Source organism: Crocodylus siamensis, chromosome 1 (genome assembly GCF_052110815.1).
Source record: "Crocodylus siamensis isolate JL-2025a chromosome 1, ASM5211081v1, whole genome shotgun sequence".
NCBI classification, from domain to species: domain Eukaryota; kingdom Metazoa; phylum Chordata; order Crocodylia; family Crocodylidae; genus Crocodylus; species Crocodylus siamensis.
In genome coordinates, this window is record NC_143395.1 from 403,602,419 (window position 1) to 403,746,597 (window position 144,179).

A 144,179-nucleotide genomic window follows, 5' to 3' on the forward strand; every position below is an offset into this window, starting at 1 on the left:
ACCTGGCTCATTGTCTAGCATGACTTCTGGTAGCTGAAGAGAAAGAAATATCACTGGCATCAAAGCTTACTGATATGTGGGACAGCGATGCTAATGTTACTACAAATAATGGTATATTATGTGGTTACCATTCTGCTTTGTTTTGTTTTTAACAACAAAGCAAGATGAAAGGAAAGGAACCCATTCCCAAGCACAAAGCACTGTTTCACTCTTTCACACGAAGGGGGAAAAAAGAGGAGAATGTAAATGATTTGAAACACATCTGCCCCACTTGCATTCTGTGTAAATGCTAGAGGTTTATTTTGAGATGTGAACACTAAAGGAGTGTGAACTGAGAAAGAAACAAAGGCAATGCAGACTAATGTTTTCTTATGTACTAAGAGATTTCTTAAAGGTGGGCAGATAATTTGGCAATGAGGCTAGTACATACTAAAAACTGGAGAAAAAATACACTAGTGTATTATGATGTTCTCACTCTCTCTCTCTCTCTCTCTCATATATATATCCTGAATTCAGTTCAGAAACATGGTCACCTAATTTAAAAAACCGTATGCTTGATATTAAAAAGATCATCCAAAAAACCTATAAAAATGGCCAATGGTATAGCAGGATTTAGAAACAAGGAGACATTACAAAGACTGGTATTTTTTACCAGATGAAAAAGTAAGAGATGAGATTTGGAGATTTAGGAGGTTTAATAAATATGAGGTGAATCATTTAGGTTAAATTGGAAATTACATATAGAGAAAAAAGTATATCTGTATTATTTGGATTTTATTTTTGAAGGAAGTAGTTTACGTAATACTGCAGTGGAACTTTTAAATAGTGGGTAATTTTATTACTTATAGCAACAGTTTTAGTTATGAATGTTGCCATAATAAGAGCAATCAAATCTCAAGCTAAAGGGTGTAAAGTTTTCACCTTTTTTTTTTTTTTTTTTTGTGGCTGTTACAAGTCTCTTATGGTTTTTCTAGTTTGCCTTCTCCTGATGCATCAAGAAGTGCTTTCTGTAGGTTGAAGAGTTCTTGGCTAAGTAGAGAGAGCAACAATCTGACTGGATAGCGTGAATCTTGGGCTGCTAAGCAGTAAATATCATTTTCATGTCTTTATTTCTAATATAAATGAATTTACCAAATGAAGAGTTAAATAGTATCTCTGAAATTAATTTAGCAAACTGGTTAATGTCCTCATCTACTTACATTCTTCATTTAACAGATTAACTATGCCTTGTGGTTTGAGCTGGTTTGTGAGACCATGTGTGCAGATAATATTGATCTGTTTTTCCTGATACCCTAACTAATTGGACAACAGCAAAAGTGGAAGAAATTCAGCATGGATCAATAGTTCAGTGGCAATAGGAGTTTCATGGTGGAAAGATAATTCAGACTGAAGAAAGCTTGAGGCATTACTTCTATAACATGGTTTAACAAGTACTGAAAGAATAGTGACGATGCAGGAAAATGAAAGAATGGGAAAAGGCAGTGATTAATAGTGTACTGCACTACCTCTTATTGGAGTTTACTTATTATATAGTACATAGGCTTTTATATCTGAAAGGTATAATATTTCAAAGGGCTTCTAGCTTTGCTTTATTTCACCTGACATTTCATTGCAGCCTATGGTGAGTAGAATTACTTTATTTCAGATTCATCGACTCTTGATAACTAAGCTAATCTGAAGCCTGCATAATTACTGTAAATACTAATCAATACATTTTTCAAACTCTAACTTTTAGATCATTCATAAAGAAGAGTCTGTTCATAGGGAATGGTTTTAATTCAACGTGGGAGGAACCAGTTTGGAGAAATGAAAATTAGAGGAGGATTAGATCCAGAACATTGGTTCAGGCGAACCTCCACAAGAAACCGAACACTCCTCCATCTCCTTCTATTCTTTTTCCTATTTCTATAAAACAATTTTGAAAAAACAACAATGCAGTAATAAATCAATTAGAATTGGTCAAAAATACTAACATTCAAAAGTTGAATCACATTCTATATTGCATTTTCAGTGAGAAATAATGAAGAACAATAATGCACACTCAAGGTCCAAGACTACCCTGATGCAGAGACTGCACGGAATGAAGAAGGTAAAAATGGCCCAAGACTTTTTATTAAAAAGTCTCTGAAAAAGTTGGGGGGATTTTTACATCTCATTAATTTACCCCTTCCTATTCCTGAGTATTTCAACCACAGAGCCTGTGGAAGTGCTGAATCACAGAGAAAGACTAGGCCAGCTAAAACAAGAAGAGGAAATTGCAGGAATTACACATGAAAGACTGATCTCAGGAGAGTCAGAGTGAGATTTAGAGAAACACTTAGGCATTTAAAGTGTAACTTAAGTAGGCACTCAACTCCAAGTAAATATTTTTCTGGCATCCGAGTCCTAAATTCTGGTCCCTGCTTCAAGGACCAGGGCACCTTATGTACTAGATAGTCCAGGTATAAAATATAAAAACTATGTTAGGATTAGGGATCTGAACACAGACCTCCCTTCTCCAATATTCTCCTTTTCTTACTCTGTTTCTCACCCTATGATTGTTGCATTTCTTCTTATATACTGACACAGCTTCAACAAAAGGGTGGAGAGTGCCCACCCACTTTCTCCAGCCTTGCCTGTAGCCTGATGGTCACAGCACTCTCTTGTCAGGTGGGACATAAAGTTGTTTGAATATCTTCTGGCTGAAGAGAGCCTAGAACTCAAGGGTGTGTACAGAAGTTGCTTTTTTCATTATTTAAAGTGCTTTATTGGCATGACTTAACAGAAGTGCATGGCTTTACAGCACTTAAAAATGGGTGCAGCACTTTAAATTAATCCTTATTAAAAGAAGTATTACTTTTGAAGTGTTATATTTTAAAGCACTTCAGCAAGCTACAGCCCTTTAAATAACTTCTGTACACTAGTCATATTTCTGACCAGTGAAGAAGCCCCAGGAGGCTGCAAAGCCCTCCCTGCCTCCTATCCTGGAAAGTACAGGGAGGCTCAAAGCCCCGCCCCCCCCAAACACTTCATGTCTGTCACGCTTAAGAGTGCTGTAACTTTATGGTGCTATGAAAATTGCTTTAAATTACAGTGCTGTAAATTGTATATGGTGCACTTCTGTACATACCCCACGTCTTCCATTTCCTTTTCTTTAAACACGAGGCTATTATGTAAAAGTGGCAAGCCACCTACTTACTGCCTATTTCCAAAGAAATGTGACTCCATTATCTGTACCCAAAGAGATGACTTCAGTGTTTATAGACAGTTTGGCGGTTCAGAACGTGAAGCCCATTTTGACACAGTTGCCTAAGTCGGGGAGAGGAGAGGATTCCAGACAGACCCAGGTGGGCTAGGTTAAGTACCCTTCCCCCAGCATACTGGTGTTGTGCATCCCATGCTGAGGTGCCCAGCTCTCCTTATTCACTGAACAGAGAAGTTTGCCACCTAAATCAGGTTTGCTATTCCAGTCAGGTGGCCACAAACCTCAAGGTGAGGCCTGGCATGGCTCAGCATCATCCTTGTGAAGCCCCTCTAGTATCTGGGTCTTAGATAGTTATAGCTAGTCTGGAGAAGCAGCCTGTATTTTGGAGTCTTAATCTAACTGAACCCAAACTCCAAATCTTCTGAAATTCAACGATGGCTAATTTTAACATTACACAGAAACAAGTTATTAGCAAGTGATGAGCTAACTGTTATAAACCAGATTTATAACCACCCCCCAACCCTTTATTCATCCAAGATGTTCAAGGACAAATCATTCAGCCTAGCAACTGACACCTTTTGCCTCTGGTTCTTCCAGAAAAAAAACAAGTGTGTGGAAAGTCACCTGAATTTTAGACCAGGCACCTGTTTCTTCCCTGGACTATATTTCTGAAACCCAGGCTGCTCTTATTTAGGCCAAGAGATTGAACGGTCTTGCTTTTGGCAGCCGGGCTAGCAAAAGGATCCTAAACCCCTCTGTTGGAATTTTAAAGTTCATGAATGCCAATGGGGAAGGGAAGCACGCAGGACACGGAGACAGGATAACAATACGATGGAAAATTTTACTTGTGTGGATAAGTGTAGAATACAAGGGGGTTGTCGGGTCACGGGGTTCACAGTGATCCCTTGCTTTCAAGCTCAAGGGCTTGGTGCGGCTGACCACTGGTAAGTCCCAGACTGGGTAGGTGGCATAGGGTAGTGTACCTAACAAACTAAACTAAGCTGTAAAAGTCCTTATAAGGTAAAGCTAACACTAAACTATTTACAGTGCTTAAGCAAAAATGGCACGGCAGCTCACCAGTTCCATCTTTGTTGCTGGAGAGATAAAGATTACTCCATTCAGCAGGCCTGAATGTCACTCAGGGATTCACCCTGAGGGAGGCAGCTCCTGGGTAATCAGTCCAGTCACTCTTTGTCACTTGAGGTTCATAGATTTCATAGATTTCATAGACATTAGGGCTGGAAGGGACCTCGGGAGATCATCGAGTCCAGCCCCCCGCCCAAAGGGCAGGAAGTCAGCTGGGGTCATAGGATCCCATCGGTTCGGTTGTGTGGTTCCTCCGACGGGCGCTTGGAGCGTTGTACCTTTTATAAAAGTTCTGGCGGGAACTTTGTCCAATCATCGCAAGTGTGCACACTTGCAATATTTTGTGTTGCTGTGGGTTTTGGCAGGCTTTTGTTTCTTGCTGCATAACTATAGCTGGTAATTTTCCACCTGGCTGTAGCTGGTAATTTTCCGCCTGCTCAGAGACCTTTTGACCTGGTCGATGGGCCATGACAGAGACTTACCTGGCCTGGCCACATTCTGAGTAGGGATTCTGACACCCTCTATATCAGCTTACTATTTTTCCAGTGTCTGTGAAATCCATTGAGCCATCTTCCCCTGCCTCATCCCTCCACATCCCTTTCCCACGTCTAGGTGATGTCAGTGCTATGAAAGTTAACGTACTTCTGTGAAAGGCAGTCATGAATTCTTCTGTTCCACTGTCAGTTCCACTATAGCAGCCCAGCCTAACAGCCCCCTTCACTCCTCTGATAGCCCTGCTAGTATATTGGAAGTAATTTGTATAATTTCAGCCCCATGGGTTAGAGATGCTGGGAACTAAATAGCTTGTGCATCCTTGCCCTTTTATAGCAACTGCACCACCTCTAACCCTGAGACCAGTCAGATACCCAAAAGGAATGTAGTTCCACTTTGGACAAACATCCAGAAGAGCATGGGAAGGATAATGTCTACCGCTGTAGCTACAATAGACTGCTTACCCTTTGTAACCAAGTTTTTCTCCTGTGTATATTCCTGCATCCCCTTTTCTCCATAAGTGGACAGAAAGGTGCTTTTCCTCCGTATTTGGCTGGTGGTGCTTTCTCCTTCTTGTGAATCTTGCAGTTGTTACTGCTTGCATTTAATGCAGCTCCGTGGTTAGATTGATGTAATATGCTCGGCATACAGCTACCCTGAAGATTGCTCAAAAGCTACAGCTAGTGCAGAATGATCTGTTGATTGCAGATTATTTAGTAACCAGAAGAACCCTTTGTGCCAAGGCTTGTTTTAACTCCTTACTTGCCTTTGGGAAAAAAACCCTCAAGTTTTTTACCACGATAATGAAGCCTGGGCCCTAGCTACCTAAGAAACTGCTTCAACCCTTGATCACATTCATGGCAGCAAAACTTGGATAATCAGAGTTTAGGAATAGTTTCTCTACCAGTGTGTCTACAGGGTTATAGCATAGTGCTGTGGAATTTGTTTCCTTAATTGCTCCAACCAACCCTGTATCTGTTGACTTTCAGGTCACAAAGCAACGATTATCTGTTTACTCATGTTTGCTTAATTTGGGTATGATGGGGCCTATTATTTAATTTTATGGATTGATTTGGAGATGAGCAACTGTGGTTGGCAACTAATACAGTAATACTGAAAATTCCACTATACAGGCAAACTCTTGGATTTACATAGAGCCCTATTGCCACCATCTTGAATCCTCATTAGCACAAAAGTCAGCTGAGGAGATCAGGATGCCTGGTTGTATTGTTTTTTAGGAATGCTTATTCATGTGCCCAGAGAACATAACGACAAGTTATACGTGCTATACATACAGAACTATTTACTAGTTTATAGGTGCAGTGGTGATGACATGATGATATATGCCAAAATTATAACTCTGTTAGCATTTGAAGTAGCACAAGGACATCACAGATCATCAAAGCTCAATTATGATACAATTGGAAAAAAATATTCAGTAAGAACATGTCTATATATTTCATGCTTGTATCTATATGCCCTTCAGAACACCTCTGTGAAGCAAGCACAACATACCATTTAATAGATTTGGGATAGAAGATGTACTGAGAGGACCAGCATAATAGCCAGGATTCCTGTTCAGGGGGAGCATCTACAGGACTCATGGATCCGAGCAGGGAACAAGCTTCCCAGCCTGTTCCCCACCCAGCTCTGCAATCATGGAGCCGGGAAGGGAACGGGCTCCACAGCCCCTGCCAGCAGGGAGTTCCCAATGCCAGCTTTGTGGTCCCAGGGCTCGGGCCGGAAGATGAGGGTCTCCCAGCACCAGCAGATCTGGTGCTGGGAGATAAGGGTCTTTCAGCCCCACTCTCCCCAATCGCAATTTTGGAGTGTAAGTGCTTGGAGGTACATGCTGCCAGGGCAGGGGGACATAGTCCCTGCCCGGGATCCAGTGACAGACCCTGCCCTGTCAGTAGGCAGCTCCCAGGAGCAGGGAGTAATCTCCCAGTCCCTGTTGGCCAGCTGACTTCCATGACTTTCCACAGTAAACCTTGCTGATTCTGAGTAAATTTGCTACCTACAAATGCAAGTAACAGATTTACTTACAATTACTAACTGCGCAGTAGTGCTCATGTAAATGCAGATTTGCTCCTAAACAAACATCTTCATGAACACTACTGCACAGTAATTGCAAGTAAATTTGCTACTTGCGTTTTCAGGTAAGAAATTTACTTGCTGTCAACCAGGTTTACTGTGCAATAAGTATGTATACATGTTTGCTGTGCAGTAAACGATGCTACTTCGCAGTAAAGCATCTTGTGTAGATGCATCCAGTTTTTGCTGTGATGTGCTAATACGTAGCAAATAGGCTGCTGTGAATTACAGCATCTCATGTAGACTGCCCCAGGAAATCCTGTTTCTGCATTTCTATTTGGACTCGGTAGTTTAACTCAGGGGTGGGGGAGGAAGGACAATTGAGGCAGTAGCTCTGGATACTACTTTTGTGAGGGAACACAAAATAACTGCCCCGTGTGCCAGAGCTGCTAGGAAGTTGCCCTGTTATTCCTTTGCTTGGACTACATATTCATAGAGATATGTCTTGTCTTGCAACCAAATACAGTTTTTTGGTAGAAAAGAAGCATTTCCCATGGAAAAAATGCAGACTGTGGGAGTAAGGCCCCTCTCTTCCCTCTGTGCCCTAGAAATCCTGACTCAGGCCAGGCTACATAGGCGAATGAGCCATCTCTTTCTCTTTTCTTATGAATGATATAGTATGGTGAAGAACATACATGGCCTGATGGGCCCTAGGCTTGGTTTGCTAGCTGGCAGCTTTACTTTGTTACCCCCGAGATACTGTGTCCATTCAGTCTGCCCCTCAGGAAATCCTACCTCCAAAGTATAAGGTGAGTACCTGAAACTCTGGAGTTAGGCATATACCCAGTATCTACAAGGGCTCTATATAGGGCACTCATGGTGGAGTGTGTCCAGGAGGACTCAGCAGCTAATTGGGGTAACACAGATGCCTTACAGGATATATGAACCAGTTAGTATCTCTAGCTTCAAGCAGCGAAAGTAGGCTGCTGAAGGCTTTGTATCAGAAGTGTCTTTTTGTTGCCTTTCATGGGTTTCACGGGCACCACCTGTTCTCTATTAAATCAGGAGAGAAGGAGAACATAAGAGCTCTGAATAAAGATTTACTTATGGAAAATAATATTAGTAGGAAAAAGCTAACACCAAGCCAAGGTTAACTGAAACATATAATTAAACTTCACATTTGCTTTAATAAAATACAATATTGACTTTGCTCTTTAAAGTAGATTAGGTTGTTGACATTACAGCTGTACAATAAACAAACCACTAAGCCTTTTACTAGCAGTAGAGAAAATTAAAGCTGGTTATGACAAGCCAAATAAAATGAGTTTATTCAGGTCTGTATAAATCATCAATAAGAATTCCTAATCACTCCCCTCCAAAAACCTAGATTATTTGATGTGCAACAAAACGGGGGCTGTGTCAGCAAGTTGGATGCAAATCAAACAACATTCAGACATCTCAAAAATTCAGAAAATATGTGCTTGGAATACAGACGAAGGCCAGAAGCTCTGCGAGGCCTTCTTAAGGTGGTAGAAAAATAAATTAGAGCTGTTTCCAATCTGAGATCTAGTTATTGAGGCAAGAGTCTCTCATCAGCATGGGGTACCACAGCCAAAGCATTGTCCCTGGCTTTCTATTCTCTTTCTCTGTGCATAGTTTAACAAGGATCTCTTTCCTTTGATGTGCATACGCTGTATATAGTGCTAAGCTAAACTGCTCATTTTGATGCTTTATCACATTGCATTACCTCTTAATACAAACCCATATGGCTGCTGAAAAGGTCTACTATAATTTAAGACTTGCCAGGCACAACAGCATCCTTAGATGCATGTATTTTATATACAAAGTCTTATTGTAGTGCTTGGGATCAATAAAGATATTCACTCAGGCATGGCGTGAATTTGGGAACTATTAATATTTTATAATCTGGCACCTTATATCACAGTTCATTCCCACCTCCATGAAATACATTTTCCATTTTTTCTTATATATAACTAAGGATTACCAACAAAATAAAAATACACCCAAAAGTGTTTATTTGAAAGTTTCAAGGCTGACTCCCCAAATAATAATGCATAGTTTAGATACAAGAAGAAGAATATTAGGATTATTTAACTCCTTGTTGTCTAGGGCTGTGTCTAGTACATGGTAAAAGATAAGTGGGGTATTTATTTATGAAAATGCATAACCACAATCATAATTCCATATGCATATATATCTATGTATGTATATATATATGTGTATGCGTATACAAAAACCTTTCTCTCTCTGTCTGTCTGTCTATCTGTCTATAACACTTTATTTATTGTTTCAGACAACCAATCAGAGTGCTCCAAGAACATTCGGGACAGGAGGCAGTGGCCAGGGGCAGTGCCTCCCCCGCCCTGCTCCCTGGAGGCGGCAGCAATGGAGCAGGGGGATGAGACCAGTGTCTATGGCCTCACACCCCACCCTCCTGCTCCTTGGAGGTGGTGCTTGTGGCTGCTAAAGTGGGCCCAGACCCCAAGCGGGAGGGAGGGAAAGCGGGGGAGGGAGCAGCCCCAAGCCCTGGGCCCAACACGGTGGGGGGTGGGGGAAGGGAGGAGTGGGCCTGGGCCCAATGTGGTGGTGGGGGAAGGAAGGAGCAGGCCTGGTCCCAACACAGCGGGTGGGGAGGGGAGGAGTGGGCCTGGACAAGGAGAGGCAGGGGAGGGGCAGACACGGGGCTCTGTTCCCGTCCGTTCCCCCTTGTCATTCTTGATGGGCAATTTGCTGGTTCTAATATAATAAAGAGCTTTGTCTGTCTGCATGTCTGTCTTTGTGTTTGTCTATCCATAATGCTTTTGGCCAACTGCACATGCACCTCTGAGAGGGCAGCCTGCAATTGGGTTCCCAAGTTCGAGCTGCTGCCAGGGAAGTTTGTGGCAGCAGTGAACTTGCCCTGGCCACCTGAGCAGTGGGGCTTCCCCATGCCTCCGTGCCTGAAGTTGGCTAGATAACATGCTTTGAAATAATTAAAGATGCGAGAATAATTGAGCAAAGCTAGCTTGTGCAAGACTGGACAGGTATCATTCTTTGTGGTGATAACTGGTATTTTAGAGGAAGGAAATGTGGCAATTCCAGCCCATCTGAACTTTAATGAAGTATTTGATATTCAACCACATGGGAGATTAGTTTAGCAGAAGATGAGTATTATAAGATGGGTAAGGAAGCTGAAGGAAGGAAGACAATGGACTGTGTTGAAAAAGGAACTATTGTGGAAGTAATCATGTTTAATGTGTTCATTAGTGACACCAGAGGCTGCAGAATAGGCAGGGAAGCTGTGCTCTGCTAGGAGGGAAGAGTGACAGCCCCCTGCAGCCAATGTGCCAGGCCCTGCTCCAGAGCATTGGCACATTGACTGCAAAGGGCTGTCACTCTTCCCTCCCAGTGGGGCTGTGGGCGACAGAGAATAGCTGCTGCTGCACATGTGAGGAAGGGATGGGGGCAGGCAGAGAGCAGGGCTGTGTTTGAATCACCATGCTAAACGTTGTTCGGGCCATGGCCCGGGTGGCCCACCTTGTTCTACAGCCTCTGAATGACACTCTCTGAAGAATTCAAAGTGTGCTAATGGAATTTGCTGGTGACACAAAGCTGGGAGGAATCCTCAGTACAGAAAAGGATCAGAACATCATGTTGGAAGAAATGAATTCAGACAGAAATAATAGAGCTAGGATGAAACTGAATAATGTAAAATTCCAAGTCCATGCACCTAGAGACTAGAAACAAGAATGTCTGTTATAATGTGAAGAAGAAGAAGAAAAAACCCAGTTTCAACAACCCGGCCTAAAATTTTAACATCTAGTTTAGCACCCCCCTCCCCAGCCTGTCTGACATCTGATACCTCCAGGTAAACAACCTGCCTTTGCTCCCTGCATCTCCTCTAAATTTGCATTCCTGCAGAACAACTTTTCAAAGACTTGTTTTTTTTTAATACCTGAGAGATTTCTGACTCTCTTTAATTTCTCTCACCATTTTCAATTACTTTTTTTGCCTCGTGAAGGACATGTGTGTCCAAAAGCTTGCAAAAACAACTTTTTTGCAACTATTTAGTTGGTCTAATAAAAGATATTGCCTCTAGCTAGAGAGTTCATCTGCTATAAGCCAGGAGTTCTTCATTCAGAAGCAATTGAGGAGGAAAAAGGCTTGGGTATTACAGCTGATCACAGGATGATTAGGAGCCACCAATGTGATGTGTCCATAACAAGGTGGCAAATGTGGTTCTAGGACATATTATTTCAAACATTGCCAGTAGAGATAAAGAAACATTAAAGCCATTGCATTTCACAGGGTATAGATAAGACTTCACCTGGAATACAGGGCATGGCTACATGAGGTGTTAAAAGTGCAGTAGACTATTGTGTGAAAGCCATGCTAATTTGCTAATGCACCATAGAATTAGTCTAATATTAGTCTCTGGACATGGAGGGTGGGGGCATGCCATGCAGCCGGACACAGAGTAGAAGGGGGGGGCAGGGGGCTGGATGCAGAACAGGGCTGGGAGGGGCACATGCAAGCTTCCCCCCACCTCTGCTCCTGGGAGGCAGTGGCAGTGGATGGCAGCACTCTGTCCCCACCCAAACCCTATCTCTCATCATTCCTGATAGGTAGTTCGCTAGTATTTTCCATAATGTGATATCAAGTTATGGTCTGGATGGTGTCAATCAGTGTAGTTCTGCGGCCATCAGTGGAACTATGCCTGTTTATGACAGCTAAAGAATTGGCTCAGCATCCTTCTGTGTTCAGTATCAGATCTGAAGGAGCTGGGATTAGAGTTACAATGCTTACACAAGTTACGTTTTTTGTGTGACTGGGTCCCTGAAAGCACTTTACAGCTGTAACATAACACACATTCATGGCTGCGGAGTTTTTGAAATGGCCAATCACATGAAAAATTAACCCTCCTCAAATGAGGTATTAGATGAAGGTGCTCTAAAGCAAAGCACCTTAGGGCACTTGTGCTCCCTCCAGGGTTAATTTTTCATGCTTTCTGGGGCTTAGATGGTGAACACCAGCCCATCCCATCCCCACCCCTGGGCATGTCAGCAGGAAAGAAAGGAGAGCGAAAGGGCAGTATATACCTCACTGCACAGAGCAGTCAGCTGGGCTTGCCCTAGCTGGAGCGGGGCGGGGGGGATGGAACAGAACCCCCTCACTTCACAACCCCCCACCCAGCTACCCTGGCTGGAGTGCTGTGGGGAACCAAGCCAGGCCCACAAGGTGAGGGGGGCCTCCCTCCTTCCCACACCCTGCCTAGTAGGGCTGTGTGAAACAGCTATGTCTTATTTCAATTTTGGATTCGGCCATTTCAGAACTCAGTGATTGGTTTCGGATCACTGCTCCATTATGATTCAGCTGAATCTGTTTCAGAGTTTCAACATTGTTTCAGAGATTCAGATCATCTGGGGAGAGGCAGGCACAACCAGGCAGCTGCAGGTTCTCCTGCAGCTCCTCCGGCTGTGCCTGCCTCTCCCTGGGCAGGGGAAACCATGGGAGAAGCCCCCATGGCTGCCCCATCCATAGATTCATAGACTGTTAGAGGGTGAAAGGGACTTTGTAGATCATTGGGTCCAGCCCCCTCCCCCCCAACTCCGCTGCCTGGTCAGTCCCACCCTGGTCCTGACACTTAAAAAAAAAAAGCCCTGTACTCATCAACTCTGGCAGCAGCAATCAGGGCCTCTGAGGGCTCATGGCAGAGCCCCCCCAATGCAGCATGGGGCACTGGGGGGTAGCGGAGATTGACCCCCCCACCTGGTACTGGCATGGCAGCTGCCCTATAGTGCAGGTGCAGTGTGGCTCAGCAGGGTGACATGCACTGTCTGGGAGCAGGGGCAGCTCCAGCCATCACCCAGAACCTGGCACCACTCAGCCTCTGCATTCCAGCTCCCAGACAGTGTGCAGCACCCTGCTGAGCCACACTACACCCGTGCCATGGGGCAGCTGCCACACAAGTTCTAGGCAGGGGGGATCCCTGCTTCCCCCCACTGCCCTGTGCTGCATGGAGGGAGGATCTGCCATGAGCCCTCAGAGGTCCTGATCCCCACTGCCACAGTCAGTGAGTGTAGGGCTTTTTTTTTTTTAAGTACTGGGATGCTGTGGCCAGGTGTGTGGGGGGGAAGGGCCAATCAGAGGTGGGACTGGGTGGGGGGGGAGATCAGGCAGCAGGGTATGTGGAGGGAGGGCTCTGCCATGTGGCCCCAGAGCCCCAGCTGCCTCTGCTACAGCTAGTGAATGTGGGGGTTTTGTTTTTTGGGGTTTTTTTAAGTGCTGGGAGGCTGCGCTGGGCTGGGGCTGGGGCTGGGGCTAGGACTGGGCAGGGCAGCCATGGGGGCTTCTCCTTCGGCTCCCCTGGCTGTGTTTGGCATGGACTGCACCAAGCAGACTCAGGTGATGACACTGGGCCTAACTGGCAGTTGCAGTATGCTGTCATCCCACACGCAGATCCAGGGGCCTGTGCCAGAACTCTCCCAGGGAGCATGGGCCCCAGATCTGTGCACAGGATGACCAAAGACTGCTGTCCCTCCCCCAGAGCACTGAGATTGAAGGGGACCGCAGGGACACTGGCCAGCTACAGATGTCAATATCAGAGCAGTCCTTCCACCCCTCTTCCCCATCCCTCTTCTGAGTTTGTTTCCCTGCCAGCCCAGCTCCAAAACATACAAAACATTTTGATGGTTTGGTTTGGTTTTGTTTTAGAGATGCTTCGGAGCCTTCTGTTTGGTTTTGGATTTGGTGTTTCAGGTGCTGAAATGGGCCAAAACACCTTAAAATGAAACGGCTGCCAAAATTTCACATAGCCCTACTGCTTAGATCTCTTCACAGCAGCAGCAGTAGCAGTAGCTGCTTGCTTATCATCCCATTTGCCTAGCTGGAGCTGGAGAGGTGGGAAGGGGTGGAGTGGAGCCCTCTGGCCTCATGGGCCCAGCCTGCCTCCCCCCAATACCCCAGCCAGGGTAGCTGGGCAGGGGGGCTGTGAGGTGAGGGGGCTCCTTTCCACCTCATACCCCCACCTCCAGCTCCAACCAGGCTAAGCCCAGCCAGCAGCTCCGTTCTGCTTCTTCCCACTCTCCCCTGCTGACAGTCCCAGAGTTGGGGAAGGTCAGGGCTGGGGAGAGGAGCAGTACAGCAATCTCTTTTGAAGGCTGCTGGAGTGACCCTCACCCTGCTGACCAGGGCCAGTGCAGGCAAGCTCAAGCCCCTGCAACCTAACAGGTGAATGTCTATTGCAGGGGGGAGGGGATCTTGAACTTATGATACTTTGTGCAGAGCACCATGAGTTTGAACGGGGACCCCTAGACATCTGTAGGCACACTTAATGTTTGAGCCAGTGACCAATGAAATCAAAGGAAATATTTCTATTTTTTTTTCAGTGGGGTTTGAATTAGGCTTCAGGGAGACGAATGGTAACTGTTATACAGCCAATTCTTTTCTTAAGCAGCCAACCAAAGAAATAAACCCCAAGCAAGCCTTAGCATTCAACTCTTGAATTAATTGACAGTCTTACCTCCTTAAAAAATATTTTTAACACTTTAACACATTCTACACACAGAGGGTTAGCAAATCTTTTTAAAATACTGTATGTCCCACCGAGAGTGAAATATGTTTCAATCATTCAGTGCTATTATTTTCTTAAAATGTTACAGGGTTTAATGTGAAGACTGGCATCAAAAACCAACTTGATCCATATAGGGGTTTCAAATGTGTGTTCAGTATTGTTTTTGGTTGATTCTCTATTGCATCCAGCTGTGTTTGTGTTTGGAAGCAGTGTTTGAAATTAAGGGTCAACTCCACAGGCAACTGTGCTGGGAAGAATTAACTGGCATGGAAAATAGAGTGGGCTTCAGTGAAATACCATTTTCAGCTGAACAGGAATTCTAGAGACTGGATAAAACAGTGGGGCAATGTGTCACAATTGGACAATATTTAGTAATAAAACATGCCAAAGGACTGTTTTCCTCAGGAGAATAATGATTAATATATTTTGATTTAAAAGTGAAGTGACTTTTCCCCCTCTCTACCATCTTTTCAACAAAATCCATTCTAGAAACAAGTTCCAAGAGGCTGGGTAGGGAGAATAAAGGAATAGCTCTGAAAATATTAACACTTTTTCATGTGGAGCACCTAATACTCGGATGGGTTCATTGGTTTGATGTGGTCATTGCTTAGAGAGCATCTGGGATGTTAGCAATTTAGAGGTAGATTGTGAACATCATTAACACATCTCTAGAGAGAAGTAAAAGGGAGACCACCGCCATGTTGGTCAACTCCAGCTCATGAACTAAGACTCCTTTATGAGTTGGAAATACAAGTAGTTGCAGCTCAATCTATGGAGTCAGGCTATAAGAGTGGCTTGTATTAGGCCGGTGTGAGCTGGCAGCTATTCAATCCGGCTTCAAATCCAGCCACTTCAGATGCCAGGGATATGATCTGGAGCTCTGGATCAGTTTCCCGCCTCGATCTGGCCAAAGTGGCCCCAAAGCTTCAGAGCCACCTCAGAGATCCAGCCATAGGGTATAATGGGGAATCATGGGCCCCTACTGAGGCCATGAAGCCTGCCAAGTTTCAAGGAGATAAGTGCAGGGCTTTGGGGAAAACAAAACAAAACCCAGGACCGACCCCTGGGACACTCCAGTTGATACCGGCTGCCAAGTAAACATCTAGCCATTGATTATGACCCTCTGAGCTCAATCCTCCAGCCAGTTTTTTTCCCACCTTATAGTCCATTCATCCAGCCTGTACTTCCTAAAATGAGGAACATCTTTGTGTCTGTTTTGCATAGTGCTTTAGTTTCAATGTGTGGCATATTAAGCCAAGCCATTAAGCCACGGGGTGCATGATCAGGCTTTTTTGGTACCATCACACAGGAAGATGATGAGCTCTCTCCATGCCAGTAAGTTTCAAGCCTTGCTGAGCAGTCCTGCAATGTGGGCTGTATGGCAGGGCTTTTAAAGATGTCTTGCCATAAGGTATCAGCACACGGGAAGTCCAGCCAGGCTTCCCATGCCCTGGCAGTCATAAGCTTGGAATGATTCATTTTATCCATGATCCCAAAATTGTGCTTCTTGCCATCCACATCCGGTATGACTGGACATGCATGTTCAGGACTACAGCATAAAATTAATCAGATTCTAATTACATGAATAAATTAATGTCTATCCAGATCCTGACTCTGCCCCACTAGTTTGTCTCTCACAATGGCCAAAGCCAGAGGCTTCAGGACAAGATGCAGTATACCACCCAATAGATGGGTGTGGAATAATGTCCTCACCATGAAGAGCTCTTCTAATCACTAATTTGTATTGGCTTAAGCAGTGAAGCATAAGGTTTTGTTATTTCAAGTCATCTTTTTTATTAGCTTTATTAACTAGTATGCCTATGGGTATTCTTTTTATTCATATAAGGCCCCTAGCAGACATTTTTGTTGTGTTTCAAAGTTTGGAGGTGGGGACAGAAGAACAAAGCACTGTGGGATAGTGGAGGGTCTACATAACATGCCAGATGTTCTAATTAATACATGATGCATACCTTCCACAAAGAAGTTCCACATTCAGAGTAACTTCTTTGAGGTAGTTCTGCCCTTTGTATAGTACAAAAATTGCTTGAACATCTGGCATGCTACCATTTACCATACAATATATAATATCTGCCAGGCGATAACATAGCCATTCTGAAACTAGCTAAATTTTTGGTCTCAGTGACATTGGGTAGGTCTACGCATACTTTTATGCGTGCCTAAACTTAATGAGCATTTGCCTCTTGCACATTAAGGTGATTTAGGTGCACATCCACATGTGCACACACTAATGAGCATTAAAGCAGGTGTGCAGACCAATTTGGGATTACAGTTAGTCCCAAGTCGGTGGATACACGCCTCTCGCACATTAAGGCGATTTAGGTGCACATCCACATGTGCACACACTAATGAGCATTAAAGCAGGTGTGCAGACCAATTTGGGATTACAGTTAGTCCCAAGTCAGAGGATACACACTACATTAATGCACATTAGCTTGTCTACACATTTACTAACGTGCTTTAGCTATTTGTGCCTAAATTTAATACCTGGTTTATGCAGGTATTGAATTTAGGCACGAACAGCCTAAAAATGCCATTTTTATGGTACATTAAGGGTGTGCACATTTAGATGTGTGGTCTTAATGCACCTTAAATTGTGCCTTAGATTGGCACATGTAGACATCTTGTTGAAATGAGCTCCAGAGTCTTATCATCTATCATGACAAAATATATGCCTGTATAGCAGCAATATAAGACTTGATGATGGGTCCCTAAATGCAATTCTATTGCATCCTGCTTAAGTACCTGTAAATCTATTAATGCTTCTCTTTTGCCCTGTTATCTGTCCTTTAAGACTGGGTCACAAAAAAGTAGGAGAAAGACTCACCCACCTTTTGTATTAAAAGTTTTCTGTGGACTTTAGCAGTGTGGAATAAGATTGTGCCAAAGCACCAAAATCCACTTATGTGAGTAAGAGGTGGAATGGAATCTGGCCCTTAAGCCCTTTGTCATCCTAACATTAAGGGGACCTACTGGCCCATCTACTCAACCTCTGCTGGGACCCAGTACCAGATTCTTTACTGAAAGGTGAAAGAAACTAAGAAGTAAACATTTATGGAATAATATAGCCAAAAGGAATTGTTCCCCTTCACAGGCATTAGTTAGGCTAGCTTCTGCTTTCAAGCTTGGAGAATTTTTTTTTAATCTGTTCTAATGTAACTAAACATTTTCACCATCCATATAAATGACTAGTCATTTTTTCAAATCCCACTAAGTTCATGACTTCAATAATATCTTGCAGCAGTTCATTCCACAGGCTAACTTCATTTTGTATAAAAGTGTATTTGTCTCTTTCATGTATAATGTATAGCCTATGTAATGAAGCCCATTAATTTACGGTTATTCTGCAAAGAACTTGTGTCACTGTTTTAGTATTGTGAAGGGAATACCCAGCCCTGTGAGGTGCTGATCACTTTGGCCCCAATCCAGGAAAGCACTTAAGTACATCTATGAGGTATGTGAATGTGTTGAATCCAAATTTATTAACCTTAAATTACTTTCTGTTGAATCTGCTAATGCCAGTGCAGTGTTTTACTTTATGTTCACAATATATCCTGTGTCTGCCACCAGGCACATCTACATGAGACAATTACGATGCAGAAGGGTTGTGCAAAGCTTCGTACGCTGATTCAATTCTGAGGAGATTCGGCCTAATTTGGTGGCTGAATCTCCAAATCTGAATCAAATCAAGGAACTAATAAAAAGTATAAATCAATTTGAAGTTGTCCGAATCTTTGGAGCTGCAGCTGGACTCAGAGCTGATATGTAGGGGGCAGGGGAAGGGAGGTAGGGGCTGGAGGAGGTGGGAGGGGACCATAGGGGGACCCTGCCAGGCCCCATCCCCTGACTGCTTCCCCAGCCCCCTGACCCCTGTCCACTACCCCAGCCCTGCCATGGCTGCCCCACCTGCCCCAGTTCCTGGTGCTTTAAAAAAAAGCCCCCACTTACTGGGATCTGCCAGGTAGGGGGGCAATCCCTGCTGCCCCCCACTGCCCCACACTGTGTGGAGGGCTCAGCATGAGCCCCCTGAGCCCCACCCACTCCTCCAGCCCTCTCCCCCAATGGCTGCCCTACCTGCCCCAGCTCCAGCCCTTTAAGAAAAAAAAACCTGAAAACACCCCTGGGACTCACTAGCTCCTGCAGTGGCCTCAGGGCTTCAGGGAGCTCATGGAAAGCCCCCCATATGGTGCAAGGCAGTGGGGAGCATTGGGGATCACCCCCCACTGAGCAGGAACTGGTGAAATGGGATTTTTTTGTGCTTTTTTTCCTTAAAGAACCAGAGCTGCAGTGGGTGGGGCAGCCACAGGGGGCTGGGGGAGTTGGGGGGTAGGGGAATTCATGCTGAGCCCCCCAGACAGCATGGGATACTGGGGGCAGCCCAGCAGCACCTGCTGAGTCAAGGCTTTTTTTTTTAAAGTGCCAGGAGCTGGAGTGAACAGGGCAGCCATTGCTGGGGCTGAGAGAGCATACAGGGGATGGGCCTGCGTGATTTGGAGATTCAAAGATTCAGCAGCAGCTGAATCTCTAAATCAGATTTGGCCAAATAGATTCGGCACAGCAATTTTGTTGCCCTGTGGGGTGAGGCCAACCCTCATGATCTCAATATTGGGCTGTTAGACAGGAGAGTGAGGTGTACAATCACACATGCAAACACTCAAAAATCAATTAGGTGCTTACACATACACTAGGTGCATATACACACTCTAGGTTGCGTGCGCATGCGCGTGCACACAAACACACACACGCACAATCCAGGGACATGCACATCCAAAATTACCAACCTAGGCAAATGCATGCCTATCACCAATTCAGGCACCTACACACACTATACAGACCAAAATAAATTAGACCAGAATCAATTACCAATACCTGCATACCCAATACACATACGTAGATCACTAATTCGTATATCATGCACGCCCAGTGACATACATATATATATATCAGTTCTCATACATATTACTCACCTGAGGAGCTGAGGCTTAGGGTTACTTTAGGTTACTGCTGGTGGAGACTGAGATGAAAGTTGCCAGTGCTGGGATTAGAACTGGCAGACTGGAGGGAAGTTGGGGTAACTTAAGGTTAATTGGTGTTAATTGAAAGCAGAAAGCCAGCAGAGCAAAGGAGCAATGCCAGGGAGAAACCCAGAGGCTGGAGCTGGAGCAAGGAGGCTACCAGGGAGCCAGGAGGTACATGGGGAAGAGGAAAACAGGGAGTGGGGGGGGGGCGGAAGCTGGAGAATACACAGAGAGACAGAAAGCATAGGCAGCAAGAGATAGGGATTGGGAAGAGGTGGCAAGAGGCAAAAAATGGTGGGAACAGGGCTGAGAGTCTGCAGAAAGCAACGGGGCTAAGAGTCTGCAGTCAAGAGACAGAGAGGAGGCAGAAAGTGGCAGGAACATGGCTAAGAGACAAGAGGGAGAGACAGAGACCAGAATTTAAGACAGGGAAGGGACCAGGGCTCAGTAAAAAACACAACCCAACTCAAGTTTACAAATGACAGTAGTTTTATTGAACAGGGGAGATGGTGACACAATATTTTATTGGTTCCTTTGCACCCACACACGCACACACACACAGACAATAGCAGCAGGGGTTAAAGAGGCTTGGTGCAGGGGCTGAAGTCTTGGAGGACAGAGATAGAGTCCAAATTGAAGGAGGAATTATGAAGGTGATATCTACCTATCCCAGGTGGAAAGTGGGTCCTTGATGGCCAGTCAGAGTCTCCTTCAGCTCGGTGTTGTCAAGACGGGGTCACCAGTAGGGCCTCTGGGGTGGATAGGTGGTGTGACATGGAGCTGGTCTGGTCCAGATGGAAATGGTGTTCCCAAGGAGTCAGTCTTCACTACCCCTTTTTATGGGGCAGACTAGCTATGATCTCCTATAGGGAGGGCCTGTCCAGGCAAGGTCAGTTCTGTTTCAGAGGATTCTAGATGTTCTTACTGAGCATATGCAGCCTTGGCACAATGGTGGGTTGCCTTGTCTTTTGTTTCTTGAATGCTGAGGGTGGTTCCAGTGCTGGGTCATTGGTCCAGGTACTGGTATCAATAGTTCAGTAAATTCAGAAGGAGCTATTTTTAGACCTACTGCCATTGTCTCTCAAGCACCCTTATTCATCCCCATTCATTCAGGAACCAAGTTACATAGGAGGGATAGTATGAATTGTAGGTTACACAACCGGGCATGGGGATAAGCTTGACATTACAAGATGGAAACTTGACATGACTTATGCTAACTTACATATATAGGCCTAAAACAGTAATCACACAATATAAAAGCAGTAAAAAAAAAATTAATACAAACATAATAATTATCACTTTTAAAACAGTGGATATCTATATCAAAATAGCAGGGCATTTATTTGCAGAGGGGAGAGAAATAAAACCTACTACCTAAAATAAAATGTTAAAGCTTATCCTACATCTAGCTTACTTATACTAATCTATAGGGAATAGAGAGCGAGAGACCAAGTTAGAATAAATTGGGGAAGGGGAGGGAATGCATATCTATATCTACATGTATATGTATATCTATCTATATGTATATCTATCTCGATAGATAGATAGATAGATAGATAGATAGATAGATAGATAGATAGATGGATAGATAGATAAAAGAAAAAAAAAAGAAACTGGGGGGTTATGTTACAATTCGAATCACCGAATTGAATCACTTTCCCCCAAATCGGCTGAATCTGAAGTGAATACTAGCCACTACACACAGGCCTACTGCACAGTAGCTCATTACTACTGCACCGTAGTTTTGCCGTGCACAAAACATGACACAACGCTAGTGCACAGTAGTAACGAGCTACTGCACAGTAATAATGAGTTACTGAGCAGTAAGCAACTCTAGGCAACTGTTTACTGTGACGTAAAGCTGGTTACCGTGCAGTCATTTAGTACTTGGTTATGCAAGTACAAAATGTCTGCGCAGTAACAACCAAGCAGTAGGCAGCCTGTGTAGATGCACCCAGTCTGGCATTATTCTTCCCCGTACTTGTGGCTGGAGTTAGATATTCACAAATGCCTTGGACAAATATGTTAATAACATCCTTAAATGTAGACGTATAAGGAGTCAGATTCCATTAAAGTTTAGCTTCTAGTTAAGCATGTGCCTAAATGTTCTGGTTGAATCAAGCTCTGACTATAAACTTTTAGAGTATATGGAATCTGTTTCTACAATGCCTAGCACAGTAATTCTGAACTAGGGTGCTGTTCCACCCTGGGGTACCTTGAGATATTTTCAAGAGTGCCATGTATAAGTGGTGCATAAGTGCTAACAGTGGGGGGGCACACAATTCTGTGCCTTGCCACACCCACCGCTGTTGGATGTTGGGTATAGCTGGGCTGCAGCCCCGTGTCGTGCCATTGGTGCAGAAATTGCACCTTTGCCATCACCCCCCTGTTACTGGACCCTGGGTTTGGCCAAGTTTTAACTCTATGCCCCAAGCCCCATGCCCTGTGCCCCGCTGTAGGTGCACAAATCATGGGGAAGGGAGGTACATACCCCCCAGTGATTTGTCAATGATACCATCAAATTTCACTCAATGGTAGCGCAGTTAGGTGTGCAAACATGATTCACTCTTGCTGGTGTCTGTGTTGCTTTTCTTTCCGTTAACAGCATATAGAGTGGATGCTGGATCATATTCCTCCCGCCAATTGCTGAGGGGAAGCAGGGATTTTTATTGTATTTTGTTTGGTTGGCTTTGCTTCTTTTTGGTTACTTTGCAGCCCTGTGGTGCATAGCTGAGGTCTGGCATCTTCTCCAGGGTGGGTCTAAGTGTTGTTGGTCTGAAATACAGGGAAGCTTTGTGGTCTGGGTGGGAACATTAAAACAATGCCAGCTTTGATTCTCTCTGCTTCTCCCCAACTGCAGGAAAAAAGGCTGGAAAGTGCGCCTGGAATTTTAATGTATTCAAAAGCTAAACATTGAGTGGGGTTTTCAAAGCACTTAATATTGGTTTAATTCTACCCCCACTGAAGTCAATGATAGAAATTAAGGGTCTTAAATGAAAACAAAGTGAGGCCAACAATGAATGCTTTTAAAATTACCACTCTTTATGTTCCTAATAATGTTGCAGCTATTTTACCCTATCTTTGTCTCCTTAGATGTTGATTTTTTCAGAGTTTTTTCTTACTTTTCAAAGCCAAGAAATTGGTTGTTCTTGTGGCCAGCTTTTAAAACAAGGAAATTTGATGTCTATATTTAGAAAGGATTATTGCACTAACCATTATTTTGAGTGTTTGTTTATAGAGCCCAGGGCTGTGGGTTGCTTGTCTGTCAGATCTTTCTGATTGTTGTAGTGAAGCATCTCTTTTTAGAAAAGTTCAGTTACGCTTCTCCCTTCCCTAACTATCCCTGTGTTGCTTCGGAGATGTTGTGCAGGCAGCTTTTCATGCTGCACAGCACTTGCCTGAAATTATCTTTCAATTACAATGGCCTCCACAACTCCCCCACCTCGCTATCTCCCTTCCACTGGGGTAGAGAGTATTCCAGATTGGGTCGTAGACTTTATGACCCAGTCAATCTTTTTCATTTAGAATACCTATGCCTCTGTACTTATGGACTGTTTCTCTGGAGCCAATTTTAAGATGATTTAAAGCTGATATCTATGGCTCTATGTGTTCAGATCAGCTGCAAAAAATTTCTTGGAGAGAAAAGCTAACCAGAAGGAAGCAGAAATCTGAGGAGTATCTAGTCAATGCAAAGCAAGTGCAGCATAGAGTGCCTGATCCTGCTTGCACATCCATTGTACATGTGATAAACTGATGTGAATGATTAAGGAATCGGGTATGCATATTCTCCACATGTGAAAAAGCCTAAAATACATTGTTATTACTAGAAATAAAGCTACAGAAATGTAGCTGATAAGATTTCTCTTCTAGATGCAAAGCCCAGTATATCCATCTGCTGCAAGACACTGTTACTGCAGAGATGTCAGCATCACCAATAGCCAAGGAAGTAACACTCCCTACAGCTCCTGCCATCACCTAGTGCCAGGAGAGGGACATGGCCAGCCTGAATTTGCCAGCACCTACCCTCAAGCCAGCCCGCCTCATCTCTGAGCGCCGTCTTGACCATCATGTACCACTTCAACCCCATCTGTGAGTCCTGCCTTCACTCCCCTTCATTGCTGCCCCTTTTAACTTGGTACCGAGGGCTTATGCCTTGGCCACCCACTACTAGTTCCACTATTGTAAAAGTGAAACTCTAGAAATATTAGGACTATTTTTGTTTAAGTGCCTAAGTGATAGGGCTTGAACGCATGACACATTTGCACTGGTATAATTGGCCTTTACACAAGTGCCAACAAGGAATGGATGCATGGTGTAGGACCCTTCAGCTGTGTTGCTTATTTGAATAAATTGTAGAAATACTACAGGAGAAATCAGGGTAAACTGCACTACATGGTAAATTACAAAAGTGTAGGCTCCATGAGTCTGGAGTAATCCCTGAGCAACCAGCTTTTATTATAACTTAAGCAAGCAGGCTATTAGCCACTTCCTGACACCTAGTGGCAAGATGCTGTAATAATGCCTACTGCAAGCAGGTATCCTGGAATAGCAGGTCTCCTGTCCACTCCACACAGATCCACATAGGTACAAAACCCCATTTGCTTGTGTCCTGCTCCAAGCCTTTAGGAATTTTAACTTCATTTTTCAAAGGTACATAAGGCTAGATTCACAAAAGGACCCTTCCTTCTAGTGGAAACAAGAGTCCCATGTTGGATTCCCTGGCTGCCTGTATAATGTTTGGTGGAGTTAGGTACCAAGAATGAATTCAGAGTCAGAAAGCTGAACACCAAGATTCATAAACTAGCCAAAGAAAATACCAAGGAAGGAAAGTGCTTTCTTGCTCAGGGACTTACGGACGAGTTCCTAAAAATGACTTAGATGTTGCTATATATAAGCCACGTCTTCATGAGAGGTGGACTGCATAGCTGTTACTGCGCAGTCATAACCAAGTATAAAGTGACTGCACAGTAACCAGCATTACTGCACAGTAGCATCCCTGCATGCTCTTTTTCTGATGCTACTGTGCAGTGGAAATAAGCTACTGTGCAGTAGGGCTCTGCAAAATTTCACTGGCAGTTTTGTTTCGATGTTGTTTCAACTTGTTTCAAGCTTAAAACAGCAAAATCAAAATGAAACAGAGCTTCAAAACAGCATTGAAAAGAAACGAGGCAAGTTGAAACGTTTCAAAATTTTCAAAATGTTTCAAGTTTCAAAGCTCAAGCTGGGCTTGCCTTCAGGGAAACAGAAATTAAAGTAAGAAGAAGGAGGGGGAAGAGGGGGGATGTGGAGGGGGGGAGGAGTGCTCTCATTATTGGCTGTGTAGCTGGCCAGTGATTGTCATCTTTCCCTGAGATCCCTTCCAAACCTAGTGCTCTGGGAAAAACTGCATAAAAGACAGCATTGTTTGAACTGCCCTGCTTTCTGCCTTGGTGTCAGCTGAGTGAGGGCACACCTTAACACACACAGTGTCACCCACCCATGTCATGAGTTTTGCCTGTCAGCAGCTAGAGGTGGAGGGCCCCAGAACCCAGACTCCCCCTGAACCCATCCCCTTCATGGCTGCCAGGCTCCGTGGCCCCAGCAGGGCCTAGCAGGCCTGCAGCTTTCACCCCCTGTGCCCCAAGACAGACACAGTCCCACAAGCACCCATGTCACGAGTTTTGCCTTTCAGCAGCCAGAGGTGCAGGGCCCATTATAGCCTATGGGCGAAATGTCAAAACAGCATTGAAACAGCAAAACTGTTTTGGTGAAACAAAATGAAACAGTGGTTTCAAATCAAAATGAAATTCAAAACAAAACACTGTTCCATTGAAACGTTGAAATGCAAGTCAAAACAGAACGGTGCCATTCTCACAGCCCTACTGCAGTAGCTTGTTATGACTGCTCAGTATCAGCATGTCATAGTTAACACCCCCCAAAGCTGCTGTGCAGTAGCAACAAGCTACTCATTACTACTGCAATCTCATGTAGATGTGGCCAGAGTATTGCAATACAGAGTATGCACATCTACACGTGCTATTATTGTGCTGAAAGTTTACTGTGCAGTACAATACTGCACAGTCAGCTTTCCCTGGGAGCGGATCTACATGTGTGCCAATCAGGAGCAAATTTGCTCCCTACGGGAATAATTCAGTACAGAGCTACTCCTGCTCTGTTGTGTTCCCATACAGCCATCAGGAGGAGCTCTAGGCTCCCCTGGTTGCCAGTCCTGGCCTGGCAGGGGCACTAGGGTCAGGTCAGGGCTCTGGTGGGTGGGGGGTGGAGCTGTCCCACTTCCAGGATAGCTGCCTCCCACCCCACACTCCTGCCCCAGGCAGCTAGCTGCCTGCTGCCCAACCCCTGCTCCAGTATCAGAGTGGAGAATGGGATATTGCCCCCTACCGCTCACTCTCCAATCTTGGGGCAGTTGATTGTCTGTATTGATTATTTCCTCTCCTTAGTCTGGTTTTGTAGGTGTTAATTGATGCTAATTAACTGGCTACATTAGCTAGGTCCTGTGTATTGAGCTGGTCCCTGAGTGAATCATGATTGATTGGTAACTGGTAACACAGTAGCTTAGCAGCCAGGACTGCTGTAGTCTCCCATGCCCCAAGCCAGACATAGTCCCACAAGCACCCATGGCACAAGTTTTGCCTGTCAGTAGCTAGAGATGCAGAGCCCATGACCCAGAAGCCCTGCACCAATCCCCTCAACAGCTGACAGGCATCATGGCTGCAGCAGAGGTCACCATTGCTGCAGCTGTCACCCTGCTGCACCTTAACTCACGCAGTGTCACCCATGGCACGGGTTTTGCTTGTCCACAGCTTGAGGGGCAGTTCCCCCCAAACCCCTACACCGATCTTCTTGGAACTTGGCAGACTTAGTGGCCTTAGCAGAGGATACCACCCATGCAGTTTCCACCCCCTATGTTGTAATGCCTAGATGTGACATGAGTTTTTCTTTCAAGAATTTGGAGTGCAGTTCCTCCAAAACTCCTGCACTGATCTTCTTGAAACCTGTCAGAATTCATGCTCTCTACAGAGTCTAGCACCTCTGAAAATTTCATCCAAATCAGACAAAAAACAACAAAGCTATAGATATTTTATTGTTTCCTCATTATACCCTATGGCCGGATCTCCGAGGCGGCTCCGAAGCTCTTCAGGAAGTCGAGCGAGGCGGCGTTTTGACCCAGATATGCTGCTTCAGACGCCAAAGCGTCCAAAGCTTTTCCTGATCCAAAGCTCTGTCTGAAGCCTCGCATAGCCCTACTAAATACCTTTAAAAATGTGGCCCTCAAACATTTTTTGAAAATGTTACCATAGGTCAGGATTGAACTTTGGGTCACAGGCTTATTTATAATGGATTTGCATCTGAACCCAGAGAGTATTCACTTCTGGCATAAGCCTGTACATGACTCTCAAACTTGCATTATTACATGCAGATCAATACACTTTAAGGATCTCAAGTCAATTGATTTCTATTCATTTAAGGGTGTCCGAGTGGAAAAGTTCATCACAGCATGAGGGATGATTGCTGCTTCTAAATGTGACAATGTAACCAGTTTTTTCCTCTTCCCATCTCCATGTCTGAGAAGAGCCTACAGCCATGACACTTGATGACAGTAACATTTACTTTCTCTTTCTCTTGCTGGCAAACTCTCTGGCTCTTAATTTGAAACTAAAGTAATAGGCAGGAAATCCTATTCTAACCTGAAACACATCCCTTACATTCCATATGGAGACAGTTGTCAACATTTGCTGCTGTCTTAGCCTAACCCATCCCATTAAATGCAGTAGAATTGTTCAGGCTACAAGTTGAATAGTGTTAGGCCCTTTATTGCTCTGCAGAAGACTTAGATTGTTTTCAGATCTCCAGAGTTTTATCTATGTTAATTTCCAGGTGCCCTATGGACCTCTTTAATCTAGAAAGAATGCAAATAGCATAGTCCTGCAAGGTACTGAAGGATGCTGAACATTGTCAGCTCCAAAAAGGATACTGAATGAGGGACCCTATTAGAATCATCAAATCATAGGAAATTAGGGTTGAAAGGGACCTCAGGAATTCATCTAGTCCATCCCCATGCTCATAGCAGGACCAGCCCCAACTAGATCATCCCAGCCAAGGTTTTGTCTAGCTGGGTCTTAACAACCTCCAAGGTTGGAGATTTCATTTTGTCATCTGTCACCACTGAGCAAAGTCTAGCTCCATCCTCTTTGAAGCCCCCTTCAGGTAGTTGAAGACTGCTATTAAATCCCCTCTTGGTCTTCTTTCTCGAAAATAAATAAGCCCAGTTCCCACAACCTCTCCTCAGAAGTCATGTGTCCCAGCCTTCTAATCATTTTCATTGCCCTCTGCTGGACTTTCTCCAATTTGTCCACATCCTGTCTGTAGTGGAGGGCCCAAAACTGGACATATGACTCCAGATGTGGCCTCACCAGTGCTGACTAGGGGGAATAATCACTTCCCTCCATCTGCTGGCAAAATTCCTACTAATGCAGCTCAATATGCTGTTAGCTTTCTTTGCAACAAAGGCACACTATTGGCTTACATTCAGCTTATTGTCCACTGTAACCCCCAGATCCTTTTCTGCAGCACCGCTGCTTAGCCAGTTGGTCCACAGCCTGTTCTATCCTAAGTGCAGGACTTTGCATGTGTCCTTATTGAACCTCATGAGATTTCTTTTGGTCTAGTCCTCCAATTTTTCTAGCTCTCTCTGAATCCTAGCTTACTGTCCAGCATATTCCCCACAGTTTGGTGTCATCTGCAAACTTGCTAAAAGTGCACTCCGTCCCAACAATCTTCCAGATTGTTGATGAATATATTGAACCAAACAGGCTCCAAGACCAACCCTAGGGGCGTCCATTTGATACCAGCTTCCAAATAGACATTGAGACATTGATTAACACCCTCTGAGCCTAACAATCCAGACACTTTTCTGTCCACTTTACAATCCATTCATCTAATCCTTACTTTCTTAGCTTGCTTGCAAAGATGTTGTGGGAACCATAACAAAAGCCATGCTAAAGTCAAGGTATATAATGTCCACTGCTCCCCCCACATTTGCAGTGCCAGTCATCATGTCATAGAAGGCCATCAGGTTGTTCAGGTATGACTTGCCCTTGGTGAATCAATGCTGACTACTCCTAATCACTGTCACCTCCAGGTGCTTTGAAATGGATTGCTTGAGGACCTGCTCCATGATTTTTCCAGGGACAGAGGTGATACTGTCAGGTTTGTTGTTCTCCATATCCTCCGCCTTTCCTCTCTTAAAGGTGTCCCTTTTCTAGTCATTCAGGACCTGTCCCGATCACCATGCTTTTTCAAAGATAAAGGCCAGCAGCTCTGCAATCGCATCAGCCGACTCCCTCAGCACCCTTGAATTTATGGTGTCCAGCCCCATGGACTTGTACATGTTCAACTTTTCTAAATTATTACAAAAATCATATTTTCCACCTTGATTTCCTTTCCTTAAGGGCCAGCATAGTTAAGAAAAGTCTGTGTGATTAATGCTCAGTGTTTCAGACACAAAGGTTAGTGACTGTTCTAAAATACCTTTTAGGAAAAATTGATACACACAATCTATAGATATTAATAACAAACCCATAGAAGAGTCCAGAAGTCTAGGAAAAGGTATTTTCATATACAGAATCTTCTCAAGAAGCTGATGCCATAAGCAGCAGAGAAATCTTCACTTGGTCTGAGATTCAGAATGGCAACAAAGCTATTAGATACTGAGTGCTCAACAGTGTAAGTTGAAGGTGTATGTCCAGTGTGAGTATGTAATAGAAAATTTGTGGTACATATTGGCAAGCATCATACTATAGCCCCATAGCCTATTATAATAATAACCATCATTATAAGTTAATAGTCTAACTAGAAGGCATGTGTGTGTGTATGTATCCATACACAAACAAGAATTTTTTTTTCTATGTAGGATTACGTAGCATCATAGACACCCAAAATTATATCTTATGCTTTTAACAGCACAAGGTGTAGGAGCCAGTTTTTGTGCCACTGTAACAATATTATAGTTTCCCTTTTTAGAGGTCAAAACCCTACTATAGGTGAGCCAGGGAGAGGTGAAGAGGAGCAAAGACCATATATCCTCTTCCAAGTAGAAGCTAGAAGCATAAAAATGAATAGTTCTTTGGGAGCAATTCAAGCTGATGAGTCTGAATGCATGTGTATGCTGGGCTGTATGGTCACACAGCAGCTGGCTGGAGCAATATTATCTTTTCTTTCTGGCAGAGCTGAAGAGCCATTGTAGGAGCTCTCAGAAGTTCATTCACATAGCCAAAGTGTAGGACAAAGCAGCAATATCCCTTACTGGCATATTTGGATGCCAACATCATAGTCCTTTCCAAAGAATGGTAGGCCATGTGGAATTGAGGCATGAGACTTTAATATCTAGGTTTCTTCTAGTACACACAGTCCTTGACTTACAGTGCTCCAACTTGAAGCGATCCACACTTGCAGTGCTCCACTGACATCCTGCCCCAGCTTGCTCTCCTCTGCTTGTTCACCACTCCTGTCAACACAGGGTTATGGGGGGCTCTGGCAGTTGCTGTCTCTTGGCCTTTCATCCCAGTGTGAGTAATTATTTATACAGTGAGAATCAATATGGTCTATAGTAAAATTAAATAATTAATTAAATAAAATGTAATAGTTGATTTAAATATGGTGTTTATGGTCATTCTATAAAAAGTTGGGCATTAGGCCCTTGGTCAGGAACGTAACCCCCTGTTATAACATTGTTTCTGTGGGAAAATCAGATTCGACTTACATTGTTTCGACTTGCAGCACTTTTTCCAGGAACGTAACCCACTGTAAATGCGAGGACTGCCTGTATTCTGAAGTGCTTTTCAGTACAAGTCTGTTTATTTTGAAGTAGTATCCACTTTCAGTCATCTGCCAGACTTTTCCCCAGAGTTTTGAAAGACAAGGTAAAGAGTATTAGAAGTGTGCAGTGTGTGTATTTGTTTCTTGATATGTGCTCACTAATTCATTAGGATGGCACTAAAGCAATCCATAAACTATCTACATGAGCAGTGAGTGGCTGGGAATATGGGAGTGGAAGAGGCATCCTGGCCAGCCCACTACTACCATAGGCACACATATGTTCCAGTCCCTTTTAGAAATTTATATTGCTCCATCTTAGGAGAAGCTGTTTTTTTGTTTTCACTACTCCCATTGGAAGGGTGTTTCCAAAACACAATTGTTTCACACTTACCAATCCTCTGATTTCTAGCCTACCATTATTAATGGGCAGCTAATAAACATTAGTTGTTAAGCCAACATGAGAACTTTGTCATTTGGGATCATGAAATTTGTGGGATTTATTTAAAAGCAAATTTTCTTATCACTAAGGGTACACTTCATTTTTGCCGTGTCAGTTCACAAATGACACAATACCCAAAATGGGGGGAAAGAGAGAGGGTATTTTAAAGAGCTTTCCATGTCAGCAAAAATGATATCAAACTTGTACAAGACTTCTTCTTGAGTTTACTGAAAATGTCAACAGGGATTTGCACAATACAAATCTGAGCTTCATGCAGGGCTTTCTTTCAACACATAGTTAAAGTTGTATGGTTTCTTTTCTGGTTCCCTAGCAGACTGAACTGTCTCTGAGGATGCCCACTGGTCAGTGTGTGTAGCATCCCCCAGTGACAAGACCCAATGAAAAAAGCATACAGGATGTAACAGGAGCCAAATACAAAACTTTAGGTTATAGCTTAAGCTTGTGTGACTCTTTCCTCTGATTAGAAGTCCCTGATTCTGTTCCCAGCCAGGAGGGGCACAGATAGATCAGTAGATGCTATTTTGACTCCTTTTCTCAGTGGCAGAGAATAGAGACTGCTGCTCCTCCAGTTAGAAAAAAAATATCTAGCATCAGTTATTTCTTAAGTATTTGAGCTTCTAATTTTTTATAATTATATGGCCTGGGAGTTGATTTCTTTTTTCCAGTATTTGTGATCCTAATTAAGCCTTGCATTTATTATTAACATTTCATCCTATTTTCTATGGAGAAACAGCCCATTAGGAATCTCTTCTGTTGTACTGTCATACCCACAGCCTCAAGTCTGGCTAATTATTGAGGCCTGCCTGAAGTCCTTCAGGATACAGGCCTGTTCAATCCCCGCTTCTTAGATAGCCTGGGTACTGTTCTTTTCTGAGTATTTGAAGTTCAAATTAAGCCTCTTGTTTATTAGTAATCATTTCATAAGGGGAACACAGACCCTCTTGAGAGAGATCAGAGCTTTCTTCTGCTCTGTTGAAATGCAAAAGCAGTCTCTACAGTATGGCAAAGGTCAGCAGCACTAGCATAAGCATAGCTGGTTCTACAGACAAGAAAAAAGAAGGTAGTTCTTCGAACAGGCACCATTATCCTGGGACCACAGAAAAGCATCACACCAGAGTCCAGCAGTCCTCAGAGACCTGCTGTTTGGAGCTGTCATTCTAAAAGTAATTGGAAGCACCAAGCAATTAGCAAAGTGTTTATCAGAGCCAGAAACCAATACATCCGCCGTGAAGATGATGATGATATACTAAAATAAGAAAGCTGACTATTTCTGGTGTGTCTGTTCATTTGCTTATCTGTGTCTGTTCATCTGTTCATTTTCAGACAGACGATCAAGCCCCTGTGGAGCTTCTGCTCCATGATAAGAGGGAGCAGTGTCATTGGGCTACAGAAGAGGAGTAACTACCCTGTATTAAGGGCCACGAGATGTCTACTGGGTGGAGGAAAGGCTTTTTATCCCTATAACCCATTCTACAACAATTAAGAGCCTACACGTCTCACAAGACAAAACAGCAACTGCAGCAACATCAGAAGCCGCATTTCATCTCAGATGAGACTGCTAGGCAGTGGTGGGTGTTATTTAAGTCTTCCTATTTTGTCATCACCATTACTGTGTCATGACCCAAATAGTGACAGTGACCCTGGAGAGGGAAAGCATGCCCAGCCATAGCAATGTATCAATATACTGGATAGTTCAAACCAAGTAAAGCTTTTGTGCAGTTACATAGATACTTTCTTATCCAAACTTGGCTTGCTGCTTGTAGCAGAGCACTAAGGCGCCTGCTATTGAAAAGCAATCGTATGGGCTCAGGTGCTGGTTGCTAGCGGAAACCAGGAGGAGCTAAGAGCCCACACCTGGTGAGTCAGCTGACCGGAAGGGGCTGGGCTGACCACTATAAAACACAGACAGGATGCTGTGGGTGTGCTCTCTCCCTCCCTTTCCCAACTGGCAGCGGGCCTGAAGGAGCACTGTTAGACCAAGGAAAAGAGCTTGCCCCTGGAAGGGGAAAGGGAAAGGCCTGGAGGTACTACAAGTCACTGGTTTTATGGGTGAGAGATGTTGCGTGGTTTAGAGAACGCTTTAGCCAGGAGGCTTAGATTTGAGTTTTAGCCGATTGGCTTGCGTTATTGCTTTGGTTGTTTGTTGTTACACTGGAAGACCGGGTGAGGCTATTAGGGGTTGGAGGAGGCCTCATAGGGGCTCTACAGTGGTGTGGGGACCCTGGTAGTGACCCCAGCCCCAGTGCGGGCCAACGATTGCGAGGGAAGCCCCAGTGCGGGCCAGTGATTGCGAGGGAAGCCCCAGTGCAGGCCACAATTGCGAGGGAAGCCCCAGTGTGGGCAGGGACAAGCCAGGGAGCATCTGTGAAGGTGCAGGCAACCACGAGAGAGGCCAGGGAGCATCCGTGGGGTGCAGGTGGCGAGGTGAGCCAGGTGGGCAACTGTGAGGGAGGCCAGGTAGTGCCCGTGAGGGCGCGGAAAGGGATTGACCAAACAACGTCCAGTACATCTGCAAGGCTTGGGGCATAGTATGGGGTGGTTGGAGCCACGTGTAGCCCCTAAGGCTGGAGTGCACCGAGTCACCCAAGACAGAACATAGACTGGGATACATCAGGGCACCGTGTCAACAAGGACAAAAAGGCAACCTCCCTTAAAGATTATTAACATCAAAGACGTGGCGGGTGAGATGGTGAGGGTGCGTTGACACCAACTTGGCATGGTAGGAGGCGCTAGGGGAGTTCATGGCCACCCCTAGGCTCCCACCCTGTCACACTGCTTTCTTGATCCAACTCCCAGTTGTGCTTCCTGTGCCCAGTGCTGATCTCAGTATCCAGTTGTGTCACTGTGTCCTAGTCAGTTGTATCCTACTGCTGACTTTATACCTAACATCATACTGGCACCAACGACATTGCTGAAAATGCTGCAATTACTTCTGACTTCAAGAATGACACATTCCTCAAGGAATCTTTTCCTTGAATACTTTCAGAGTCAGGCATGCACTTTACTGACACAATATCTCATCACTGTTCCCTCCTGTTTGTACTGTAGAGCTAGATTTTATTCGATATATAAGAAAGAATAATAATAAAAAATCTTATCTGAGCAGTTTCTGGCCCATTAGTTTGACTTCAATAGCATGCAAGGTTTATAACACATTTGAAAGGAAAGAAAAAAGGTCTGGAAGCAAGTGAAAAATAAGATAAAATGCAATGTGGGTTTTCCAAATATAGACTGTGGCAGCTTAACTTGTTTTTCTTTGATAAAATAATGGATTTTTTAAAAATCAAATGGAATACCATAGATCTAATCTACCCAGACTTCAATAAAGCTTTGGACAAGGTGTCTACTGGAAGTTCTTAGTTAAGATGGAGAAGACTGGGATTTGTACAGGAATTGTGAAAAGTGTTAAGAATCTGGCAAAAGAGGAAAAAATGAGAGGTTGTATTGAAAGAATTGTGTTGGAGGTAGGTTACAAGCTCATGCTCTAAGGAACTAAGCAGAAAGGACAATACAGGCATAGGAAAAATGGGTAAAAACTTGCCATGACTATTAACTGCAAATGCAGGTATCAAATTGAGGAGCAAACAGTTAAAGCACATTAATGAATTAGTAGACAAATTAAAGCACATTAATGCACTAAAATTAGTCCTAAGTCAGTCCACACACAGCGTTAATGCGCTTTAATGCCTACACATGTAGACACCTCCCTAAACCTGCTTAATGTGCATTAAGCTAATGCGCATTATTTAGGGGTGCTTAAATGCACGTGTAGACATGCCCAGTGTCATTTTATATTCAAGCAAATATGGTAGATTTAAGAGGGATTTTGATCAACTGGTGAAAGGGACTATATAGTATGTTTGTCTGAAATATCAAAAAGGCACAGGAGCCCCTTTGGCTCTGCAGGGAACTAGTGGACCTCCTGCATCTAAAAAGAAAGACCATAAAGGATGGAAGGCTGGATCCACCTCCAAGGAGGAGTATTCTACACTGGTCCAGACCTGTAGGGAGCAAACCCGGAAAGCCAAGGCTGCAACTGAACTCCAGCTGGCTACACATATCAAGGACAATAAAAAGTCCATTTTTAGATATGTGGGGAGCTGGAGGAAAAACAAGGTTAACATTGGACCCCTGTTAAACCATATGGGACAACTAACAACTGATGCCCAAGAAAAAGCCAACCTGCTTAATGGGTATTTTGCATTGGTTTTTCACCAGCCCCAAGGGACAGCCCTGCTTAATACAGCACAGGATGGCCAGCGCGAGGGAGAACTGTCACCCTTCATCAGTGTATACCATGTGAAGGAACACCTTGAGAGGCTGGACACCTTCAAGTCAGCCATCCCAGACAGTTTACAACCCAAAGTACTTAAGGCGCTGGCAAGCATCATAGCTCAGCCACTGGCATGGATCTTTGAGAGCTCATGGCTCTCTGGCGAAGTGTCCGAAGATTGGAAGAAGGCCAATGTGGTACCTATATTCAAGAAAGGGAGGAAGGTAGATCCGGGCAACTACAGGCCCATCAGCCCGACCTCTATCCTGGGGAAGATCTTGGAAAAATAATTAAAAAGACCATTTTTGACAAACTGGCTAATGGCAACATCCTGAGGGATAACCAGCATGGGTTTGTTGTGGGTAGGTCTTGCCTGGCCAATCTCATCTCCTTCTATGACCAAGTGACATATCACCTGGAAAACGAAGAAGAGACTGATGTCATAAATCTTGATTTTAAAAAAGTCTTGGATCTAGTATCTCATGATCATCTCATAGAAAAACTGGCCAACTGTGGCCTCGGCTATATCACAGTCCACTGGCTGGGGAATTGGCTCTGAGATCGGACCCAGAGAGGGATAGTTGCTGCAAGTCAATCATTGTGATGTGCCATGACCAGTGGGGTCCCTCAAGGCTCTGTCCTTGGGCCTATACTCTTTAACATCTTCATTAACAATGTGGATATTGGTATCAGAAGCAGACTGGCCAAGTTCACTGATGACACCAAACTCTGGGGTAAAGCATCCACACCTGAGGACAGGATGGTGATCCAGGCCGACCTTGACAAGCTCAGAAAATGGGAGGATGAAAACCTGATGGCGTTCAACACTGAAAAATGCAATGTACCCGCAGCATGCTTACAGGTTCAGCAGTGCTACGCTTGCTAGCACCACAGCCGAAAGGGACTTGGAGGTCATGATTGACCACAAGATGAATATGAGCCATGAATGTGATGTTGCAGCTGGTAAAGTGAGCAAAACTCTGGCTCCCATCCATAGATGTTTCTCAAGCATATCCCAGGATGTCATCCTCCCACTGTACTTGGCCTTGGTGAGGCCACAGCTGGAGTACTGCATCCAATTCTGGGCTCCACAATTTAAAAAGGATGTGGAGAAGCTTGAGAGCATCAGACAAGAGCCATGTGCATGATAAGAGGGCAGGAGAACAGGCCTTATGATGAGAAGCTGAGAGCTATGGGATTCCTCAGCCTGGAAAAGCACAGGCTCAGAGGGGACCTAGTGGCTGCCTATAAGTATAAAAGTGGTGTGCATCAGGATCTGGAGGAATACCTGTTTACCAGAGCACCCTAAGGGATGACAAGGTCAAACACACAAAAACTTCTCCAAGAGTGTTTCAGGCTGGACATAAGGAAGGACTTCTTTACTGTTCGAGCCCTCATAGCCTGGAACAGGCTGCTGCCAGAGGTAGTGTAAGCACCTACTCTGGACTCCTTTAAGAGATATTTGGACCTTTATCTTGCTGGGATCCTTTGACCCCAGCTGACTTCCTGCCCCTGGGGTAGGGGGCTGGACTTGATCTCCCGAGGTCCCTTCCAGCCCGAATGTCTATGAAATCTATGAAATCAGGGGGTTAAATATTGGTCCTTTTCAATCCTGTTTCCTTATTAAATGCATTGCTAACTTATCTGCAACTGCAAAATAACTTATGTATCTGGTGATGAAGAGTGAGCTGGGAAAAAATACAAAAAACAAAACACAGCTTGACTTTCAGAGCCCAGTTGGAGTTTGCGGAGTTGGCAAATAGAGAAACCATCTGATCTCATTTGATATGGAAGCCATCAAGAGATGATAAACATGGAACCCCATGGTGCCATTTTTACAGTCACTTTTTAGAGTTGAGCAGCATTTGAATGCCAAGTCAGATAAAATACTGGCACTTGATTTACTGGCATTCTCATTTGTTGACTACAAGAAACATGTGACATTGGCAATTCGATCTCCCAAGCACAACAGACATATAGACCAGTTGTGAGAGGGCTGAGTTGTGCTGGTGCCCACTGGGTGAACTAAAGGAAGGTTTTACAAGAAATAAATGGGTTGGAAACCCTATGCTATGGTTGAATGTCTAGCAGAATGCAACCATGTGTGCATGCCACTTTGAGTGTTATCTTATGGTAATTAACTGCACTCAGAAAAGCAGCAATGTTAAGATGCACTGGTGTATTTGATGAGACAGCAGATGAACCCAAACCCAAGCTGGATAAGCCCCTACTATGTTCCTAATTGCATGTCAGTTGTGTGCTTCTCCTCACAGATTCCCAGGAGTTGCCTGGAATTCAGGTGAACAAACAATAATTTAATACAGATTAGCCAATTGTGGCTTTTTTACATTACGTTTGCTTCAAAACTGGATACTTTGCTAAATCTGATGAAAGCAGATTTCTTCAGGCTCTTCCATAAACACATCTTTCCATTATGGAGTATACTCTTAACGGTATGGCTTGTTACTGGACTGGTGTAAGAGGGAAGCTGTTGCCCTTGTATTTGTATGGGGTTTTTTTTCCTTTACTACTTTTATCTTCTCCTCCTTGAACAGAATTACTGTGGATGTTAGTGGCAGATTTGTGCTTGCAGGAATGACAGAATCTTAGCAATTTGATTCCTCATGCAATCTGGGCACAGGATTTTTGCCTTAACTAAGGATAGGTTTTCTTAGAAGTAATTAATTAGAATTTCAGTTACCAATAGCACAGATAATCCCAGAAATTCCTACAATTTAGAATCTGTTTGCTAGACACTTGTAAAAGGGGCTGTTACAGATAATAAAAAGACTTGAATGAAACTTCATTTTTCCTTTCTCATTTGGAGGACATTGAATTCAACAGCCTTGAATCTGATGCTGACAAATGTCTCACAAGGAATGATTTGAATGGCAAACACAGAGGTCTCATTCTGGAGCCTATGACAAACCAGAACAGTGATTTTATCATTTCTCAGTCATTTTTATTAGCCTGGAGCTACATGACATAATGGCAGTGCTTGCAAATGCAGCACTACATCATCTGCATAAATGGCATAACTTTCACTGCTGTGACAGGCCATAGGGCTGAGGATATCTCACATGTAAACCTGCTTCCATAGGAAAATTGTCTAATTGATCAATTATGTCCCAGAAAGAGTGATCAGCTTGTACAAGATGATTATTTAGGTGGAAACATGGAGGCGAAAAGATGGAAATAGTGGCTTAATAATAGGTTCATCACTTTGCCAATCTAGTAATAGGCAGTATTTTTTATGGCAATTTTTCATAGCGGCATTCACCCCTACTGCTTTTCACATTGTATTGCCAAGTAACAGACTGATACAGCAAGCTAGCAAATTACATTGCTCGCAAATAACTATGCAATTCTCCTTGTTCTGTGAGCAACAGCTTTACAGGACCGGATCTAAATTCAAATTTACTTCTAAAATCTGTTATAGGACCAGCAAACAGATTGACCTGGTTAAAAACAAAGAAACAAGCGAAGTGGCAGGAAGGTAAATCAATGTAAATGTATAGGCTCCAAAACAAGAGGAATCAATAAATGTGCTTGCATGTTAATACCACACAGTCAGATTTATTGTCCACAAAGGCATTTGCAAATATAAATACTCAGCTCCTCTATAAGAATTGCATAGATTTATGTTTTTAAGGACTTGCTGGCAAAAATCTATTAGAGCAAGGCACCCTTCTTTTTTTTTTTCTTTTTACTTATAATCAGTCTTCTACAGCAGACTCAAACCCTGATGTGCAAATCACTCAGCTGACATGGTTTTGACATTATGCTTGAAGCAGGAGGTAAAATTTGATCAGAATCTCCAATTTCAGGAGTGAGCTTGGGCCAGGTTTTCAAAGGGTTTTAGATACTAAACATGGACCAGAGATGGGGGTTAGATACTGAACATGGACCAGAGCTCTGCTCCCCTGCCCCACTCTCCAAATCCTATTGATTTCAATGGGAGTTGAGATCCACTTTAAAAGTGGCCTTTAGACTACTAAAAGCCAATGCAAAAAAGCATTTATGCACTTAAGTGCAGTGTTGGTAGGATATAGGTGCCTACTGTACCATAGCAAGGTGGGGTGAGTGGGGCGACCACCCCAGATGCCAAAGTGAAATGGTGCCAATAGGCACTGCCCAGCTAGGGCAGGGCATGGGGCACAGGACAGAGCTGCAAGAAGCTTGGCTGGGGAGGGAAGGGTGGCTCCTGCTGCTGCGTGCACTCCTGGGCAAGCATGGGAGAGCATGTGGCTCTGGATCTGTGCATGGGGTGAGACTGGGCTGCTGCTGCCTGCAGGCTTTGCCCCAGATGCCAAACTTTGTTGCTATGGCACTGGATGCCTAGGTCCATAACGGATATTGAAAAAGCCTGTGTCTAACTGCTTAAGTTCCTGGAAATCCACAGGTACCCAAGAAGATTACTTTGGCACAATAGCTCTATCCCAGTGCATGCTCCATGGTGCCACCAATGTGGCTGAGCTGAATGTCTCAGTGCCTGTTTCAGGTAGGCCTGCTTGGGATGCGGCAAGTAGGCACCACCATGCTTATGTCTCCTGAGTGACTCTCTCCAGTGCATGTGCACAGATCATGCTCAGCACACATCCATGACATCATGTTCAGCCAAAAGCACAACCACCCCCAGCCACTTTCTCTTGTAAATGCAGTGAAGTAACTGCTCATCTTTTATTTAATAGGTTCTTGGAAGTGGGAAAGCTGGGCTTGAGGGAGGTCAAGCCTGCATCTTTCATGAGAATACTGTAATCACCAGGTTACAGACTAGGTGGAAATAAAGCACTCTCCTCCTTTCCTACTTCAGCTCTGGCACTATGGCAAGAATATAAGATTCTTGTGGGGGGTCAGAGAGAAAAGAAGCAAGAGGGAGCATGGCTCTGTAGCCCAGTGATGAGGCCACTCACTAGGAAAGGGGAATCCTACATTGTGGAACAGGAATACCACGCCAGGTCTTCCTGCTCCCAAGGGAGTGCCATCACCATGCTCCCACTTGCTTATACTTACCGTAAGCCCGTGAATTTTGCATTCTTGGCTACTCAGTGGACTGGTCACTGACACATGGTTCTACTTCGTGCAGTGGCAGAACTTTTGCAAGTAAGTAACTTTCTATACTAAATTAGGCATGGATGAGGAGCACTGCCATGAAAAGATCTCCTACCGCTCACTCCTCCCTGTGTGCCAAGCGGGGATAATTTGTCAGGTAGCCCCCTTTATGGCGCATGTCCAGAGTGTCACCAGTGTGGCTTGTCAGTCTCAGTGCTACGTGTGCTGAGCACCAGCATAGCCAGCACTGAGTAGGAGCCATACATTGGCACCTGCCTGGCATTTTTTGGCATGCAGAGTAGAAGTGGGCAGGGCATGTGTTCACATCAATGATCCTGAGCATAGTCCAGAATTGTGTCATCATGTGCCAGCAGTTCCTAATCATTTGCAAACATGATTGACAGCTCTGGGTCTTGGCCTTTTATTTTCAGTGCTCATATCCAGGCCATGGACATACCAGGTTTACTTAATCACTATTCCTTCTCTCTACCTTTCTTTTTGGGGGAAAGAAAAACTAGCAGGGTTTTACATATTTTTCTCCTATAAGTTTTTTGCAGGCTGCTATTAGCAGCCATTATCAGTGCAAAATGGTTGAGGACATGCCCCCTGGGTTTTTAGTCTTTGTTTTTGGTGTTGCTGTTTACAGTTGTTCAGCATTATGCCCCATTATTACTAAACCTGGTTTACAGTTGTTCAGCATTATGCCCCATTATTACTAAACCTGATTTGCAATTCTGTTTACCATACACATGTACACTCAATACTAAATAGATTATCATGTTCTATTTGTGCTTGTTTCTCTGTCTTCCAAATATGCCTGTAGGCCTTAGTTCTTTAAATGTTCACTGTCTTCAGTGACAATTGACAGCTTAACAGTCGGGGTTTCTCCACACCACAGTAATATGATGCACTTAATTTGCCTCTTTCCAACTGCTGAAATTATTTTTGAAGAATGTTCCTGCCTTGCAGCACAGCAAACCTGTGGGAGGTTGTTTTTTTTTTTTTCACTCAATGTAACCCCTGCTTTAAGATGGAAAATCTGGAAAAGTGCAGGTCAGGAGAAAGTCATGCCTACAGAACCAACTAGGGAAGTTTTCTCAGCTATCTATTCATGTAATTTGCTTGGTCTTGTCATTGGCATTGTTTAAGATTTTAATTGCACCAAAAGAGCTCAGGCATATTTACTTTGAATGAAATCCTGACTGTAGATTCTAGATCTTTTTGCTATCGGATATATCCCTAACAAACTGCCTTTATCCCCAGCCTGCATCCTCACAAATTTTCTAAGTTTCACTCCCATGCTGATGCTTAGAGTGTCATGGTCCCTGACTTAACATAGCATGAACTCATCATTACTGGATTTCTCAAAGCCAATTTCAGTGGAACCACCTCTTAGCCACTACCACCCAGACCACTTCCCCTTTGACTTTCAATTGTGTAACCTCCCTGTGGCATCTTCGGAAACCAGCAAGTGAATGTTTACTACCCTTTCACATCACTTAGCAACTGGAAATAAAAAGGAATTAGTATCATATAACCTACCAGTTCTGCAGACTGGTAACAACAAATGCTCCAACCAATAATAGCCCTTGGACTGATGCTTGAACCTCTTCAGTAGTATAAATAGATATTAATACTACTTACCTTAACATATAAAACAATACTTTATTCAGTAGCTGTAAAAATGTGGGCAAAAGCTTGTAGACAAGGCTATTCTTGTAGCCAAGTGGCTGTGCGCCTGTTTAAGACCCAAGTTAAGAACAGGAGGATTTGGACATCTATATATATTCTTGTAATTTTTCCACGATTGCCCTGGTTGCCCACACAAAAACATTCACTACTTACATTGGAGGGTTTGATTTTGCCACACTGAAGGGCACTCTGGCTCCTGAATATTTTACTCCAGATGGGATTTACTTTCTTTCTCCCTCCGCAGCTGCCTGTGGTTTACCTCCTGCTGATGGATGATCTTTCCCTGGCTAAAGCATTTTTTCCCAAGTGTGAAATTAATTCCAGATGACAATCAAGTGTGTGACTCCCTTCCCACTTGGGTCATCTCCAAAGACTCCGCTCGCCCCTTTTTTAAACTATATTTTCTTAATTGAAAATGGCTTCCATACAATTTATTAAATGCTTATACTTGTATTAAAGTCGGAATGAGATGAAATACTGACACATTCAATTTTAATGCGCTTCTCCACGGAAGCGTTTATAGAAACTACTTGAAAACAACAACAACAAATTTCTGGCATCAGACACTTGTTTGCAAACACGTACACCAAAGAAGCAAATGCAAGCTGTGGTAGGAGTAACAATCTTCCTCAGCCCCACCAGGCAAGACTTTTTTTTGAAAGAAATATTAAATTGTACTTTGGGCTTGAAGTTTTCTAAAGCTTCTGAATTCCTGGAGCTCCCATCAGTTTCCCAATGGCTAATGTGGTCCATTGATCAGCAAAGATTTGTAAGCTTTCCAATTGATATAGTCCTGCATCTTTCTTTGTAGCATCTCTTTAGAAGGATAAGGCTGAACCTGGAAAGCATAAATGCTGACGGTAAAATATACTGTGTAATCTCTATTAGCCATCCACAGTTAATCTTATGACAGTAAGTAGAGTGAGGCATAAACTGCTTTGATATGACTACACCAAAGTATCATTGATCACTGGGGCTTGAAATGCAGACTTGCTCAGCAAAGAAGTAGATAAATACAGCTGGACTATTAATCCATCCCAAGATTTGCATTATAGTGATTGCTGTGCAAAAATCTGTCCAAACCCATGTGCAGTATACCAGTGTGTATATGAAAGCATTTAGGATTGCATTAAATGCTGAACTTCTATCTTTTAGTGCATTTTCCAAATACCTGGTTGGATCCAAGTTTTACAGTGGGTGTTTTCCAAGTTTTAACTGAGGTTTCAGAATGCTGCTTTACTTGTTACAATGCCAGACAGTGAGATGACATGTTTGAATTGACTGAGCATGTGGGGCCAGATCCAAATTATTCTCTCCTCCAGGTAGGCACAGCTCGGCCTAAAAATTAGGCACCTTGCCTGAGACAGGTGGGAGAATTATGTGATTAGGATGCATATTTGGTTGATGAAGGCAGATGGTCCCCTCCACAGGGCAATCCAGAGGGTCTAGGGAAATGACTACTGTGAACCAGTAGGTGATGCTATACACAGAGATGCATCTGAACTCCTACTCCTCCCCAGGGCAAGAGGCTGAACATTAGGGTCAATGTGCTATTGCTTTTTGGTCACCTACAAGGCATTTTTGGTATTCACCCACCCAGGGGAGTTCTATCCTTGGATGTAGTGCTGTATGCATGGACTACGGGCACCTCTTGTGGACACCTGCTGGGGTTAGACACCTGAAAATGGAGTGTGCTAGAACCCACAGCTACCAGATGTAGGCACAGGAACAGAGAAAGGGTGTGCATATCCCTCTTTTCCCTGTATAAGTCAGTAGCTATGGCACTCCCTTGAGAAAGTAGTGGTGCTGAATTTTGGTCCCCTTCACACAGAGGGAGTCTGAACCAGGGACGTGCTCACTTCTTAGCACATTGCTGTAACCAGCACATGACCAGTCAGTCATGCTCTGCTGCCTCCTTTGAAGGTGATTTGGGGCTGTAAATCTATAGACACAAAGGGGCTTTAATCTACAGACTTTAGGAAATGCAGTCCTAGTTTAAATTATGCCAGGTGAAATCATAACCAAGCCTATATCCCTTGTCCTGTAGGAAAGGGAATAAAAGTATTTTCTTGCCTCACAAGGATGTCATGAGGAGAATGCATTAAAAATGGACACTGTGGGCATATCTACATGTGCAATAAATATGCCTGAATTTTCTGCACAGAAAATTCAGGTTTATTAAGCTGCAGCCCTGAACCCATTTGAACATGCACTTGTTGGGAACAAATTTGCTCCCAATGGGAGCTGTCCCTCTCTGTTCCCTGGCTGCAAAAACTGCAGGTTGGGAGTGAGAGGCACCTGAAAATCTGGTTAAGCATTATATATATATATATGTATGTGTGTGTGTATGTGTATATATATCAATTCTACCACTGAACTATGAGTTCCCCCACTCCAGCCACTGCTTGAGATCAGTTAAACCTTGTAGCAGGAGCCAATAGGTGGGCAACCCGGGGGTAGTCACTTCTTGTACACAAATGCATTATGAGTAAAAACAATAGAAAAAAAGGCTTATAAGAGCATTAGGTAATGTGTCTGGTACTACCTAAAACTGTTCCAAAGGTATCTAGAGCTGGCTGGATAGTCAGGACATGTTAGTCAATTCTGTTTCTGTCTGATGTTCCTGCCCCCACTTCTTTGGAAAGCCATCTTTTATACATGTTATCTCCAATTATTATACATATTCATTCCTGATGCCATATACAGATATCTGAAAGATTAACACACTCTGTTCATTTATTAGTGTGGACCAGGGATATATACGTATCAGTTGAACACAAAGTTTTATTGACATATTTACAATTTTAAAGCAATTTGCAAGCCTACCAGTATGTATATATAGTGGCATTTTATTTTAATCATGAAAAAATGCAAATTTGAATTTTTTTAATCATAGAATTTTCGATTTTTAAACAGAGAACACCAGGATCTGTGGTCCTCACCAGTAAATGAACAGAGTGTATTAATCTTTCAGATATCTGTATATGGCATCAGGGATGAATATGTATAATAACTGGAGATAGCGTGTATAAAAAATGGCTTTCCTAAGAAGCAGGGGCAGGAACATCAGACAAAAGCAGAACTGACCAACACATGTCCTGACTATCCAGCCAGCTCTAGATATCTTTGGAACAGTTTTAGGTAGTACCAGATACATTACTTGTGATGTTCTTATAAGCCTTTTCTTTTATTGTTTTTACTCATATAATACATTTGTGTACAAGAATTGACTACCCCCCAGTGTGCCCACCTATTGGCTCCTGATACAAGGTTTACCTGATGTCGAGCAGCAACAGCTTCTACCACTCAAAGCCCAATAGTAGAATCAGTTCCTTAAAAGGCCATGCCTAACACTCCCCTGTGACGGAGCTGACAAGAAGAGCTTTGGAAGGTAACTTTGTAGGTGCCTATGCTAGGCGAATCTTCTTGCAGATAAAACCAGAACACTTGCAGCTCTTTATGTTACTTCAGCCTCAGTTGTAGAGGGGTGGATCAGGGCTGACGATTTCTCACCGCAGTTGCTGAGAGGTCACTTCATTGGCCTGTCATATTATCCATCAGCCCTTGTGACGGGGGCATTGGTGAGGTATGCTGTTATGTTCACTAACAAATTATGGAAAAACAAGAAATGGGTTCAAAGAATGTGGAATCTTGTTTTCAGCCTGAGTGTCTACTATTTTAATGTTTCATCCACTGTTTCAAATCTGGAACCAACTTCCAAGGGAAGTGGTGCTGGCTTCTACCCTGGGGGTCTTTAAGAGGAGGCTTGATGCCTACCCAGCTGGGATCATCTGAGCCCAGTTTTTTCTCCTGCCCAGGCAGGGGGTCAGACTTGAAGATCTACAAGGTCCCTTCTGACCCAACTTCTATGATTCTATGAAATGTTGGGAGATAGGACAAGTGAGCAATAGCATGATGCACAGAGACACAGGAGTAGGAATCAGGAGACTTGAGTTCTGTTCCTCTCTGCCACTGATTTGCCCTTGAGCAAGTCATTCTACCACTCATTCCAGCATGGCATTGTGCAGTTCAGACATACCCTCTCTCTTCACTTGTAAACTGGGGATAATTTTTTTTGCAAAGTGCTGGAAAATGTATGGCTGAAAGTCCCAGATTATTAAACTTACAATATAATAAAAATTGAGCAAAAGAATAATAAATGATTTGAGCATACTGAACGATATTCACCGCAAATAAATGCATGGTGAAGAAAATGAACCTGTCCTCTGGGTTCTTAGATTATGCCGCTGTATCTGTGGCATCCGTTACTACAAGTTCACACTAGTCTACAATTGTCCAAAATGCTGCAGCAATGCTACCATAAATTTAAATATTCTGGGCTACTAGGAAGGAATCCTGAAATTCACATATTAAGGCATAAATGAACATTTAATTACAAAATTATCTACATTCTTTGCACTATCGTGGCAAATACTTAACTGTCTTACTAGGTTTTGGGTTTTTTCTTTTCCACAAGAGAGCTAAATACTGCAAAATAGTGCTTCCTTGACAATTTAATTTTATCTATAGACTTCAATCTGGCAAAGTCTGAGGAAATCATTCTTGCTGTAGATGTGGTGATGAGACTATAGAGGGAAAAGAAAGGCAATAAAAAGAGAAAGCTTTTGAAATAAATGAGTGTAATAAATGGGTACCATTGCAAACCACAGAATTTCTTTGAGACTGATTTTGGCTGATTTATGTATCAGGCAGTACAAGTTGCATCTCTAAAGAAGACTAATTATGAAATTAAATGCAATGGCTTATAGCTGCACTAAGCATAAGATACGGATAACACCTGCCAATCGTTTTTTGTTTGTTTGTTTTTTCTAGGCACAAAGCTTTAAGGAAGCTGAAGAAGGTAGAAATGGGTGTTTACAAACGTAACAAATAGTTTTGGACATGACGGAGGCCAGGATTATATAGGAACACAGGAGTACCAGTACTAGATCCAAACAACATGTTAGTATAATATGCTACCTGGAACAGTGATTTGAGCCAGGTATCTTGGCTATGACAGTGAATGTGGACACAGAAGTATAGGGATTTTTTTCTAATACCTGCTGATTAATGGCTATAACTTTTGACTCTTTTTCTTGTACATATTTTGGGTTAAATTATCAAAGCCTAAGGGAGTCAGGTACCCAAGTGAATTTCATTGAGTCTCTTTGAAAATCCCTGGCCTTTTATTTCAGCTTTTCTAATTTTGGATGATTACTCTTATTCATTTGACTTTCTAATACTTTTGCAACTCCTCCTTTCATAGTTTCTTCATAGACATTAGGGGCTGGAGGAGACCCCATTACAGCATCGAGTCCAGCCCCCCGTCATAGGCAGGAAGTCAGTTGGGATCATGTGACCCCAGCAGAAACACATCCACATGTCTTTTGAAAGAGCTGCCCTTGGCCTCAGCAGTACCATATGGCAGGGAATGCTAGGGCACTTGGGGGGTGGGGGGGTTGCATTCTGCACCCCCTAAATTGAAAGGGTGGGTTTTTAATTGAAATCCACCATTTCAATGTAGGGGTTTTTGACACTGTTATGGTGAGGGGCCCAACACCTTTTTTTTTCTGGCAGAGCCTGCCTATGGCCAGGAGCGAGCTGAGCAGCCCTTGAGCTGAAAGGGGCCCCAGCCCTTCCCTCCACGGTGGCGGCACCCCCTGGGACTGCCCAGACTGGCTATTAGTGGGCTGCCTGCTGCCCCAGCTCAGAGGGTCCCCACAGCTCAGGGGCCAATAAGTCTGCCAGCAGCTCACCCCCCCAGCAGTGGGCAGACTCCGCCAAAAACAAATAGGTCGGGCCCCTCACCACTTCAGCATGCACCGCCTCTGGTAGCTGCAACAAATCATTGCAAACTAAACTACATCAGGATGTAGTTTAGTTTGCAATGATGGAAACTCATTTAAAACCCCCAAAGCTCCTGTACAGCATAACACCATTAAGCCATGCAAAATGACATTTTCATCACATGTACATGGTAATGGCATCATGTGTACAAGCGCCCTAACAGGTTAATTATACATTAAAATATTTTTGTCTTTCAATGCTTATCTTTTTCCCTTCTACACTCTTCTATGAGTTCTCTTTGTTCTTGTGTTATGAAAAATAGCAAATAAGGTTGCTTATTATTTCTGTGTCTTTAAACTGGGCACTGAACAACACAGCCAAACCAGGTATCTTTGATCTACCTTTCTGATGTCAAGGGAAGGTGATGTACAAGGCACTGGCCTACTTTGCAAAAGTCAGAGCTTGGGTCCATTAGTAGAATTAGTGTATTTAGCCCATTTAGAAGCTACAGTAGAAGCATAAAACTACAATGTTGGTAAAATAGCCTGTACCATTTTCTGTCTCTAAAGGGTAAAATAGTGCTATAAGAGTGGGAAATAATTATCCGTGATGCAATAAAGCCTCGTTGACTTTGAATTCCCATCTTTCCTTTCAAAAATGCATGCAATTTGATTTTCCAAATCAGCAGAATAAAAGAGGGTTTATCTTAACTGCCATCTAATTTTAAAGCTATGCTTAGATGAACATAACATTGTTTTAGTACTCTGGTATGCATCAGCAGGACTCTCAATAAGGGCCTCCAGGCATTTGGAGTCAAATTCTCTTTTCATTGACACTACAGCAAACTCCCTTGACTTGAAATTAATTGAAGGGAGAATTTAGCCCTTTAAGTGTAAATCCAGTTTATGAAAGGTTGTTAAATCTGACAATATCAATTCACTTTAGGATGAAACTCATTAGATGTTATTTCAACCCGGTATGAACTATTTATATGATTGCCTTTATTTCTTTGTGTTTTATGGCTTATTTTACAAAATTTCATTTTAATGTGGTTAGCTACTGTTAAAGGGTTGTGGTTACAGCACAGCAAGGAGACACAGTTCTGGCTCCTTTCTCTCATCCTGTTCTGGCAAAGGGATTGATGCTTGCAGAGTAAGCTCAGAAACAGTGGGAAATGGTTGAAAGAATGGCTTATTCCCAGAAAACAGAATCAGATGTAAGACTAGAGTTTTCACTTTGTTTTTTGCTGAACATTACCTGGATTTGGGGATTGCATCAAAGCACCCCATAAAGCTCTGACTCCGTAAACACAAATGGGACTGTTCATGTCCAAGCAACACCTACAGAGCCCATACCTTAGGTCTGGTGAGCATTTTTGGATATGGATACATGATGTAAATGCATGTCACTATTTTTACACCAGCATAAATGTGGAGAGGATATACAACATGCAGACCCATGCAGATTTTGGTCTCTTTAATGTGAGGTAAAGCCGCACCTCAACAAATCCGGAGTAATAAGACTCCAGTGTCAGTCAGACTAGTGTACTACCTAGGTGTGAATAGTTCAAGTCAGCTTCAATCTGGGATAGCCTTTTGCTCAGTGAAAACAGGTTTTTATTTGACTCCCCACCACCTACTTATGAGGCGTCATGAAGTGTTGACTTGGAAGCAATTCGGAGAGTTGGTCATCTGGTTTTTTTTCTGGGCACCAGAGTAGCTTACATCAGTGAATAAACCTATGCAAAGTTACATTGGTGTTAATAGGCCACATTTCTGCACCCTGTGCTGATTTCTATGGGTGGAAGATGTATGTCCTACAATTTACAAAATCTGTATGGGTACCTGGTCAATGCAGAAACGTAAGAACAGTGTTTTCAGACCCTTAGAACCTCTCTAGCCTTCATTATAAAGGGCCAAAGAGGGCTGCTAAATATTCTTGGTAGTTACCAATTTTTTTTCAGTAAGGGGTTACATGACAAGCTCAGTTTCATCTAAAAAGCTGGTACATTTCTAACCTTCCTGGTTACAGAGAAAAGATTTAAAATGTGATCTGATGGACCACAAAGACTCAGAAAGCAGAAGGCAGACAAAGAGGAGCCAAAAATATATCTTTAAAAAAAACCCTCATGATTTTTAAGGTAATGTCAGAGATTTTACATTTTGATTTTTTTTTCCAGCCAGATGTGATCTTTTGAACGTTTGGGATTGGCAAAACTACACATTCCTCCTTCTGGTCACAGTTTTTGCTAAGGGAGAAATTCACCCAGTCTTGCCCTCCAGGATTTCTCAAATATTATAGAACACAGTGAATGGAAGGGGAGATCAGATGGGTCTATTTGTACGGACAAATGAAAAAATTGCAGTGGGAGACCTCAGCTGCTTCACAGTAGCTGTCCGTGTAGTTGTTTTTACCCTGTACTAACTGAAAGGTGACCCATGACAGCTTGGTCTTGTTTCCTGACCCAGGGTAAAAGCAAGCATATGAACAGTTATTGCAGAATAGTGAGCATGTTATAAATCCCCTTCCAACTTATTATAAGTTTCTTTATATCTTAAGTTAGTTTTTGTCACAGCCACTGAATGCTGTTAATGGAGAGCTTTCTGTTATCTTGTTTATTCTGTACTCAATTAACTCACTGTTAATAGCAGGCAGAACACATTTCTGATAAAAGGGGTATGTTGGGGGATTTATCACTTGGAAAGAGCAAAAGGATCAAGAGCAGCTCCTAAGGACTGATACCAATCTTACGTGTAATAGTGTAATTGACCACATATTTACCCTTGTTTAATACAATTTGGACAGGCCTGGTGTAGCTCATTTGACAGACTGTATATGGTAGGGTAATTGCACTGAAGAGACTAAATGTAAGTCAGAGCTGGGCAGTAATGAATACAGAACAGTTAATTACTCTATAAGCAAACACATTAAAGCCCGCCAGGAATGTGAAGGTGAACATAGGGTTATTCAGCAGGACAGTGAAATTGCAAATGGAAAGCATAAGAGGTGCACAGCTTTCCAGCAACGTTTTGCTCACTGAAATGTTAAAAAGTTGTGGCTTCCAAGTTATTACCACTACGTGGTATCTGGCTTCCATTAGTGTTCAGAGATTTGCGTCAGCATCAAAGTCCTGTTGTGCAAGGTGTTGTACAAAGGCAAAATAAACCATATGTCAAAATTACTTGCAACATAGGAACCTGCTCCTACAATCAAATGCATGGGGGTAGATACCTGATAGGACTGTGGCTCCTCATTGATATAAGGGTGAAGTTACACATTACACTTAGACTATACTAAATCTGTGCAATGTTAAGCATTATTAAAATTAGAAGGTGCTGTGAGTGGTCACACATTAAGGGCTAGTATTGTTTCTTGCCTCCATGGCCTTGACTTGCCACTAGAGAGCTGGTGAGCAGGGACATAGCTATGAACCAGGACACCTAGGCTCTGTCCCTGGTCCAGGCTGGGGGAGGCTGGGAGCAGTGCATCCCTGGGATGCAAATTGCTCAGTTTCTCTCCTCGAAGTAGACTGAAGTTACCCTAACAGGAACTAGATAGCACAGCCCAGAGTTAACCCTTGCCTGAAGTGGCTAATTCTGAGATGCTGAGAGAGCACTTAGCATGACTTAAGGAGCTTTAACCTACAGATACCTGTTAAGTGCTCTTACTATGAAAGTGTAATGTGTAGCTTCCCCCTAAGTTAGGTTCCACTCTTGTAGTCAGTCTGGCTGTACTGATGTAGGTGAAACTGAATCTTTTCTTAATTTACACCCCCATTCAAAGGAGGGATAATGCACAATTGAAAGGGATGGATGAGACTGAGGATGACAACGACTAGCATGTGTGGTAATACTCAGAAAGAAAGCAGACTGACATGCCAAATGAGAGAAAATGATCGAAATCTATGGAAACATAAAGACAGGGTGTGTGGTTCCATGGTTAGGGTGCTAGCCCCAAGCTTTAGAGACTGGGTGTGACTATTTTCCCTTTGGGAAGTCTCAATGGATATTGCCAACTCTGGTATTCCTGAGCTTCCTGGCTTAGAACTGATGAAATAATTACCTTAAAAATTCATTAGGCAAATCTGATATGCCTAGACAAGGATACCTGAATGCCTTCTTCTGAGCTGCCCCCTGCTAACACCATGATAAACAAAATTCTGTACAAAATAATCCTTCCTTCCTGCCTGCCTGCCTGCAAATTAATCCTGTTTGGGTTTTGTCCTGCTGTGGATTTTTCTATGATCTACCAGTTGTTGTTTTTTTCTTTTTTCCCTACAGAAAAAGTATTTCTTGGTTGCAAATACCTCAGTGGAAGAGAACAGACAGATTAGTTTCTTAAGAGTCGAGCAACTGGAACGTCTTTTTCCCCCTGCAATTCTAAATGAGGAAATCCATCCAAAGGAGTATTCTCTCTTTCTAATTACTTTAGTTATTATTGAAAAATGTTTAGTCAGATTTATGAAAACATACTTTTTTCCAGAAGGCAAAATGATCAAGGATCTGGGAGGCAAGATTTATGAAGAAAGGCTGAAAGAACTAGAGTTCTTTAGCATGGAGAAGTGAAGACTGAGGGGGGATTTGATAAGTCTTCAAATACCTGAAGGGCGATTATAGAGAGGATGGAGCTGGCAGGAGCTTTCTGACTACGAGGGTGATCAGCACTGGAATAGGCTAGCAGATGTGGTTCCAAATTTTCAAGAGCAGGAAAGTCAGACACCTGCCTTGAGCATGGGGCTGGACAGGATGTGACCTTGTGAGGTCCCTTCCAGCCCTACTTTCCTATGATCCTATAAGGTTCAACACTGCAATAGCTACTTTGCACAGGACACTGTAAATAGCTATCCCACATCCTACCTGATTTCATGAACAGCAGTGATTGCAACCACACACCAGAAGGAACGATTCTAAATAGTCTCACCCCCCTGAGGATATCTTTTAAAACTTTCTTTAAAAAAGGTGTGGCTCTTTTCTTCTTTTCTGTACTATAGTGTGTAAGCATTAGTTCATCCTCTCTTCAAATGTGTCTGTTGTGTGGCAAGGAAAACATCAGTGAGGGAAATTATCACAGATACATGTGATTATGGGATAAGAGTTGTGGCACTATCTGATCGTGATCATATTATCTGATCTTTCTGGGAGGTCTGAGTAGATATTGTCAGCCCTGATATTCTTGAGGTTCCTGTTCAAGCTGGCCCAAGAATAACTGTCCACGAACAACATTTATACTGGAAATATGACGGAGGTTTCTAACTCCTCAAAAGAGTGAGGTTCTGAAACAGCCTACCACTAGAAAAAATGGGAACAAGAGTCCTAACTAGCTTAGAACTTGAACTTGATCCACTTATGAACACAACTGTATGGCTGTATGCCGGTGAAAGCCTTGCACTGGGCTAGAAGACCCAGAAGGTCCCTTCCCCAGCTCTGGCCTATCTAAAATTTATAATCTAAATAGTTTGTGGGCCCTCTAGTGGCTCTGTGACTTTATAGCAGCCTGTCACAGCAGCAGGGTGGGTATAGGCAGCAGGGCTTTGCATATTGTGTGTCCCTACTTACCTGAATCCTGCTCTACCCCGGTGGTCCCTTCACAGTATGCTCATTGTAAAGACAGAACAGGGTCGTACGCTATCCTATCCAGGAAGAAAATGTGCACCTTGTACATGTATCTGAGGAAAATAAATCTCCAGTAGCCAATAATTTGTGGTGTCCATTGCTGAAAACACAAGGATATCAGAAATGGTGTGCCCTATGTCATGCGTGTGTAGCAAGTCTTTTTTTTTATTTTTTTAAAACTCCCTCTAAAGGAATAACTTACTCCTGGAATCCAAGCAATCTTGGTTGCTTTCAAGTCACAATATTTTATGTTCCTGGGCTAAAAGGGTTTTGTTCCTATTTTATGACCTAATATACAGCACAATGACCCCTTCTAACTGCAGACATTTTTACTTTACCTGTATGCCAACTGCCTTATTGTATACAATGCTAAAAAAAACCCAGTACTGTGTCAGGAAGTCTGTACCACTGGCCAGCACAAACCGATTGTTTCTATAAGCCCTTGCCCATCATTTCTGGATGCGCTGTTTTGCAGAGCTTGTATTCTGGGGCTACAGTTACAGCTCAGCAAGGAAAATGGCTTGACACAGAAGGATAAGACTTCATAACCAAACATCTGCAGTGAGCATGGTTCAGCAAGCACTCTGATGTTTGAAAGTATCTGAATTACCCCAGGGTAACCTGTAACATTTTTAAATAATTGCTGTGGTCTGAATGCAAGAAGCTCTAGATTAACAAGACTTACAGATGTGCATAATTTTTGGCGATAGTCTTCAGTCATGTGCTTCTTGAAGAACTCCTTTGATACCACAATGCACTCAGCTCCATCAGAAACCAAGGTCATGCTAAGTGTGTCTTCAAAGACTACATTTACCAGACCCTACAAAAATATTGGCATATTATTATTTATATGGCAGTAACACCTATACTAGATCACCCTGAATAGATTTTACACTGCTCTCAACTCCATTATATCTGAGCACATTCCACCAGCGATGGGACTTATATCTATCATAAGTGGGTCATTATCTTCTCCATCCTTTCCTAACAGTGATTGATCCCCCATTATGCTACACACTGTACAAATACATAAAAAGATGATTCTTGCCTCACTGAGCTAAATAGGGAAGACATACAAAAGCCAGGAGGGAGAACAGAGACACAGAGAGATGTAGTGATGCATCCAAGGCCACACAACAGAGTGGTAGCAGAACAGAGAATAGAAGAATCACATTTACTCCACCTTTTCTGATACCCAGGATTGAAGCCTGACCACTAGATTAGCCTGCCTGCCTAGATGCAAGTGTGGGATGTTTACTTGCAAAAAGAGAAAAGGGGTTTTGGGGTTTTTTTTTATAATTCATGGGAATTTCATGAGTTTACACAAACCAGAAAATTCTACCAGCCAAAAAATTGTTAAAAATCTAACCCATGCAGACTGTTGATCCAAAAAAGGGAAAAAGTGCCAGGAAAATCTGCTAAGGGACCCTGCTACTGATAATGATTTTATGCGGAAGGCACTCATAGACTATGGTCAGGGGGTATTTTGGTTGCAGCAGTGATGGTCAATAGCAGCAGCCTAAAACTAAAATACAAAACAAAATACAGGCTGTACAGCTTGTTCTAAAACAGCACATGAATATTATACTACTTCATCAAGGGCTACTTACATTGTCCTGAATACAGATGTAGCCATGTACTTCCTTTAAAAAAGAAATTATTTTTGCCAAATCCCTTTATAAATAATAGAGACCACGTACATTCATAGGTAAAGACAATCTCTGATGTCCAGTGCATTGGCACAACAGTGCCAATCTTGCTTCAGTGTGGAGAAAAATAAGATATATTGGGAAACATAACCATATTTCCTACTCTCTTACATGGGGCCCTCTGAAACATCCCACTCCTGAGAAAGAAGGAAACTTGATTGGACTATATTAGTCCAACTCGAGTCTAGCTCAAGTTCAGCTAGGCTCCGGAGCGGTGAGAGATGCGCGGGTGAAAGCCCGCTGCGCCCCCGCTCCCCTGAAGCCCCCCAGACACCCCCTCAGCAGCCGCCGAGCCCCCTGCCGACCCCCAGCACAGCCGGAGGTAAGCGGGCTCGTGGTGGGAAGGGGTTAATTCCTCGCTCCCTGGGAGGAGGCCGCTGCCTGGTGCCGGCCCACCCAGGCCCCTACTTGGCCCAGCCCCCCAGGGAGCCCTGCGACCGGAGCCGCATGAACAGGCTGCATAAACAGGCGCTTGAGTTAGCGCGGAGTTCGCACAGGAGAGGGCGTGGGAGGGCACAAGACCCTGCCTGCGAACCCCCCAAAGTAGTCAGTCCCAGCCGTAGCCAGCCTATCAGAGGCATGACACGGATGGGCACGCGCCGCACCCCGAGTGTCCCCTCGGGCTCTGCGGCCCCCCCATCGGGCGCCTCAGAGACGGCCACCCAGACGGAGCCCATGGTTCCGGGCTCCACGCAGACGGAGCCCCTGGCTCTTGGCTGCGGGGGCTGCCTGTCCCTTTTTCAGGCTCTGGGGCCCGGGAGCATGGCCACCTCCCCTTGCAGGGTCTGCTCCCTACTGCGGTCTCTGGCGCGCCAGCTGGAGGAGCTCCAGGCCACAGTCCAGAGACTGCGAGCCATCAGGGACTGTGAGCAGGAGATAGACTCCTACTGCCAGGCCCTTCTCCCCCGGGAGCCGCAGGGGAGACCTCCGTCTCCCTCCAGGACTAAGGAGGACACTGGGACCTCCCGCTCTGCCCAGTCAGGGGCATGGACCAAGGTGGTCAAGGACCCTAAGGCCCGCTGCACCAAGGCCCCTCCCTCACCGGAGCTTAGCAACAGGTTCGCACTTCTTGCAGCCCCAGCAGAGCCCACGCAGTTGCCAGCTCCCACAGGCAACCCAGGCTCAACCACAGCTACTACCCCCGATCTCCCCAAGACAAAACGAAAGGTGTTTGTTGTGGGAGACTCCATCCTGTGGGGCACTGAGGGGGCAATCTGCTGCCCCGACCCCTTAGCCCGGGAAGTCTGCTGCTTCCCGGGGGCCCGCATCCGAGACATTGCGGAGAGGATCCCAAAGCTCCTCCGGCCCACTGACCACTATCCCATGCTCCTTCTTCAAGTTGGCACCAATGACACGGCTCGGAGCACCCCCAGCCAGGTCATGAGGCGCTACAGGGATTTGGGAGCAGGGCTTAGCGGTCTGGGAGCTCAGGTGGTGTTTTCCTCAATCCTCCCAGTCTCGGGCGATGGGCTGAGGAGGGAGAGGAGGATCCACGCAGTGAACCAAAGACTGCGGAGCTGGTGTCATCAGGAAGGCTTTGGCTTCCATGACCACAGCCCGCTCTTTGGCGAGAGAGGCAGCAAGCTGCTGGGAAGAGATGGCCTCCACCTCTCTCCACTGGGGAGGAGGCTCTTCTCAGCCAGGCTGGCTGACCTGCTCCACCAGGCTTTAAACTAAGCCTGCTGGGGGATGGGGGGACTACTGCCACTGCTGGCCCTCTGAGCAACCCTTGCAAAGCCAGCAGACCAAGGCACTTAAGGGAGCCCACCCCTGCCCCAGCCCTGGCACAATCTGTGGGCAAGGCAAGAGCCCCCAAGGGGACACCTGCCTGCCTGTACACTAATGCCAGGAGCCTGGGCAACAAGCAGGAGGAGCTCATCCTCCTGCTCAGTGCAAAGAATTATGATGTCATTGGGATAAAGGAGATCTGGTGGGACTCCACCCATGATTGGACCACGGGTATAGAGGGCTATACCCTGTATAGGACAGATCGTGTTGACAAAAGGGGCAGGGGTGTAGCTCTCTATGTGAAGGAAAGCTACGTGTCCCTGCACGCTGATGTTGGTGACCGGCATAGACAGCTAGAGACCCTCTGGGTAAAAATTCATGGGGAATACGGCACAGGGGACACAACGGTGGGAGTCTACTACAGACCTCCCACTCAAAGTCCTGAGCTTGACCAGTTCGCCCGGGAACTGAATGAGGCCGCTTGCTCCAGGACCTTGGTTGTCATGGGTGACTTCAATTACCCGGACATCTCGTGGGAAGATCACTCAGCAAAATCCTAGCAGTCGCAAAGCTTTCTCTCGTGTGTGGATGACCTCTACCTGACTCAAGAAGTCTATGGGCCAACGAGAGGCAAAGCGCTGCTCGACCTGGTACTGGCTACGGGGGATGACCTAATCGGTGACGTAGTTATTGATGGGAAGCTGGGTGACAGCGACCATGAGCTGATCACCTTCACCATCCGCCGTAAAGCTGGCAAGTCAGTCAGCAACACAGAAGTCCTTGACTTCAGAAAAGCCGACTTTGACAAGCTCAAGAGGCTTGTCGGTCAGGCCCTTAGGGACCATGACCCCAGGGAGATGGGAGCTCAAGAACAGTGGTTGCTTCTCAAGGAAGTGATCCTCAATGCACAAGCTAAATCTATTCCAACACGGAGAAAAGGCAGCAAGAAGGCACAGCAGCCCTCCTGGCTCTCCAGGGACCTAGCGGACTTCCTACAGATAAAAAGGAAAGCCTACAAAGGATGGAGGATGGGATTCACCTCCAAGGAGGATTATTCTGCACTGGTCCAGTCCTGCAGGCAGCAAACCAGGAAAGCCAAGGCTGCAACTGAACTCCAACTAGCTTCAGGCATCAAGGACAACAAAAAGTCCTTTTTCAGATATGTGAGGAGCCGGAGGAAAAGCAAGGGCAATGTTGGACCCCTGCTAAACCAGATGGGGCAACTGACAACTGATGCCCAGGAAAAAGCCAACCTATTAAATAGGTACTTTGCGTCAGTCTTTCATCAGTCCCATGGGACGCCCATGCCTGCTATGGGACAGGGAGATCCGGGTGATGGGGATCCCCTACCCTCCATAAATGCTGACCTCGTGAAGGAACACCTTGAGAAGCTGGAGACCTTCAAGTCAGCCGGCCCTGACAATCTGCACCCCAGGGTACTCAAGGAGCTGGCGAGTGTCATAGCCCAGCCCCTGGCACGGATCTTTGAAAACTCCTGGCGCTCTGGTGTAGTGCCCGAAGACTGGAAGAAGGCCAATGTGGTGCCGATCTTAAAGAAAGGGAGGAGAGTGGATCCGGCTAACTACAGGCCCATTAGCCTGACTTCTATCCTGGGGAAGATCTTAGAAAAGTTTATTAAGGAGGCCATCCTTGATGGAATGGCCCAGGCTAACATCCTAAGGGATAGCCAGCATGGGTTTGTTGTGGGTAGGTCTTGTTTGACCAATCTCATTTCCTTCTATGACCAGGTGACCTATCACCTGGATGAGGGAGAAGAGATTGATGTCATATACCTTGACTTCAAAAAAGCTTTTGATCTGGTATCCCATGATCACCTCTTGGCCAAACTGGCCAGTTGTGGCCTTGGCTCCACCACAATCCGCTGGCTGGCAAATTGGCTCCGTGGTCGGACCCAGAGGGTTGTAATTGATGGCAGTCACTCATCATGGTGCCCTGTGACCAGTGGGGTCCCTCAAGGCTCTGTCCTGGGACCCATACTGTTCAACATCTTCATTAATGATGTGGACATTGGAGTCAGCAGTGGACTGGCCAAGTTCGCCGATGACACCAAACTTTGGGGCAAAGCATCCATGCCAGAAGAGAGGCGGGTGATCCAGGCTGACCTGGACAAGCTCAGCAAATGGGCAGATGAGAACCTGATGGTGTTTAACACCGAAAAATGCAAGGTTCTCCACCTTGTGACGAAAAACCTGCAGCATCCTTATAGGCTCGGCAGTGCTACGTTGGATAGCACTACAGAAGAAAGAGACTTGGGGGTCATCATTGACCACAAGATGAACATGAGCCTCCAATGCGATGCTGCTGCTAGTAAAGCGACCAAAATGCTGGCGTGCATCCATAGATGCTTCTCGAGCAAATCCCGGGACGTCATTTTCCCCTTGTACTCAGCCTTGGTGAGGCCGCAGCTGGAGTACTGCATCCAGTTTTGGGCTCCACAATTCAAAAAGGATGTGGAGAAGCTTGAGAGAGTCCAGACAAGAGCCACACGCATGATCAGAGGTCAGGAAAACAGATCTTACGATGATAGGCTGAGAGACATGGGACTCTTTAGCCTGAAAAAGTGTAGGCTCAGGGGTGATCTGATGGCCACCTATAAGTTTATCAGGGGTGACCACCAGGATCTGGGGGAACGTTTGTTCACCAGAGCGCCCCAAGGGATGGCGAGGTCAAACGGTCACAAACTCCTGCAAGACCATTTCAGGCTGGACATAAGGAAGAATTTCTTTACTGTCCGAGCTCCCAAGGTCTGGAACAGTCTGCCTTCGGGGGTGATTCAAGCACCTACATTGAACATCTTCAAGAGTAAATTGGATGCTTATCTTGCTGGGATCCTATGACCGCAGCTGACTTCCTGCCCTTTGGGCAGGGGGCTGGACTCGATGATCTCCCGAGGTCCCTTCCAGCCCTGATGTCTATGAAATCTATGAAATATATGAATGCCTCCTTCAGTGGAATGAGACGCCAAGGACAACTCTTGACATACTTTTCAAGCATTTCCTCCACAGCATATTCATTCTCACCACTTTTTGATGCAGGGAGAAATCCTGGTTGGGAATTAAGCATGGGTCTTCTACTTGGCTGTACAGAGCTCTACCACAAACTATTGAAGGTCAGCAGATTTTAAGGTGAAATCACAGTGTAGATAAATCAGCCCAGCCACATACACTTGGACTTAAAATTACTTAGCAGTTCACATTGCATAACTTCATTAGCAGGTTAGGGACTCCTTAGTAAAGTTGGATGTGTACAAGTCCATGGGGCTGGACATGATGCACCTGAGGGTGTTGAGGCAGTTGGCTGATGTGACTGTAGAGCTGCTGGCCAGTATCTTTGAAAACTCATGGTGATTAGGAGGGGTCCTGGATGGTTGAAAAATATATTGCCCATTTTTAAGAAAGGGAAAAAAGAGGATCTGGGGAACTACAGACCCGTCAGCCTCACCTTAATCCCTGAAAAAATCATGGAGTGGGTCCTAAAGGAATCCTAGGTACTTACTTGGAGGAGAAGAACGTGATTAGGAACAGTCAGGATGGATTCCCCAAAGGCAAGTTATGCCTGACCAAACTGATTACCTTCTATGACGAGATGACTGGCTCTGTGAATGCAGGGAGACCAGGGTGGATGTGATATACTTTGAAGTTAGCAAATGTTTAGATATCATTTATCCACCAACATTCTCACAAGCAAACTAAGGAAGTATGGGTTGGGTGAAGGGACTGTATGGAAAGAAAACTGGCTGAATTGTTGGACTCAAAGGGCTCATCTACAAGACATGCTTTACTCAAGATTAGAGCAAATTACTGCACAGTAAGCATCACTGTCTACACATGAAGACACTGGGTGCATCTACACGAGACACTTAACTGCTCAGTAGTATAGCTGACTGCGCAGAAAGCAGATGTTTACACATGTGCATGCTTACTGTGCACTAAAAACCCCTAATTGTGAACAAATTCGATCTGCAAATGCAGGTATCACATTTACTCATGATAGGTTACTGTGCAATAATGCATGTGTAGATGCAAATCTGCAACTAGAGGGCCAGCCTGAGGCTAGCCCCAGGGCTTCGGGATAGGTGCCTCTCCTGCTCCAGGCAGGCATAGGCTGCCTCTATGGCAGCTCCTGCCTCAAGCCTTTAAAAGCCTGCAGGCATTTTTAGCCCTGGGGCATATCAGCAGGCAGCCTGAGGCAATTCCAGGCCCTGTGTCCCCCTAGGCAGGCTTCAGACCAGCTGCCCCAGCCTGCCTGCACCCCAGCACCACTGCCTGGCATCGCAGTGCCGCAAAGCCAGAGCCTCCCACACCCAGTGCCCTAGCCTTCACTGGCAGGTCTGCAGCACTCCTGGGGCCTCACAGGGGGCTGGCCACCACTACTTCTGCCACTACAGGTCATGTTCCCACTACCAGGGATCTTCCATCCGCTGTGCACCCTCTTCCCAGGCCTCATGGAAGAGCTCCCCCACACTCCCCCCCCAGGCCTCACAGATGTTATGCAGTATGTAGGCTGTGATGGTGTCCTGGGGAACATTGTCCTTGGTGAACTTGAGGCGGGCAGTGACAGTATGCCAGCTGCCTTTGAGTTGCCTGAAGACACGATCCATGAAGGTGGAGGTCTGGCCCAGATATTGGTTAAAGTGGGCTTGATGAGGGTCCAGCTGGGTGGAGTAGTGCTGCATAAGCCAGGGCAGGAGGGCATAGGTGGGGTCCCCAATGAGGGGCAGGACCACTACGGTGCCCAGCTGCAGGTCTGACATCCTCTGGTGCGAAGCACCCATTCTCCCCCAGCCCCGGCAGGGCAGAGTTCCTGAAGATGCCGGCATCGTGGGTGCTGCCCGCCCAGCCAGCGCTCACATGTGTGAAGGCCTTGCTGTAGTCCATGACAACCTGGAGCACTATGGAGTGAAAGCCCCTCCAGCTTTATAGAGAAGGTAGGTGCTGGGGATATGGATCCCGTCCAGGGCCCTGATGCACTGGGGGAATCCCAGGGCATGGCACCCTGCCACCACTGGCAGGAGGTCATGCATGTGGAGCACAGTGTCCCCCAGCACATCCTGGAAGACACCGCACACCTCCAAGACAGCCTTCTCACTGGTGGCTTTGCCACCAATGGGTACCGGGGCAGAGGCTGGAGCAGACATGGCAGGAGAAGGTGGTGAGGAGAGCACTGCTGTGTGCTGTCCCTGTGCTACACACACCAAGGAGCAGTGAGCGGTGCTGGCTTTTAAATAGGGCTGGCAGCTGCAGCCAGAGCCTGGAGTTGCCCCCAGTGGTGGCAGGGGCCCATTGCAGGGCCCTGGGAAATGGAAGCAGATTAGCAGCAAATCTGCTCCTGCCTTCCTTGACATGGAGACGCAGGACTGGGAATATTTACTCACGAATAGTTTACTTGGAAGTAAACTGATGCTGCATCAAATCCATTGTGCAATAATTTGCTCTAATCCCAAATAAATTTGCTACCTATAAAGACAAATGGTAAATTTACTTGGGAGTAATTACTGCACAGTACGGCATGTACAGGTGGCTGACTGGGATTGAGTGTGCTCCTGGTCAGCCAGACAGCAGGGGGTGGGAGATTACTCCCTGTCCCCAGGAGCTGCCTGCTGCCAGGGTGGGAGCTGGGGCAGGTACAATGAACTCCCAGCCCCCGCTCTGTGACCGCGGAGTGGGGAATGGAAGATTCCTATCTCCCAGCCCTGGCTCTGCCACCGTGGAACTACGGCTGGGCTCCAAGACCTCCAAGCCAAGAGATTCTTGTCTCCCAGCCCTGGCTATGCAGTTGTGGAGCTAAGGCTGGGAGAGAAGAATTTCCCAGCTCCAGCTCCACAGTCTCGGAGCTGACGCTTGGAGATAAGAATCTCCCAGTCCTGGCTTCACAATCACAGTTGTGAAACAGGGGCTGAGAGCTCTCTGCTGCTGTGGCAGGGGGACAGTGTCCCTGCCTGGGCTCTGGTAGTGGAGCCTGCCCTGACAGCAGGCAGTTCCTGCGGGCCTGAAGCAATGTCGTCTCCTGGCCCAGTACTCCCTGACAGCTGCCAGACTAGCACCCAGGGGGAGCCTGGCTGTTGCCTGGGGCTTGTGCAGGGCTACTGGGGGTGGGAGCAAACTGCAGACATGAGCAGCAAATCTGCTTCTGCTTCCCTGCATTTGTAGATGCCTGACTGGGGTGGGTTTACTCTAGAGTAAATTACTTTGTAGTAAACCCATCGCAGAGCATTTGCACACAGAGATGCACCCAAAGGGCAGAAATCAATTGCTCAATGTCTAGTTGGTAGCCAGTGTCAAGTGGAGTCCTCCAGGGGTTGGTCCTGGGGCTGGATTTGTTCTGTATCTTCATCAACAGTCTGAAAGCTGGGGTGGAGTGCACTCTCAGCAAGTTTGCAGATGACGCCAAGTTGGAGGGAACAGCAGATAAAATGGAGGGCAAAGCTAGGATTCAGGAAGACCTTGACAAATTGGAGGATTGGACCAAAAGAAATCTCATGAGGTTCATGAGGACAAGTGCAAAGTCCTGCACTTAGGACGGTACAATTCCATGCACCAGTACAGGATCAGGACCAACTGGCTAAGCAGCAGCTCTGCAGAAAAGAACCGGGGGGTTACAGTAGACAATAAGCTGAATATAAGCCAACAGTATGTCATTGCTGCAAAGAAGGCTAATGGCATACTGGGCGGTATTAACAAGACTGCTGCCAGTGGTTCTTCCCCTCTATTAGGCACTGGTAAGGTCACACCTGGAGTAGTATCCAGTTTTGCCCTTCCCCCCGCCTTCACACACTACAAAAAGGATATTAGAAAAATTGGAGAGAGTCCAATGGAGGGCAATGGAAATGGTTAGGGGCTGGGGCACATGACTTCTAAGGACAGGCTGAGGGAACTGGGCTGATTTATTCCGGAGTAGAGAACACTTAGAGTGTATCGAATAGCAGTCTTCAACTACCTGAAGGAGGGCTCTGAAGAGGATGGAGCTGAACTGTTCTCAGTGGTGGCAGATGACAGATCAAGGAACAATGATCTCAAATTGCAGCAAGAGAAATTTAGCTCAGATATAAGGAAAAACTTTCTCATGAGGAGGGTGGTAAAGCACTGGAACAGGCAATCCAGCCAGGCTGTGGAATCTCCAGCCTTGGTGGTTTTTAAGATTCACTTAGGCTGAGCCTTGGCTGGGATAATCTAATTGTGTATTGTCCTGCTTTGAGCAGGGGGTTGGACTAGGTGACCTCCTGAGTTCCCTTCCAACCCTCATTTTCTATGATTCCCTGAATTTCTTTCTGTTGACATGATATTCCACCACAAAGAGCTGAATCCCAGCCACAAGCAAAACTCTCACTGACATTCTGCAATTGAGCCCTGAGTAGTAACTTTCTCTCTTACAAAGTTTATTCCTCCCACACCTAAGCTCTTAGTCCCTGATAACTCCTGGCTTTCCTGCCAGTCCACACTAGAAATTTACTGTGCCAGTCAGTAGCACTTTCAATATGCCAGGTTGCCCCACAGAAGCAGCATAGATGGTTGTGTGACCCTGAGGAAAGTCTAATAAACACTGCTGAGTATCAGTGCTGATTAGCCCACCTGCAGTGTCAGCTACATTGCATCTTCTGGTTCAGGAGGTTGACCATATGGAGCAGCACAATGCATTTGAGACTGCTGCTGCCTATCATGGTAAGTTTGCATTAAAGACACCTCTCTTGCAAGGGAAGCTGCTGGGCTAGTTTCTCACAATGAAAATTAAGTTCCAGCATTTGGCACTGCTGATGTTGCTATAGGAAGATAGGAGAGGGTATGGCAGAATACAAGCAGAAGCACCAATGGTGTAATGCAGAAAGGGTAACTGGTAGCTGGGGTAGAAAACCTCCAAAACCATCTGCCTGGTCAAGAGAAAGCAATAGCCAGAGCAGCTGGTTTGAGTAATTCTCTATTCCCTAAAGTCCTCACTTGCCAGCAGCATGACAGAGTAGAATTTTAGACCAGGCCCATTTTCCAGTTAAATCTGTCATCTCTTATAAAATGAGTTTTCAACTGGTCCAGTGGCAGCACAGGAATCCTGCTGTGCTCTTGAAAAGTGCATCCTATTATGTGAGGAGTCAGTCCTGGTCACCACCAATGGATACAGAGGACTGCCCCAGAGCCTCAGTCCTAATGGAGCTCACATGCACAGCAGACGTGACTGTCTACTTGACCTTCAGAGTACGACAGAGACTTTTTGAGGCATGCAGCTTGGAACTGGGATAAAAATGGTCCTTGGTAACAGCTAGTGAATTTTGCCTCAATATTTGAAGGCCCATCCTGAGACACATTTAATGGACCTTTTGTAGCGGGGTTGATGTTTAACCTTATTAATCATCTCAAAACTGAGACATACAGAATTACGAGCCACTTCTGCAAATCCTGGTTTCATACTTTAATTTGCTGTTTCATAGTTTCATAGTAGCATTTTTGACATCAGCCTGGCTACAGGAACATTCTCTTCTGCAGCCTGCTATGGAAGATAATGCATAGTCTCTCCTAGAGACTTTATTTTGTTCTCTCATCTTTTACTTTAGATTAAGGGAAAATAACATGATAGACTGACTTGCTCTTTGTGCACAGAACTAAAACAGATGTGGTTAGGGTTGTCGAAATATAAATGGACCAAATTTTGCTAGGAAGAAGGGGTCAGGCTCACTGGGAACTACACAGAGACCTGTCATATTAGAACCCCATGCTAAAGTTGCTTCAACGTACTTTACGAACAAGAAGCACTAAAATCTCAAAGGCATATCCAATCCATTAACACAAAATAAAAATAGCCGGATGCACTGTTCTTAAAAATAGAAATTTTCTATAAGAAGAGAAGCAGCAATAAGAGCTGTCCACAAGATACATTTCTAGTGAGGAGAAATGCTGGAGCATTCGCAGCATCAGTCCATTTCATCTCTGTAATACTTTTTTTCCTGTTCTTTATGTTTCACTTCTAAACTACATGCAACAGTGCCTTGTCTTTAGAGTAAGGCAGCCACAAATTCTCACTCATTAATAATACAGTCTCTCACATGGAAGTTATAGGAAAAAAATGAGGTTTTCTACAAAGCCATTATAATATTTTTGGTTTATTTCTTAGAATCATAGAAAATTAGGTTTAGAAGGGACCTCAGGAGGTCATCTAGCCCAACCCCCTGCACAAAGCAGGACCATCCCCAACTAGATCATCCCAGTCAAGGCTTTGTCCAGCTGGGTCTTAAAAACCTCTAAGGATGGAGAGTCCGCAACTTCCCTGGGTAACCTGTTCAAGGGTTTTACTACCTTCCTTGTGAAAAAGTTTTTTTCCTAATATCTAAATTAAACTGCCTTTGTTGCAACTTGAGACCATTGTTCTTTGTTCTGTCATCTGCCATCACTGAGAACAGTCCAGCTAATGCAGCCCACTATGATAGCTTTCTTTACAACAAAGGCACACTGTTGGCTCATATTCAGCTTACTATGCACAGTAACCCTCAGATACTTTCAACAAAATTGCTGCTTAGCCAGTCAGCCCCAGTCTGTATGGGAGCACGGGACTGTTCTGTCCTAAGTGCAGACTTTGCACATGTCCTTACTGAACCTCATGAGATTTCTTTTGGTCCAATCCTCCAGTTTGTCTAGGCCACTCTGAATCATAGCCCTGCCATCCAGCATAACTACTACTCTCCTCAGCTTGACGTCATCTGCAAACTTGCTGAAGGTGCACTCCATCCCAGCTGCCAGATTGTTGATAAAGATACTGAACAAAACTGGGGCACTCCATTTGATATTGATGGTCAACTAGACATGGAGTCACTGATTACTTCCCTTTGAGCCCAACCATCCAGCCACCTTACAGACTATTCATCCAATCTGTATTTCCTTAGCTTGCTTGCAAGAATGTTGGTGGAGACCGTACCAGAATCCTTGCTAGAGTCAAGGTATATCACATCCACTGCTGTTCCTGCATCCACACAGTGAGTCAACTCATTATAGAAAGCAATCAGTTTGGTCAGGCATGACTTGCCCTTAGTGAATCCATGCTGACTGTTCCTGATCACCTTCCTCTCCTCCAAGGGCTTAGAAGATGATGATTCTCTTCCTACAGATAGGTAAACTTCTAATCAAATTTCTTCTGCTATTACTTATTCTGTTCAAGGAGTGAAAAATTATCAGCCTCTCCATGTGGTAGTCTTGAAATGATGTTGTAACCATGATGGTCCATAAAAAAGCAAGAGGGAATGATTTTTGTGGGTACTACCTTTTATTGGACCAACTGTAAAGTAAGAAGGATATAGAAAAGCTTTGATACTGAGGTTCTCCTGCCTAGATGTGTTGCATATTTTTCTAAGATTCTCCTGAGTTTCCATACCTGGAAGCTTGCCTACATCCCTCTAAACTATACAGTTGGTCTAATAAAGTAAAATATAGCACCCACAAAAACCTTTGCTTCTCAGGTTCTGCATAAGATTCCTTCTGGTGTTTCCCTGCTAGAAATGGATTTTTCCTGCTAAGATCTTTTTCCTTTGCAGTGCCTCTTGCCATTTTCTGGAGTTGATTGAATGCCTCTGCTCAAAGACACGTTGCCATCGCCATGGCTGATCCATATGCATACCAACTCCAGGTGTGTAATTCAGAGCTTGGGTTTCCCTCTGAAGTGTGAATATCCATTATCTGAGAGACATGGTTAGCTGTGAGACATGGTTAGCTGTGCTAGTGTGAAACTGGGCAGAAAGCAAGACAAGGTGGTGGTACCTTTTAAGCTGACTTTTCTCACAGAGGCATAAGCTTCCATGTGTTATGGCCTACTCTGTCAGATGCTCATGCCTCTCTGAACAAAGTATTGTTTGGTTTGAAACATTCCTAACGCTTGATTTAGTATCATCACCTCACTGCCTATTTCAAGTACCATTATAAAAACACAAAAGCATATTCTTACCCAAGACCATGGGATTATAAAAATAATGATAAAACAAACATAGCTTAACACTAGCCATAAAGAAAGACGAAACAACACACTATTAAATTCAGTTTGGAAAAATGTGTGTGATGCACCCTGCATGTTGGGTGCATCCATAACACCACCCATAGTTTTTACTTTCCTTTTTTTTTTACTATTAGTCCATTCTCACAACACTTTGGCATCACAAAGAACTGGGTGGGTCACAGCAATGTATTTGATACTTGGTTTCAGATCCCACCTGGAAGTAGCTGAGTTCAATAAAATAAATGACTTCAATCTCCAGATTGATTAACCTCTCTAATAGGATGGAAAGCTTTTCACATCAAGGTCGCCCACTTGAATTCAGCTAAGGGGAAAGATGAGCTATGCTCTCAACTCCACCTATGAGTTGTGCCCATATAAATCAGAAGTAGCTAAACTGAAATCAGTGGAGTTGCTGGTGCAAAATGAAAGTAAATGAAATAAGAATCAGACTCTAGGGATGCAAATTGCTCACCTCTGATGAACATTATATTCACTTGATTGATTTTAAATGGATGTATGAGTATTCTCATATGTTGAACCTGTATAAAAAATTAAGTAACTCCCAGTGGGATTCTTCTGATATTACATTCTGCAATTGAACTTAACTTGAACAACAGTTCAAGTACTTAGGGACAGAGTTGGATCTTAACCTGATTTTACAGAAAAACCTAGGAGAAATACAGCAGAGGTGTGTTCAACTTTTTTTATGATTTTTTTATGCATACGGGCCAAATATCCAATGGACTTCATTAACTCACATCAGAGGTAAATTTAGCCCAGTATTCATAAGTACAGTTAACTTTGCCTTTGGATTGTCAGTGCATGTACCAAGCAGCATTTCATATTATCTGCATGTCATGCTCGATATTGGTAGATCTATTTGTCTTTTTGTTATGTGAAGTTGGAATATTGGATGTCTTGCACTGCCTCATTTGTCACTTGCTGTGTGTAATTTATTTCAACTGTTGGACTTGATCTTTACAGGCTTATATAGAAGATTACTGCCATTTCCATTCTCTTATTTGTAATTTGATGCCTCCATGCAGCATTGAGCTCACTGAATATATTGGATTTGCTGCCTTTTTTTGCTATTACTGATATATTGGTCAAAATGCTTTTTGGTGCATTACATTTCTGGTATGCAGTGTATTTCCAGTTGGCATACATTTGCACCATCTCTGATTCCTTTTAAATGGAAATTGTTCCACGACTTCAAACCCCAGTGGAATTATTGGCAATTTATTATGCGACTTTTCTGCTTCAATTCTTGTCCTCTAGGAACCACTCAAAACTGAGCTTTATAAACCTGAAGTGATTTTTTTTCAGGCAAAGTACAGTAATTGACAAAAATAAATACCTGATCTGATTCCTATGACATCCAAAATTTCAGAGTGATCTAATTAAAATGACGGTAATTCCTAAACACAGAAAGCAGACCACAGACTAAATTTCTTCTCACTTAAACTCCTTCATTTAAAGCCCCCAGGAGCTGTGCAGAAGATGAAGTCATCATACAATTTAGACCACTTAACTCATTTCTGCAAATTTTTAACATGCATCAGCATAAGGGATTTCAGAAACATATATCATGATCAAACCATAAAGACCACCATGCAATTTTATCTCTATGTTACGTACTACATCTCACTTCCCTAGTCCCACAAGGATTACAAATTCTTTGCTGAGACTTTGCAGCCTTCCCTACATCTTCTTTCTGTAATGAAGTATTTGGTGATTGGGAATTTTTAAGGTGGGTTTCACATCTTCAATTCTTTTCTTGTATAGAGGTAAATGAAGCTACAGGGCCTGAATCTCACAGTGTACCTAGTCAGATCATGTTATCGTCCTTCCACTCAGTTCTGTCCCATGCATTTCTGTCCTCTTTTCTTGTCCTTTAAAGAAACTCTTATTGTTCCCTGGCTGCACAAATTCAACTTCACTCTGTTCTATAAACGAACCCAGCACATTACGTTAGTGCCATAAAAGGAAAAGGGAGGTGAACAGGATTATCTATGATATGGAATATGTCAAAATGGATTGTTCATTACTGGCTGGCTCAGATGTTGTTTTTACACTGTTAACCTGGGCATGAAAAGTGCTCAGGCTTTGGTAGCTGCCTCCTGAGCTTGTTGAGAACTTATTTTAGGGGAAAGAAATATGAAGATCCCTCTGCTGTGACCTCAGTAGATATTTTGGAACAGCGCACAGAGGAGCAAGCTGTGAATGAGCTGCACTCTAAACCACTTGCGTGGGAGCAAGCCTCTTGAATTCTCAGCTTAAAGCTTCACAATTTAACAAGGATCAAACACACTAAGAATTGCCGGCTTTTTCAGGAACTTAAGCCAGTATTATTCTCTCTTTCTGATAGATTAGGCTCTTCTCTCTTCAACTACTTCTCAAGAAGCAGGTGCTGCCTGGCTGTGAAGTAGGAATGAAATCTCCCCCTTCTGCTTATACTCAAACCTCTGAGTTAGCCTCGGACATTGAGCTACCATTTCATTCTATGGAATTTCTAATTATACAGCAGGGTACTCAGGTAAATTATGTACAATTATTGTCTCGAGCCTCCAACAGAGTGAATTTTATAATTCACATCTTCAAGTGAATGATCAAACGTGCTGACCAATCACCAGTCAAGATGGGTATTTGGTTTCTCAACTTCCAACCAATGCAAATTTATTCAGAAAGCAGTTTTGTTGCTGCTAATTACTAATTAAGACTGCCTCCAAGTGGGGAACATATTTTTTTTTTGTCAAAGGTAAAGAACAGGTGAAAAGCAAATGGAGTCTAAATAAAAATTCCTCTTGAACTGTGCGTCATTGCGCATCTGAGTTGTCAATTTGTGGAAGTGAGGCGGGATTATAATCGACCCCAGTCAAAAGGCTCCCTTTACTTTGAAGAGCTTTAGATCATAACTTTAATGAATAGCACCACATTTTTATAGAACTTTCAACCCAAAACCTTTTATGAGACACAGAGATGAGCTATTTCAACTACCATTGAACTGCAGCTACCTCTGACGTGGAAGGTTGCAACCGTTTGACAGCAATGTCCCATATTAGCCTGAGGCTTAAAACGAAGAATTCCTTACTTGACTGAAGTGCAGAGAGAGTTCAGGTGCATGCTCTGGGAGAGCAGCTTAGCTTAAAGGCTTAAAGGCTGACTGGAAACAAATAATTCTGTTTTGTGAAAAACACTGAGGTTTCAAAATTAGATTTGTTGCACATCAGGAGGAAATGGAAACCTTTCAAGAAAAGAAAAGAAAACCGAGAGAACACAACTTCAGTTAACAGTGTGGTGGCTCAGGCACCTGGGCTGGAGATGGAAGGCTGAGAGTCGAGTCCCTGTTTGATCTGATTCAGAGCATGGACTGCCTTGGTCTACTACATCCCAGCTGGTTGCTGGGCCAGGAAACTGCAGAGTCAGTCTCTCTCTCTCTCTTTTTGTTCCAGTGAATATTTAATGATTTATATAGAGGGAAACAGCTATGAGGGGAAAGCTGATGTTGCCCTCCCTTACAATAGTTCTCTCTGGCTGTCCAATGGTATGGCTTTTCCCCAAAGTCACAGTTCTAATTAATACATGCAGTGACCATCTATATCAGCCTCTGTCTCCGATCAAAAATGAAATATCACCCTGCCAGTACCCACATCAATTGAGTCTCTCCATTGGATCACACATCTGCTGCTCCTACGTTACCCAGACTTGTACTGGGGACAGCTGCAGAAGGGACCACATCTATCCACAGGGATTCTTCCCTCACTTGGTCCTGCAGAGATGGGGCAAAGGGTAGAGAAGACTGACCCACCGGTCACCATATGGCATTTGAGAGGGGGAAGAATCCTTTTGTCTCTTCCTTTCCTCATCCTCAGCCCCTCCTGTGAAACTAAGACAGGCTGCTTCCTCTCCCTCAGCTCTCTACCCCAAATCTTCTCTAAGCGTCACTCTAGGATTGGAGTTTCTGATGTCGCTGGAGAACTGGTTCCACATCTGGCTGGAGTAGCCTGCCTCAGCAGCAGAATGATGAGATCTGGCAACACTGTAATCATCTTTGTCCAATTCTTGTGTTCATTTTGGTGCACTCTCTTACCAGCCCATGGAGGCTGGCTGCTGCCTCAGCTCCAGACTTCTATCTGCCTGCAAAAATGTTCAGCCTATGCAGTCTTTGCTCAAACGGTGTCCCCCATCAGGACAGCTGATAGAATAGATCTTCCTGCCAGTTCCCTAGACCATCAGGGCTCTGGGACAGTGGGCAGGACTTTCCATGCTAGTGTTATGGGGAGTAGAGACTCCTCGCTTTCTTTTGTGCTTTATAGGTAAGGAAGGGAAAAGTCATAGCACTACTATGATGTTGGATGCGTTTCTGAAGATGTGCTTGTGCCCACAGTACCTAAGTGTGACAAACGTTACCTCTCAGCTCTGTGTTCTTGGGGAACCCTGGCTCAGCACGCAGCCTCCCTGACTCGCAAAGGACTCAGCCCCTTCCCACCTCTGCCTGAACAAGAACTGATTAGAGGAAGGACTTACAGAAGACAATGAAGATGCAGGGGGAGACGCATCTTAAGCCCTCCAGACATGAACAACTCATGCCCCTGGCAGCTGGGGGGGCATGGTGGCGGCAGGAGCGTGGCAGCAGAAGCAGCGGGAGCACAGCGGTGGTAAGCACTGCCAGCACTGTCGGCAGCGGAGGGGGGGACAAGTGCTGACCAAGGGTTGGTGACCACCCAGAGTTGCCACCAGCATTGTTGGCAGCAGCCAGTGGGGATCGCAGGCTGCCTGCAGATGCCACCGGTGGTGTCAGCAGCACCTTTTTGTAAGGGGTGCAGAGCCACGCTTGGGGTGCACATGCACCTACGTGCACCCCCTATGCATTGCCCCTGCCTCCAGACAAGGGTGATAGGAGTGAAGCAACTCCCCCAGTCTCATTTACATTGGAGGTGGAACGGGATGGGAGATGAGACAAGCAAGTATCTTAATTAGCATCCAGGATGGAGAACAGAGACTCCAACGCAAGGACCACACTGAATTCTGGGACCAGAGAAGCAGAGGAGCACTGCATGATGGGGGATCCCTGATCCAAATGCTAATTAACCCACGTCTACACACACCCAGCTCAGCATTTCTTAGACCAATTCTAGTAGTGACTCCTTTATTGGTACCCAAAACACTGAATCTGCCTATCTGTGTTGTGAGCTCCCACAGAGTAATGCCACCCATAGCCAGGAGTCATCAGTTCCTATTATCCAACATATGAGCCAGTATTTACCCATAAAAAAACTGGTGCTCTCCCTGAGCTATTGTTAGTTCCCTACAAAAACCCCTACCCACACTCAAGTTTCTGTCCTGGTGCTTAGATCCAAAAGCTGCCCACTCCTTTTCTGCCTGGAATCCCTCCACTAACCGTGCTGGGGGCTCTGCCCGTCTGCAGGCTCCAACAAACATGTGGGAACCTCGACTGGTTCAAGCTTTGCTGAGTGGTGAGATCCCAACTCTTTCTCTCTCTCTCTCTCTCTGACTCCAGGAACCTGACTTTTGTTCTCTTACTCCAGGCACAGCTTTCTAAACCAGACTTTTGCTGATCAAACTTGAGCTAGCCTTCCCCAAATACTTAACTGAAGCTATGTAATATTGTAACTGCTTTATTGTATGGTTATTACTACTGGTATAATTATACCTGGCAATAAATACCTTTTATGGTCAAGCTGGTTGCTATACTCTCTCTGAACCTCACTTACTGTTTCTTCCCCTTAATGTCCCCATTTGCTCTGCAGCAACACTTTTTTACCTAAGCCAAAGACCCCTGTAATGCCCAAAACTACAGTGGGGTCTGCTAATCAAGGGAGTTACTACTAGGACCATTGTGACAAGAGATGGAGACATGCTGAGTTTTGAGGTGAATGAAGGTATCAGCTGGAAGTGCTGATCAGACCCAGCCTGCTCAGACATACTCTCTTAGCGTGTGTGTATGTGTGTCTAACTGCATTTATTATTGTCCTGCTGAAGTAAGGGATGAACTTATTTGGTATGTGAGGGTGTCAGCCTGCCAATGCTGAATAACCCGGCCTGACTCAGATGCACTCTGATAACCCATGTGCTTGTGTCTGACTGCATTTTATTGTTGCCCTGATGAACTGAGTTCAAAGCATATGAAATATGGTGGTCGCATCAGGTGACAAATTTTTTGCCTCCATTTTTCTGAGCATGGACCAGGTCATCTCCCCCACTAGGATCCCCGATGGTCCCAGAGGAGGTACAGCCAGGCCCAGGGTCAGTGAAGACCTAGTCTGGGAACTTCTGGTGGGACTAGACGTGTTCAAATCAGCAGGTCCTGACGATCTCCACCCCAGAGTGCTGAGGGAATTGGCAGGGGGCATTGCAGGACCCTTGACACGGCTTTGCGAGCACTCATGGTGCTCTGGCAAGGTGCCAGAGGACTGGAAAAGGGCCAATGTGGTCCCAGTTTTCAAAAAAGGGAGGAAAGAGAACCCAGGAAACTATAGACCCGTTAATCTTACCTCGGTCCTAGGGAAGCTCTTTGAGAAAATCAACCAGGTTCACATCTGCGAGGGGCCAGCAGGGGAGATTATGCTTAGGGGCAACCAACATGGGTTCATTAGAGGCAGGTCCTGTCAGACCAACCTGGTGGCCTTCTATGACCAGGCCAAAAAAGCCTTAGACGCAGGTGTTGCGGTGGACATAGTCTTTCCGGACTTTAGGACGGCCTTTGATACTCTCTCTCACCCCATTCTCCTTAAAAAATTAGGCAACTGTGGTGTCGATGCCTACATGGTCAGATGGGCCACTAATTGGCTGGAGGGCAGCACCCAGAGAGCAGTGGTGGATGGGTCTTTTTCACCCTGGAGGGATGTGGGAAGTGGGGTCCCCCAGGGCTCGGTCCTCAGGCCCGCACTGTTCAACACCTTCATCAGCGACTTGGATGAGGGGGTAAAAAGTACCCTGTTCAAATTCGCAGATGACACTAAGATGTGGGGAGAAGTGATCATGGAAGAGGAGAGAGACAGGCTGCAATTAGATCTGGACAGGTTACAGAGGTGGACGGATGAGAACTGGACAGGTTTCAACACTGACAAGTGCAAGGTGCTGCACCTGGAGAGGAACAACCGGCACCATACCTACAGGTTGGGGAACTCCCTTCTTGTCAGTGCAGAGGCAGAAAAGGATCTTGGAGTCATTACTGATGCCAAGATGAACATGGGCCGGCAGTGTGGGGAGGCAGTCAGGAAGGCCAACTGCACCTTGTCATGCATTCACAGATGCATCACGAGCAGGTCCAAGGAGGTGATACTCCCCCTCTATGCAATGTTGGTCAGGCCACAGTTGGAGTATTGCATCCAGTTCTAGGCGCTGCACTTCAGGAGGGATGTGGACAGCATCGAAAGCGTCCAGAGGTGGGCCACTCACGTGACATGGGGTCAGCATGACAAGCCCTATGAGGAGAGGCTATGGGACCTTAACCTGTTCAGCCTCCACAAGAGAAGGCTAAGAGGAGAACTGGTGGCCATCTACAAACTGATCAAGAGGGACCAGCAGGCAATGGGAGAGTCCCTTTCCCCCCGAACACTACCAGGAGTAACAAGGAATAACAGCCACAAGTTGATTGAGGGTAGGTTCAGGCTAGACATCAGGAGGCGCTACTTCACAGTCAGGGTGGCTGGGATCTGGAACCAACTTCCAAGGGAAGTGGTGCTCACTCTTACCCTGGGGGTCTTCAAAAGGAGGCTGGATAGACACCTAGCCAGGGTCATCTGACCCCAGCATTCATTCCTGCCCATGGCAGGGGGTCGGACCAGATGATCTGCTTAGGTCCCTTCCGACCCTACCATCTAGGAAACTATGAAACATATGAGGGTGTTAGCCTGTCAGTGCTGAATAGCTTGGCCTGGCTCAGGCATGCCCTGTTACTCTGGGTGTATATGTACGTATATGTGTGTGACTGATTCAGTGGTTGGAGGAACCCAGCCCCTTTGAAACTGAGTCCTGCAAGATAGCTCCCTTGGGGGTGAAAACTCACAGAAGGGAGAGATACAGCTCCATATAGAAACACAAATAACACAAGCAGCACATTGATAGAATTACAGAGACCCTAGAAACGTACCCCTAAAAAATGAGCACACCCCAAAGTGATGGGCAAATCTGGTAACACAAGCAACAGGCAGACAATGTAGTGTCACAGTCAGTGTCTTGGACAAAAGAGCAGCCTGGGGTAGATGAGAAAGTGACTTCACATCATTGGGCACAACCTTCAGTGCAGCAGGAGCAACAATGGCCCTTCTCTCATGGAAACCATATATATCGGGAGCATTTGATTCTTGTGAGCCATTTGGCACATGTGGGTAGTTTAAGTGGCTAGATACCAGTAGCATAACTAGGAGTGGGTGAGAGGGAGAACCGCCTGGGATGCCAAGAAAACGGGGGGTGCTGGAATCACCCCCCATCCCAGCACAGGCTGCACCTCGGCAGCACTGCCATGCCAGGAAGTCTGAAATAGTGCCCAAGTACTGTTGATTAAAGAGCAACAGAGTCAGAGCGGGCAGAGCACACGGGACAGCAACAGCACAGCTGGGACTGTTTCAGAGTAATGGCATGGCAGTGTTGCCAGAGCAGACTCCACAGGGGTGGGCAGTGATTGTAGCACCACTCTAGAGCAGCCTATGCCAACATTTGAGATTGGTGTTCACAGGCGTGGGCAAAGCTACTGCCCTCCCCAGCCCTGTTTTCACATGTCCCCTGCTGCCCCTTTCAAAACTACCCGCCCTGCTCTCAGAACCACGTGCCCCAACCCCAGATCTCCTGCAGGATTTGCCCCAGGTGCCAACTCAGCTTGTTACACCACTGCTAGATACTTCAGCAATGTGCACAGATCCCATCAGTAGGTTAGATAGCCATAGAAGTGATGCTGATCTGTATACATGAATGCAAGTCAGATGGGAGCAGCAATAGCAGGGTTACACAAGGTACCTTCCACCTAGGTGTCCAGGCAGGATTCTTTCTAGCAAGAACATTGCCAGAAAGAGTGGGGCTAGGATCCAGAAAGGCCTGGAGAGACTGGAGACATAGTCCAGAATCAACTAGATAAAATTCAACAAGGAAAAACACAAGGCCTGCTCTTGGGACAGAATAATGGTATGCACAGAAAGAGACTGGGAAATGACTGGGAAGGCTGCAGTACCACAAAGAAGGACCTGGGGGTTACAGTAAACCATGGCAGGGGTTTCAAATTCATCAGGCCCCATGGGCCAGATGAATGATGCAGGGCTGGCCTGAAGGCTGGATCAGGCCCAGAAACCCCTTTTGCTTCCCCCTTCTCCCAGAGATCCAGCACCCACTCCAGTTGGTCTAGGACCTGCACTGCATGCAGCGTGATTGGAATATGAGCCACACGCAGCACAGTCCAGCCAGGGGTGTGTAACACAGACTCCAAACCAGCCCAGAGAGGGCACCCTGCTGTACGCAATGCCTGCCCGAGTTAGACTGTGAAACACATTGCACCCACTCTGGGAACTACACTGCACATGGTGCCTGCTCCAGCTGGTCTGGAACCTGCACTGCACGTGACGCTCCCTGGCATTGCACTCACTGTACATCCAGAAACGGCTGAAGCAGGTGCCACATATAGCCCCATTCCAGAGGTACTGGGATGGGCACTGTGAGTGGCACACACCCTAGGGTGGGTAGTGCGTATACACCCTAGGGTGGATCTGTGCTAATGTCCCTGGCAGGACTGCACTGCACACACCACCTGTTTCAGACACTCTAGGATCCAAAGCACACAAACCTACCATGCAGCGAGCTTGTGGGGCTGGTCCAGTGCAATCTGTGCCCAGTGTGGGTCTGCTCACCAGCGGCAGGCAATTATTTTGGGCAGAGGGCCGCTTACTGAATTTTGGCAAGCTATCAAGGCAGCCAGGGACAGGTAAATATTCATTTTCTACAATTTTAGGGGCTCCACAGGCCAGGTATGGCTTGGCAGGCTGCATCCAGCCCATGGGCCACATTTTGCCCACCCTGGGGTAGGACCAGGGGCCAGATGTTTGGCATCCCTGCAGTAGACCATAGGATGAATGTGAGTGAGTAGTGTACTTTTGGCCAAAAAGCCAAGAGCATACTGGGTTGCTTCAACAGGAGTGTCACTTGCAAATCAAGGGAAGGGATTTTGCTGTGTTCAGCAGTGGTGAGGCCTCACTTGGAGTACTGTGTCCAGTTCTGGAAAGTCTAGTGGACAGCAACAAAAATTATTAGAGGCTTGGGAAGCAAGACTTAGGAGGAAAGGCTGAAAGTTCTATGGTTTGTTCGTCTGGAGAAGAGAAGACTGGGGTGATGAGTGGGGTGGGGTTATGACAGCAGCTTTCAAACACATGAAGGGCTATTACAGAGACCATGGAGATGGGTTTTTCTCTGTGGCTGTAGGGAACAGGACTAGGAGCAATGACCTCAAGATTCATCTGGGGAAATTTAGATTGGATATCAGGAGGAAGTTTCTAACTATGATGGTAGTCAAGCATTGAAACAGACAAGGAGAAATGGTGAAATCTCCATCCTTGGAAATTTTCAAGAGCAGGTTGGACAGACATGCTGTCGTCGGGGATGATCCTGCCTTGAGCAGAGGGCTGGACTAGACTGTAGTGATTACCAGGTTCAGTAAACACAGGCATATATGAATGCCTGTGCAACATACTTTAATTTGTGGAACAGTAGTAACATCTGAAGACCCCTAGTCTGCTTCTTACTACCTGAATCCTAACTACCTTCGCCCTGAGGACTCTCCCAAGTCCCAAGTCCCAACTCCCTCAGTCTGCTGTTAGGGAGTATCTATAAATTATAACACAGGTGACCTCAAGTCATGAGGTCCCTTCAATCCCTATACTTTTCTAGAATCCTAAATCTGACATATGCATTTATAGTCAGGTCTGTGGTACTTCAGAATTTGCAGGTATATGCTTAGTGCTACATGATATTTTACACTAGTTTTGACATTTTTCACTGATAGGAAAAATGATCTCCTACCTAAAACATCCTATCTTTTTTATGCCAGTAATAAAAAAAGAGATGGGCTCTCAGTCTCATCTCTGATAGCCCTGCTCTTTGATCCCAATTTCTGAAAAGCAGTCACTGGCTTCTCATAATCAAGAGGGTTTAATGGACTCCACAGCTCACTCTGGATCTGCAATTTTAGCTGTAGCATGCCTTTAAAAAAGAATCAGAGATGTCAAGGTTAGGAGGCACTCACCTCACCACACGGCAGTCAGGAATTTGGACAGGTCATCACCCAGAGTTCATAAGTACAACAGGGCAGCTCTGTTCCCTGGGCAGTGGCAGTGCACAGGGCAATGCCAGATGCTGCACTGCCAGCTGCAGAGGTGAGATCAACTGCCAGCTGCAGGGGTGGTTGTCTTTGCTTCCCTCCCACCCAAAGGCAATAACTAAAGCTGCTACCCCAGTTGTCACCCACCTTTGCAACCAGTTATGCTACTGGTTCATATTATATTCCCAGGGTTGTAAGACATTCTATGAGATTTTTCATGATCACAAATGCTTTGTTTTATGTCTTCTCAAAGGCTAAGGATACCAAATCCCATCACAATTTTTCCTCTGCACTTGAGTATCCTTGTCTGATGCTGTTGGTTACACCTTGAGCAAGTTAGCAAGGCCCTGCTCTTATGCTCTTTTTCTTAAAGGCAATGCTGTTTTGCAGGGACACTTTACCACCCACTTAATGGGATTGCTTTGCTGTGGAAATCATGGCTCAAGGGCTTGAAATCTCTATTACAATGCATTGGCTCAAATACAGCTAGATGAGTAATTGATTTAAGCCCCCATAGCAGGACAGTGGTCAGTCATTTTTTTAATCAGGCAAGTCAAGCTAGAACAGCTCTTTTACTTATGTAAAAACTCAGGCAGTTTGAACACATCACTGTTCGGGTTTCCTTCATCGACATGCCAATGACTCCAAATGTGCTTTAGCTGTAGGAAACCTCTGGCAAATGAAAGCTTCCACTGGCCAGCTGAAGTGTGGTAGGGTGGCTAAACTAATGTCCTCCTAAGAAGAAGCCAGGTGCTTCTGAAACACTTCTGGTTTCTTTAACAGTGGGAGAGGAGCCAAATCATGGGAACTGCAGGTAACTGGAGTGGCCACCTCACTCCTCATTATGATTCAGTTACAGCAGGAGATAAAGTGAGATGGTCCAAGCACTGAACCAAACATGTTTTTTCCCTTACATCTGTAGCATTTACTTATGTTATCACAGCAATATCATTAAGCTCTGGAAACATGCTCAGGAATCACTCTGCTACCATTTCTGATAGACAGTTGTCCAGCATTAAACTGAGTGCAGGATGTTTAAAGGGAATGGATCTGCTACCAGCAACACTTTCAGTCTGTGCATAGAGACAGCACAAAGAATGCAAGTCTCTGAGTCCAAGGTCAACCTGCTTTGAGCGCAGAGGTAGAGACAATGAGAACCAGAGACTGGGCTTCGGCAGGGAGAGCAGTTGCGTGCATCGTGAATATGAACTCTTTACAACAGGAGAGGAAAGAGGCACTTGTAGCTGGCCCCAAGGATATTAGGGTTCATGCCAGATTCTCTGAGTGGGCTTGGGTAATTTATTCCAGTTGACACCATATGTCTGGACTTCCAAAAAGCCTTTGACAAGGTCCTCCATCAGAGGCTCTTACTGAAGTTAGGCAGTCATGGGATTACAGGGAAGGTCCACTCATGGATTAGATATTGGTTTAAGGATAAAAACCAAAGAGTGTATATAAATGAGCAGTTTTCTGGGATGGAAAGCAATAAACAGTGGGGTCCCCCCAGGGATCTTTGTTGAGACCAGTACTGTTTAACATATTCAAAAATGATGTGGAAAAGAGGGTATGTACTGAGGTGGCCAGATTTGCAGATGACACAAAATTAGTCAAATTTTGAAGATCAAGGCAGACTGTGAGGAACTACACAAAGATCTTGCATTAAATAGCAGGTTAAATTCAAGGTAGATAAGTGTGTTGCACATGGGCCAAAATAAACAGTAAATAAGGATCATGGATGATAATTTTTCACCCCTACTTTGTCCACTTAGATTACAATCTCTTCAGAGAAGAGCACGGTTTTATACAGTGCCTACCACAGTTGTCTCAGCTGGAGTTTTCTGGCACAGTGAATAAAGAGTAATATACCCGTACCTAAATTAAATTATGAGGGTATGTCATATTTACTTTGTACAAAACACTAACTAAAAATAAATAGATAATAGGAATAACTAACCATAAACTCCCTCATATTGCAACAGAGGGTGGTGACAGATGTAAAGAAAGCAACATGTTGCATATTGTGCTTCACAGTTAAGACGCAAGGAATGAACAGGCGTTCATTTGTAGTGTTTTACTACTCAAAAAAGAAATCTTCGCAAAGGAGAGAGTGTGCAGACATTCCCCCTCTCTTCTGCTTCCTGCATCTTCCCCAGACCAGGTGTACCCCACTTTAGGGAGGGTACAGGAAGCCAGTCCTTTGTAGAAGTAAAGAGGCAGGGAAACACACAGGTGAGAGACTCCTGCACAGGTCCAATCTTCCACATTAAAAGAAGGAGATCTTTCTCCCAGACCTGGCATTTTTCCTACAGAAAAAATTACATGCTTCCATTTTTGCGTGAGTGTAGGATGTTTCCTGCTAGAAATGTAACGCCTGTCCATGCCCATAATTGTGCTCATATGAAAGCTCTTTATATCCGGAAAGTCAAAGGTACCACAACACATATAGCTCAATGAAAGCCTATGATATTGGTATTCAAACAGCGGACTACAGATTTGCAAAAGAATTTCTATCATTGCTGAAACTAATCACAGAGGATTCACAAAAGCTGGGGAATACAAATTGCAAAATAACCTTGCCAAAGGTAATTTTCTTGCAGAAGTAGCCTTGTCCGTGCTGCCTGTGTTTAGTGAACAGTGGGTTTATCCAATGCTTAATGGCTGCTTGAAATCTCAATACATGGGGTCAGATCCTGCAGGGACTGAGAACCATCAGCTCTCATGTTTCAATATGAGGATTTTTTGTTTGATGGAGAAAAGTTAAAGGGCATTTTCATCCTCACAAGGAGGTTTGATACCCACCCCACTTAGACTTAGTGTAATCAGGAGGAACTCCACTAAAGTCAGCAGTCTCTTGGGGTTGAGATAAGAATCAATCCCTCTCAGCCCAGTTTCCACTGCCTTTTCTGCTGTATAGTTATTTACACCTGTGCAAAATGAGAACAGAAACCTCCCAAAGCAATATTTTCATATGTATTAAGTAAATGCAAAAACAGTCTATAACGTCAACCAGGCTGCTCATCTAACGCAGTACCACACAGACCCCCCTCCACTCCAACAGTGGGGGATACAGTTGCATTTGTATGAGTACTTAGACTGGTACGGCTTACTCATGCGTAGGACGAGGAAGAAATGCTTACAGTGTAAGGCATCTTTTATCAATACAGCTGCATAGATACCAGTTTGTTCTGGTATAATTATATCAGTAAAACTCAAACCCCAGGTGATAGTCAGACCGGTACAAAAAGATATACTTAGACCAGGCCTTTGATCTCTTTACAATACACTGGCTGTGAGATGTGAGAGGCAGAATGGCGCTTTTTTTGTTCTATTTTTTTTCGTCCAAGAGAATTACTAGCATGCCATCAGGGGAACAGTTATTTCAGTTTTCCCAGTGGAAAACTAAAGGTATCCAGCCAGAGTTCAACTTCCCAAGCAAAATTTCCATTTTCTTTTTTTACAATCACAGTCTCCACTGAAAACATATTTGACTAGAACATTCTCAGCCTACTCTCATCTCCAGCAATTTCCAAACCTTTCATATTTGCAAGTAAATCTTGTCCCATTACAGTTAATGGCAGTGTTGCCACTGGCTTCAAAATGGCTAGATAATTCTGAACACTGCCAGAAATGTAGATGCACATCCAGATTGTTCCTGGATTATCAAAAGGACAGCCTTGTCCACAGTGTTTTTGTCCCATGCACTTCTTATTCTGTCAGCGGCTGGACATTGAAAAAGCAGCCAAGGAGAAAATATGGTGAGGAAAAAAATCCTTTAGGGAAACATTTTCAATCCTCAAAAAAGGTCTGATTCACATTCAATTCGAGTTTGGGATAAAGATTTGGAGGTTCCTTTATCCTTAGTAAAATAGGACGATATTTTTGTGAACGTTGCTTCATAAATTTCATAGACACTAGGGCTGGAAGGGACCTTGGAAGATCATCGAGTCCAGCCCCCTGCCCCAGGGGCAGGAAGTCAGCTAGGGTCAAAGGATCCCAGCATCCAAATGTTTCTTGAAAGTGTCCAGAGTAGGAATCTAATTTTTTGTAAGATATTGATGGAGACATTTGACCAGCTTTACCCATCTCTCATTCTGGCACACCTTGTGCATGCATGTTCTGCAGTTATCAAAAACTCATGCCTCTTAGTTATCAGCAGGACCGGTGGGAATTCTTCCATACCTTTTCCCTTGTTTAGCAGTGCAATATTCCTGATCATTGCTCTAACTAGCTGTGCACATTTCATCCTTCAATTTACAGGTAGGACGGTAAAAAAATCCACTTGCCTACCTGACAAATGTAATGGCAGAAGCAGTTTTTGCTTTTTATGAGAGGGAACTCTACACAGCACAGTAATTATCCTATTTAAGCAATGAAGCTTGAAGACATTCACCACCAGTTGTTTCAGTTAAAGACACTGCTAACTTCATTGATCCAATGGCATTAGCAGGGCCTTTAAATTAAAGAAAACACCAAAAACAGAGCTACAACTTTAATTAAAGCAATTTTGTTGTTGTAAGATCAGAATATACCTTTATGACTTGGAAAATGATCTCTTATTTCAGTTCTAAGTGAAACTCCAGCGATACTAGCTAAGATCCCTAAGTATCTGTTTCACAGTGACAGCTTAGGAGCTTGGAGAGCAATTTTGCAGTGAGATATAAATCTCAGAGATCAGGACGGCTAATTCTTAGCAGATTTTTTATGTCTATCTTAAATATGAACATTGGGGAATCACTGATAAGGACAGAAATTCAGAGCTACATTTTTTAAAGGGATGGACTACAGGCTCTTGCCTGGAGGTTCTTCCTGTGACAAGGCCATTTAACTACTGTAACTTCTTATACTGTCCTATTTCCATTTCCCTTAAAGGATGGGAGGCCACTCTTAATTGAAATTGAAATCTGAGATGAGAAATGATATTCAAATGAAAGTGCATCGTTGCATACTGAGCTCCTGTTTTGGATTACTTTTTGTAATCCAGAGGCTGTGCTAAGCAAAGATTTGTCTCTCTCTGTTTTTCTTTTCTATTCACTCTGGGCAATTTCCATGTCAAGTAGTTCTATACATATACATTTTCTGCCAGATTCTGATAACTGTACTCGATACAAAGAGCATCTGTTTTTTACAAATAGTTTTAGTGAAGCCAGTGGGACTGTCCATGCCAAAAGATGCTACAGTCAGTGGTGAGTAAAGAGATTAGAATCTGGCCCTTACTGAGGAAAAGTTTCTGAAAGTTTCCCAAACCTGCTGAAAATTGAAACCACAGACTTTTATTAAAGACTCTGCAAAAACAAGATTTTTTTATATATATTATGAAGTGATTGAGCTAGGCTCTCTGCTGCTTTGGGGCATTTAGTCAGCTAGCTTGCATAATTCAAATGCTTGGAAAGCCACAAATAATCCAAGCCCTTGCTCAGTCTGCAGAAAATAGTAAAGGAAAATACTTTGCTCCAGATAGTTCTGATACCATATGGCAAATTGCATTTTCTGCCAGTATGCAGCACATTTTAACTCCAAGGAATTTGTAATTATATTCAACTAATTAGCTCCATTTATTTTTTTACCAGGCTGTCCTTTCTGTTAAAAGGCAAGGAAATTCTCTCTCCACCCACCATGATTATCATTTTTATTATGTGTGTAATTGTTGTTAGAGGGAAAGGAATTTAAAAGCAAACTAATAAATATGCACAAAAAATGTATCAAATGAGGGGAGCATGCCAAGTCCACTTTTGTCTAAATTCTCTATCTCTGACAGATACAAATTTTTCAATTATCCCCCATGCTCTCCTTCAGGGTCATCAGAGGGCTAAATACATACTTACAAATATATCACCTGCTCGGAGAGTCTGAATGTGAATGAATTTTTTAGTGGCATCTGCACTTTCCTTCATTTCAGTGTTATCTTCCATGTCTGAAGTCAGAGCCTTTTGGGTGTAACTTGCTGTTGATCGCTGTTCAGGTGTTTTTTTCTCCCTCTGAAGCACTGGCAAGAGGTATTCTTCTTCAATAAAAGTGTCTGAGAACGGCTGAACCTTCTGACTCCCAGGTCCCCTCTGCTGAAATGAAACATAAAGTAATTCACTTGAGTTAATGGCTCTAGAATTGACCCTTGGAAAGGCATTGATGTTGCCATTTCAAGATGGGATATGGCAATATATCACTATTATGAAGCCCTGTGTGGACTGCTATGTACAAACTCTCCTGGTTTCATAAATGGAATTGTATCTCTGGAACAGCAAAGAGAGCTGTGCCACGTGGCATTTGTCCCTAAGTACAGTCTAGTACACAAGATTTGTTGATCACATAAATCCCTGTTTCCAGGATATAAAGCGAACTTTAAGGGAACCTAGAAGTGTTACATTTAGATCGCCCTAAACAAAGTTAGGGTACTCTAAATACCCTGGTATGCAGGTGTTCACGAGGCTTAGGTCACCAGAAAATGGGCACACCCAATTTAATGTTAGTTATCTCTCATCAGATGAGAACTAAGTTTAGATCGGCAAGGTCTAACTTGACCAAGGGAGGGTTAACTCAGCTTGTATGTGTTCATAACAGCTCTAGGACTAGGAAAGCCCAACCACTCTCCACAGCCCCAGAGCTATGCTGTTTTTACCCCCTTCACTCTGACCAGGCTATTTTTTTCCCATCCAACAACTCTCCCCCAGACTGAGCAGCCCTCTCTATGAACGCACCAGCCCCCAACCCCGACCCACCAGTCCCCCCAGGCCAGCCAGCTCCCTCCACAGACCCACACCCTTCCTCCCCCAACTTACTTGCCTTTGCCTGCCTGCTCTTCCTCCTGGCAAGCAGTGACCATGTGCACTCAGCTATCCTGATTAAGATTTAAACTAAGCTACCTGAACCTGACGTGGGGCCTGCAAACACTTGATACCCAAACCTTGGGCTGGCTGCCATCACTGGAAGGAATTTCATCCTTAGTGAGTTAAATATTAAAAATTATGTTCCCTGTTTGGTACAGCTGTGGCAGAAAATAATCATAAGCAAGTTTCCATCCCCTTGATCATGGCAGCAGCCAGTAGCAGGGCTATGAAAAGCTTTGGTCCCTGATTCAATTCGGTAGAGATTCAGCCCAATTCAGCGGTCAAATCTCAGAATCCAAATCGAATCAAAGGACCCTTTAATCTCTCCAAATTGAATCGAATTGGAACCCTCCATATCGATTCGGGGAGATTTGGAAAAATTCGACAATTCTGACATAGACACAGCTTTAAATGTTTCTTCTCCGTACTTCAAGGTACCAGGTGGCTCATCAACACTGTGATGTTGGGTCACATGGAGCATCCCACAGGAGTGTGTGGGTTCCTCAGCATGCTCAGCAGCGGACCCAGAAGTGGACCAGAAGCACTTCCGATCCACTTCTGGTTCTGGGTCCACCGGGGAGCGTGCTGGAGGGCCACGCCCCCGTGCCCCCCTGGTTCAATGACTGGTGGCTCCTGGGTTGGGGGGGACACCCGGGGTTTTCCTGTGGCTGACTGCCGAACCAAGCGGGTGCAGGGAGGGCCCCCAGGGCACGCCCCAGCAGACCCAGAAGTACTTCTGTTGCACTTCCAGGTTAGCCGCCAAGAATGTGGAGCCCTCCTGCACTCCTGAGGATGCTCCATCCTCCCCAGCATTGCAGCATTCATGAGCCACACCTGATACCTCGAGGTATGTAGAAATTGTTTTAAAAGCTGCGTCTATGTCCAAATCATTGAATCTCCAACTCAGCATCAAATCTTCAGATTTGGATTCGGCCAAATAGAATCAGGGACAGTGATCCGAATCAATGAATCAAAAGACAGTCCCCAGTTTGGGATGAATCTGAATCGAATAGGGCCCACTTCACACACCCTTACAGGGTACTACTTTTGCCACTGTCACAGTTGATCATGTCTTAATGGTCAATAGCAATGTAGGCAATGCTACTTCAGGTACTTCTGAAGTTGCAGAACAACTGAGAACAACTGCAGAGCAATTTTTAAACAGGGCTGTCAGACCAGTTTTTTGCCTGCACACCACAAGCAGTTAACTGATTGTCTGCAGCTCCCACCTGGGTGCCTCTTCCCCCATTGCTCCTGCTGTTGTTGTAGCTGGGATCTCTGGGCTCCTGCTCCCTCCCTGGAGGTAGGGGGGCACAGCCTGTGGGCCCCAGTGGGGTTGGGCAGCCAAAATTCCACCCAGTGGGGGAGTCCAGGGGACCCACAGCATGCCAGAGAGACCTGGGGGCTCGCAGCTCATGTGACATAAGGCCCATATGGCATACAGCCCTCAGCCACTCAAAAGTCAGACAACTCTACTTTCCAACATGTGTTTGCTTATTTGGGCTGCTTTCCTTTTGCTGCTCCCTATTTGCTGCTCCACTTGGCTCACATTGTTAAGAATGGCCTCTGATTTTGCATGATCGAGTGCCGAAAAAACCTGACACCAAAAATCAGAAGCCAGATTCTTTTTCCTTTGGGTCCTTGTTCACACCAGCAATCTCACTGAAGTAAGTGGGATGTCTAGTATTAAGAACTGGGAACTGTGTCCTCAGATCTTTTCTCTCTTTAGAAAGGCTGCCTATGATCCCTCTGAGAAAGGTCTGCAGGGAAAGATCTTGTGGTTAAAGCATAGGCTGGGTTGTGAAGCTTTAGTTCCTGGCTTTGTTTTCTTTGACAAATGATTTAATTTCTCTGTACCTCCAATCCCCACTTTCTGTTTATATATACTTCTCTGTATAACTGCAAGCTCCTGAAGGATGACTGCCTGAGTATTTGTATAGTGCCTCATCTCTTAGGTCCTCAATATTAATTTCTGTCACTAGACACTACTGTATTGTAAAAAAAAAAAAACTACTTTCAGTGCACCTTAATGATCTAATACCTGCTCGGCATATACTGAGCAAACTGGTTCCAGCGAGCAAGGAGGAGGAGAGCCCAGTATTCTGCCATGACTGATTGAACCATCAACCCCCTCCACTTGAATAAAACTCATTGAAACTAGTATGACAAAGTGCCACTAGAGGAAAAAAATAAATAAATAAGAATGAAATCTAGTGTCATAGTGTACAACTGGAAAAGCACAGCCTGATTTTTACACCTTCCAAATGGGTTTGCATATGTATTAATACCAATTTCAAGTGAATCATAAGAGTTCCTGTACTTGACTCTAATCATAATCTACCCTGCCATGAGCTGTGCTTTTGGCAGGAGTTTGTCACACAGCTTTGCCAGAAGAGAAGTGCTCTTTGGAGATAATAATATGTTTTGGATAATGGACACTGGATGTGATATGGTATGGTTACATAGCATGCTGGTTATCAAGAATGGGAATCTGCACATAGTTTGCTTAAACTACTGAGATAACTTCTTTGACTCATTAACATTTCCACAGACTGTGCTAAAACATAATCCCATTAAGGTGGGCAGAAAAACTCCCACTGGCTTTTATGGCTTCTCTCCATCTTTCTTTTTCACTCTCCTTCGCTCTTTCCCAGTTTTGCTCATATCCCCTTTTACCCCACACTCTGGAAATGGGAGCTGAGAGCAACAGACTCTTTTATTTTTGCCCTGTTCCTCCTGTTAACAGGCTGTACAGATGGCTTCTCCCAAGCAAAGTAGAGGAAGCCTGAGTGACCAGACATCTGACATGAACAGACAGAGGTAGTTAGCCAGGTTAGTCTAAAGTCAGAAAGAAGGCATGAAAGAGGTACTCCTTGTAGGCTAACTGAATGAGAGATGCATAAACTTTCATGAGCAACAGCTCACTTCATCAGAGGCTGTGAAAGGACATGCAGAGAGCAGGCTATCAAGCAGGAGCGATTTAAATACAAAAGACAGGGAAACTGGGAATGCTGGGCATAAGGAAAGAGAGAGGACAGTACTGAGAAAGATAGAAAGGTTTAAAGAGAACAACAAAGCAATAAAGCCACAGTGACATGAGGCTTGTAAGAGCTAGTCCGGGTGCTGAGATAAAAATTCATAGTCCTTGTTGAGAACATACATCACACTACTCCTTTGGGGATGATTTCTTGCTTTGCAATTTCATGTTCAAGTCAGTTTTTAAAATGCTCTTGTTCTTAAAACCCTGAGGTCAACAATGGTGTATCCTGAGAGGTAAAAGTGTTCTACCACAGACCTTTGTGTGTTGCTGGACTTGGCATCAGATGGGTGTTTGTTCACTCTGTCATATGGGGATCGCTCCAGCTGTCCAAAGTACGTAGCAGAGGAGCACTATAAGCAAGTGATGGCATACATGACATTGGTAAAGAATCAAGTAAATGAACCCTGGATGTTATAACTAGTGTTAATTGGTCTAATGACGACATGACCTGTATTGATAAGGGGACACAGCAGGCGTCTGGATCTGCTGCAAGACCTAGTGCCTCAGTAAAAATAGGAGTTAAGTAGTCTGTTGCTGGAGAAACACATTTTGAGGTTGGGGATGCTGTCTATAAGCCAGGACATGTTTGTCCCTAGGAGTGAGTATTATTTCTAGGTAAGTTAAGGTTGCAAAAAACAATTATTCGGAGTTTCTTCTGCAGGTTACTCTCCTGCCACACCTTGATGGGAGTTTATTGAGAAAGAAAAAAGCACACAGGCAACTCTGTGATGTTGTTGTTCTTGGAAAAACACGTCTTCACCCACTTAATGACACTGTGACCCTGAGGTCTGCTCACCCTGGGAGAGATACAATGATTCACAGCTGCTGCGGGTGTGCTCTGCCCACAGCACTGCCCTTACAAATTACAAACAAAAAACCCTGGAAAGAAGAGAAAAAGAGAAACTTCTCCACACTGTCTCTATCCACAACTCGTGTCTAGAGCAATTAGCTTTGTACCAACAGTCTACTTATCAAATTCTGCAGCTTATAACAATGTCAAAAGTTCTCCCGTTATCTTTGCTGGGGTTAACCAACCATCAGTTTCAGTAGGCGTCTCTGCTCCTTCAGCTCTCATGAAATGCCGAGCTCTGTCACTGTGTACCTCCGCACAAAGATTATCACCGTCACAAAATCACCACGGCTCAGGATTCTCCTTCCAGGATATTGGCACTGCTCACTCACCCCCCTTTTATCTTCATCATTTCTGGTAGGTAAATTATATCAGAGTCTCTTGTCTTTCAGGTGTGACGGACACTGTCAGCATCAGTTGATGACGTCAGCTTTTCTCCCCATTTCTTTGCCCTTGGGGTAAGTTTCTTTCCTCACTGTACTCAAGTAATAGGGAGCAAAGTCTCCCTGTTACAGTCCCCCATACCTTAAGTGGGTCATCATTTTCCAGGAGGGCTGGGAGGTCCTTAATCATGTGTCCAATGTCTTCAAGCTAGAGGTTGTAAGTCGAACCAGAGGGATTCTGTTGAACTGGTTGCAGGGTTAGTATTGTAGCAAGTCAGAGTGAGGCATGAGTCTTGGCTCTATGAATTCGAGTGGCTATGGTTTGGGATCGTGTTGCAAGTGTAGGAATTCCTGTTCCAGATCCTTAAGGTATGCACCCCAGGCAGTGGGATCAGAACAGATACAGGGGTAATGCAGAGCGTGGCTGTAGATCTACTGGTGTGCTTTGGACAAAGGCAGCTGGCATGGAGGTATCAGTCATGACTGCAAGGTTTCCAGTACAATGTGGTGGTGATGTGACCGCTGCCAACTTTCACTATGGTGTCTAATGAATAAATTTATCTGTAGTCTGATGGCCTCTGTTTGGATGGGCCTTCTGAGCTACAGTTTAACTTTTCAGGGTCAAGTAACATAGCAGGTGACCTAAGATCAGACACAGACTTTGTGTAAAAGAGCATTGCTTTATACTTAACAGTACAGAATAAGGGGACCAACACAAAAATAGTTCTTCCCACATGAATTTTCATACCTCAGATTTCTCCCCACTCTGAAGGGTTATTTGAACTGGTGTCAGGAGCCCCTTGATTTGTCCAGGATCCTTCTGTGCTACTGGTGGTGTCTATTCTGACCCCTGGACTCTCCAACTCAACTCATATTCTCAGACCTTGACTGGTCCTGTAGCTAAACTGCTTCCTCCCTGCTCAGAAATCCTCTCGGTCTCTTCTTTGCTCTTGCCCATGGTGTCCTCTTCATACCTCAAGCTTCCTGTGCGTCCCCAGGAACCTTCCTCACTGTATATGCCCACTCCCCGACACCTCTCCTTCAGATATGGAAATTTGTCACTACCCGTATCCCAGATCCCTAATATCTGTAGTAAAGAGAAAATTGAATCTCCTAGTGTTCAGTAATCCTAGCTTCGTGCATGCTCACGGTTCAAAGTACAGTCATTATGATTACTTTCTCACTACTGTCCCTTCAACTATGTCTTTATAGCATAGTGTGATACTATGCAGAGATACCTTAATGAGCTCTAAAAGGCTAACTTGGGTATCAAAAGCAATGTGGCTGCATTAGTTTGATGCTGTGCAAAGATAATTAGCCTTTCTGAGAAAGATTACATTTACCTCGGCAAAGCAGTATGCTAACACAGCTGTACTGTTTCAGGTATCCAAATTAGCTCATTAAGAGTTAGTTCAGGTGACACAACACCATGCCCTGCAGAAACTTTCAGTATGATGGGTACCTGCTGGAGGCACAGGCGTAGAGATATTTCCTTGCTACGGCAAGCCTCACAACAATAACTTCATATTATCAACCAGAAATCATAAGCCAAGCCATACACAGGCTGACTGATTCCTCACAATATCCCATATTAATATTCACCCTGATATTTTAAGTTAGAGCTTGGTTTAAGCCTGAAGCTTATAGCAATGACCTGGATGTGGGCAGTGACTCCTAGAGGTTGGGGTCCTAGCCAGGAGTCAGGAGCAAGTCACGGTCAAAAGCCAGAAAAAGGTATCAGGAACTGGGATCAGAGCAGTCTACAAGTTTATCAGGAGATTAGCTGCGCAGACAGCTCACCCCTGTCTGCCTTGCTAGCTTCAAAGTTGTGTCCTATTCATTTCTTGTGCCCTGTTCATTTCCACTTGGCACAGTGATCCATCACAGCATAAGGCAGGGTAGGGTGGCACCTTAGAGACTAACTGGTTCACAGAGTCATAAGCTTTCTACTCTCTCAGCATATATGTTAACATTCCTTCAGAATGCCTCTAAGCCTGAAGTACTATAATTACTGGCATGCATGTTCCTGTTACACATAGCATAAGCATCCCGTTTCTTTCTTTGAGCTTTCAACATTATCCTGTGGCAGTGAGTTCCACAAGTGAATTACAGGATGTACAGAAAGCCGCTTATGAAAATAACTGTTGATTCTATCAAAACTTTTGACAGAAACTGCTTCCCAGGGCTGCCCACCTTCCCAGACAGCTGGCTTTCCCACCACCTAGAGAGCTGCCTCCCCTCAGGGTGCTGGGGAAGACAGATAGCTCTAGAAAACAGCTGTCTCAGGAAGCAGGCACCCTAGGGACAAGCCAAATGATCTAGCTCACCTCTCTCAAAATGGACTTTCTCTGATCTTCCTCTCATGAAAAAAAAAATCATTGTTTTGTTTTTTAAGATGTTTTGTAACCAAAACAATTTTCAAGATTTTGGAAACATTTTTAAAGAGACAGAAATTTCCTTTTCTAGTAATACATAGTTAATATACATATATATGAAGATAATACACAGATAAATGTAAGCCCAGAGCATTTCACTGAATTACCTGAGACTACATAGGAAGTCAGTAGCAGGGATAGAGAAAGAACTCCAGTCACAGATTTCATGGACATTGAGGCTGGAAGGGACCTCGGGAGATCACTGAGTCCAGGCCCCTGCTTGAAGGGCAGGAAGTCAGCTGGGGTCATAGGATCCCAGCAAGATAAGCATCCAATTTTCTCTTGAAGGTGTTCAGTGTAGGTGCTTGAACCACCTCTGGTGGCAGACTACTCCAGACCTTGGGGGCTCGGACAGTGAAGAAATTCTTCCTTGTGTCCAGCCTGAAACAGTCTTGAAGGAGTTTATAACTGTTTGACCTTGTCATCCCTTGGGGTGCTCTGATTAACTACTTAATCCCACCAGCTGGCAAGAAAATATTGCACCTGCAGCACAAGTTACATACACTTTTTTTTTTAGTAACTACAGCCTTTGCCTACTTTTATTGTTATTCTGAGTTATTATTACTGGTATTACAGTAATGACTGGAAACTCCAATCTGCTGGACACTGGACTAGCACAGAACGAAAGCTAACAGCCATAAAGGCAAAAAAAGGATGCAGAAGGTAAAAAAAAAAAGGTATTAAAAATAGAATTAGTTTATGTGCGAAAATTAGATTTTTCAGCAGAAATCAAACTACTGGAACAATTTGGACCAAGTCGCCCAAAACCTAAAACCCTTGTGTCATCTTGAGGAAGTGTGATCTGACAGGAAAGCCAAATCCAGAGATAAGAATGAATCTACATGGCTAACAAATCTCAGCTTTGGCTAGCAAACATATGGCATGGTGGCAGCATTTCCAAAACAAAATGTTTCAGCATTGCCAGAGTATTCCAGGTTTTATCCTTTCATTATTTTGGGGGTTTGGTTTTGTTTGTTTGTTTTTCCTTTAAGTAAAAGATACATTTTCCCACAGCCAGCATACAAAAATTAAGTTTAACCAGCAACACAATTTTGAATATAAAGCTTGTTCAATACAAAACTATTAAGCAGCCTAAATTAACATCCTTTATTATACAGATGAGAAACTGAGGCACACTGGAAGAGACTTGATTAACATTCAGTAAGAAGTCTGAGGGAGAATCGGAAATTGTACCCGATCTCCTGATGTCCACAAGATGATTTTAATCATAAGACCATCCTTCTTCTTGTGCACTCATGGAAACTCAACAGGAGTTTTATTAAAATGCATAACCTATTGTGTGCAGAGTTCAATATTTTTTGCTCTATTATGTACATGAAATCCTGCAACAAGACTGGCAAAGCAATGCTTGTAGCTTACTGAGAAGTGTGCTCATGAATAAGAAAGGATGTGCTTGGCTGTCTCTCTAGCATTGCTAGCTAAAAATGATTGCTTCTCTTTAACTGAAAAGTAGTAATGCTACAACCCAGTGTGGCCTACTTCCAGCCGCAATTAACATTTTTTCTATTAGGTTTTCAGTGCTAGATGTTAGGGCATATGTTTAAAGTTGCAAATTACAAATATCATTAATTTTTAAGTTAATGTGTTCAACCTTTTCTCCATGGTAAGTGTTTAAATAAAATTAGGGAAATGAGATACTGTACCTTCGTCAAGGCTTCATTTGAATATCCTTCATTACTAGTAGGCTCATAGTGGAGTCCGGCTGCAATTGATAAGAACTCTGATTACAAATAACAAACACTGTGAATTCCATATGTCTATCATTATCAAGCCTTTACATGTAGAATATAAGTCTGCAGCCATTTGTGGTAGTATATATATTAGTGTGTGTGCACACAGTTTCTTTTTCTCGATATGCATGTGTGTGCATGAACATACACATGCTATATGTATATACACATACATCAATGCTTACAAAGCAATGGTTGGGAGATTTTCCAATTAAAGGAAAAAAAATCTCAGACCATATTCTATTCTGCCTATAAGGCATACAAGTGGATGCTCCTGACAGATGTTCAGTTAAGGTACAATGGGATCTGATCCGTGACCCCAACCAGGTACATGGCAGGAAACACAACTGTAGGTTTGGGGATCAGATTCCAATGGCACCCTGTTGCTGGTGCAGGAAAAACCCAGGATCACGATTCTGTGTTGCCTTTGCATTGGCAATTAGCTGGTGCCCCTGGCTTGGAGCAGCTTTGGGAGCCCTTCGCTACAGTTCACTCTCAAGGCTGGGAGTGCCAATCAGCTGACAGGTACTCCTGGCCTCAGGTGCACCAAATAGCTGATCAGCACTGACCACTCATTCAATTTAAGGCATAATGGGAATCAGCTGAAAAGCTATGACATATTTTGTGTAACAATTTTGTGGTTTATTCCCTGTTTTATCGCACCATTAATTAAACAATTATGTGGCCATGTTAGTACTTAAGTTGTAATTACATTCACTTAGACACTTAAAAAGGTGGAACACAGCCTGGTCCCTCCTGTCTGCATTTACTAAAAGGAAGCCAAGCCTTGTAAAATAATAGTTAACATTATTTTGCATTTATATGATGCTTTACCTATATGAAGTGCTTTACATCCAGTAATTGATTCTCTATTAGTTTCCATTGTATCACCCTGCTTTTACTGAAAAAGAAAACTGGATGGCCTATTTCCACGTACAAACAAATAGCTACAATACTTTATTCCAGGGATAATCAACAAGACCATTCTGCCCAGGCGGATGCCAAGTGCTGCCTTCAGGATGTGTTCTCTCTCTGTCTTCAACCCATCTTCTGCACCCCAGGTATAGGTGCTAAAGCTGGGCAGAGAAACACAGTTCAATTCCACAGTGGATTTTTGGATTTCATAGTTCAGTCTGACTCATAAAAAAACCTAATCATTTCCAAAGTCTCACTGAAAAGGAATGGGATGCTGGCTCTAGACCTATCCATATGGTAGGCTGCCCTGGTGCTGAGGGCCTTGGCTACTAAGAAGCCAGGAGCTGGGAAGCATCCAGTTGTCCAGTAGTTTGCTAGGCAAGCTGCTAAGGAACAAAGAAAGAGAGCAGGCAGAAAAACAGGCAGGTTTAAAAAAATCTGATGAGCAGAGTCTTATCAGATCAGCATTGAAAACTTCTTCCTTGATTATGACAAATTGAGACATTCCCACCAAAAACGTTTCTTCAACTCTCTAGTCCTTGTCCAGTGACAGTTCTGGATCATGCTGCTTTCTTGAGGAATTTGGTTTAATGGGGCTGGTTGGTTAAGACCTGGTTTAAGCCATAGGAACCTAGGACTGGATGGGGCTCCATAGGCCATCGAGTCCAATCCTAGCCTTGTAGGTAGTCATTTACTGAAGGCCTCCCTAAAATTGCAATTGAAAGCAAAACCACCACTCCAAACCTTCACACACAATTAGAAAACATAAAACCAGAACCACCAAGAACATCCGACAACAAAGTGCTAGATAAGTGTGTATGAGACTAGGGCACTGCCAATGTCCTGCCAACGTTGGTCACTATTTGCAAATATAAGCTTTTGCATACTAACCACACAGGTTGCTATACCAAGAATACCCTACCCTATCATACCCTTTCCCTCACAAACTTATGTAGTTCAATCCTAAAGGAATTCAGGTTTTATCCTTATTATTTGCCTTGGGAAGCCATTCCAAAGCTTTACTTCTTTAGTAAGTAGAAATATTCTACTTTCCAATCTGCTTTTGTTCATAACCAGTCAGTAGCCATTTTCTCTTGTGCTGGTCACATTTGTCAACCTAAAAACTCTTTTCCCTCCGTTGACTTTAATTGATTTCTTTTGACTTATGCCGGTGTGAAACTAGAAATAGGCTCAATATTTTTCAGGGTATAGTGATTGAAACAAAGCATGAAAACAATGTAGTGGTGGGACTGTGAAATAAGAGAGGAAAGAGGTGCACAGATTCGAGGAGACTAGTCACAAAAGGTTCATAGATGTGTACACAGAAAGGACATCTCTGATGAATCCTGAAACTACATGGAATTTATAAGACTATATTGGAGAATGAGTGGACTGGGAATGCTGTTGTTTAAGAGGGAAAAAAAAATAAAGCTTCCAATAAAATGAAGACTTACAGTATCTGAAAGACTTTAATAATAACTGAGGTTTCGAAGGTGTCACTGCCTTCAAGACCCGCAGCCTCCCCTGAAAGAAAGAATTGTTTTCAGCTCTGTGTAATTGCAGGATGTCTTCCCACTCCAGAGTGAAGGTGATTATCTCTAAACATAGAACAAGTTGACTATCCCCTAGACAAATAATAAGACATTATCTTTCTCTTCCAGGCAGCTAATTAAACAGGTTTGGTCTGTACCAATGTGTGTACTGTAATTTCTACATTATTACAGCTACAAAAATTAGTGTCAGGTACTGAAAAGCAGCAGGAATAACGAATATATTGTTGAAACATAATGAGGTAATTACTACCTAAATACCTAGAAAAATGTATTAAGTTTGCATTGTGAGACTCTCAGTTACAGATTACCTATTTCTCTCACAGATGTTTATCATCTCCTGTCTGTCTCTCTTTCTGGCTTGCTATTCCTCCCTGTCATCATACAGTGCTTTCCACGCCATACCTTTCATCACGTTGAAAAAAGAGGGCCAGCAGGTGCTTCTCATAGAGCCCAGAAATGCTACAGCCATGACATGTTTTCACAGGCCAACTCAAAGAGGGAATGTGAACTCCAATGTAAATGGAAAATTTGAACAGACCAGTTCTTCCATCACCCGTAAGGAGTCAGTACTCAGAAACCTAGATTCTTCCCCAGTGCTTTCAGTTTACACTGGGCATCAAAGAATCAGAAAATGAAGAATGTACAAATACAACACCCACAGAGCCTCATGTATGATATATGATACCAGGACTGAGCAGTAATATCAGAAACCAGATCATCCATCCATTTATACACGTCCATCACAAGGCAGAATGGCCCTTTAAGGGAATTAAGCATAACCACAGCCTGTGACTAATTACCTGCCTTTCAGGTGATGGGTCAAGGCCAGATAGATATACTGGTAGATGGCAAACCATTTGTATCCTGGGGCCCTTCCAAATGAAAATATTTTCATTTAATCTCACAGATGTTGTACAAGATACAGCAAGCCACAATCATTTGGATGACATTTGCTTCATTATCAACCACCTAGTTGTGTAGTTTCAGTCTGAGCCTACTAAAATGCACACTACATTACCACCTGCAATTGCTAAATGTGTAAATGAATTTTCTCTTCCAGCCTGTAAGGTCAGACTATGGTTTTAAGAGCAGTAGAACTTGGGCCACCAGAATAACAGTGGGCACCAACACCCCCATTAATATTATTGGGAGGGAATAAGGTTTGAGGTTTTCCGAGAATATAAACAGTAAATCCTGTCAGGTCCCTGACATCATATATTTTACCTGAGCTCCCCACTCCAAGAACCTGACCTTATGGTCCTGCAGAACCAGAGGGTAGTAGTCTTTATGGATGATGGATTTGCTTTGCTCATTTAGGTGAACAAGCAATGGGTTAAAGTATCTCAGCGAGACCATAGTGCAATTTGGAAATCCCACTCTCTAAAAACCAGTTGTTATTTCAGCAATATTTCATGCCAGTTTAAGAACTACATTGCTGACTGAGAACCCAAGTGATCACTTGCCAACATCAAGGTGGTAAGCCACAGTTCCCAAAAGGTCACAGCAACTCAGAGGTTGCTGCATTGGTACAGATTCCCTCTATCAGGTGTTTTGGTGCTGGAAGGCTGTGACAGGTTCCTTGCACAGCTCCATGGAGGTTTGCTTCCCCGCTCCTTGTTGGAGTTGCACTTGGGCATCTCAGGCCTGCAAGATCAGACAGTCCCACTACAATGTAGGATCTTGCTACATAAACACCAGTATTCAAACTGTGATCACAGTTGTGAAAGCAATCATCACTTTTGCTAATCTAGCACAAATGCATCATTGTTATCCTCCAAGGTCAACAACCATACTGGCTCCGAAATACCCAAAGGTCTGTAAAGCATCTCTCAAGAGTTGGTGACCAAAAGCATTAACAGCTTTTAGCAGATTCATGGCTTGGCCAACTTACGTAGCCAGGGAGGTTGAGAGGAGCCTGAAGATCTGGGAAATATCAGCAATCTGTGATGCCAACCGAGCATACTCCCCCTTAGTTCTGTAGGCACCAGGTCCAAGAAGGAAGGAAAAGTTGTTGCTACCATCCAGGACAAGCCATATGTGACATAGAAAGACTCTAGTCTGAGGAAATCTGAGGTGTGCTCGCACAAAACCAATAGCCAAACATAGATAAAAAATGATCTACGAACCAGAAGGAGCACATCCCTCTTGCCCAATAGCTGAATGGGCAATATTCACCTTGGACTTGACAGAGAAGGGTTGAAACTCTTACATTCCTTGATTTTAATCTCAGACTTAATTCTAGGTTTCTGATCGGTCAGGAGCATGCTCTGCCTATGGGACTATAGGATGCTCTGAAATGTCTTTCTCTCAGTGCCTCCTGCTGGAGTCATCCCTCCCCTCCCCACAAAGAAAAGCATCATAAGTGACTCCGCTTGTATTGATACAAAATGGAAACAATTTAAAATCAAATAATAAATTGGACAAATTGGACAATTTAAAATCAAATAATAAGGGGAGAAAAATAATTTTCCAATCATTTCTGCTCTATGTGGAAATCATGGAAACCACACTTAAACCAGTGCAGAATGCACCTCCTTGCAATTTATGCATCCAAATGCAGAATGCTTCCCTTTGTCTTTACACGTATCCAGGTACCAGAGTCTAAGCTACATTATTCCATTCCTCTCTCCTCTTCACAGCTTTAACTTGGTGTTTATCTCCGTTATTCAAGTAATCACAATTGTCAAGAATAATGCGCTCATGTGGACAGCAGTGGGAGCAGGTGGGTGCGGCTTCTGTCCTCTGTTGTGTGCCTGAGTAATTTTCTACTGTGGTGCAGACAAACCATCAGTGTTTCTGGCTTCACTGGTTGGAAAACTCATTTTGGAAAACTTTTTTCTATTTTTCCCCTGTTCCTGAATTCTTTTCACATTCAAATCCTACATTAAACTTCCTTTCTCCTTTCCTTTCTGCTCTCTGACTCTTGCCCCCAAATGTCTTTCATTTGTATCTCATCCCTATGCTCATTGCTATTTAAATTTAGTTATTGATTGTTCACAGGAAACAGAATCTTTGGGCTTCATTGATGTCATTATGTATTTGAGACTGACAGATTCTTTTATGAAATGCAATAACATGGGTTTTCTCTCTTTATAAAGACTTCACGGTAAAAATGACACCCAAGTTTTAATGTATCCATAGGATCTATAGAATTTCATTCCCAGGCCTTTCTGTGCCTGATGTGCACTGCAGTGAAGCTTATTTTCAAAATCTGCTTGCCAGATTCAAGTGCTCTTCAGCCTCTCATATTCCCCTCAAATGTTCAAGGATTGTGTCAGGGCACAAAACTATCAGTGGGTTTAAAGAGCCATATGGCAACAATGTGGCAATCCTGTAACAAAAGAAAGGATAGGTCCAAGGGAGATGGCACTTGCTCTGTTCGGCAAGCTGCCCACACAAAACCATTCTTGGTTGGCACCACTGGCCCAAAGGAACTGGCATGCCACATTGTGTGTCGGCACCATGCCATCCTAACAGATGGCATGAGTGTAAGCAGCCAAGAGACCATATATGAACATCCAATGTGCTTTCTAAGAGCATAGTTCACAGCCAAAAATCTTTCATTGGTTATCTGCTTTGTGTTTCCCTGAGTGCTATCAGGGAGAAAAAGCAAACCTAGGAGGTGAACCTGGTGAGGACTAGGAGCCTTTAATGGCATAATCTAAGTCAGTGGTTCCCAACATGGTGCCCATGGCACCACGGCACCCCTCAGGGTTTATTCAGGTGCCCATTTTCACACTCAGTAAAAATCATTATTCCAACAAAAAATGCTGTCATATTGGCACCCACTGATTTTTCTTTTAAATTTAAATGTGACCTTGGGCACACAAATGTTGGGAACCCCGATCTTAGTTATAGTGACACTGGCAATAATACAACTGAAACCACTGACTAAAGCTCAAGAAACTCCTTATATTATTGGTATTGAACCCCAGAATTTGGTAGCTGGTGGTATTGTCATGAACTAGGATGCATGTGCTTCATTTCCCTGCAACAGGGCTGGCCTTACGGAAAATGGCACCCTGGGCGAACTCGTATTTTGGCACCCCCACAAATCAGTGGTGGTGCTGCAAGCAGAGGCAAGGGGTATAGTCCAGTGGGGAAGCAGAGCAGCATGGTATGCCAGGCAGGTGGGCAGGAAGGCAGGCTGGACTGGAGCAGGTACCACCCTGTTCACACACGCCCAGCCTAACTCCTCCTGAGCAGCTGCTAGAGGCAAGAGGCAGGCTGGGATAGGCACTGCTCCTCCTGCCTGGGTGGGGATCAGCCTGGGTGGCACAGGGCAGGGGCTGTTCACATGTGGGGATGTGGGGGGGGGGTGCGCGCACATACACGCATGCATGCATGCAACCCCTGACAATGGGACCCTGGGCAGTCACCGAAGTCACCCACCTGTAAGGCTGGCTTTGTCCTGGAAACAGACCATTCAACAATATTGTAGGCTCTATGCTAAAAGGAAAACAGTTCCCTTCAGCTCAAGTAGAAGGAGTAACTGCTTATTTCTCTCTCTCTCTCCCTCTCTCACTCTATTTTCGCCTCAAGGACCTATAACCACTTTCACTACAGCCTTCTATCTCCTCCTTCCACCTTGCTGCATCTTTGTCTTACCCTTTCAAATTAGTTTTTATGTTGCCTTCCCATCGTTGCCTTGGTCCACCTTGAGATCTGATACCCTCCACTTCAGCTTCCAAAATCTGCCTCCTGTGCTTTCTCTTATCAGTTCTTGTAATAGGCCCTCACCATTTCATTGTCTGTGCTTTTATCCTGCTCAAGACATCAGGTCTTTTGTAAAAGTTCAAAAGCTCTTGGAGCAGGAAAATATTTTATCCCTCTAGTTTGCCATAAACTTGCATATAGCCACAATGAGCTAGGCAGGGGTGAGTACCTCTTAGATATCATCATAACATAAAACAACAGTAATAATAATGCAGCATTTTAAATTAACAGTCTTCCCAGGCTGATACAGAAGGCACTCACTAGTTGTTAAAAATGGTATTTAAACATTTTCACCCTATATAACATACACTTGATTAAATACTTCCTGACAAATAAATTCAATCCCTTACTTTGGATCTTCAGTGATTTTTTAAAAACTAATCCTGAAAACAAGGTAGCCATTTGTGGCATAAAAACTCAACAGGGCATTGAGTGCTTTGGTCCTAATTCAGCAAAGTGCTTCTCAAAGGTATATTTAATTTTAAACATGTACATTAATCCTGTTCGCTCTGTATCTATAGCTGAGCTGAATGTCTAGAAGGATCAAGCCTCCTGAAGGGGAAAATTATTCTTCCAATTCATGTGGGCTCATGAGAAAGTAAATCTTATATCTATTAAATCATTGGTACATATCCTCTCTGCCATAGTTCTAAGCACAGCAGGGCATCCAAAGTTGCGAGTCTACTTGGCTTGTAATACACATTGTCAAAATCTAGAGATGCCCAGTAGATAACTGTGTTTCCAAAATTAAGGCCTTGATTCAGCAAATAATTTAAAGCAGAGGTATAACTACGCGTCTCAGCATCTGAGGCAGCAACAATGCACATGGCAGCATACAGTGCTGGTGCCAGTGGTGCAGCCAATTGGTTGTGGTGGCAACTGGTATTTTTCTACCCCGTTCCCCTAAGTCAGTACCTGAGGCTCTTGCCCAGGTCACCCCAACTTAGTTATGCTACCAGGTTAAGCATGTGCTTCAGTTCAGGCATTATATTCAAGTAAAGAAGAGAAGTCATGTCATTCCAATTAGCCAAGTGCTAAGGGGTTTTGCTGACTTGGGGTCCCAATACATATGGATGGTATCCTGGTCAACAGAACTATCTTAGACATGCTAAAAACCTGGATTCGTACCCATTTAGAAAATGGTATGAATCAGAAAAGGCAGAAAATATTACAGAGGGGGGAAAGAAAGAAATATAACTAAGAGGAAGGAGTTTGGTGCTGACTGATACAGAACTGATTTAAGCAGGATTACAGTTAACAAGCCTTTGAGGTAGGATGTTCCGTTGTGCATTCATGCCTGAAATCCTCACTTTGTGTCATTTTCGATAATATATAGCCATGCCAGGAAGCATTATTGCTCTTTTGATTCTATTTTGCCCTCTCCGTGGCTACCAATATGACATGTAAATTGTGCTCAGAATGCTTTTACTTTTTGCATGTGACAAGATAGAAGGTTGAAAGTACCCGGGTCTTAGTAACTAACATTGTAATGAGCAATTTTTGAAGAGGCTTTTCACTAATTATTAAAACTATAAATATATTTAATGCCCAGAACATTTCCTAGCTTTATGCTGGACTGAATTTTTTCTCTAAGTATTTATAATTATGTACTTGGTATGAGTTGTGGTTACTATTCCTGTATCACATAACAAAATGCTCACAATTAAACCAAAGAAAACTAGAGGGTGTTTTTAAACCTCGGGGTGTCAGGGTGTTTTAAAATGTCCCTCAGAGGCATTGGGTGTTGGCTGCAGCCAAGGCTGGGGACTTTGACTGGGGTATGCCAATGCTCCTGCTGGGAACAAAGCCAGAGTTTCCCAGCTAGAAGGTCTTGCATTTCCGCTCAGGATCAGATTGATCACCATATTTGGGGTCAGGAAGGAATTACTCTGGATTAGAGCAAAGGTCCCTTCCAGCCCTTGTGCTGCCCCATAGCATGGCCTATGCCTTCCTCTGTAATAGAGGGCATGCCCCTCTACCTATGAGCTCTTGAGCATGTACCAGCAGCCCTTGACTTAAGACATTTTGAGTTACAATGAATGGCACTTACAACGTTTATAAATTGCCACCCTGTTTCAACTTTCCGATGTCAGTTTTGACTTTACAATGCTTGATCTGACATGACACCATGCCAGTGAACAAGTTTGCTGCATCTTCCTGAAGAACGTCTGTCCAAACTTCCTTGGACACTTTCTTTAAGAAAGTAGACAAGGCTCCAGAAAAACCTGCAGCCAGGACTCCTGAGAAAACTCCAGCCAAGAACTCTTCAAAAAGTCCAGTAAAGTCACCTCAAAGAAGTCCTTCCAAATCAATATGATTGTATTTACAATATAAATACATTAATGTAGCTATGTTACTCATCTATAATTGACTGAGTACAAAACTCTGGGTTATATTTGGTGAAAATAGGGCATCGGGCCTTGGTTCAGAAACCAGTCCCCCATTTATAACATTGTTCCTATGGGAAAATTGGTTCCAAGTTACAACTTAAGACATGGTTTTCAGGATCCAGTTGTGTCATAAGTCTGAGGACTGACTGTATTGACAATATTTTATAGAAGCAGAACACTGTAATTCCTCTGCTTTACCAGTAGCAGGTTATGGTGTTAGGACTGTGTTGTGTCAGGCTTGGTGGTAGTCTTATGCTGAGTTTCGATTATGGATTATATAGGATGGTTTGTATAGGGATGATCCTCCCTCAGGCAGGTGGTTGGATTAAATGACCTCTGGAAGTCCCTTCCAGCCCTAGTGATTCTATGATAGAGAGCACAAAAGGGCAATCAATACACAACTTATCTGTGGCATGTTAAAAAAAAACAACATTATCATGCCATAATGGCAAAACATACCCCCATTCCATCTGTAGTTGACCAGAACATTATGCCTGATTGTGAGACACAGTTTTAGCCATGTTCATGACCTGCAGGACATATCATTGCAATTCACTATATCTAAGAAGAAAGCCACCCACTAGAAAAAGCCCCAGCTGGTATGAAACACAGCAGTCCCTCAGTTTAATAGTACCAGCTCCCATGAATACATCACCTCAGTGGTCTACTTTCTGAAATAACTTCCTAGTTCAAGCTCTATCTAGATGAAGTTAGTAAATTATCACCTCTTCCTTTCACAGCCATACCCTCTCTGCTGCAACTATTATGTTGCAAAAGAACAGAAATATGATGACAAAAGACTAGAACTAGTCACATTTTCTCCTGGAATTTCTTCCCATTGGACAATAACATTCAATCAAAATCAGAACAGTAGGCATGAATGTGACAATTTCAACAATCTTGCTTTTAAAAAAATGACATAAAGCATTCCAATAATGTCGAAATATTTTGTTTTGACAGTTCCAAAAAGCAACATTTTTCTTCTGAGTTTTATAATTTCCCTTACATTTTTTAAAAAGAACATCTTTCAAAATAAAAATCAAAACCAAGATTTAATTTCCATAGAAATGGGGTATTTCAATTATCCCCCAAAAAATTATTTCAAAGCTTTGGTTTGAAGAAAGTTTAAGTTTCATTTCTTTATCATTTAGAACAGATTATTATTCTGCAATGAGGCAATTTCCAAGCAAATAAAGCTCCCAGCTCTCAGCCAGCTTTACTCATGAGTACAGTGTTAGACTTTCATAGGACCTGTAACTAGATTATAAAATTCATTACTAGAAGAGGAACACCAGAACATTGTCTCCTGGACCCTTCCCCAGGGAGCTGCCTGCTGCCAGGGTGGGCTCTGCCACCAGAGCCCGGGTGGAGGCAATGTCCCCCCTGCCCCAGCAGCAGGGAGCTCCCAGCCCCTACTCTGTGATCATGGAGCTGGGACTGGAAGATAAGAATCTCCCAGTGCCCACTCCCTGATCACAGAGCCAGGGCAGGGAAGTAAGATTCCCTCAGCCCCTACTCTGTGATCATAATCACGGAGTAGAGGCTGGGAGCTCCCTGCTGCTGGGGCAGGGGGCATTGTCCCTACCCAGGTGCTGGTGGTGGAGCCCACCCTGGCAGCAGGCTGCTCCAGGGGAAAGGGAGCAATCTCCTGCCCCCTGCTGCCCAGCTGATCAGGAGCACATTTGCTCCCAGTTAGCCATCTACACATGCTGCACTGTGCAGTAATTACTCCTAAGTAAATTTTCTACTTGTATTTACAGGTAGCAAATTTACTCTGGATTAGAGCAAATTACTGTGCAGTAAGCATCAGCACATGTAGAGGGTGACACTTACTGCACAGTATTTACTTTAATCTCAATTAAAGCATCTTGTGTAGATGAGTCGTGCAATTGCAAACCTACTCTGACATTATTTTTTCCCCAGGATGGATAGTGATGATTGCTTAACGTTAGCACAGCACTTTGGAAATGCAAGTATATTCAATTATTAATATTGTGGTGGGTATCACGACATGACACTACTAAACACAGGCTTCAAAGATTTTTCTGAGTGTAGAAGAATGTGTTCACTGTTGGAATGTTTATAATTGTGGTGGACTATTGTTCTGTAAAAAGAAAGTCCCTTTTGGAAAGAGAGCTGGATAAGCAATAGGAGAGTTTCTCTGCTGTGGGCTCTGAGAAGAGTTAATTCTTGAGAATGATTTGATCTTTAGGATGCAGGTGCTGCTATTTCATTTGTTTACTTTAAGTTCCTCCTTAAAATTTGCTTTTCCCATGATTCCTGTAAGAACATAATAACGATTAGCGTCCTGATGTGCTATGATGCCTGCATATTCTGCTGACCAATATTGCTTCATTTTTTCTTTGTTTTCTATTGTCTCTCTAGAGGGCTGGTCCAATACAGACCAAAAATCCAACTTTTTAAAATCTTCAGAAAAACCACAAGGGGGCAGATAAGCAGAGCAGACATTAACCCCAAGGTAGGGCTCTTACCAGGGATTTGAAAGAAACATCCATTCATACACTGCCCAAACAACAAACAGAAACAGACTCCTTCTTTCCATTCATGACCAGCAGGATTGACTTGGGTGGGGACAGTTTTTTTGAAGAATCATACCTCTTTAGGCCCTAGCACATGTTGAGGGAGGAATGTCTCATTATCTCTGGAAGATATTACCATAAATCCACCCTGGAACCTGGCAACCTTCATGATGGAAGTTCATCAAAACTGATACTGTGAAAAGTCTACATTTCTGCGAATCATCGTCCAATAAAAAAGAAATGCCAGAAAATTCTGACCTATTCTACAGAGAAGCAACACTGGTGTCAAAATGGGACATTGGTGTTGGAAGAAGAAACATCATCGTCATCATCATCATCATTGCTGCAACACACTTACATGACATGGTCGAGTATCTGCCAGAATTTTTCAGTATTATTTGGAGGTACTGAAACTTGTAACTTCTTTTGTGAGAATTATCAAAAAGATATCGGCATAGTTTGTTAGAAAAATCCTACCAAAATAGAAACTACAAAGACAGAATCTAGGCAGCTTCTTCTCACATGTAAGTTTAAAGAGCTGGTTACAAAGACTATGCCATGCCATGATTTCCAGACTCTGTTTCAGCCTTCTGAACAAACCCAGGCTTTCAGTTTAACAGCTTGGGTATATTGGACCCTGGATATTATTTGGCAAGTTTCTCAGTTTGTATCTATCAGCCTAAATTCACTGCCTTTAGTGGAAATACTCCAATTTGCACCAGCTGAGGCTCTGGCAATTTGTTTTCAGTACTGGGATGAAAAGCTTCCCAGGCTAGCAAGGAAGAAATATGGATACATCATCTCGATTTTGTTTTTAACTTTCTGTGGTTGCTTCTTTCCTGATACCGACTTTATTTAAAACCCTTTTTCCTATTTCTTAGTAGCTGTTGGATTAATGTTGGTTTCATTCCTCACTGTCACTGCTAGTCTTGTGCAGACAGACAGATAGGCATAAATATATGCATATATGTTTCACTATGTTGTGGTTTATTACTTCCAGATGTCTCCAACTTTCAAGGAATTCTTTGTTGCCTAGTCCATCAAGTTCTGCAAACTTGCTGCTAAGTATTGCAATTCCCAGGTGAGTTGGCAATTCTTGGCACTGAATAATAACAACCCACAAGTATACTAGGATTTTAAATTTAGAACACAGGTTCTAAACAACTTTTCTGGCTGACTGCCACCAAGGATAAAGTTGATTAAGGATGGTACTCTAAAAAGTAATATAATATATAACTTATTTCAGCAGCCTCAGCATTTTCCACATAGCTATCTGACCTTTCCCACTTTCAGCAGAAGTGGGTACTAATAACTATATACTAAGCAGTAAATCAGTCACAAGTTCTGATGACCAGGAGTAGAAGAGAAGATGTATCCCTAGTGGTAAGTACAATGGATTTACTTACAGTTTTGATCACATAAATTTTGGATGATGACTTTGAATCCTTTGTAATGACTGTGCCTGGCCTAAAAAGTAATAGAACACAAAATTAACTTTATAACTCCAGTGATTAATTTCTCTTCCTGGAAATAAAAGCCAGTACAATAAAATGCAGAGGTTAAGAAAAATCAGATCAGATTGTCATTTTAACAGCTCCAAATAAATAGTATCATTATCTTCTATTGCCCTTCTTTGGAATTTGGACAAACAAAACAATCACTTAAATGGCAGGAAGCCATGATACATTGTATTCAAGGACAGTAAAGAAAAACATAGCCCTATCCATTCTAGTTTTCTCTTCTAGGAAAGATGGGAAAATGAATACCTTGTAAAAGAGTTCCCTGCAGAATCTTTAGTAGTCTTAGTGATTTGGTTCATTTCAAACTTAGGCGACTGTTGACTTCAAGGGGAGCAAGAGCAGGATGACAAGACCTCCAATTGAGTCTGCATTTTCAGACTTCCGCGTCTTCAGGTAAGCATGCAAACCAATGCTCAGTGGTGTTAGCAGAATAAGACCTGAATTCATAGTTTCATAGTTTCTAGGGTCAGAAGGGACCTGAGTAGATTAAAATTCCACGTGCCCTGAGCACCCCCAATACTTACGAAAGTTGAACAGAAGGTTTTGTGTTGTTAGCCCATCCAAAATCATGTTTGAATATGGCTTAAGTCTAACTTTTAACTGCCTCTCTCCAATATTTCAGAAACTATTTTAAATTATGGAGACGCATTTAAACTATTTAAAATTATGGAGACAATTACTGTTCCCACTGTAATCAATGGCAACATTCCCATTAATGATTAAAGCAAGTGTAATTTGTCTGTCTGCTGCTGATGGGAAAAATCATCATTAAGGGCAGGTTACATGTTAGTTTCTGAATGTCTGAACTGCGACAGTAGTCTCAATGGATAATTAGGATTTCCCGGAATGTATTCTGAAGGAAGACTTATTTTAGGAGCACAGGAAAGTAGGGCCAGAAGGGACCTCATGAGGTCATTTTGTCCAGCCTCCTGCTTTCAGAAATTCCTTAGCTGGAAACTTGATGGCTAAGATGACAGTAAATAATACCCTGAAATTCTATAGAAAATTCCTACACATTAAGGAATCTTCACACACACTCTTGACAGACAAAAGCTATTCCAGTTTGGACTTTATAGTGAGATGACCTTCATCACGCAAGTCAGTACCAGGATAAACGAGCCCACAAATCTGACTCTCAGTTGTGCAGTATAATCTCTAGATATGGAACTGGACCTGATGAGATGCTGATGGACAAAATGAGAACTCGGGTAATCTTTGTGACTTTATATTCCTTGTTGTTATTTGGGCACCTTTTAAACAGGGCATAAATTGGGATAATCAATACCTGATTAAGAAAGATCAGATCAACCATCAGCTCTTTTGCTGTCTGGGGCTCAGTGAGAAATCCAAGATTTAATTGGTAAAAAAAAGAGAGATGTCTCTAGCTCCTTCTAAAAGTAGAAGAAAACCAAGCAGGGGAGAAGGGGACCAAACAGAATATTCAGAGAGATAGATACAAATATTGAAATTGACAGAAAAGGAAAAATATCACTAGAGCTCAGTATTCAAACTTTTTTTCAGTAACTTCTTTTCAAAGTCGAGAAATAAACAGGCCTGACATTTATTCATTAAACTTCCTGCAAATACTAATAAAAAAAAGCTGCCTGTTAGTTATCCCTTTGATGGCAATAGCAAGATCAGTTAGAGTTGGTTTTATAAAGCTGAAATAAATATGAAAGGAAAGAAAAAGACCAAAAGATTCAAACAAAGTAAATCTTCAAAAGACAAACACGATTCCACTACTGTGTCTACTGATCTTTTTCTCAACATGTTATCTTTTTATTCTTGGTATTTAACTGAAAGCAGAGAGGAGAGAGCACAATGTGAGGGGGTTATTTTCTTTGCTCTCAGGAATCTTTTCCTAAGAGCCTAGAAATTGTTGCAGCGGATCAGACCTTTGAATGGAAGCAGCCAATACTGACCGCTTGAGAGGAAGTGAGAATATTGCAGTAGCAGTACAAGGAATAATCTGTCCCTTACTTAAGGTTTTATTCAATGCTTATAATAAGAGATTGGCTTTAGCCCTGAAGAATGAGGTTTAATTTTCTTCCCAAAATGTTTGTAAGAATTAATTACAATAACTCAGGATATTCTTATTATCAATGTTGAATCCCTTTTCAATTCTTGGAAAATTCTTGACCCCAATTACTTTCTGTGGCAATATAATTTCTGCAATCTAATTTTACAGGGTGTGAAAAAAAATTCGTTCTATCAGTTTTGAGTTCCCTTTTTTTTTTTAAATTACACTGAATGTCACCTTGTTCTGATGTTTGGGACAGAAAGAACAGAAGTTTTTACATTTCTTTTTCACATATCAAACTTTATTTTCTATACATGTGTTACATCTGCTCTTACTATTGAATTTATATGTGTGTCCAATATAAAACAAGATAAAACATTAGAGGCAATGGAACAAAATTAGACAGAGTCCTGCAGGGAAGTGTAAAACTGGATCTTTATCTTGTGGTTTCAGTTGTGTGACATTAAATCATTACTCTCACCTGATTAATCATTAATATTATGTCTTTTAGGGAAAACTCACATCTGTTTGAAATTTCTCATGCCTCAAAAGTCTGGCTGGTTCTGAAATTTTCCCCTGAGACTTTTTTTGACAGAAAACTGGATCTTCAACTAAACATTTTTTTTTGAGCTGGCTTCCCTGAAAAATTGTGATTTTGAATACCTCTCAGCCCCAAATGTCTGAAAACTTGAATTTGGAAAATATTCATTGCCTCAGAGGAGTTGTTAGGGTGAATCTTGCCCTCTTTTATGTAAGAAGCAAGAGTTGTTTGGTAATGTCTTTTATTCAATTAACTGAATAGTTGGAAGAGATGTTAGATAAGCTTTCCAGCACAAAAACACTATTCCTGGGTCTTTCTAAGATTCAGGAATGGCATTTTGTGCCTAAAATCTTGTCTAACACCTCCCCCTGCTCTACAATAAATACAATAAAGGACATTACCAAATACATCTTGCTCTTCTGCATTGTCCCTAGACCATCACAGTTACATAATACTAAAAGACTCTTTCTTATGGACTAAGTTCCCCAGCTATATTACACCTCCTGTGGCTGCATCTGCATTAGGCGTTGACTGAGCTGTAGCTTGTTACTACTGCACAGTAACACTGCGTGGCAGGAAGCTTTATGTGACGCTTCTACACAGTATTAAGGAGCTACTGCACAGTCAGTGTCACCTATAAAGTCATTCAGTGATGCTGCTGCACTGTAACTTGTTTTAGTATGCAGTACTTGAAATGACTGCCCAGCAATGACTGTGCAGTAAGTAACTCATATAGACATCGCCTGTGGGACATAATTAGGGTGACCATATGGGACAATGTGAAATCTGGGACATTGTGCTCACCACACACACCCCTTCACTACTGCGCTGTGTCTGAGTGGAGAGGTGGAGGTGGAGCACCACTGATATTACTATTCAGGCAACTAAGGAGTCAATGGCCTGTTAATGACCCATTGTTTTCTTCACAGGTGCTAACAATCTCCTTTTTAATAGTCATTCCACTAATCAAGCCAAACTATTAGGGCAATTTTGCTGTCTGCCAGGGCTTCTTATTTCACAGCTGCTGCTGCTCCTGCCATCCTGTGCCACACCCCAGGATGCTTGTTTTAATTTTCACCAGCAAGCTGGGATCAGACTCTGAAATACAGGACTGTCCCAGCCAATCCAGGATATATGGTTATCCAGGACATATAGACATAATAGCTATGGAATCCTCCTGTAACTTTAATAGCTCAGCAAGATAGGAAACGAAGCTTCATGAGAGATGCGGTCCAGCCACAAAACCCACCACGCACAGAAAGAAGGGAAATGAGGCACCTAAATGACAACAATCATGAGGCACCAGAGTTACATTTCTTTATAACCAATTTTCTTTCAAAATCTATTCATTAGCACTGTGGCAGGCCAGTAGGGGGTGCTCCTGTATTGAGCCACCCACCTCCCTGTGCCCAACCACTTTCCAGGCTCTGAGTGCCTCCCTAGGGGTGCCTCACATCCGGCTGACCCCCTTCCTGCAGCACACTCACTAGCCTGGGGGTAATGTAGCTGCCACCACCCCAAGAAGGGACTCTCTCTCGGCCCTGTATCCTCAGGGAAACACAGGCCTAATGTCCTACGGGTACTCAACCCAGTACAGGCACTTGGGGCACTTCCCCAAGTCGGGGAGCAAAAAGGAAAGTATCCCTTAGTCTGCAGACCTAAGGGGTCTCTTAGGCATAATTTAGACCCACCCCTCAATAAGTCTCCTACACCGGTCACAAAGGAGAAGTTTATTGATTACAGGGGTAGGGTGAAAATAGGGTACAAGATTGAGAATGTCACAGAAATCCTAAAGAGCAAACAGTCTGGCTGAGGTAGCCTTTTGATCACGCATCTGTGTTACTGCCAGCTAGATATCTAACCAGATCTTGAGTAGCTTACTTACAAGCATCATCCAGAGGCTGTTGGAGATTCCCTCTGGAGGCAGGCCGTTCCTATCTCAAGAGTTATGGGGGGAGAGAGCCAGTTTCAGATGGTAAAACTCCTCTCTAAGTCTGAGTCCCCCGCATGGCTGCTGCTTCCACTTAACTTATAAAGCCCCTGTGACCTCATTCACCTGATCCAGTGGAGGCCAGCACCTGTTGGCTGTCGGCCAACCAATTTGAAATACATCACTAGTTGCCGGGCAGACTCTAGCCCACCAGGTAGATGCCCCTCACCCAGGTAGCCGATACCAGTCATGCAGGCAGAGGGAGCAGGAGCAGGTTTCCTCCCTCCCTCCCTCAGGAATGCAGCCAGCTCAGGTTACCTAAAGAGATAGGGTAAAGGTGTGTCTCCTCTGCTGGGCCCATCCTAATCACATTGTCACAGCACAGAGATTTTGGGGAGAAACAAAGGTGGCTTTCTGCCACAGGCACCAATTTGGATAATTTTATCTATTACATTAGTCAACAGTAATAAAATGTTTTGATAATGACATAAATGTGAATCATTCCAGTGACTTCAACTGACTTCAGATTCAACCCCGCTGCCCCTTCCCCTCCCCTAGGGCTTGCAAGACCTGAAAAATAATAGGCACAGTATCAAATCTCAGTTTGGTACCTGTGCCCTGGGATAAGGACACCACTGGAACAACATCAATTGAAATAATTTACCTGAAGAAGGTCTGAGCACAAATTCTGAGGTTGTTGTAAGGCAACTTTTCAATTGGCCATCCTGAAAGAAGTTCAGTCTTGTGCAGGAAATCTATAAAATCTGGCCCCTCAGTAGATTCCCGGCTCAGAAATACATTTAAGAAGTCCTAGGAAAATAAAGGAGTCTTCATTAAATGCTGAAAACAATGATCACATAAGAAATCAGTGGGGCTAACTGTTCTGTTTCTCAATGGACGTGGGTAAATTCAGCACAATCCCTGGGGCAGGAGGTTACTATTGGCAATTTTATACATGCTCCAATACGTTCTGGTTAGAACATGTCAGAGTTAATTGAGTCTGATTGAGTGCCCTCATCAAAACACTCCGGTGTGCCACAGCATCTCACGTATCCAGTGTCCCCGTGTTTCAAAATGGCAGCAGGGACACTTTTACTAACGCTCGCCAAATGAGCTTTAGTTAAAGCAACCCCTCTGCCATTTTGAAATGGGGGAGGCTAAATACACAAGGCACTGCAATCATTTTAATCAGAGTGGCTCCTGAGAGCTGCTCTAATTAAAATGCCTTAACTCCACCCCAGAGCACATGTATAGGTGCCCTATAAGTCTCTGATACACCCAATCCAAATACAATGGTGTTTGCTCCTGGAAGGCAGGAACACACTTACTAGTGGCCTATACCAGGAATAAATCACTATGTTCTGCACTAGCTGAGCTCCTCTAGACAGCAAATAGGGGTCGGTGGGGCTGAGGAATCTCATCTCCTAATCCCTTGGAGAATGGGTAAGGACACTAGTGGACCAGTTTATTTGTATGGAATTCAACCAACGATCCAAGTCATTCACATAGTGCACAAGGAGGAAGAAGAATACTTCTTATTCCTTGTATAGGTGGGTAACCCATGTCACACTACAGTCCACAGGTAAAAATGCTGCAAGGAAAAGATTTGGGGTTGGTTTAACTCTTATTTTTCAGCATTTTCTTATGCATTTAAGATGAATGATAAAATATCACAGGGAGAGATAAGAAAATATAAGTCTCTTGAAAGGGGATGGTTTTAAAAATTAAGCAACGCTAATTATTTATCTTAGAAAGACTCGAGACAGAGAGTAGTCAAGGGCAAGATGGGGTGTTAATAAGAATGGTGCACATGTCTGTGTGTGTATAGTGATAGGCTTGGCTCATTCCAGTCCCTACAAGTAGCAAGATACCAATCACGCTTAGCTATTAGGTATTTTGTCTATGTGGAATATGTTCACTTCCCATCTCTCTCTGCTTCTATGCCCAGCCATCTGTGGGACATAGGAAATGGCAAGAGATAACAAACATCTCGCTAGAAGACAGGAAGAGAATCTCTGTCCCCCAGGGAAAAAAGATATCATGCCCAGTCTGCTACCCATGGAAGGAAGATTTTTAAGATGCAAAATAAATGAACAGGTGAGGATGGGAACCAGGTTGCTTCTGGTGGGGAGGTGAGCCTAGCCTCACATTGCCAGCACAAGACTAATATGCAAAATTAATTCATCTTTCCTTCTTCCATTAAATGAAGACAAAGTGTCAAACCACAAAATCAATATCTAGTAACATTCAAGCAAAAGGTATGGAAGGTAAAAAATCCATTGTTTCAGGAGATCAGAGTCAAATAGTGTAGCTGAGGTTTTAAGTCTATAATTTTTATGACTGATCATATCAGTCACAGTTACATGTGCTAAGGGAAGTGTAATGAAATCTCAGAAAGGAATTTCTCCCTCCAATCTACAGCTCTAGTCTCATGATTTATTGGGCAGGTGTTCTTGACCTGACTGCTGTGTGGGGGGAGGCAGGACAATGGATTTCATGAATCCGTAGTTTAATCTATTATGTGACACTAAAGAGGAAGACTTCACTTTTCTGGTGTGTTCAAGTCACAAGCAACATTCGCATAACAGATCAGATGGAGCAGAAGGCAACTCTTGCTAAGGGAATAGAAGGCCAGGACCAAATCCAAACTACAAGGCTTATTAGTGGAACAAGCATACATCAAATCAGCATCTCCTGGACCTGATGGGATTCACGATGGGATGCTAAGCTAAGAGTCAGCATATTCTTTGGCATAGATCATAAAGTCATTAAAATCAGAGCTGCTACCAGAAGACTGGAGGAAATCTGGATATAGTACCAATATTAAAGAATGGAGAGATAAGGCTAATAGACCAGAACATTTGTAGCTATAAACATAGTGGAATGGCTCTTTTATTAGAAATAAGGTGGTTATTAAAATAAATTTAAAAGAGAAAAATGGCCACCACAAGGGAAAAAATGCTGATCACTGAGGAACCTGGATTTCCCTTTGTTTAAAAATAGCAAATTCTCTGATAAATATTGCAAGTTCTCTGATTTAAAAACCCAACATCCACATTATTCCACAATTAAAATGAAACACCAATATATATGTTTAGGTATCAGTTGAACACAATGTTTTATTGATATATTTACAATTTTAACGCACTTCAGAAGCCTACCAGTGCCTCAATCACTATAATAAAACAAATTCTAAATACCTATATATTTTGCTGTTTGATATTGGGTTTTCTATCATGGAAAATCAGACCTCCCCATGTCCCTTTCACTCGCCAGGATGTGGGTTCAACTGCAGCATCCCCCCAGTTGCTTTGTGGTGCTGAGCAGCTCTGATATGCTGGTGCCCTGCCCCTGCCATTGCCCCTCACTCCCAAGCCACAGCCCCCTAGTCCTGCTGATGCCCCTCACTCCTAACCCGCAGCCCCCTGGCCCTGCCTCTGCCCCTCACTCCAGACCTACTGCCCTGCTCCCAGCGCCCCAGCGTGTGTGGAAGGGCACGGTGTGTGGGGAAGGAGGGGGGCACAGGAAATGGGACAGGGCGAGCACATGCCCCCTGAGATTTCTGTGCCCACAGCAGGGTGTGGGACTGAAGCTGGGCCAGTTTACCTTCAGAGAAGCTGCCTCCATGGCCCAGCAGGCAGGAGCCAGAGCATGAGGGAGTGCTGTGCCACTATAGTGAGGTGCAGAAGCAGCAGTGGAGGGGGCAGCATGGAGTTTCGGCCCCACTGCTGCTAGGTGGAAAGGAGTTGCCTCTCCCTGGCAAGGACGGTCCTGGAGGCAGCGTCTGCCTGGAGCTGGTCCAGCCCGGCTACAGCCCCATTCCCCACTGTCTATGCAGAAATCTTGGAGAGCATGTGCTCCCCCACCTGTGCCCCTCCCAATCCATAGCCTGTGCCCCTTTGTTCCCCCCACATAGACTTACCTGGAGAAAGCTGAAGGAGCTGCTCTCCACCACTGCCTGGCTGCCACATACATGTGCATGTGCACATGCACATAGTGAGCTTTGCCTCCCATCGCCCTCCTCCCACTCCCTGCAGGCCCAAGTAGCCCCTTGCAGGCTGGAACTCAGCCAGCTTGCAATGGAAAACCTGTGGTTTCCTGTGTTTTTTTCTCCTTTAAAAGAAAAAATCCGTATTTTTCTCTGCTAAAGGAGTAATTCCACGTTTTCCCCTTTTTTCTGCAACAAGCTGAAAATCTGGATCCTTGCTGATCACATGGCAGTTCTCAAGTCCTTTATTTTTTAAGTAGCTTATGAAAGCTTATGAAAACTTATGCATTTTTCAAAGAGTTAGGTTCTAAAATGCTACCCCATTCTGCCTTCTGTGACACTGGTGATAGTTGGTAAATACTAACTTTGTAATTAATATCCCCCTACAAAAAAGTGGCAAACACAAGAAAAATATGTTCAAAAGGTGAGGAAAAAATAGGTGGGATGTAATACATCTGCATCTTAGTGAGGCTAAACATTGTATAAGGGTTTAATAGAAAAAGTCAAATTAAGGACTCTATCACTGAGGTCACCATCCAATGAGTAAAAGACTGCTGTAGTTAAGAATAGTAAAACCACACTGAGTGAGAGGTAAAAGAAGTCTCCTTTACCTTCCTTCTAGTAAGTCTCCTATTTCAGCTCTTAGGAGGGAATCTTGCAGAAAGAAAACCAAAAGGTCTGCTCCTGCATCCTAAGCCACGCCAGCTCTCACTGGGTAAAATGTAAAGCTGAAGAGTTAAGGGAAAACTTCTGTATTATAGTGGACAGCACTGTCATGAGGACAAGAAGTTGATCGGTGTTAATATATGCCTTCCATACCTTTTGACAGCTACTAGAATGGGGCAGATGTTGAGGGAAAATATATGCACAAAGGTGTGAGCAGGTTTATTACATTATTCAGGCCCATTGCTAACAGGAACCCTTATTAGAAGAAAAATGAATGAGCTAGTGACTGAATCAGCATCAGTCTTCCCCATTCCTATAGCATTCATAGAAATTATAAGGAATTTGGACTAGAAATAACTTCCAGAGCCAGAAATTGATACTGTACTATTTAAAGGGAGGTTTTGTCCAAACAAACTGTTTTAATCAAGGTGTGAGCTGCTGCCTTTGTGAAATGTCTAGTGTAAACCTTAGGGCAACTTCCCTACTGGTTAATATGAATTATAGCTCTGCATGGCCACCTTCTGAGAACAACAAATAGGGAAATATACAACCAGAGTCCCTTTGATTTTAAGGGCTTCAATACTGAAGGGGAATAATGAGATGCTATTTTCTATACATGGTTGTCTCCTTACATGCAGTTAGTTGCCTGTTATTCTGCTTATCAAACAACTATCACAGTCAGTGTCATGGCATACTAATCTATCAGTAACTTAGGGTGTCACATAGTCCATTGATTAATGTAGACTGAGAACTACATCCAATGAAAGAGCAGATTATGTAGTAGCTGTCTATATATGGAGAGAACAGGAAGAGACATCAGACATTTCCCTGCTTGCAGCAATTAGAGTGGGAGGTAGTGGAGGGTAAAAGGTAAAGATAGGTAGAAAATGGGCTTCCCATGAAGAATTTCAAGATGGGTCTTGGGGATAGAGACACTCACACTCCCAGAATATCCAGCAGTCTCAAAACTATCTATAATACGGAAGAGGAGGCAACGGAAACAGAGAGTTTGTATATGTTGCAGCGGTGGTGTATCCTGTCACAGAGGCAAAGAGTACCCCATTTCTGCTGGTCCACAGGCAAGATCCAGATGTGGAAGTTTTTCAGTAAGTCTTCTCTGGCCCCAGCACTTGCTGTCAGGCTTCAGTGCCTGACACTCGAGCGCAGGTGCTGGGGTGAGTCCAGAGCAGCCTCATGGTCCAGAACAGCCAAACGCCAAGGTCAGGAGCATGGCCACTGGCTTAGGATGTGCTCAGGCCTTCCAGTACTGAGCCATACTACTGTTGTAGCCCTGAGTTTCTTGTAGCAAAAGTAAAGACCCCAGCCAATTAGTTATCCTGGAGCAGGTCTCTGTCAGTGATCAGAAATTCCACTGTAGATTAAACTTCTTTTTAGGTCCAAACTGGTGCTTTCCTTGGAAAGGTTTCAGCAGGGTTGACAGCACTGAAACTCATGTGAATCATGGTATTTCTGACTGGCATCTGTGGAGATCCCAGTGAATGCAGTAGCCTCCTCAATGCCATACTGTAGTATTCCAAGAGAAGATAGGGCAAGATTTCAGTGCAATAAATGATGTCCAAGGGTTTGGCTTTTAGCGCTGATATTGAATGAAAAAAAAAATTTTAGACAGTCACAAACGATCACAAAACACAAATGCATTTTCCCAGTCGGCTCCCGGTATTTCCAGACAGAGAGGGAAATGCCATGGAGCTGAGTGTCAGACCTTGTTTTACTCAGGCAACTGAATCATGTCGTGGTCAGTCATGTCTGGGTTTCTATGCTTGTACAAGATCGTGCGTGGTAGTAAGAATCCTCTGCTTGCCTCCCTGCATTGGTTTCATTAGCCCCGAGTCCACACAAATAGGAGTCACCTGCTTCTGAGTCTGCACCACACACTGATGGATGTGAAGGGAGTAGAAGATGGTGGGCCCTTTATACTAGGTCCGTACCCTAAATGCAGTCCCATGGCAGAAAGAGAAAAGTGCCATATTAGTTGCTAGTAGCAGTCAGTAGTACATCATGGTCCTCTTGGGTCAAGTGCAGAACATGGAGGAAAGCAGAGCATCCAAACTACAGTGGTTTCCCTGGGATGCTCTAATGTGGCACCATAATGTCCATCCCCCTTCCTAACCATCACCAGTGGTCTTGTTGAAGTGTTCAGAAGCATATTTAGCACTGAGAGTAATTAGGAAATAGTGGTGAGTTTTGTCAGGACAAAAGGCTGAACTCCACTTAATTCAGAGGCTTACATCCAAAAATGGGTAGTTCTGAACCAAGCACATGGAAGATAACACATCTAAACAGAAGAAGCCAAATTCATCAATGGTTTAAGTTGGCACAGCTGCCAGGGAAGCTGAGTTTACAGTGCATTTAAGTAATAAACTACGCCCAATGTAAGTCATGAAAGGAAAGTGCTACCCAGATGTTTGTCCTCCTAAAGATAACACAGTGGGGATAAGGATGCTATTTTCTGTCCTCCAAAATCAATTGGTAAGAGGTGCCAGAGTCAGTTGTAAAAGGAGGTTCTGAGTTACATCAGCATGCTGCTACAGAGACAAGGAGAACAGCAAGACAGCTTAGAGAACTATCAGCCTCAGTCCTGAAATTGTATATTAAAACATATTAAATGTCTAAAAACTAACATTCCCCAGAAGTCACAGCATCCCTTGGCAGCTCTCTGGATCAAAAACCTCCATTATATGGAGAAACTGGCCTGCAGAACTATCTCAGTACAATAATATCACTAGAGTCAATCCCCATGTAGACTCTTATTCTGAAACAAGTGCCTTTCCAGATCATTTTGTGTTTCTTTCTAAATTTCCTTGTGCAGGCAAGCTTTTAGTAGAGATTTGCCCTTGGATATTTTTTCAAACTTGACAAGGATCAGAGAAGGACTGTACTCTGGAACTCCACCGGCATTGAGATTGGCAGGCCTTCACCTCTGTAAACCCAAAGGGAATTCAGCTGCTGTGAATGTGACTTAGGAGACCCTTAGAATTTGCTTCTGTAAGTCGAAGTCAATGGGAAAATTTCTACTAATTTTACTGGAGGGGGTGAATTCTACAGCAGTGTGGTCTATTTAAACTTCCTTAAACCTCCCTGAGTTTAGGAGGCTCTGATGAACACCTCCGTAGGACATGCTCCTGAAGCACAAACTAATGCATTTATAATTAGAGTTTGTAGGAACAAAACAGTCAAAAAGGTAGAAACTTATATCCAGAAGCACGCGATTTAGTCATATAGGCTCAGCAGTTCCTGCTGAGGTCCCTGTTAGTGTAACAGCAAGGCTCATTCACTCTCACCCCTGACATCCCTACCTCCCAACTTCTCTTTAGGTGTCAGCACCTAGGTATGTAACATAAATACAAATGTTATGATCACTCATAAATTTACCCAACTTCTCTTTATATCCAGCCACAGGCGTTGACCTTCTGCCCTCCTGTGACAAGGAATTCCATGGGCTGACTTTATGCTTTTATTGCTCTAAATTCAACCTGCCATTAATTCCCCAGTGGCCTCTTGTTCATGCCTTTCAGGGCACTACAGGAATGAAGTGCTAATCAGTTTTCAGTCCTCCCTCATAAGCCTCGATACCCAAGTAACCCCCCTCCTCCGCTTCTCGCCCCCTGCTCGTACCCAACCCCCTGCAGATCTTTTCTTTTCTAAGCTAAATTCTACTAAAGCTTAATATGCCTACAACTCCCATTACTGCATTTGGAAGGGGAAATACACAGCACCTAAAGGATCAAACCCTCATCCTTAGTGTCTCTTATTATTTGCCAGCCCTGACATGTTCCTCTCTAATTTACCATCCCCTGAAGAAAGTCTGCCATAACTGGGCTGTGGCCAATTCCCATTTAAGTCAACAGGAGCTGCACACAGGCAAAATCTGACAATAACATACTTCAAAATGTTTTCCTGCCTCCTGGAATTGACTGTAACCATTACTCTGTTTGCATAGCTACTACCTGCTGCGGAGTGACAGCCTGACGCACTTCTTATTCACGCTGGCTTACATGACGCCTGATCCATTGAGGTCATGGCTCATTGGCTAATATCATTAAGAGCTTGCCATCTTAGCCTACCCTATTGTGTTCACCGGGGTTACTCATGGAATAAAGGAAAACTCCATATAACTAAGAGTCTCAGGATCTGTGCCCACCTGCTATTTTACAGTTTTACAGAGCATCTGCAGCGATTACGAGACCAGTCTTGCAAAGCTTGCTTATGAGACGCATGGTGCTGATACCAACAGGTCTATTCCAGGACTGTTCACATGGATTAATGGCAGACAACTACAGCTTCTAATTACAAATTGAATGAGAGTCATCTGCTCACAGAAAATCACCGCGCAAGGTGTTGTGCATCTCCTACAAAGCGCTGACTACCCTCATCTCCAGAGGAAGCCAGCAGCAGTCCCAGGAGCTCAGGGCCTTGCAGGATTGGGCTCCAGGCAAAATAAAATGAAAATAACACAATTACACAGTGTTTCTCAGCTCTGGGAAAAAAACTCACCTGTCTAGAAAGAGCCAGCAGGGAAACAGTATCATGACAGACTACTGTGGCATTTCTCCTAGCGCCAGTCAAGATGGCAACATCCTAGAAAGAAGTTAAGCAATAGATGTGAATTATTAAAGAAGTTGCCTATAAAACTGCCTTTGAAAAATATAAGCTAAAATAAAGGAATATTGCTATCTATATATTAATGGAATAAATCACAGCTAACAGCCAAGTCAGAGCTGCAGGGTGTCAGTAAGCAGGAACCTCTATAATATAAGAAACAAATAGCCTGGAACTGTATGAGAGAAATAATAATATAATACATGTGCTGAACCCAAAGGGGTTTCCTCTGAGAGTGAAGTTTACTCTTCCGAGGTGAGAGCACATTGTCTTCAGGTCTCTGGTAGGAGTATTTTGGATTAAATACTTGGTGAGGGTCCTGTTTGGCACACTTGGAGTCTTAGCAATATCAGGTTAAGGGCTGCATCACATTCTCCATTTTAAGGGCTGAGTTTAATGAAAAGAGCTCCCACACTGGAGAATTCAGGCCCAAAACTCAATTCCCAGATATCACCACCAATATTTGGGGGTTGAAACTACCGTATTTTTGCGCGTATAGCCCACGGGCTATACACCTTTTTACAGACTTGACGGTACTTTCTACAACCCCCCACAGAGCAGAAAGCATCACAAAAAGCCTCCTGCCCCAGCAGTGATGCTATTTAATCTAATAAGCAATACTCTGCCTGCTTTTATGCCCAAATTTTGCTGTAATGTTTACAGGACAAAGGTAATGCTCCACTGCTTTAATGAAGATCGAATGGTTTGCTAAATGATATGCTTCAGTTCAACCACACGTTGTCAAGCTACGTGTAGAAATCACTGGATGAAATTCTGCAGCTGGTGCTATGCAGGAGGTCAGACAAGATAATTATAATGGCCCCTTCTGGCATCAAAGTCTATGAATCTTTAAAGCTTCCTAGCTTTAAGCCTCCAGGCTTTATCTTTCCTCGTGACCACAAGGGAAACGGGAGCATTTTTTCTTGTTTGTTATTTATATAGCACCAAAGAGAGGAGGACCGCACTGTCACACATTATCCTAACCACTCCACAACACAGGCAGGAACAAGATAAGGAATAAGACTGACTGGGCTGCCCCAAACACTTGTGAAAAAGAATAGAGGCATGAAAAGGCAATATGGGATAGAGAATAGAGTACGGGCCTGGGGCTCAGAAGACCTAGTTTCTATTCCCAGATCAGCTTCTTGCTGCCCCACACCAGTGGAAATTGGATTTGCTTGGTTTTACAGGAGAGTGAGCAAAATTATCAATAATCATTTGAAAATTTTTCCACTGACAGACTATTCCATCAGAAAATGCCGACTCCATGAAATTGAAAAATGTTTCAAGGGGGCATATAGGTTTAATCAATTTTTAGGAGGAACTAAGTGAAATGCTTCAACAAGTTAAAAAAAGGTTTTTTCCAAACATCATTTTCTCTATCATTTTGATTAAATTATTATCTAAATAATAACATCATAGTTGAAAGAATGGAACACGATAAACTTCACAATATGTTTTGTTAACATGTCTGCGTTTGTTTGAATTTTCAGCCTATTTGGGGATGAAATGATATATCCCGTTCCTAGAATTTCGTGTGCGATGGAAATTCTTATCATCAGCCATCTTGTATGATATTTTATTATATATTGCCATGGACTGTGAATCCAGAAAACTACAGCTGATGAAGGGGAATGAAAACTTCCTGATTTCAGTATTAAAGCTGCTCACAAAATAGATTCTTTCTCCTTCCCAGGGCAAATATTTACAAAAATAAAAAATGTTAACCCATTCCAAAAATAAAAACCAAAATTGTTCCAGCCATCTAATACTGAAAAGTTTGGTTAGGGGGGAAAAAAAACTCCAAAAGCATTCATTGGTACAGTTTCCTACAAACAATTTTAAAAAATCCAAGGACGGTAAATACAAAAAACCATAATTTATGTTTAGTGGAAATTTTTCAGCCACCTCTATTCAGCACACTGAATGCATCTCTTTTTTCAATATACAGAGTATATCTAGGGTGGAAGGGTTTGGGGTGATTTTTGGAGGTTTTCTCCCTTGCTCTAGGAGGGTGTTAACTTTAATGGGATTTGCAAAAGCATCTTAATGAAACATATAGATAGGTATTTTCACAGGGCAAGTCTAGAGAGACTTTTAGAAGTTGGTAATGCAAATATACATTTCATTTTTTTGTCTGATATGAAGCTATCTGCAGTCGGTCAGACTCTCCCCGAGTTTCTATCAGATCCTGTGGCAAACAAGTTTCTTTGGGTAGATGTGATATCTTTTCTTAGACCAACAGAGTAGTTGGAAAAAAGTTCTTAGCAAGCTTTCAGGCACAGTCACCCTTCTTCAGGCATAGGGAGTCTCTGCTGTTCTGAGTCTCCAAGGACTGAGAGAAGCTAAAAGTGTAACAGGATGTCAGTGAGATATGTGATCCTGTAACATTTGGTAAAAACAAACATGAAAGAGAGTATTGAGGTACCCCAAAGTATTTCCCTTTCTTCAGAAAAGCGACCGTTCTGGCATAAAGCTCTCCAGTCTGTTGGTTGAGAGCCACCTTAGTGACTACAGCAGTGCCTGAGAGAATCAAATAGAAATTCTGCGGGATGTGACCTTGCCTGATGATCACTCTTCCTGGCCCAAAACTGAGGAAGAAAAAAGAAAAAAAAATAGAAAAGATTTTAAAATAAGGGGAAAATTCTTGAATTTTTTCCAAACAAAAACTCTCTCTCTCATTTCTTAAAAAACGTGGGCTAAGAACGGCAGGATGACCGCAGCTGTATTGTTTTGGTGGCATCTTGAGGTACTTTCAGATGTCTCCCATACCATTGCAATACAATAATGTATACTGTACTGAAATTAGTAATTATGTCGCTTCCCAATTCAGAATAGCATTGTTAAAGAAAGCAAAAGGAGATAAAATGCAGAAATTGAGTGGGAATTGAAGAGCCTCATATTAAAAAAATCTCCTATATCTGATTTTTAAAAATTACATAAGGCAAGATTTGTGGAGGTATTTAGGCATCTCAATCCCACACATGTAGCAGCCCAGATACCTGACAACTTTAAAGAACGCCAGTTTGGAGCTGGTGGCCAGGAAGCCTGGCACGTGCCTGGGATGGAGGAAGGTGTTGCAGGGAAACCAGCTGGGAGCTGGGAGCGACGCAGCCCCAACCCTGCCCGGGCTGAGCCAATCAGAGCAGCTCATTCTGCGGGGCAGGGAAAGCAGTGCTGGGTGCTGCAGACAGCCCTGCCCCGATGCACTGCCCCCTTCCCCTGCAGGGAGTTGCGGGGGGTCTTTCCCTGCTGCCAGAACCACAGCTCCAGAATCTGCAGCAGCACGCATCGCAGCACCCAGCGACAGTGGGCCACCCTGCATGCTGGCCCGCTCAACCCACATAGTATTAAGGCGACTACTGCAACATTAGTCTCCTCACCCCTCTTATGTCACCTTGAGGGTTCGGGCGTAGACACGCCCAGTGTTACTGTGTAGTAAGGCATCTATATATGCCTTACTGCGTAGTAACTAATTGAGCATAAATTTGATACCTGCACTATCAAATTTACACCCAAGTCGGCATACATCACCATAGTTTCTGTGGAGTATGGGCATGCATGTGCAGATGCTGCCCGTACTGCTCAGTAATTTTTAGGTTCTTGTGCAGTAACTTAGATTACTGTGCAGTAAATGTGCATGTGTAGATGTGCCCACTAAAAACAAATTATTCTAGACATTTTAAACCACATCATCCTGTCCTGAGACATTATGATGGTTCACAAATAAACACTTTACATATAGCTTCATTGGCATTTCACATAGGCTTGTTTTTTCAAAACAACATTGAAATAGGAGCTGGGCACCAAACTATTTCTAAAAATGTTGTCCCTTAGGGTAGGGACAGAAGTTACATAGAATCCAGTATAAGTGATCAAAAACTGGTTCAGATCTGTTACACAACAAAGGTTAGTGCACATAAACTTCTTTCAAAATGGCTGAAACAAGTTTAAGATAAACCTGAATGGATGTAGTATCAGAATTAACTGATTTAGGTTAAATTGCTTTATTGAACTTCTGTCCCAGATCCCCTCCAGATTCAAGTTAACTCTCAGTCCCCAAGCATTCCAAGATGCTTTGCAACTCCCCTGCAAACCCCACCTCACAGGGTGGACTAGCTAGCCTTGGCTCAAACTGTCTGCTCCAGGGAGGAAGGTGTGCTTTAGTACCTCCCCAACTTCTGCTTCTGGCCTGGACCACTGCAGGCATGTGGCTGCATTTCCAGAATCAAACATCTGTTCACTTGCTTATCTGTTCAGTCTACACCAGAGGTCCTCACACTGTGGTCTGCAAACCACCACTGGTCTGCGAGCTCCATTCAGATAGTCTGCAGAAAGGCTGCAGAACAATCGAGAACATCTGTACTTGTAAGGTAAGACTACTGATATTCAATATGAGATGTGTGCTTTGATTTGTAGAAAAAAAAAACTATAAGTGGTTTGACAAGACCCTTAGCAATTTTCAAGTTGCCTGCAAAAAAAAAGTATGAGAACCACTGATCTACACAGTTTAGACTAAACTGGGAGGATCAAATCAGTTCAGCTTTGGGCTTTTTGACTGTCTGTACTTAGCCTTAATTCCTACAATCTCAGTGAATTAGAGACCTAATTCATCTAGATGCATCCGAAAATTTTTCCTTTGGACAAGTTTAAAAATTTTAGCCAAAATATATAATCATTTTGAAATACCAGAAGTTTGTTCTGAGAAAGAAATCCAGATCAAGCTCACTGTTATCTTTTTAACAAACGTCTTTACTTCCATAATTCTTCTAAATTTGTTCTGTTATGTACTTCACAGTGTAAAATACAAATCCATCCCCTTACCAGATTCTAGATTCCATTTTGCTCTATGTAAGGCAATTACAAGATAAATGTGGATTAAACAGCAATAAAACCTTTCTGCATTTTTTATTAGACTCATTTGAAATATACAAATAAAGCTATTACACCATATATAAATATTGATCTACACTCAAAGCTCCAGAATGGCTCAGAAGAGTCTGAAATTTGTTTCAAAAACACCCAGAAGAATGTTTTCACGGAGGAAGAAAGGGATCTTGGAGTCATTATTGACTCCAAGATGAACATGGGCCAGCAAGGCGAGGTCACAGCTGGCAGGGCTAACCAGACCTTGTCATGAATCCACAGGTGCATCTGAAGTAGAGCCAAGGAGGTGATCCTCCCCCTCTACGCAAGACTGGTCAGGCCACAGCTGGAGTACTGTGTCCCGTTCTGTGCGCCCCACTTCAGGAGGGATGTGGACAACATGGAGAGGGTCCAGAGGAGGCCACCCGCATGATCCAGGGACAACAGGGCAGACCCTACAATGAGAGACTGCGGGACCTGAACCTGTTCAGCCTTCACAAGAGAAGGTTGAGGGGGGACCTGGTGACCGTCTATAAACTCACTAGTGGGGACCAGAAGGGTTTGGGAGAGACCTTGTTTCCCCTAGCATAACAAGGAATAACGGCCATAAGTTGTTGGAGAGTAGGTTTAGATTAGACATCCGTAAGGACTACTTCACGGTCAGGGCGGCTAGGATCTGGAACCAACTTCCAAGGGAAGTGGTGCTGGCTCCTACCCTAGGGGTGTTTAAGAAGAGGCTTGATGCCTACCCAGGTGGAGTCATTTGAGCCCAGTTTTTCTCCTGCTCAGGCGGGGGGTCGGACTTGAGGAGCTACAAGGTCCCTTCCGACCCGACTTCTAGGATTCTATGAATGTATTTATTTGGTTAAAATATGATCTTGTTTATGAATTTTTCATTTAGAATATGTTCTGGTCTAAGCTGATTTCCCGTGAAGTTGCAAAATATGAGAGTTTCTATATCAAAGGCATGCTCTTCCCTGTGAAAGGAACTATTTACATTCCAGTTAAATGCACAATATGCTGCCAGGTGACATGCTTTTGTAAATACTTAATTTTAAATCCCAGATCCACGTGCCTGAAGCCTTACAGTTCTCACCAGAATTGTAATTTGGGTTATCTCCATCATACTAGTAAGAGGGTCATTGCCTTTGATCATGAGGAAAAGATTAGAAGAATGATTGTCACTGTTTTATCACCCTGGCTAACCTTGTGGACCCTATAGCAAGCCTTCCCCCGCCGCCCAGCATAAAGCAAAATATTAGTTGTGGCAGGGAATTAATACACGTATGTGTGCACATATGTAATGGATATGTAAGGATTCACATACAAAGGTAACCAAGTTTCTTAGAGACATCTCCCAAAAACAAATCAAACAACATAATAGTTGATGTTTCAACATCTACTTTTTAGAAACATAATTCCTGGAATGAAATCCAGAGTGCTGTGGGAGGAACCCAGGCTCCCTATCCAGTGCATGAGGAGAATCTGGCTCCTCAGAACCATTAGCATGATCTTCAGGAAGACACACTGAGCAAGATAATAGGGAAATACTGCAGAAAAGGTCTGGATGACCAAATTCAATTCTCCCCTCTGCTAGAGCAGATTCCACCTACCATTCCACTAGCAAGTACCCTAACCAGCAGGCTAAGCTGACTCAGGGTAAAGACTGTCCTCAGCATCTCCTTCTGAAACTGTTCACTTATGCAGAAAAGAATTCAAAATTTAGTCAGCCACAGAGAGCAACTGTGAGCATTACTGTAGCTTAGGAGTTGGGCCATTCTCCAAGGATTCACATTAAACAGTTACTGGGCAAAATACAGAAATAGTCCTTAGAACCCAGGTATCCTCCATGCCAGGTGAGTGCCCTAATCACTAAGCTCCAGGGACATCCTCCCTTTGGGTACGTCCAAGGAGTGTGCATGTGCCTCTTGCAGCGTCTCTACCCACTTTGAGATGCTGCAAGAGGCACATATGGGAATACAAAAACATTCCCTGTGCTGCAAACCTGCAGCATGGGGTCAAAATTAGACCCCTGGATATCCAAGGGTCCAAAAATACCCTAGAGGAGAAAAGCGGAGGAGGGCATGGTCTGTGACCATACCCTGAGACAATGGGAGGCTTAAACCTCCACAGAGCATCTCTATGGCTGGCCCTCACCCCAGTGCTGAAATATACTGCTTGCCCATGAGGGGCAGGCAGCGGTGCAAGCTGCAGGGACCTGGACTTGGTTTTATGCCAGGTGAGTAGGGGGTTGGGGGCCTGGAGGAGGGGAGAGGAGATCATGGGGGGGCCCAGCCCCCATTCGTTCTGGGGGGGGCCCAGCCCCCATTCGTTCTCCCCCACCCCTGCTCATTCTCTCACTGGGCCCCAGTCCCCCCCAAACTCACCAGCAGTAGCAGCAGTAGTTAGGGTCACTTGGGGCTCCATAGCACAGCCCCCCTGCATGGGCAGCAGTAGGGCTTAGCCCCAGCTGCCTGGCACTCATGCTGCTGCATCGTGCTGGTGTGGTGCAGCTCAGCACTGTCGCAGAGCATCAGGCCACATGGGCTGAATGGCGCTGAGCTCCAGGTGACAGCCACAGTACCCCTAAGCTCCCAGACAGTGTGAGGCACCATGCCAAGCTGGGTCACACCCAGAGGCTGGAGACAACCAGGGGAATGAGCAGGGGGCTGAAGATGAGCAGGAGAACAAGAAGGGGGCTGGAGACTGGGGGGGCGGGGCTTAGGGGAAATGTAGCCCCTGGGGGCACTGGATCCCTGCAAGCAGGGCAGTCCATGTGCTGGGGGGGGGGCTCTGCCCTGTGGGGGGGCAGGGGACCTACCCTCTCCTAAGCAGCCCCCACACCCACAGGCCCCCCACACTGATCTGCATCCACCACATCCCTCCACACACACACGTACACCCACATCCCCTCACCCCCTTTCTGCAAATCCCACCTCCCCCATCACACACTCACTATGTGATAAGAAAAACAAAAACAAATATTAAAACATATAGACATTTAGGATTTATTTTATTATGATGCTAGATACACTGGTAGGCTTCCAAATTGCTTTAACATTGTAAATATAGCAATAAAACATTGTCCATCTGATCAATCCCTCTCTCTCTCTCTCTCTTTTGTTCTAATTATGGAAGAACGTGGATTTGGGGGTATTTTAAAAAGTGAATTTGGGATGCTGCTTCAGCAGTCTAGCTGACACAAGGGCCTAGTGTCCCCAGATACCAAGTGACTGGGCCTAAGATTACAGAAACGTGGTGGGACGAAACGCATGATTGGGCGGTCAATGTCAAGGGCTATAGGCTGTACAGGAGGGACAGGATAGGAAAGAGGGGTGGGGGCGTGGCGCTCTATATTAAGGAGGAATACACATCCTCGTTAATTAGCAAGGAGCCAGGGGAGGGGCACTCTGAAGTGCTTTGGGTTAGAGTACAAGGCAGTCGAGGGGAAAGGGACTTAATGGTGGGAGTCTACTACAGACCTCCTAACCAGGGAGAAGAGCTTGACCAGGAATTCTTGGGTCAGCTCACAGAGGTAGTGAAGGCTAAGGATGTGGTTGTCATGGGGGACCTGAATTTCCCGGACATCTGCTGGGAAGAACAGTCAGCCAGGTCTGAATGCTCACATAGGTTCTTGGCCAGAGTGCAGGACCTCCATCTAACCCAGGAGGTGCACAGCCCCACCAGGGGGGACGCCTTGTTGGACCTAGTGCTGGCCACGGGTGATGACCTGGTGAGGGGGCTGCGAGTGCTCGACCACCTGGGCAACAGCGATCATCACCTGCTGGAATTCACCATCCAGCGCAAGGTGGCAAAGGCATGCAGTAAGGCAGCGGCCCTAGATTTTAGGAGGGCAGACTTCAACGAGCTAAGGAGGATAGTTGGAGAAGCGCTGAGGTCCCGGGGGGGAGGGGAGCCAGGTGTCCAAGGAGAGTGGTCGCTCCTTAAGGAGACGATCCTCCAAGCCTAAAGGAAGGTAATCCCAACGAGGATCAAAGGGAGCAGGAGAGCGCACAAGCCTCTGTGGCTCACCAAAAGAATCCGGGAATGTCTCCTTGCTAAAAAGGAGGCTTATACCCAGGGAGGGCTATTCTGTAGTTGCTCGGGGATGTAGGGGGGCAGAAATGGAACTGGGACTAGCTTCCCAGATTAAGGACAATAAGAAGTCTTTTTTTAAATACATAGGGGGTAAAAAGAAGGTCCCGGGTAATGTGGGGCCCTTGCAGGACGCCATGGGAAACTTGGTCGTCACACCAGATGGCAAAGCTAACATGTTTAATGATCTCTTTGCCTCCGTTTTCCTAAGTAGGGACCAGAACAGCCACCTCCCTGCTGGGCCCCGGCGGAGGCACACCTGGGCCACGGGTTAGCGAGGATTTAGTTAGGGAGCTTCCAGAGGGGTTGGACATATTCAAGTCAGCCGGCCTGGATGATCTCCACCCTAGAGTTCTAAAGGAACTGGCCGAGGTCATTGCAAGTCCCCTGGCACAACTTTATGAGCACTCGTGGTGCTCTGGTGAGGTACCAGAGGACTGGAAGAGGGCCAGCATGGTCCCCATCTTCAAAAAAGGCAGGAAGGAGGACCAGGGAAACTATAGGCCGGTTAGTCTCACCTCGATCCTAGGCAAGCTGTTTGAGGAAATTATGCTGGCACACATCCAGGAGGGGCCAGCAGGAGACTGCATGCTTAGGGGCAACCAACATGGGTTCATCAGTGGCAGGTCCTGTCAGACCAACCTGGTGGACTTTTACGATCAGATCACCAGATCATTAGACACAAGGGTAGCAGTGGATATAATCTTCCTGGACTTCCAGAAGGCTTTTGACACTGTCTCTCACCCCACTCTCATTAAGAAACTGGGGGGCTGTGGTGTAGACACCCACACAGTCAAATGGGTCGCCAACTGGCTGGAGGGCCCGCACCCAGAGGGTGGTAGTAGATGGGTCCTTCTCAACCTGGAAGGACATGGGCAGTGGGGTTCCGCAGGGCTCGGTCCTCGGGCCCACGCTCTTCAACATCTTCATCAGCGATTTGGATGAGGGGGTAAAAAGCACCCTGTTCAAATTTGCTGATGACACTAAGATGTGGGGGGACGTGGGTACACTGAAAGGATGCAACAGGCTACAATCAGACCTAGACAGGTTACAAGGGTGGGCGGACGAGAATAGGATGGGTTTCAACACAGACAAGTGCAAGGTGATGCACCTCAGGAGGAACAACCGGCACCATACCTACAGGTTGGGGAACTCCCCTCTTATCAGCACGGAGGCGGAAAGGGATCTGGGGGTCATCATTGACTCCAAGATGAACATGGGCCGGCAGTGTGGAGAGGCAGTCAGGAAGGCCAACCGCACCTTGTCATGCATCCACAGATGCATCTGGAGCAGGTCCAAAGAGGTGATCCTCCCCCTCTGTGCGGCACTGGTCAGGCCGCAGCTGGAGTACTGCGTCCAGTTCTGGGCGCCACACTTCAAGAGGGATGTCCACAGCATGGAGAGGGTCCAGAGGAGGGCCACTCATATGATCAGGGGACAACAGGGCAGGCCCTATGAGGAGAGGCTGTGGGACCTGAACCTGTTCAGCCTCCAAAAGAGAAGGCTGAGGTGTGATCTTGTGGCCTGTTATAAACTAGTCAGCGGGGATCAGCAGGCATTGGGGAAGTCACTGTTTCCCCGAGCACCGCCAGGAGTGACCAGGAATAACGGTCACAAGCTGGCAGAGGGTAGGTTTAGGTTAGATATCAGGAGGCGCTACTTCACAGTCAGGGTGGCTAGGGTCTGGAACCAGCTTCCAAGAGAAGTGGTGCAGGCTCCTACCCTGGGGGTGTTTAAGAGGAGGTTAGATGAATATCTTGCTGGGGTCATTTGACCCCAGTATTCTTTCCTGCCATGGCAGGGGGTCGGACTAGATGATCTGCTCAGGTCCCTTCCAACCCTAGAAACTATGAAACTATAAGAAGCTGCTGAGGGCAAGTAGCCCTGAGTTGCTGAAGCCACCACAGTTGCTGGTCTCAGGCTCTAGCTCCCCCTGGCTGCAGATCTGAGAGAAGCCAGGCAGAGTTATTTTGCCCCAAGTGGCACAATTTGCTCTACAAGAAAGTACATGTCCAGGCATGTGCACTGAGGCAAAAAGTACCAGCTCAAATTTGTACTGCTTCTATCTGAGCATCTGTAAGCACACGTGCTTGCATGTGTGGACGCACCCTTCTTGTTTCTGTTCTCTCTCTGGCCCAACAAATCTTAACTTTTTCTCTGCAAGGACAACCATTTCAGCTAGAGAGGATGAAAGTAGCCACCACCCCCAGTCATTGGTAGTCTGATTGTTAAGAGAATCTCCAGAGAAGTAAGCTTATATCCAGTCAAACAGGAGAGAGAATTGGACTTAATCATTCTGCTTCCTAGACAAATCCACTAACCACTTAGGTATCATAAGGCCCAGTAAGAATATGCTAGGTGTTCTCTGAGTGCTTGATATACTAAGCCCCTCAGCTGTCTTTGACAGAGGAACACTGACCTTCTGAATCCCAGTTAGGTTGTGAGTACAGACAGTCAAAAAGCCTGGGGCTGAATTGATTCACTCTTCCCAGGTTAGGCTAAACTGCATAGATTGAACCAATATGCAAGTAAATTGACATTCACTTCTGATTCTGGCCTGGGCCACACATGCTTGCAGTGTGCTAGAGCATGCCTCCCTGCTCAGCTGGAGCAGATAGCTAGGGCCAAGGGTAGCCAGCCCACCCTGTGAGGTGGGGTTTGCAGGGAAGGTGCAAAGCATCCTGGGATACTGAAGGACTGAGAGTTAATTTGTATCTGGAGAGGGGATCTGGGATAGAAGTTCAATAAAGTAATTTAACCTAAATCAGTTAAGTTTGATACTACATCCATTCAGGTTTCTCTTAAACTGTTTTGGAAGTGGTTTACGTGCACTGAACTTCTGGTGTTTCAGATTTGAACCAGTTTCCAATCACTTATGTCAGTTTGTGTAATTTTTGTCCCTAGCCTTGGGGAACTTTAAGGTCAAAAACTGAGAACTCAGGTGCCTACACAGCTAGGTAACACCTCAACAAGAATAGTTGGGATTACAAATTTGGATTAAGGTGCCTTAATTCTATCTAAATAATATTTTAGGTAGAAATATATGGCATATAAAGTGTGTGTGTGTGTGTGTGCGCGCGTGTGTGTGTAAAGACATATGTGTATATGTATTCATAGTACGTGTATATATAAAATAAGATTTATATGCAATTTTTAATCCTTATCCTACAGACAGGACAGGATAGAGAAGGGTCAACTAATTATCCCTTCTGGCCTTAAAGTCTATGCACATACTTATTGCAGTGATGTAATTTTAAACATGCTACAACTTAAAATACGTCTTGCAAGCTGAAAAAGCCTTGTGCTGCCTAACTGCATGGGTGGGACAATTAATAGCCCCATTAATATGATGGGAGCTTTGCCATTGACTTCAATGTGACCAGGACCTGACCCAATGGTGAACTTTATCCTCTGTGAACACACGAGCTACATGTGCTGCTTAAATGTATCTACAATATGCAAGGAATTTTCCCTGAAGAACTACGTGGTAGCTCTTGGTCCCCAATAATGAAAAGACTTTCTATATGCTTACCTTTGAGTATGTGCATAGTGCCATTAATTTGAAAGAAGCCCTAGAGGAGAGAGTTGGAGGTCAGGACTTCTGAGTTCTCTATTCCCATTTCTGGTGCATACTAGCAGGTCAAAACATTTGAGGGCTTTATTCCGTTGCTTAGCATATGGGGTTGCATTTTCAAAAACTTAGAAAAATCCGTTATGTGTATGCAGGCACATGATCCAGTAGATATTTTTTAAGACTTATGGAAAGGTGTCTAAATATTAGAAAGAAGAATTGAGTCCCTGGATATCAAACTTGTAGATATAAAGTTTAATTTCCTCTGTAGTCTGTTTTTCATTTTTCTCATCTTTCCTTGTAGCATTCATCACTAGCCTTATTTTAGTTATCACTCATGGTCCTTTATTACAAGACTTTGGTACATCTGGAAGTGAATTTACTTTCTTTGGAACTCAGTTACTGCAAGTTATAAAATCATATGCTTGTATCAAACTCATGAGATTAATATGTTCAAAAACACTAAGTGACTTAATAATCTGATTCTCATTGTTTTTTTTAAGTGCTTTAGATGGTAATGACTAAATCCACAAAATAATGTAGGTGTCAAAATATTTAGCATTGTCTTGTCATTTTAGGGTGATCTACAGCTCTGACTTGGGAATCTACACTCCTGATAAAATTCATACCTCAATTAATTCAGTGACAGTTTTGGTATTGACTTGAATGGCACTAGGACTGGAGCCAGTGGTGAATTTTAACCTCTGTGAACAGATGAGTCAAACGTTCTGGGTAAAAGTATTCACAGTGTACAGAGAATTTCCCCACTAGATTAATATAACGGTCACAAAAAAACCTATGGTAAGATTGACTTACATGGGAATAAGTTAGTTGTCCAAGAATGGCATTCACAGTAGTCAGCATGGTAAGTGGTAAGCTGTATCAAGAGGTCAAAACAACATGCTTATGAAATCCCACTCCTCCTTAGGACTATAGGAAGGTGCCACTATCAACATGGATTTCACGGTTTGGAACCCTCTCTTGAAGACGGATGCCCAACTGATCTCTTTCAAGATACAATGAGCACTCAGTCTTGCCTACACTGGTTTTATATTCCATTGATTTCCATAAGGTCAGACTTGATATATGTAATACCTGAGTGAGAAGAACTATACCCAGTGACTTGGCCCAATTTTGCTTTCTGTTGCACTTGAGTAATTCCATTCTAACATGGATAAAATAGAGATAAGAAGCTGGCTCAGTATGTAAACAGTCACTGCTTGATTTTTAGTTTAGAATCTTAATACAAATAACAGCACCAAGCAATAAATAGGCAAACTATACGTGTGTATATATACACACACACAAATCCGGTAAGATGGATTACAGAATGTATCAACATCTCTTTAGTCTCTCTAGTGTTAAAAATTCTGAAGGTATGTAGTTATGTGTTGATGTATTTGTTAGCTTACATGAACCGAGATATATAGATCTAATATTTCACTTCGCAGAAACAGTTTATTTCCAGCAGGAAATATGATGTTTGTGAAATGAGAATAGGCTATTTTGAACAGTTATATACCTGCTGAATAATTGAATTATTACTCATTGGAGGGCAGAATAATTTGTTACCTGTAAGATGCCAGCACTCTGAATCAAAGTAATTACATTCACACTGTCACTTAGTGAAATTATGGCACAAAGCATTATATGAAGAGAAGGCAATTGCTGAAAAGATTTTGCTGAAATAATAGCACCAGTTCAGTACTTCTCTTGCTTCATTCATTGTTACTTTATTATATGGCTAAATAGCTCATTCAACTCTGCTTCACTGGAGTGACAAATAAGAGTGTTAAAAACTATATCTATGAAGGAAAGGCCACACAACATTTAATGAAAAAAATATTAACTAGTCATTTTTAGGCCCATAAATGCGAAGTTGACAAAGGGATGACAAATTTAATTATGAAATAAAAAAGTGAAAGATTTAATTATCCCTTAAAGATTTAGAGGAAACTCTCCACCGGAGGTTTTCCATGTCTTGTTTTTCTTCTTCTTTTTTTATTTTTATTTTTTTTTAAAGAAAAATGAATCCTGACTGGGAATGGGCTCCAAAACTGCAGTACTTCTGTATTCTAGACAGTGAAAAATCATTAGGCAAGACCCTGAAAAGTAGAAAATTCACTTAAAAAACAAATTCTTTTAAAATTATTTGATAGGGATTTATTTTTATCTACGTCTGTATCTATGTTAATTGGTCTACAGAAAGAGGTAGTTAGCCATGTTAGTCTGAAGTCATTTAGAAGCCATGGTAGATATGTAGCTTTAGACTAGGTACAGGCATTCAAAAATCCCAAGGCAGAATTGATCTAAGCTACATGGTTTTCTGTAAGTGGCATTGTTAAAATCGGTAAACAGAATGCACATTTGACCTCTGGTGGGGGGTAAAAAATTCTTAGACCAGGTCCTTCCATTTTTATACCAAACTTCTGTTGTTATGGGTATAGACTGGTTTCCAATCATTTATACCAGTGAAAGTGTAATTTGTGATATGACCTTATAGACTAACCTAATTAGATATATAGAGAAGGAAAACAAGCCTTTGTGAACCAAAGATCGCTTCAGATGAAGTGAACTTCAGTTCCTGAAAGCCTGTGCACTCTCTTGCGCTCTCTTGTTCTATATTTATACACACACACCCTATTTAGTCAATAGGTGCAATGTGTATACACACATGTACCTGCACAGATCCCTCTTCACTCTAGTATCTCAGCATTTCCACAGTACACTATCACAATATATTCTCCAGTTGAAGCAAGACAGTACTATTATCCCCATTTCATGGGGATACAAGGCCCAGAAAGGAAGCTACTTTTATGGCTTAATACGACATTCAGTACTATCTGTACTCAGGCTTTGTAGATGCGATGTCAAAACATTAATAATAGTAATGATTAACAGATTTTAAGGCTAGAAGGGACCTCACAAGATCATCAGGTCCAGCCCCCTGCACCAGGCAGGAAAGACAACTGGGGTCAGGTGACCCCAGCAAGGTGATCATTTAGTCTCCTCTTGAAGATTTCCAGGGATGGTGACTGTCCCACCTTTGGAAGGAGCCTATTCCACAGTCTGGACATCCTGTCTGTGAAGAAGTTTTTTCTAATGTTGAGCCTGAAACAGTCTTCCAGGAGTTTATGGCCATTACTCCTAGTTATCCCCACAGGTGCCCTGGTGAACAGTTGTTCACCAAGCCTTTGATGTATGCCCCTGATGTAGCTGTAAGCCACTATCAACTCCCCTATCAGCCTTCTCATTTTCGGACTGGAGAGTCCCAGATCCCTCAGCCTTTCCTTGTATGGCTTGCCATGCAACTCTCTGATCATACGGGTGGCCCTTCTCTGGACTCTCTTAAGCTTTACCACATCCTTGTTGAAGTGTGCCACCCAGAACTGGGTGCAGTAGTCCAGCTGCAGTCTCACCAATGCCGAGTGGAAGAATCACTTCCCTAGTTTTTCTGGTGATACATCGATTGATGCATGCCAGGGTATTGTTTGCCCAGTTGGCTACAGCATCACACTGCTGGCTCATATTCATACTGTGGTCTATTATTACCCCAGGTCCCTTTCATTTGTGGTGTGGGGGAGTGGGGAGGGGAGGTTGTCCCCAGATGGAGCTCTTTACATTTCTCAACATTGATTGAACTTCATTTGATTCCAATCTGCCCAACCTGCCAGCCTGCCTAGGTCCACCTGTATCTGCAGCCTATCTTCAAGCGTGACCATGCTTCCCCATAACTTGGTGTCATCCATGAACTTGCCCAGTGAGCTCTTCACCCCCATATCCAAACCATTGATAAAGATGTTGAAAAGCACTGGACCAAGCCCTGACACCTGAGGGACACCACTGCCCACTTCTCACCAGAATGGATGACACAGATTCATTCATTAGAACTCCGTGTCCTGCACTGCAACCAGCTCCCTACCCACCTAGCTGTCTCACAGTTGAGTCCACAGTCTTCCAATTTACTCATGAGGACATCATGGGCTACTAGATCAAAGGCCCTTTGGAAGTCAAGGAATACAATGTCAGCCTCCTCTCCCTTTATCCAGGTGGTGAGTTACCTGATCATAAAAGGAGATGAGGTTAGTAAGACAAGACCTGCCCACAAGAAAGCCATGCTGGCTATCATTCAGAACCCTACCTTCTGCAAGCTTACTGCAGATAGACTCCTTGATTAATTTTTCCAGGATTTTCCCTGGGATAGAAGTTAGGCTAATTGCCCTATAATTACCTAGGTCTTCCCTCCATCCTTTCTGATAATGAGAATGTGGTTATTTGTGTGGAGGTGCCCAAATACCCAGATCAGAATTAGGACTCACTGCTTCTATCACTCTGTGAACACATAGGAAAACCTGATCCCCATCTTTATGAGTTTACAATGATAGATCTATAATACAATGCTCATGCGGGCTGTGTGGACAACCTCACCATCCATTCTGGACTCCCTTTGGAAAAGCTCCATATATTCTTACCTGATCACAGGAATGGGCTTAATTTAAAAGGCAAAGTGATGAGTAAGAGAAGGCAAAATGGAAGATACCAGTAATGATTACATATGTTGAGTTAGTTCACATGTAATATCTATATGGTTTTGAGTCATCCAATTAATCAATTATTGCCTATTTAGGTAATTTCAGAGCGCTTGCTTCTTATTTTGGCCATGAACTGCCAATCCTTCACATACTTTGTCATTGATTCCATATTTGTGCTCCTCTTCACATCTACCTGAATCTTTTGCCTATTTCAGATGAAAGATACCTGTCAAATAGGCTTCAGTATTTATCCTCTTGTTTTTTAACATCTCCAGTGACATCACAGCAAACTTACCATTCATACCAACCCAGCTGTGCCAGCTTCTCCTGGATGTGAACAGGGTATTCTGAGAAAGTACCGACTGTTGACTTCAGCGACAGCATGGCCTAATTGGGGACACAAAATAGTGATTGGGGAAAGGGGTTAATGAGTTTTGTTATCATGGGATTTAGAAAATCTAAACCAAGATAGCTGGGGAGGCTGGGAAGCAGTGACGGGAGGGTTTGTTTTCTGAGCAGGAGCTGAAGCACGAAAATAGATAATGTTTTTTCTTTAGAAGCCAAGATCTCAGGAGTGGTTTGCTCCTGTGAGAGATGCATGTAAGCAGCTGAAGGTATTCACCACTTCACTGGGGCATTAAGCACTTCGTTAAGATCTGACTTGAAATGAGTAGAAAGAAGAAGGATTTAAAGCCCAATTCACATCTATGCTAGGATTAGTACTGGTGGAGGGGTGAAAAGGGAACTTTCTTGTGCTCTTCAGTGACAGAAGAAGCTGGTAGGACTGTGATATGGATTAGGGCAGCCAATAACCACTGAAGTACAAAACCACTCCATTTAAGCCCTCTTCTACCTCCAAGCCCCCACCTACACATTATAGGTATTGAGCAATTAATTGGTTGGTTGTACAAACTGGTTGGAGACAAACTACAGGTGTAAAGTAGCTTTTTACATATAGATACAGAGAGTTATACATATTTTCAATATGTTATACTTTATGTTATACTTTGAAAATATGTATTAATTTTATAGCTGGTTTCTATCAAGCTTCCATTTTCATGTGTAGTAGGGTCTCCCTCCAGCTGGGAACCCAGTCAGCTAACAGGGCTCACAAATGCAGGGCTATGCAAAGCCCAATGAAAACACCCTGGGCCCTGGGGACTGCCGCTTCCATGATCTCTAGAGCTCATGGGTATGTGAAACCCTCAGGCCCTGGGAATTGTGGCTGCTGTGATCCCTAGGGCTTGTGGGGGTGTGAAGCCCCCGGGGCCTGGGGATCATGGCTGTCATGATCCCTAAGGCTCCAGGATGCAGGAAACCCCCAGGGCTGGAGGATCACCACAGCGGGGGCCTGTGGGGTTCCTAGCTGCTTTTTGCCAATGCCGAGGGAGAAGATCCTGAGCTCCCCCTCCACCAGAAGCAAGGGGTGATGGGATCTAATAAACGATCCCACACTCATGCCTCCAGCCATGCACATGTGTGTGAATTGCCCAGATCTCTCTTTGGAAATCAATCCCCATTCCAGGATCTCAAGGTAGGCTTCCTTAAACAGAGTCCCTGAAAATTACATAGCCACTTCAATAAATCTTGGCCTACATCAATGATTCTTAAACTTTTGTACAAGTTTCCTCTTTTCCTAGGATCTCTTTTATCTCCTAAACAGACGCCCACTCCAGCCTCTTTTCATTTACCAGTAAGAGGAGTAATTATGACTTTCAGGATTACAATCCAGGGACTATATCATGTGTGGTGCTGAGTACTCCAGGTATTCTATACTTTAACCTCCCACTGAAGTCAATAAGAGTTGAGGTAGCAAAGGTATCCTTAAAACTGCTTAGCACCACGCAGCGAGTAATGCAAATCAGAGCACTGTCCAGGATGTGACAGTTGCTCAGTTGTCTATTTCCTTCTAGGATTTAATTCTAGGACCCAGAGATATTTTGCAGAAGAACGCAGGGGCTAGCACATCTTGGCCAGATTCCAACTCAGGTAATTACATTCTGTCACCTTGGATTCCTCCTGCAACTGAGCTTAATAGCCACAATGTGACGTGGGTTCACAGATAGTTCTGAAAATAGGCAGGTACATTACTATGTTATTTAAGCCTATAAATACTAGAATTAAAACCTTGGTATACACCTGCTCAAAAATAAGCAGACAGTGATGGAAGAATTAAAAAGAAAAGAACAAATCAGGTTAACAGAGCTGGTGGAGCAAAAATGATATCCTTTCAGTGTCTCCCTTGCTGACAACAGAAAATCTCTACAAACAACACAGGAAAAGCTCTGAACCTTGGAAGCGAATTGCTTTCCTAGAGATCGTCCAGCAGATATCAGTGTTCCTATGACAAGAATAATTCACATATATCCTAGAGATTTTAAAGTAGTTGTAATAATAAATCATCACACGGCAAGTGCGTCTACAAGCAATGCACTACAGCAGCATTGTGTTGGTGGTCACAAACCGTGTCGCAGTAGTAATGCGCTCCCTTGTTATAGTGCATTGGTATGGCGATGTAGCAGCTCAAAATAACTGCGCCACGCGCACGTCACAGTATGGGCTGTTACTGCACCATCACTTAGTACTTCCAAAAGGAAGTACTAAGTGATGGTGCAGCAACAAAGCCGCTTTTGGGGCACATGTAGGTGAGCCCACTATAAGTTAACGTTACCACTTTACTTTTTTTTCTTAATGAATACACTTAAGTTAGTGCAGAAAGCCATATTCTGGGGGGGAAAGAGGCCTCTGTTTGCATTCAGGCATGTCTGACAGAAAGATAGCAAAATAAAACAAGCAGCACTTTTTATCCTATAAACTACCTATGTTACACGTGCCAAACTGACAGTTCTATATTGGTGTGGAATGAATATTGTGCTTCATGAATAAAAACCAAGTGAGAATAATCTTGTTTGAGTACAAATCTCTGATTGCCTCCAAACAAATGGAAAGCTTGAAGTTAAATATACAGAGAATGTGAGTTATTTCCAAACATCTATGTTTGATCTGAATGGAGTAAGTCTGCTGAGACAGCTGCTTCTAGCCTGCTTTCTGCCAATTATATTTTCAAACTCTTTATTTTTCCCTTAAGGTTTTCACCAGAGAGCTTATCACTAAATTGGTACCCCTTAGAGCTGAAGAACCCCCAAACCCCAAAATGTTTAAATCCAAGTTTGAGCACTGGGAGAAATCCTCACCTGTATAAACTGGGGTAATTCTGTGGAAGTCAAAGGAGATCTGACAATTTTGCAACAGCTAAAGAATTGGCTCTTTGTGGTTGGGCCTTTATATAAATGTACATACAGATCAGGGGTCCATTTGACTTGCATAAAGTCACAGAAAAATAGGGCATGGAGAAACCTTAGGAGGTCGCCTAATTCAACATTCTGTGGAATTTCAAGCTATTTCAGAGATTTCAAGGCTGTTTTCAAATCCCCCCTCAGTCTTCTCCAGATTAAATAAGCCCAATTCTTCTAATCTTTCCTTGTAAACTATGTTTCCTAGACCCCTAACCATTTTTGTTGATCCCTACTGAACTCTTTCCAAATTGTCCACATCTTTCTTGAAGTGTCATTCCCAAAACTGGACACAATAACCCAGCTCAGGTCTCACTGGTGCTAAATCAAGTGGATGACAGTCCACTACAATCCCCCAGTCTTTTTGGCAGTACTGCAACCTAGTCAATCATTCCCTAGAGGGTATTTGTGCATTTGATTATTCAATACTAAATTCATCCAACTTTTTTTTCCTTAAATCATACCAGTTTGATGCCTTCTGATGTTCGGGTTTCTGGAGGCCCTGAGAGAATGACTCGTGCCTCGCTGCTGATAGTTGTCTGTGAAGAAGAGGAAAGAGAGAGGAAGTGCCCATCAGCAACCTACAGGGACTGATCAGCCCGTTCATTGCAATGCGGTGAGAGCCAATGAAGGATATAATTTAAGAGGAATAAAAACAACTGATTAGATCACTTTGTGAGCATCATGAAAGTCTGTAGCCATATGAGCCAACTCAAAAATTAGTCCTTGTGCTTCATGGAATAAGCTGGTGGCTTCTTAGAGCTGAGAGAAATTTTCTCCCTGTGAGGAGACATAGTACTGTTGCAACATGTGGACATGATGATGGGGTGCGGGATGGAATTCGTCTTCCTCAGATGCATCAAGTATTGAGCACTGATCAAGGGTCAATATCAGTCAAAGGTCCTGGGCACCCAATATATTATAATTTGCATCAGTCATGTACACAGATATAAATTACACCAGAATCTGGAATGCGCAGAAGACCAGCTTCCTGCATCCAGTATTATAACAGGTAGGTGAGCTTTTAAGAACCAGTTTGCTCTGGCCAAGTGGCTATCCCAGGATAAGCTGCAGACACACAACATCTACACTGGTATAGCATGCACTAGTACAGTTTTATCCCACTTTTTCTCAAAGTAGTGCTTACAGAATGCACTTAAGTTAGACTGAATGTCTGCTACTTTTTAACACCAGTGTACAGGACCTATGTCTTAGCTTTTAAAGGTTCCTAGAAGAGTCAGATTTGTTGTTTTCAACTTTTTTAGGCTCCAGACACCCCTCATTAGACTCCAGACACTCCTCAGCACATGCCAACTCTCATGGTTTGATTACAGAAAAATAACTCTGCAATTCTTCTGTCAGAAACAGCTTAGACTCAACCAGTCAGAATGTTTTTAACATTATCCATTCCTGTTTGAAAGCTCAAGGTTTAACTTGTGAATCATATTTGCACACCTACCAGTGCTAATATTGTGTGGTACCCTGTGGCACCCTTGAAAGGACCTCAAGGCACCTCAGGGTACTGTGGCACCTTGGCTGAGAATCACTAAGTTAGATGTTCAACTCTCATTGAGATTTTGGTGCTCAGCTCCCTTAGTCACCCTGGAAAAAATCTCATCCTAAAAGGATAGCCAGGAAGAATCAGGGAGGACTCAGCGTCAAGCATATACGATTTTAACGTATGAGAAGCTGCCAATGGATATTCTACAATAATCCAAGAACTCCTTTCTAATATTATTAAGAGTTCCTTCCTTCAATAATTGTGTAATTATTAACTGATATATCATCTGAGTACACCTTCTGAAATCCCAACTATATTTGGCTTTTTAAGCTTTGAAATTACACCAATGAGGAAGGAGTTATTTAGCAATTTCTTTCACATGCATTTTATCTTTCAGGTGGGGGGGGTGGAGAGATCTCATTTTCAAAGTACATTCATGATAAGTGTTGATCTTTATTTGTATCTGTGTTGCTGAATTTACAACCAGAACCAACTCCCATTGAAAGCAATAGCAGAAGCTTCATTGAAACGGCCCATTAAAATTTACCAGATGCCAAACTCTTAGGCTGTCTTGAAAATCGTAACCCTATAGACTTTTATCCATCCTTAATCTGGGTCTAGTCCTTTAAGTGGCTAAACACACTTAGTGCCCTCCAGACCTAAGCAGATACTAGGAGCTTGCAGGCTTGGGCAATCTCTTTTCTTTTAGCATGTCCTTCAGCTGTTACAGACTCTCAGCATTATCAGTGATATTCCTGTCTTTCCCAGTGCCTCAGGTAAAACACCTGCATTGTTGTTTC

The 144,179-nt window shown here is 43.8% G+C and overlaps 1 protein-coding gene and 1 long non-coding RNA gene across 2 annotated transcripts in view; both read right to left on the reverse strand.

Annotated features, from left to right (window-relative positions):
• Positions 1–42,093: 42,093 nt before the first annotated feature.
• LOC149875335 (uncharacterized) lies at positions 42,094–115,874 on the reverse strand. Its single transcript, XM_090053986.1, has 8 exons — positions 115,854–115,874; positions 112,912–113,057; positions 107,643–107,703; positions 107,248–107,338; positions 96,492–96,635; positions 94,036–94,094; positions 84,665–84,895; positions 42,094–42,538 (listed from the first exon to the last, which is right to left on the reverse strand). The coding sequence occupies exons 1-8, from the start codon at positions 115,872–115,874 to the stop codon at positions 42,440–42,442; spliced, it is 852 nt and encodes a 283-aa protein (XP_089910112.1). The 3' UTR covers positions 42,094–42,439.
• A 23,007-nt stretch (positions 115,875–138,881) lies between these two features.
• Positions 138,882–144,179, reverse strand: part of LOC149875336 (uncharacterized) — a 12,666-nt gene continuing 7,368 nt past the window's right edge. Inside the window, exons 2-3 of the long non-coding RNA XR_016440047.1 lie at positions 142,343–142,417; positions 138,882–138,972 (exon numbers count right to left, since the gene is read on the reverse strand). This is a non-coding gene — a long non-coding RNA (uncharacterized LOC149875336). The remainder of the gene's footprint in view (positions 138,973–142,342; positions 142,418–144,179) is intronic.

Excerpts from the sequence above, each read along its gene's own strand:
- LOC149875335 (XM_090053986.1), bottom strand. The coding sequence starts at position 115,874 with ATGGAGGCAGCTTCTCTGAAG. Across the intron at positions 107,339-107,642 it reads AAATTTATGTGATCAAAACT|TGCCAAGAATTGCCAACTCA; the intron begins GTAAGTAAATCC and ends GTTATTATTCAG. Across the intron at positions 84,896-94,035 it reads CAAATGAAGCCTTGACGAAG|AGGGGACCTGGGAGTCAGAA; the intron begins GTACAGTATCTC and ends TCATTTCAGCAG.